The sequence below is a fragment of the Pseudophryne corroboree genome, chromosome 6 (genome assembly GCF_028390025.1).
Source record: "Pseudophryne corroboree isolate aPseCor3 chromosome 6, aPseCor3.hap2, whole genome shotgun sequence".
Lineage (NCBI taxonomy): Eukaryota > Metazoa > Chordata > Amphibia > Anura > Myobatrachidae > Pseudophryne > Pseudophryne corroboree.
This window is the reverse complement of record NC_086449.1, coordinates 755,225,325-755,369,503: the sequence shown is the minus strand read 5'-3', so window position 1 is coordinate 755,369,503 and position 144,179 is coordinate 755,225,325. Positions and strand designations below refer to the sequence as shown.

The 144,179-nt window shown below is 47.3% G+C and overlaps 1 long non-coding RNA gene across 1 annotated transcript; it reads right to left on the bottom strand.

The window, feature by feature from the left end:
• Positions 1-31,071: 31,071 nt before the first annotated feature.
• Positions 31,072-134,877, bottom strand: LOC134935671 (uncharacterized). The gene is made up of 3 exons (XR_010180330.1): positions 134,797-134,877; positions 117,463-117,591; positions 31,072-32,339 (listed from the first exon to the last, which is right to left on the bottom strand). It is a non-coding gene; the product is annotated as an uncharacterized LOC134935671 (long non-coding RNA).
• Between the last annotated feature and the right edge of the window lie 9,302 nt (positions 134,878-144,179).

Genomic DNA, 144,179 nt, shown 5'->3' with positions numbered 1-144,179 from the left:
TATCTGCAACAGCTTTGTCTTGTGCATCTGAGATTCTGCACACTCGCAAGAATTGTGAGTAGATAAGCTGAAGGCTGCATAAGCCTGAGGCCATATAAGAGATCCACTTTTTGTGATTGGTTGTTAAATGACTAAGCAGTTGCTAGGCAGATCAGTTTTCCCTGTTGGTTTTTTCCTATTGGATTGGAAGGTTGTGCATCAAGCTTAATAGGAGGGTCTTAGGATAGTATATAGGTGGGGGCCATTTTCCTAGACTTCCTCTTGCCATGCATTTTATGGCCCAGGAAGGTTAAGTATATTGATACTTATATTGTTATTTCTCTTAGTCCCTATCCCCCTTTTTGCTTCCCCCCCTTTTGCTGTGTTTTGATATGAGGTGCTGGGTACTGCTGTAGTGTCTCCCCTCCCCTCCAGTATGGCTCGTCCACGGCGTTCCGCTCCCCCTCCCTGCCGCCTCGTGTATGCTGGTGGCACCCCCTGCTCCCGTTCCCCTAGTGCTGGGCCCCGGAGGTTAATTGCGGCGGCTGCGGACAGGCGGCGGGGCGGGCGGTGATGGCTCGCTGCCCAGACAGCCAGAGGCAGTCGGCCAGCGGCCGCTCGGCACGTGACGCCGGGACGCGCGGCCCGGCCGGGCCGCGGTCACCGGCGCCCACAGCAGCCCAGCCCCCTTCAGCGGCTCCCTCTCACGGCGCGCTGATCAGCGCCGGGCCTCCCCCACCTTCCCCGCGGACTGTGCTCGGCGGCGGCTCGGGCGCACACGTGGCGCCGGGCGGCCGTGGCGGAGCGGGGGGGGTGAAGGGGTTCCAACATACAGGCGGGGATATGAGTCCGGGACAGCGGGGAGAGGTGCCCGCTGTCCCCGGAACGGCGCAGGGCACACATACACCCCTTCCTGGCGAGGGGCCTAGCGCACCCCAGTAATTAAGTGACAATGGGGGTTGGTACTCCGGGCATGTCTGGGGTGGGGGACGGGGCAGTGTCTGCCGCTGCGCCCGCCCCTGCCTCGGTTACATGGCTGGGTTTCCCGGTGGTGACCCCGGCACCAGGGGCCTGCTTTAGAGGCCCCTGGCCGGCAGTCGCTCCGCCCCCCGTGGCGGCGTCCCCGTGCGCCGGTTTTCAAACCCCCCCCCTCCGCTCTGCCCGGGTCATTTCAGTTAGGGTCGGCACCTCCGTCCATCGCAGCGTCCTACCTGGCACCCGGCCCGGCTCTTTCGTGCGCAGTGCAGCAAGGTTTCTCGGGGAGCCAGTCCTTCCCCTGGGGTTTCCCGCGGCCTCCGGCCAGCATCCCTCCAGGGGTTTCACAGTACGTCCGGTCCACAATTTTCGCCGCATGTAGCCGGCGCGGGCTCGGTGTGCAGACCACATGGTTGGTCAGCGGCCCCGAGTCACGGCGCCCCTTCCTGCCTTTCCGCTCTCGCAACCAGGGCAGTCACTGATCGGGGGGAATCAGATAGCACAGGGTTGGCCTCCCCTCCCGGCACCCCTCAGTTCATTCCGGTGTCATCCGGATGGGCGGGGGCGAGCGTCTACCCGCCGCATACTGCGTGGCGGCCGTCTTACCCCGGGGGTTTCGGTGCCAGAGGCGGGGCTGCCTTCCCGCAATCAATCGGGTACGCCTCGGTTGGTGGTCCCCCCCCCCCTGCAGCTTCCCGCCGGCCATCCGCCGCGGAGCGGCGGGCCGGGGCCTCCTCCTCCGCAGGTTCAACCCGTTGGGAATGATGTTTTGGTCTCCTCTGTGCCGGTTGTCCCCTCTGTTTCTCCCTCACAGGTTCCGACTAGTTCAGGGGCTACGTACGGCGGGAGGCGAGGGTCGAGGACGACCGCAACATCGACGGTGGCGGGTGCAGCGGACGACGCGGTTCCGGGTCCTTCTAACACAGGTGAGCTAACCCTTACTTTGCACATGTCAACCTGTAGTTCCTCATCTTCTAGCAGCGTTTTGTCCGGTTCTCCGCGGCGCCCGGGTAAATTAGCTAGGCTCATCGCGCGGCGAATGGCAAAGGAGGCGCATAAGGTGGGCGCGCCTGCGCCGGTGTTCCCTCCCGACCCCCCCCCCTCGTTATGGGGAGACGGTACATTGCACCAACACTGCAGTTATACGGGGGGTTCGCAAGCGCATGCGAGAAAAAATCCGGAAGGGGAAGTACATAGCATATTCACCCTTACGGAGGAAATGCGACAAGGTTTGACGCAGCCAATAAGCCGGGTGGTATTGGGGAAAATGAGTTTCGCAATTTTCACCAGTGGTTGCATGGCTTTTTGGTTTTCACGGTTTGCTACACGGAATCGCGGCCCTCGGAGTATGCCAACTTAGTTAAATAGTTGTTTTTTTACACGATATGTACTTAAAATCCAAGGTTTCCGCTTGGCGGGATTACGACGAGAAGTTCCGTCGCAATCAGGATGGCAACCCCATCCGGCCCGCGGGTTTTAAGTACGTCGAGGTGTGGTTGGACAGCAGATCAAGCCCACCCCGGACGGCACGGCCAAGAAGCCCGGGGCGGCCGGTGCTGCGGGTTCCCGCTTGATAGGGAAAGGCAAGTGCTTTGCCTACAACGACGGCAAGTGCGTCAAAGGAGCGAGTTGTCGTTTTCGCCACTCATGTAAGTTGTGCGGGGCAAGTCACCCGGCCAAGGATTGCACCTCGGCGGCAGGCGGTAAGCCCGCCGCTTCCGCTGAGGTCGGGGGAGTTGGTAAGTAAGGCCTTCTCCCCGATTCTAGTTCCCGAGTTGCAGCGCTGGAGTAGCTTGTACCCCGACGAGGCGGCGGCGTTTTCTCGTGCGGGGCTTTCGGCACGGTTTTCGTTGCCCATTTCGGATTCGGTGCATGTGGTGGAGCGCCAGAATTTGAGATCGGCTCGGGAAGTCCAGCAGGATGTCCGGCGGAAAGTGGACGGGGAGATTGGCCTGGGCGCATGGCCGGGCCCTACTCCTTTCCCCCACTGCCCTCCTTGTGCATTTCCCCAGTAGGGGTGGTGCCCAAGAAGGCCGCGGGCAAGTTTCGCTTGATACAGCACTTGTCACACCCTCCGGGTGCGTCGGTCAACGACGCTATTCCGGAGGCAAAGTGCAGGGTACGTTATCAGTCTTTGGATGACGCACTGCGCTTGGTGCGGGATTGTGGTCCGGGGGGTCTGTTGGCAAGATAGGACGTGGAGTCGGCCTTTCGCCTACTTCCGCTGCACCCAGATTCCCTGCGGTTTCTTGGTTTCAAGCTAGGGGGCGACTTGGACCTGGATCGGTGTCTCCCCATGGGTTGTTCTGTCTCCTGCGCCTACTTTGAGTGTTTTAGCGCATTTTTGCACTTGTGCGTCCAGACCGCCTCCGGCCAACCGGGGGTGGTTCACTACCTGGACGACGTTCTCTTTGTGGGGCCCGGGGGCAGTTCGGTCTGTGGGGACATTCTGACGGTGGCCAGGTCATTATTCAGCGCTTTAGGGGTGCCTGTCGCGCAAGACAAATGCGAGGGCCCTTGCACTTGTCTTAGCTATTTAGGTATAGAAAGTGACACGGTAGGGGGTTGCTGTCGCCTGCCCGAGGATAAAGTGCATAAGCTTTTGGGTTTAATTACTGACTGTCTAGGCAAACGCAGAGTTCGGCTTAAGCAGGTGCAGTCCTTGCTGGGTTCTCTCAATTTTGCGTGCCGGATTATCCCCCTGGGTAGGATTTTCTGTCGCAAACCTGAGCGGGCCACTGCGGGGACGGTCCGGCAGAATCACACAGTGTACCTTTCCCGCGAGATCAGAGATGATGTGCGGATGTGGGTCTCTTTCCTGGTGTCCTTCAACAAGGAAGTTTTGTGGCCCGCGCCTTGTTGTCCCAGTAAGCAGATGCAGTTGTTCACGGATGCCGCAGGCAGTCAAGGTTTGGCGCGTTGTTTGCTGGCGCATGGTGCGCTGCGGCGTGGCCGGCCTCGTGGGTAACGCGGGGGTTTACCAAGAACCTCCTTTTGCTGGAATTGTTTCCAATCATAGTGGCGATTGAATTATGGGCCGGCCAGTTTGCAAATAGGGACATTTTTGTTTCGTTGCGACAACTTGGGGGTGGTGCATGCTATTAATAATCAGCGTTCCTCCTCGCCGCAGGCTCTGAGGCTACTAAGGCATCTAGTTAGCTTGCTTGCAGCGCAATATTAATTTCGGGGCTCGCCACGTGCCTGGAGTTGACAATGGAATTGCGGATGCATTGTCTCGGTTCCAGTTTGACAAATTCAGGACGTTGGCGCCGGGAGCGGCTGCGGAGGGGTCACAGTGCCCACCTTCTGCCTGGCAGACGGGCGAGTCGGGTTAGCGGCTTAGCCAGGTGTGCTCTGGCTCCCGCCACTCTCCGTGGGTATGATGCAGCCTGGCGGGATTGGTCGGTCTTTCAGGGTAGGTACGGGGTAGCGGGTGAGTCCTCGGCCGACGCCCTGATGACCTTGGTTTGGGAACATTACCGAAACGGTAGGTCAAAAGCGTCCATGGCATCTGCCCTTGCGGGCATTTCCTTTCACTCGCGGCTCCACGGGATGACGGCCCCACGGGGTCGTTTGTCCTTTCCAGAGCGCTGAAAGGTTGGGCCAGGTTGCACCCGGCACCTGCGGATTTACGTAGGTCCGTAACGTTGCAGCTTCTAACGGATTTACTGCGGGTACTGCCTCAAATTGCGTCCTCGGAATTCGAGGTCGCGTTGTTTGGTTGTGTGTATGCCCTGGCCTTTTGCGGGGCTTGTCGGGTGAGCGAGTTGGTGGCATGCAGCAAGACGTCTCGGGAGTCGGGTTGGCTTTACGAAAATGTGCGCTTGCAGGCGGGCCTGTTACTCTGTGGGATTGTGCGGTCCAAGACAGATCAAGCAGGTCGGGGTCGCTGGTTGTCCTTGGAGGCTCAGGAAGAACCGGGTGTTTGCCCGCTGCGGTTGACGCAGGAGTACGTACGGTTGAGGCCTCCAGGGGGCGACCAGCTGCTGGTGCACGCGCAGGTTGACCCTCTGACGAAATTTAAATTTGCTGCTGTGTTTAAAAAATGTTTGGTGCAGGGGGCGGACTTCGGTACCCATTCCTTGCGGATTGGAGCGGCTACTCATGCAGCGGCTACAGGTTCATCCCCTGCAACTTTTCGGGAGCTGGGCCGTTGGAAGTCCGCCTCCTATAGGTCATATGTACGTCTGGATAAGTTATAAGGCGCCTGTTGCGCTAACCCAAAAACGTGTTTACTCATCGGTTTTTGAACGCTTACCGTTCAGGAATCGAGGGTGTGAAGTGAATTTTTTAAATTTTTCCTCTGAGGGGGCCTAATTTCAATTGGATGTTCTCTCAAGGTCCACGGGAGGTTTTTTGATTTTTCTCCTTCACTTGGGTTTCTTTTTGTTCCGTTGTGTTTGTTGTATGTATTATGTTCATAATCGGATGTTAGGATATTTTCTTTTGCAGATATCATCAATTTTGGGCATTCCTATATTTTTTGGGCGACAAAGCGTCCCATGGCACTTAGGGCAGATGAGGTTTTTGGGATCCAGGCAAGTGAGATGGTTAGGTGTTCTAGGCATATTATGGGGTGATTTGTTGCGGGTCCTTTTTGCCCGGGAGTGCCGCTGGGGTCGCCCCAGTTGTATTGTCATTCATTGGGGTGGGAATGATATAGGTCGAGTTAAGGGCATAGATTTGGTTTGTCCGTTAAGGCGGATTTGGTGGCGGTCCGTTGTCACTGGCCAGGAATCTGCATTGTTTGGTCGGAAATGGTACCTCGTTTCCATTGGCGTGGTGCGGTGCGTTTCTCGGCGCTGGAGAAAGCACGCAAGAAGGTTAATTCGGCAGGGTCTCTTTTTGTTAGGGCCATAGGTCGAGTGGCGATCAGGCATCCTCTACTGGTGCTAAGGAACAAGCGGTTTTACAAGGAGGATGGGGTTCATCTTTCTCCGGAAGGTGTGCAATTTTTCCTGGAGGATATTTTTTGTCTGTTTTGGTAGAGCTATTTAGTTGTTCTTAGTTGGTTACGGTTGCGGATGGCGGTGGCGGTTTGGTAAACCTTGGTGGCGGGAAGTCGCTACCAACCAGCTGTCACACAGGCATAAGTGGTCATTATGGGGCTCCCTCTTTAGAAGGACGGCAGGTGTGTCCTTTTCTTGCGGTTGGACATTTAGACGTTCCCCTGCGGGAACCGAACGTTTGCCAGAGAAAGAGGGGTAAGGCCAGCACAATGCGGGTTATGCGGGAAGGAGGCGGGGTATGTGTACTCCCCTCCTTGGTTTGGTGGTTTTCATCTAGGTGACTGGTGCTGGTGTGTGGCAGCGACTTTCTGTTTGCCATCCTCCAAACTAAATTTAAGTCTATATTCAAAATCAATTCTAATTCGATCACAATTATAGTTTAAAGAGTTGGTCAGCGGTTAATAAACATCGTCTGACCTTTAACTCCAGCTACTGTGTCCGTGTCTTTATTTCAGTGTGTGGTGTTGTTTAATTTAGTGATAAGCTAGCTTAAAGAAAAGGTTTATGTAATCACAATAAAGTTATGAGCGCCTTAGATAAGCTGAAGGCTGCATAAGCCTGAGGCCATATAAGAGATCCACTTTTTGTGATTGGTTGTTAAATGACTAAGCAGTTGCTAGGCAGATCAGTTTTCCCTGTTGGTTTTTTCCTTTTGGATTGGAAGGTTGTGCATCAAGCTTAATAGGAGGGTCTTAGGATAGTATATAGGTGGGGGCCATTTTCCTAGACTTCCTCTTGCCATGCATTTTATGCCCGCCCGCCCTCCCGGATTTCAGCTACGGTTTGTTGATTTTGTAGTTGGCTATTTGAAAGCCAGATTGGCGGGAAGTCGCTACCAACCAGCTGTCACACAGGCATAAGTGGTCATTGTGGGGCTCCCTCTTTAGAAGGACGGCAGGTGTGTCCTTTTCTTGCGGTTGGACATTTAGACGTTCCCCTGCGGGAACCGAACGTTTGCCAGAGAAAGAGGGGTAAGGCCAGCACAATGCGGGTTATGTGGGAAGGAGGCGGGGTATGTGTACTCCCCTCCTTGGTTTGGTGGTTTTCATCTAGGTGACTGGTGCTGGTGTGTGGCAGCGACTTTCTGTTTGCCATCCTCCAAACTAAATTTAAGTCTATATTCAAAATCAATTCTAATTCGATCACAATTATAGTTTAAAGAGTTGGTCAGCGGTTAATAAACATCGTCTGACCTTTAACTCCAGCTACTGTGTCCGTGTCTTTATTTCAGTGTGTGGTGTGGTTTAATTTAGTGATAAGCTAGCTTAAAGAAAAGGTTTATGTAATCACAATAAAGTTATGAGCGCCTTATGGCAGGCCTTTGATGCATGCTGGTGGATGTTGGCTATGTGCATGCAGATAGGTATTTCTATCTGTGGGCTTCTTGTATAGGCCAGTATGTATAACGCCTTGCTCAAGTGATATGTTCACATCCAAATAGTGAACCTCTGTTTCACTTATGTCCCAAGTAAATTTAATTGTAGGGTCCAAGGTGTTGATGTGCAACAACTGTGATTGTAACTGCGACTTGTTGCCTGTCCAAATTAGCAGAAGGTCATCTATGTAACGGATTATCCAAAGTAGATTATCCGTAATTTCTCTATTAGAGAAAATTAAATCCTGTTCTACTTTGAACATATAGATGTTCGCAAACAACGGAGCCACGCAAGAACCCATTGCGCAGCCCCGCCGCTGGCGGTACCATCTATTGTCGAAAAGAAAGTAGTTACGTTTTAGAGTGAGATCTAGTAAAGTCAGAAAGAAAGACAAATCTGGTCCTGTGTATAGCTCATTATCAGTTAGGAAAGATCTGAAAGCTTGAATGCCCAAATCATGCGGAATGTTAGTGTATAGTGAAACTACATCTAACGTGCAAAGTATGCTATGCTCTGGAACTGGTGAGACCGAGATCAATTTATTGATCAAGGTAGTGGTGTCTTTCAAGAACATTTTATGTGACTGTATGAGGGGCTGAAGGTAATGATCCAAATACTGAGAGATCTTATAATAAATGGAATCCCTTGCCGATATAATGGGACGGCCCGGAGGGTGTTCTGGATTTTTATGTAGTTTGGGGATAGTGTACAAAACCGGGGCAATTGGAAAATCTTGTGTCAAATTACGGCTGAGCTGGTCAGTGATAATACCTGTAGAAACAGCTTGTTTCAGGATAGCGTCCAGTTCAGTCTTATATAGTTGTGTCGGGTCTCCCTGCAATGCTTCATATACATTCGAGTCCTGTAATTGTGAATAAATTTCACTTTTGTAGTCAGATAAATTTTGTACCATTAAATCGTTTGTATCATTAAATTGTTCCATCTGGACGATTTAATGATCAACAATGGAAAATTGATTCGTATAAGTTTGCACGTTCTTTACGTATTAAAGAGTACTTTGAAAAAGCACCGCCAGATGTGCATCCCAAATGCAATGATATTCCAGCCTGTATAAAGATGAAATCAAGATTTGATCCCACCTCGACCAACCAGTCAATCAAATGTTTCTCAAAAACTTTAGATCGATCTGTGGAAACATACATCAAAAAGAACTCTGTTGTCTTTAATAATTTAACTAAGGATGAACGACAAGCTCTACAAAATCTGAAAAAGGACTCTAATTTAATTATCCGCCCCGCGGACAAGGGAGGCGGTATTGTGGTACAAAATTTATCTGACTACAAAAGTGAAATTTATTCACAATTACAGGACTCGAATGTATATGAAGCATTGCAGGGAGACCCGACACAACTATATAAGACTGAACTGGACGCTATCCTGAAACAAGCTGTTTCTACAGGTATTATCACTGACCAGCTCAGCCGTAATTTGACACAAGATTTTCCAATTGCCCCGGTTTTGTACACTATCCCCAAACTACATAAAAATCCAGAACACCCTCCGGGCCGTCCCATTATATCGGCAAGGGATTCCATTTATTATAAGATCTCTCAGTATTTGGATCATTACCTTCAGCCCCTCATACAGTCACATAAAATGTTCTTGAAAGACACCACTACCTTGATCAATAAATTGATCTCGGTCTCACCAGTTCCAGAGCATAGCATACTTTGCACGTTAGATGTAGTTTCACTATACACTAACATTCCGCATGATTTGGGCATTCAAGCTGTCAGATCTTTCCTAACTGATAATGAGCTATACACAGGACCAGATTTGTCTTTCTTTCTGACTTTACTAGATCTCACTCTAAAACGTAACTACTTTCTTTTCGACAATAGATGGTACCGCCAGCGGCGGGGCTGCGCAATGGGTTCTTGCGTGGCTCCGTCGTTTGCGAACATCTATATGTTCAAAGTAGAACAGGATTTAATTTTCTCTAATAGAGAAATTACGGATAATCTACTTTGGATAATCCGTTACATAGATGACCTTCTGCTAATTTGGACAGGCAACAAGTCGCAGTTAGAATCACAGTTGTTGCACATCAACACCTTGGACCCTACAATTAAATTTACTTGGGACATAAGTGAAACAGAGGTTCACTATTTGGATGTGAACATACCACTTGAGCAAGGCGTTATACATACTGGCCTATACAAGAAGCCCACAGATAGAAATACCTATCTGCATGCACATAGCCAACATCCACCAGCATGCATCAAAGGCCTGCCATACTCACAATTCTTGCGAGTGTGCAGAATCTCAGATGCACAAGACAAAGCTGTTGCAGATATAGATGCCATGATTATACAATTCATGCAACGGGGGTACAAACATGCAGATTTACAGCAGGCTAAAAGGAAAGCATTGGCTCTCCCCAGGGCACAACTGTTAGCGCCAGCCATATCCAGAACTGCATTACAGAATAAACAGGTGTTTGTGCAGCAATACCATCCGCTCAGTACTTCGATTTCTAGGAAAGCAAAACAATTGTGGCCAACAATAGCTCTAGATCCTGATCTGCAGTTTGCTAAAAAAACAAGCATCTTACCTAGTTTCACTAGAAACAAAAATTTAAAGGATATTTTGGTTAAAAATGACATCTCCACCACCAGCAGCACACATCAGTTACACTTTTTGAGTCGCAAGCCGGGTTGCTATAGATGCACAGGCTGTATAACCTGCAGCTATATGGAGACCGGCAAAGATTTCAATCACCCACACACGGGGATTCGCATCCCTATAAAACACATCCTTACCTGCAGCACCAGATTTGTCATTTACTATATCCGATGCCCATGCGGATTGCTCTATATAGGTAAAACCACCTGTATGTTCAAAGAAAGAATGGCCACACATCGAATGGCCATAAGACAAGCCCTGGAAGGGGCAAACCAAGATCAACCAGTGGCAAGACATTTCAAAATGTCTAAACATAATTTATCTTCACTCAAATACAAGATTATTGACCATGTGCCAATTAATATCAGAGGGGGAGACAGCTCTTACGTCTAGAAACCCACTGGATACACAGATTAAACACTGTATCACCAGCTGGGTTAAACGAGTACATTTCATGGAATTGCTATATGTAATTTGGTCTGAGTTGCTTTACCAATCAGTTGTCATTGTCACCTAACATCTGTTGCCACTCTCATGAAGGGCTTAATATCAATATTTGGTATGCTCCAGACTCACTATCAGTCCTTTGCCATTTATATTTTTGTGTGGGAACAACTTTTATTGTATAGTTTCGATTATGCCATGCAAACAGTTATCGAGTAACCTTCTTTTACTTTAGCATTGACACAGTTTCATTATGTTGCAGTTATTCCACATGTATGTTTTGTATTCATTTACATTGGCGCAACCCACCCTTTTGAGCGCCTCATAATTGTTATACAAATGCATGTGGAGCATTGAGTTCAGCCATGGTTATGTCTAACTTATACGGAAACTTGCACTGTGGTTAGACAGATTAGATACCGTTCTTGTTGAGATATGTTCTCGGCTTGTTCTCAAAGAAGTGTGTTTCATGCTACAAGTTGTTCAGTACCATCATCACACCCTGCTAAGGATTCTCCTGTTTTTTGATTTTTGATTCTATGTCTATGTATATATGTTTTGTGTTTTTTCCACATGGGTTTGTGTTTCTGTTTTTGTAAGGTCTCCTGGCAACGGCTTACGGGAATCCGGTGCGGTCCCGGCACCCGTCGCACTTGATGTGACGTCATCGACCCCAGCCGTAGCCTCGGGACCACGAGTCCACATTGTGAGGGTTTTCACTCTATAAAGGTATGTGTTTATTTTTGTGTTGTATCCTGACGAAAGTTTTTATAATAAAACTGAAACGTTGATGACCGATAGGCTGCAATTGCCTTCATAATTTCTTTGCTTACTAAGTCCTGAGAGTGCCGCCAATCTTTCTCCATATATATATCTATATTTATATATATATATATATATATATATATATACTATACAGAGAGAGGGTGAGAGGTATAGATATACATATAGATAAAGATAAACATATATATATATATATATATCTACTATATAAAAATTAAAATCTGTCATTCTGTCCTTCTGTCTGTTTTTCTATACAAATCCACAGTTTACAAGCGAAGATTGTGAAATTTCACATGCAAGCGTATTAAAACATGCCAGATGCAACTACAACTATTTGAAATCCCTAGCACCCCTAGGGAGGCAGACAGCAGCACAGAGTATATCAGGAGACAGCATAACTCCGGAATTGGTACACATATACCTTCCAATCTGCCAACAAACACTGTGGGAGGAAGACACCCCTAGCACCCTTAGGGGTGAGGCAGCAGCACTGAGTATTTCAGCAGACAGCATAACTCTGGAATGCCTGCAGCAATTTACAACAAACTTGGTACACATATGACTTACACTCTGGAAACAAACATTATGGGGGTCAGACACCCCGAGCACCCCTAGGGGTAGGACAGCAGCACAGAGTATGTTAGCAGCCAGCAAAACTGTGGAAGGCCTGGAGCAATTTATACCAAACTTGGTACACATCTGACTTCAAATCTTGGAACACACTCTGTGGGGGTAAAACACTCCTATCACCCCTAGGGGTGGGACAGCAGCACAGAGTATTTCAAGAGACAGCAAAACTATGGAAGGCCTGGAGCAATTTACACCAAACTTGGTACACATCTCACTTACAATATGGGAACAAACTCTGTGGGGGTCAGTAGCGGATCTTGCCACGGGTAAGCAGGACTTTTGGCCGGGGCGCCGTCTTCCGGAGGGCGCTGGCGCCATCCGGAGGGCGCCGCACCATGGCAAGATCCGCCACTGCTGTGCCCTCCGCTGCCCGCTGTGTCCCCCGGCTGTGCCTCCTGTGAAGGGAACTAGACGCGTAGCGTCTAGTTTCCCTTCGTGGAGAGGACCTTTGCTGAGCGGTGCGCGATGACGTCATCGCGCACCGCACAGCAAAGGTCCTCTCCACGAAGGCAACTTCGTGGAGAGGACCTTTTGCTGTGCGGTGCGCGATGACGTCATCGCGGACCGCTCAGCATTTAAGTGGCGCTACTACTGTACAGGGGGCGTAATTGACCACGCCCCCTGTATTAAGCCACGACCCGTTTCCTGCCCGGGGCGCAGAGCGGGCTTGAACCGGCCCTGGTGGGGGTTATACACCCCTACCACCCCTAGGGCTGGGACAGCAGAACAGAGACTTTCATCAGACAGCATAACTCCAGAATGCCTAGACCAATTTACAGCAAACTTGCTACACATATGATTTACAAGCTGGGAACAAACACTGTGCAGGTAAAACACCCCTAGGGTTGAGGCAGCAGCACAGAGTTTTTCAGCAGACAGCATAACTCTGGAATGCCTGGAGCAATTTACACCAAACTTGCTACACATATGACTTACAAGCTGGGAAGAAACACTGTGCGGGTAAGACACCCAGAGCCGGCCATAGGCATAGGCAAACCAGGCAATTGCCTAGGGCATTTGATATGCCTAGGGGCATCATCAGCTTCTGCTGATTAAAACAATATGCGGAATGCCTATATTCTGTATGTAGCATTTCATATGCAGATACAGCCATAGTCTCACACAGTATATAGGCATGCTGCATATCAGTTTAATCAGCAGAAGCTGCTTGTGCATCCTAGCCACATAGCAATGCAAATAAGATGCATTTTCATTAAAAAAAAAAGGTGCCCGACGTTAGCATTGATGCAAGATTTGTGAGGACACATCTGTATCCAAGCAGAGGCAGAGGTCACAGTGTTAGTGGAAGTGTGAGTGCTGTGTGCATGTGAGTGGGTTGGTTGTGCAGTAGTGTTCAGAATATGTGTAAGGAGCATTATGTGTGTCATGTAAAAATGCTTTAATAATGTGCAACATATGTGTAAAGGGCCACTATGTGTGTCATTATGTGTATATGGGCATTAATAATGTGCGGCATATGTGTAACAGGGTACTACTGTATGTGTGTCATTATGTGTATAGGGGCACTAATAATGTGCAGCAAATGTGTAGGGGGCACTATGTGTGTCATTATGTGTATAAGGGCATTAATAATGTGCGGCATATTTGTAAGGGACATTATGTGTAAAAGGGCATTAATAAAGGTTGTCATAATGTGTAAGGCGCATTATGTTTATAAGGACATTAATGTGTCTCATGTGTAAGAGGCATTACTGTGTGGAATTGTATATAAATGCATTACTAATGTGTGGCATTATGTGTATAAGGTGCTCTACTATGTGGCGTTGCATATAGAAAGGGCACTACTGTGTCATCTAATGTGAATAAAGAGCAATAAGGTGTGGTGTAATGTGAATAAGGAGCAATTCAGTGTGATGTAATGTGAATAAGGGGCTCTACTGTGAGGAGTAACGTTTATAAGGTAAAGTGATACTACTGTGGGATGTAATATGAATTATGGACACTATCGCAAGATAAAATGTGAATAAAGTTGCAGCACTGTGTGGCATAATTGGAATTGGGGTTACTATTGTGTGGCCATGCCCCTTCCCAGCAAGAAGATGCCCCTTTTTGGGCTGTGCGTCAAATTTGCGAACTGTGCCTATTTAAAATATAGGGGGTACAAGGACTGCTATGGGTGAGGGGTGATGGTGCTGGGAAAGAGGTGCAAGGTCAGAGGCAGAACCAGCAGTGGTGCTAGGGGGCACCAGCCAAAATCTTGCCTAGGGCATCATATTGGTTAGGGCCGGCTCTGAAGACACCCCTAGGGTTGAGGCAGCAGCACAGAGTTTTTCAGCAGACAGCATGACTCTGGAATGCCTCGAGCAATTTACACCAAACTTGCTACACATATTACTTACACTCTGGTAACAAACCTGGCCCTCATTCCGAGTTGTTCGCTCGCAAGCTGCTTTTAGCAGCTTTGCACACGCTAAGCCGCCGCCTACTGGGAGTGAATCTTAGCATAGTAGATTTGCGAACGAAAGATTAGCAGATTTGCGAATAGACAGTTCTTAGCAGTTTCTGAGTAGCTCGAGACTTACTCTGCCACTGCGATCAGTTCAGTCAGTTTCGTTCCTGGTTTGACGTCACAAACACACCCAGCGTTCGCCCAGACACTCCCCCGTTTCTTCAGACACTCCCGCGTTTTTCCCAGAAACGGCAGCGTTTTTTCGCACACACCCATAAAACGGCCAGTTTCCGCCCAGAAACACCCACTTCCTGTCAATCACACAACGATCACCAGAACGAAGAAAAAACCTCGTAATGCCGTGAGTAAAATACCAAACTTCTTAGCAAATTTACTTGGCGCAGTCGCAGTGCGAACATTGCGCATGCGCAGTTTGCGGAAAATCGCTGCGATGCGATGAAAAAGAACGAGCGAACAACTCGGAATGAGGGCCACTGTGGGGGTAACTCACCACTAGTACCCCTAGGGGTGGGCCAGCAGCACAGAGTATATCAGGACATGCATGATGTCAGCGATGACAGGGCCAGGGGCGGAAGTCCCGGAGTCAAAGGAGTCTGTTGCCGCCGGGCTTCCGTCCTCAAGGGGGCACCTGGCTCCTTCATTGTCCCTTATCTATGTACAGACACCTGGGAGGGCATTTCCGTTGGAGTGGTGCGATACCTGCAGCCAGACACCGCAGCAGTCTAAATTACCGTGCTGTGCTGACAGTGCGCTGAAAGCCTGACGGGCAGAGGCGGAACTACCGCCAGTGCAACCAGTGCGTTGCACTGGGGCCCGCCTCTGTCCAGGGGCCCAAAGCATGTAATGAGTCAAACTGACTCATTACATGCCGCTGTGCGCTGCGGGCAACCGCTGCCCGCAGCGCACAGCCGCCCGGAGAGAGGAGAGGAGCAGCGGTAGTGTACGGGGAAGAAGGAGGAGGAGGGAGCCGAAGGAGGGAGCCGCAGCAGCGCTTTACTACTGGTGGAGGCGCTGCTGCTGCTGCCCCTCTGCTTCACTATAGGCTGTCTTCCGAGAACAGCCTATAGTGAAGCAGAGGGGCAGCAGCAGCAGCGCCTCCACCAATGACACAGCGCTGCTGCGGCTCCCTCCTCCACCTCCCTCCTCCTTCTCTCCAGCCCAGGAATCGTCTGACGCTGCACCGAGGAGCCTGAGCCAGCGGAGACGCCGGAGAGGGTAAGTATAATTCTTTCTTTCTGTCTCTTTCTTTCTGTCTCTTTCTTTCTTTGTTGGGACTGCCTGCCGCTAGGTGTAAAAATGGGGGACTGCCTGCCGCAATGTGTAAAAATGGGGGACTGCCTGCCGCTATGTGTAAAAAGGGGGAATCTGCCTGCCGCAATGTGTAAAAATGGGGACTCTGCCTGCCGCAATGTGTAAAATAAGAATTTACTTACCGATAATTCTATTTCTCATAGTCCGTAGTGGATGCTGGGGACTCCGTAAGGACCATGGCTCCGCAGGAGACTGGGCACATCTAAAGAAAGCTTTAGGACTATCTGGTTGTGTGCACTGGCTCCTCCCCCTATGACCCTCCTCCAAGCCTCAGTTAGGATACTGTGCCCGGACGAGCATACACAATAAGGAAGGATTTTGAATCCCGGGTAAGACTCATACCAGCCACACCAATCACACCGTATAACCTGTGATCTGAACCCAGTTAACAGCATGATAACAGAGGAGCCTCTGAAAGATGGCTCACAACAATAATAACCCGATTTTTGTAACAATAACTATGTACAAGTATTGCAGACAATCCGCACTTGGGATGGGCGCCCAGCATCCACTACGGACTATGAGAAATAGAATTATCGGTAAGTAAATTCTTATTTTCTCTAACGTCCTAAGTGGATGCTGGGGACTCCGTAAGGACCATGGGGATTATACCAAAGCTCCCAAACGGGCGGGAGAGTGCGGATGACTCTGCAGCACCAAATGAGAGAACTCCAGGTCCTCCTCAGCCAGGATATCAATTTTGTAGAATTTTACAAACGTATTTGCTCCTGACCAAGTAGCTGCTCGGCAAAGTTGTAAAGCCGAGACCCCTCGGGCAGCCGCCCAAGATGAGCCCACCTTCCTTGTGGAGTGGGCATTTACAGATTTTTGGCTGTGGCAGGCCTGCCACAGAATGTGCAAGCTGAATTGTACTACAAATCCAACGAGCAATAGTCTGCTTAGAAGCAGGAGCACCCAGCTTGTTGGGTGCATACAGGATAAACAGCGAGTCAGATTTCCTGACTCCAGCCCTCCTGGAAACATATATTTTCAGGGCCCTGACAACGTCTAGCAACTTGGAGTCCTCCAAGTCCCTAGTAGCCGCAGGCACCACAAATAGGTTGGTTCAGGTGAAACGCTGAAACCACCTTAGGGAGAAACTGAGGACGAGTCCTCAATTCCGCCCTGTCCGAATGGAACATCAGATAAGGGCTTTTTTAGGATAAAGCCGCCAATTCTGACACGCGCCTGGCCCAGGCCAGGGCCAACAGCATGACCACTTTCCATGTGAGATATTTTAACTCCACAGATTTACGTGGTTCAAACCAATGTGACTTTTGGAACCCAAAACTACATTGAGATCCCAAAGTGCCACTGGAGGCACAAAAGGAGGCTGTATATGCAGTACCCCTTTTACAAACGTCTGAACTTCAGGGACTGAAGCTAGTTCTTTTTGGAAGAAAATTGACAGGGCCGAAATTTGAACCTTAATGGACCCCAATTTCAGGCCCATAGACACTCCTGTTTGCAGGAAATGTAGGAATCGACCCAGTTGAATTTCCACCGTCGGGCCTTACTGGCCTCGCACCACGCAACATATTTTCGCCAATTGCGGTGATAATGTTTTTGCGGTTACATCCTTCCTGGCTTTGATCAGGATAGGGATGACTTCATCCGGAATGCTTTTTTTCCTTCAGGATCCGGCGTTCAACCGCCATGCCGTCAAACGCAGCCGCGGTAAGTCTTGGAACAGACAGGGTCCTTGCTGGAGCAGGTCCCTTCTTAGAGGTAGAGGCCACGGATCCTCCGTGAGCATCTCTTGAAGTTCCGGTTACCAAGTCCTTCTTGGCCAATCCGGAGCCACGAATATAGTGCTTACTCCTCTCCATCTTATCAATCTCAGTACCTTGGGTATGAGAGGCAGAGGAGGGAACACATACCCTGACTGGTACACCCACGGTGTTACCAGAGCGTCTACAGCTATTGCCTGAGGGTCCCTGGACCTGGCGCAATACCTGTCGAGTTTTTCCCAACGGTTTATAATCATGTGTAAGACTTCTGGGTGAAGTCCCCACTCTCCCGGGTGGAGGTCGTGCTGAGGAAGTCTGCTTCCCAGTTGTCCACTCACGGAATGAATACTGCTGACAGTGCTATCACATGATTTTCCGCCCAGCGAAGAATCCTTGCAGCTTCTGCCATTGCCCTCCTGCTTCTTGTGCCACCCTGTCTGTTTACGTGGGTGACTGCCGTGATGTTGTCCGACTGGATCAACACCGGCTGACCTTGAAGCAGAGGTCTTGCTAAGCTTAGAGCATTGTAAATGTCCCTTAGCTTCAGGATATTTATGTGAAGTGATGTCTCCAGGCTTGACCATAAGTCCTGGATATTCCTTCCCTGTGTGACTGCTCCCCAGCCTCGCAGGCTGGCATCCATGGTTACCAGGACCCAGTCCTGAATGCCGAATCTGCGGCCCTCTAGAAGATGAGCACTCTGCAACCACCACAGGAGGGACCCCTTGTCCTTGGTGACAGGGTTATCCGCTGATGCATCTGAAGATGCGACCCGGACCATTTGTCCAGCAGGTCCCACTGGAAAGTTCTTGCGTGGAATCTGCCGAATGGGATTGCTTCGTAGGAAGCCACCATTTTACCCAGAACCCTTGTGCATTGATGCACTGAGACTTGGCTCGGTTTTAGGAGGTTCCTGACTAGCTCGGATAACTCCCTGGCTTTCTCCTCCGGGAGAAACACCTTTTTCTGGACTGTGTCCAGGATCATCCCTAGGAACAGAAGACAAGTCGTCGGAACCAGCTGCGATTTTGGAATATTGAGAATCCAACCGTGCTGCAGCAACACTACCTGAGATAGTGCTACACCGACCTCCAACTGTTCCCTGGGGGTCTGGGACTCAGGGTCGACAGCACAAAGGTCGACACACTTTAGGTCGACGCCAATTGGTCGACACACATTAGGTCGACAGGGTCAAAAGGTCGACAGGGTCAAAAGGTCGACAAGAACAAGGTCGACATGGAAAAAGGTCGACATGAGTTTTTTATGTTTTTTTGGTGTCGTTTTCTTCGTAGAGTGACCGGGAACCCGAATTAGTGCACCGCGTCCCCTCGCATGGCTCGCTTCGCTCGCCATGCTTCGGGCATGGTGCCTTCGCTCCGCTACCGCTTCGCTCGGCACACTTTACCGTTCCAATCGTAGTCCACGTGGATCGTTAAGTATGAAAAGGTTCAAAAAAAGAAAAAAATCGTGAAAAACTCATGTCGACCTTTTTCCATGTCGACCTTGTTCCTGTCGACCTTTTGACCCTGTCGACCTGTGTGTCGACCAATTGGCGTCGACCTAAAATGTGTCGACCTTTGTGCTGTCGACCTGGAGTCCGGATACCGTTCCCTGGATCTTACCCTTATCAGGGAATTGTCCAAGTAAGGGATAACTAAAATTCCCTTCCTTTGAAGGAATATCATCATTTCGGCCATTACCTTGGTAAAGACCCGGGGTGCCGTGGACCATCCATACGGCAGCGTCTGAACTGATAGTGACAGTTCTGTACCATAAACCTGAGGTACCCTTGGTGAGAAGGGTAAATTTTGACATGAAGGTAAGCATCCTTGATGTCCCGAGACATCATGTAGTCCCCTTCTTCCAGGTTCGCAATCACTGCTCTGAGTGACTCAATCTTGAATTTGAACCTCTGTATGTAAGTGTTCAAAGATTTTAGATTTAGAATCAGTCTCACCGAGCCGTCCGGCTTCGGTACCACAACAGTGTGGAATAATACCCCGTTCCCTGTTGCAGGAGGGGTATCTTGATTATCACCTGCTGGGAATACAGCTTGTGAATGGCTTCCAAAACTGTCTCCCTGTCAGAAGGAGACATCGGTAAAGCCGACTTTAGGAAACGGCGAGGGGGAGACGTCTCGAATTCTAATTTGTACCCCTGAGATATCACCTGAAGGATCCAGGGGTCTACTTGCGAGTGAGCCCACTGCGCGCTGAAATTCATTGAGACGGGCCCCCCACCGTGCCTGATTCTGCTTGTAAAGCCCCAGCGTATACTGAGGGCTTGGCAGAGGCGGGAGAGGGTTTCTGTTCCTGGGAACTGGCTGATTTCTGCAGCCTTTTTCCTCTCCCTCTGTCACGGGGCAGAAATGAGGAACCTTTTGCCCGCTTATCCACGAAAAGACTGCGCCTGATAATACGGCGTCTTCTCATGTTGAGAGGCGACCTGGGGTAAGAACGTGGATTTCCCAGCTGTTGCCGTGGCCACCAGGTCTGAAAGACCGACCCCAAATAACTCCTCCCCTTAATAAGGCAATACTTCCAAATGCCGTTTGGAATACGCATCACCTGACCACTGACGTGTCCATAACCCTCTACTGGTAGAAATAGACAACGCACTTAGACTTGATGCCAGTCGGCAAATATTCCGCTGTGCATCACGCATATATAGAAATGCATCTTTCAAATGCTCTATAGGCAAAAATATACTGTCCCTATCTAGGGTATCAATATTTTCAGTCAGGGAATCCGACCACGCCAAACCAGCACTGCACATCCAGGCTGAGGCGATTGCTGGTCGCAGTATAACACCAGTATGTGTGTAAATACATTTTAGGATACCCTCCTGCTTTCTATCAGCAGGATCCTTAAGGGCGGCCATCTCAGGAGAGGATAGAGCCCTTACAAGCGTGTGAGCGCTTTATCCACCCTAGGGGGTGTTTCCCAACGCACCCTAACCTCTGGCGGGAAAGGATATAATGCCAATAACATTTTAGAAATTATCAGTTGTTATCGGGGGAAACCCACGCATCATCACACACCTCATTTAATTTCTCAGATTCAGGAAAACTACAGGTAGTTTTTCCTCACCGAACATAATACCCCTTTTTGGTGGTACTCGTATTATCAGAAATGTGTAAAACATTTTTCATTGCCTCAATCATGTAACGTGTGGCCCTACTGGAAGTCACATTTGTCTCTTCACCGTCGACACTGGAGTCAGTATCCGTGTCGGCGTCTAGTCTATATCTGCCATCTGAGGTAACGGGCGCATTAGAGCCCCTGACGGCCTATGAGACGTCTGGACAGGCACAAGCTGAGTAGCCGGCTGTCTCATGTCAACCACTGTCTTTTATACAGAGCTGACACTGTCACGTAATTTCTTCCAACAGTTCATCCACTCAGGTGTCGACCCCCTAGGGGGTGACATCACTATTACAGGCAATCTGCTCCGTCTCCACATCATTTTTCTCCTCATACATGTCGACACAAAAGTACCGACATACAGCACACACACAGGGAATGCTCTGATAGAGGACAGGACCCCACTAGCTCTTTGGGGAGACAGAGGGAGAGTTTGCCAGCACACACCAGAGCGCTATATATATACAGGGATAACCTTATATAAGTGTTTTTCCCCTTATAGCTGCTGTATAGTTAATACTGCGCCTAATTTGTGCCCCCCTCTCTTTTTTAACCCTTTCTGTAGTGTAGTGACTGCAGGGGAGAGCCAGGGAGCTTCCCTCCAACGGAGCTGTGAGGGAAAATGGCGCCAGTGTGCTGAGGAGATAGGCTCCGCCCCCTTATCGGCGGCCTTATCTCCCGTTTTTTTATGTATTTTGGCAGGGGTTAAATGCATCCATATAGCCCAGGAGCTATATGTGATGCATTTTTTGCCATCCAAGGTGTTTATTATTGCGTCTCAGGGCGCCCCCCCCAGCGCCCTGCACCCTCAGTGACCGGAGTGTGAAGTGTGCTGAGAGCAATGGCGCACAGCTGCAGTGCTGTGCGCTACCTTGTTGAAGACAGGACGTCTTCTGCCGCCGATTTTCCGGACCTCTTCTGCCTTCTGGCTCTGTAAGGGGGCCGGCGGCGCGGCTCTGGGACCCATCCAAGCTGGGCCTGTGATCGTCCCTCTGGAGCTAATGTCCAGTAGCCTAAGAAGCCCAATCCACTCTGCACGCAGGTGAGTTCGCTTCTTCTCCCCTTAGTCCCTCGATGCAGTGAGCCTGTTGCCAGCAGGTCTCACTGAAAATAAAAAACCTAAACTAAAACTTTCACTAAGAAGCTCAGGAGAGCCCCTAGTGTGCACCCTTCTCGTTCGGGCACAGAGATCTAACTGAGGCTTGGAGGAGGGTCATAGGGGGAGGAGCCAGTGCACACCAGATAGTCCTAAAGCTTTCTTTAGATGTGCCCAGTCTCCTGCGGAGCCATGGTCCTTACGGAGTCCCCAGCATCCACTTAGGACGTTAGAGAAAAATGGGGGACTGCCTGCCGCAATGTGTAAAAACGGGGGACTGCCTGCCGCAATGTGTAAAAAGGGGGAATCTGCCTGCCGCAATGTGTAAAAAGGGGGGACTGCCTGCCGCTATGTGTAAAAATGGGGAATCTGCCTGCCGCTATGTGTAAAAAGGGGGAATCTGCCTGCCGCAATGTGTAAAAACGGGGGACTGCCTGCCGCAATGTGTAAAAAGGGGGAATCTGCCTGCAGCAATGTGTAAAAAGGGGGGACTGCCTGCCGCTATGTGTAAAACTGGGGAATCTGCCTGCCGCTATGTGTAAAAAGGGGGAATCTGCCTGCCGTAATGTGTAAAAAGGGGGACGCTGTCTGCCGTAATGTGTAACAAGGGCACGCTGTCTGTCGTAATGTGTAAAAAGGGGACGCTGTCTGCCGTTATGTGTAAAAAGTGCACGCTGTCTGCCGTAATGTGTAAAAAGGGGACGCTGTCTGCCGTTATGTGCAAAAAGTGTACGCTGTCTGCCGCTATGTTTAACAAGGGCACGCTGTCTGCCGTTATGTGTAAAAAGTGTACGCTGTCTGCCGCTATGTGTAACAAGGGCACGCTGTCTGTCGATATGTGTAAAAAGGGGACGCTGTCTGCCGTTATGTGTAAAAAGGGCACGCTGTCTGCCGTTATGTGTAAAAAGGGGGACGCTGTCTGCCGTTATGTGTAAAAAGTGTACGCTGTCTGCCGCTATGTTTAACAAGGGCACGCTGTCTGCCGTTATGTGTAAAAAGTGTACGCTGTCTGCCGCTATGTGTAACAAGGGCACGCTGTCTGCCGTTATGTGTAAAAAGGGGACGCTGTCTGCCGTTATGTGTAAAAAGGGCACGCTGTCTGCCGTTATGTGTAAAAAGGGGGACGCTGTCTGCCGTTATGTGTAAAAAGTGTACGCTGTCTGCCGCTATGTTTAACAAGGGCACGCTGTCTGCCGTTATGTGTAAAAAGTGTACGCTGTCTGCCGCTATGTGTAACAAGGGCACGCTGTCTGCCGTTATGTGTAAAAAGGGGGACGCTGTCTGCCGTTATGTGTAAAAAGTGCACGCTGTCTGACGCTATGTTTAACAAGGGCACGCCGTCTGCCGTTATGTGTAAAAAGTGTACGCTGTCTGCCGTTATGTGTAAAAAGTGTACGCTGTCTGCCGTTATGTGTAAAAAGTGTACGCTGTCTGCCGCTATGTGTAACAAGGGCACGCTGTCTGCCGTAATGTGTAAAAAGGGGGACGCTGTCTGCCGTAATGTGTAAAAAGGGGGACGCTGTCTGCCGTAATGTGTAAAAAGGGGACGCTGTCTGCCGTAATGTGTAAAAAGAGGAATCTGTCCGCTGTAAGGTGTAAAAGGGTCTCTACCTGGTGTAGTGGTGCTACTGTGCGGCGTAATTTGAAGAATGGAGACTACTGTGCACCGTTTTATGAATTGGTATTATTTTGTGGCCACACCCCTTCCCCACGAAGCCACGCCACTATGTATTTTTGCACGCGCCTACGGCGCGCACTGCCCCTGTTTTGCATGCAGGGGTGGGGCTCCGATGCCGTTTCTTGCACACAGTGCTAAAATGTCTAGTTACGGCACTGTTGCTAGGTATCCATTTCTCTGGCCCTGAGCAGGTCCCCCTCACCAGATCCTCTCCAGGGGTGAGGGGGTGGACTTGGATGGTATGTGGGGGGGGGGGCAAAAGCATTTTGTCGCACCTGGGTCCACCGCTCGCTAGTTCCGCCACTGCTGACGGGTCCTTCCTGTTAGAGGATCCGCCGAGTGGAGCGCTGAGCATCATCGCGGCCCTCCTCCAGAGTGACCTGGACACCGTGCTTTGGGGGTCGCAGATATCATGTAACATCCAACTGTGACCCTGAGGAGTTGGATGTGCCGAGGAGCATTCAGCGGTTCAGAGAAGAGCTGCGTGGCTGTCAGTCTGTGTGTGGACGGGAGTCGGGAGAGGTGAGAACAGCAGCTCCATCATAATGATCTGGTGGCGCACAAACTCTCTAGTAATTACAAGCCCTAATGGGGGGGGGGGGGGTGAGGGGAGCAGGCGAATATCTGCTTGGGCCTTGAGCAGGTGTCTGTATGTGCTGCACAGGGGGATGAGCAGGTGTCTGTATGTGCTGTGGAGTGGCGGGTGAGCGGGTATCTGTATGTGCAGCGGGGTGAGCAGGTGACTGTATGTGTCCTGCGAGGGGAGGGAGGTCAGTCGGTGACTATGTGCTGCAGGGGGAGGGAGGGTGACTATGTGCTGTGGGGAAAAATCGAGCGACTGTATGTATTGTTGTGTGGACACACCCCTTCACATATAGCCCACACCTCTTTTTGGTGCTGTGCCTATTTAGCATGTGGTGGGGTAGGGGGCCACCAACATCTATCTTGCCTACGGGCTACTGGGATGAAGTTACGCCACTGGACAGGGCTGCATGGGACAGGGGCAGTGACATGATGTGAGGAGGGGAATGGAGGTAGCACGAATCCACACACAGAGTTATATAGTGGAAGTAGCACGGTCCCCCAGCAGCACATTGGGTTTTCATTTTATTGATGTGTATAACATTTTACATGCTTTTTTATACTATGTTATTTATACTGTGTGTTTAATATTTAAATTCATTTTTGTAAACAAACATTCTTAAAATCTCTGGTAACGCCGGGTACTCCAGCTAGTATATATATAATATTGGATGCTTGAATGTATAGTTGGTGCAGAAACAGGTAATGCAACCTGCGATGTGAAATAATGAGAAGGACTGAGGGAGCAGTACAGTGCTATGTGCTGAGGTACCTGCGATGTGAAATAATGAGGACTGAGGGAGCAGTACAGTGCTATGTGCTGAGGTACCTGCGATGTGAAATAATGAGAAGGACTGAGGGAGCAGTACAGTGCTATGTGCTGAGTTACCTGCGATGTGAAATAATGAGAAGGACTGAGGGAGCAGTACAGTGCTATGTGCTGAGGTACCTGCGATGTGAAATAATGAGAAGGACTGAGGGAGCAGTACAGTGCTATGTGCTGAGGTACCTGCGATGTGAAATAATGAGAAGGACTGAGGGAGCAGTACAGTGCTATGTGCTGAGGTACCTGCGATGTGAAATAATGAGAAGGACTGAGGGAGCAGGACAGTGCTATGTGCTGAGGTACCTGCGATGTGAAATAATGAGAAGGACTGAGGGAGCAGGACAGTGCTATGTGCTGAGGTACCTGCGATGTGAAATAATGAGAAGGACTGAGGGAGCAGTACAGTGCTATGTGCTGAGGTACCTGCGATGTGAAATAATGAGAAGGACTGAGGGAGCAGGACAGTGCTATGTGCTGAGGTACCTGCGATGTGAAATAATGAGAAGGACTGAGGGAGCAGGACAGTGCTATGTGCTGAGGTACCTGCGATGTGAAATAATGAGAAGGACTGAGGGAGCAGGACAGTGCTATGTGCTGAGGTACCTGCGATGTGAAATAATGAGAAGGACTGAGGGAGCAGTACAGTGCTATGTGCTGAGGTACCTGCGATGTGAAATAATGAGACTGACTGAGGGATCAGTACAGTGCTATGTGCTGAGGTACCTGCGATGTGAAATAATGAGAAGGACTGAGGGAGCAGTACAGTGCTATGTGCTGAGGTACCTGCGATGTGAAATAATGAGAAGCACTGAGGGAGCAGTACAGTGCTATGTGCTGAGGTACCTGCGATGTGAAATAATGAGAAGGACTGAGGGAGCAGTACAGTGCTATGTGCTGAGGTACCTGCGATGTGAAATAATGAGAAGGACTGAGGGAGCAGTACAGTGCTATGTGCTGAGGTACCTGCGATGTGAAATAATGAGAAGGACTGAGGGAGCAGTACAGTGCTATGTGCTGAGGTACCTGCGATGTGAAATAATGAGAAGGACTGAGGGAGCAGTACAGTGCTATGTGCTGAGGTACCTGTGATGTGAAATAATGAGAAGGACTGAGGGAGCAGTACAGTGCTATGTGCTGAGGTACCTGCGATGTGAAATAATGAGAAGGACTGAGGGAGCAGGACAGTGCTATGTGCTGAGGTACCTGCGATGTGAAATAATGAGAAGGACTGAGGGAGCAGTACAGTGCTATGTGCTGAGGTACCTGTGATGTGAAATAATGAGAAGGACTGAGGGAGCAGTACAGTGCTATGTGCTGAGGTACCTGTGATGTGAAATAATGAGAAGGACTGAGGGAGCAGTACAGTGCTATGTGCTGAGGAGCTGCTCTAGCACATGGTCACAACATATTTCTTTATTTGTGTGCATTTAGACTCTTGCTCTTGTTGCTGTTGACAGTTTCTTCACTGTTCTTGTCACTTGCAGTCTGTAGGCTGAGTGTAGCTCCCTCCCCAGCTCCTGCTCTGTGTCAGCTTGTATTATCCATACTGGCCTTGCTCTCAGGGCATGCATCCTGCCATAGGGGTATAACTATGAATGAACGCTGGCATTGCTCCCTTTTTGTCCTGGTGGGGGGATGATGCATCAGTCCCACATTGCTCACAAGTCGCCGGTGGCTTTGCAACGTTGCACAGGAAAAGGCTGCAGTCATCTTGGCTTTAGCATGCTGAAATTTCCCTAAGTCTTCAGAACATGTAATAGTGTGAGTCAAAAGAGTAAGCTGGGCATAGCATCTGCAGATTATGATTTCCAGGGACAGGCCAGAGTCTTATATCTTAGTATTAGGACGTTTTAGTACCAGAGAATTTGCTTTTATAAATAACTGGATAACTTTTTAATGATAACATAGTAGATAATTGTTGTTGTACCTTTAGAGTGAGTTCATTTCTATATTTTTATAACAACAAATCCTTAATAGATGTGTCACTAGAGGGCTAGCATGTGGGGGCCCTATGGCACCACCCTAAATGTGTCCCTGCTCACAGTGCACCACTATCCTCATTTTTTATAATTCCAAATGTATACCTGTTATTAAAGGAGTAATATTACAGTACTTGCACTGATTAGACGGGTTGGGTATGAAATGCCGGCAGTCAGGATGCTGGCGGTCAGGCAGCCGGCAGCATTATCCCGACAGTCCTAATTCCAACAAGGGGCGGTAAGTAGTCTAACCCTCCCCTGCCCTACCCTAACCCTCCCTTTTAGGTGCCTAAAGCTAACCCTCTCCCACCTGCAGCCTAACCCTACCATGCCCAGGTGGCGCTGAAACCTAACCCCCCCCCTCCCCACACCCTTAACCTAACTACCCCCTCGACCACACACACTCCCTAACTCTAAGTCCCCCGGACTAAACCTAACCCCCTATCCTTGGCGTAGTACCTACCCGCCCTGCTGTCTGGACAATTGGGATCCCGATGGTCAGGATTCCGGCGTCTGTATCCTGGCCTCTTTTGGGATTTCACCAGTATGACAGGAAAGGCTCTGCTTCTCCTGCCTCACTTCACCACACGTCACTGGTGAGGGGGTCTCCCAACCTTCCTACTCACCGCGGAACACTGCGGCCAATGCTTGGATCACACCCTGAGACATGTAAAAGTAACATCCTTTTGTGTGGGATGGAGAAAGGGTCTCTTCTGCAAATACATTAACCCTTAATGTTACATATTTGAAAACAGTCCTTTTTTTTTTGTCATGTTTGCTACAGGGATGTGCGGTGAAGTAAATGGCTCAGGAGGCACTGGCTAGTACCAGAGTTAGATATACACACAATATATGAGCCTAAGGGTTCATGTGGGCATTATACACAAGTACAGCAGTATATACATGTGGGCATTATACACAAGTGCAGAAGTATATACTGCATGAAATTTAGTGAGTTTTGATCAGAGATGTGTGGAATAGATAGGCACGGCCTCACCTGCCATCAACTTTTTACTCCAGAGTTTTGACTATAAAAATGATTACAGTAATACAAAGGAGATATTTCTAAGATATTCTTTGTATTTTTCATATACTTTATATAGTTAAAACTCTGCGTAATACTGGAGTATGACAAGAAAGGCTCTGCCTCACCTGACTGCACGTCACTGCTGGACATATATGAACTAGAGATAAGCGGGTACGGTTCTCAGAGAACCGAACCCTACCGGACTTCACCATTCGAGTCCGAATCCGAGTCAGGCTCTGGTTTTCCCGCCTGACTCGGAAACCAGAACGAGGCAAAACGTCATCATCCCGCTGTCGGATTCTCGCTGGGTTTGGATTCCATATAAGGAGCCGTGCGTCCCCGCCATTTTCACTCCGGCATTGGAGAGTGTAGAGAGAGTACGTGTCTCCGTTCTCTCAGTGTCCGTGTCTTGTGCTGTATTTGTCCAGTCACAGTGGTTGTGTCCTCATGTTGTCATATGTCCATTGCTGCTGTATTGTGCTACATCAGTTCAGTGCTGGTGTATTGGCAGTCACAGTGGTATACGCTGCTGCTATATGTCCACTGCTACAGTATTATAATAATAATAACAACAAGTCCCTTACAGTGTTGCTGTGTTGTCCTGCATCAGACCAGTGGTAGTGTCCTTTGCAGTGCCGTTTCTAGCGGCGGGCGAGCCGTGCAACCACACGAGGCGCCCGCCGCGGCACTTTGTGTGTCCTTATCTCCTCTCCTCCCTCTTCCCAAGCACTCCTGCTGGGGGGCGGAGTTTCACGGAATGACGCGTTTGCGTCGTGACGTCACGACGCAATTGCGTCATTCTGCGAAAGCCCGCCCCCCGAGCAGGAGTGCTCGGGAAGAGGGAGGAGAGGAGATCAGCCTGGAAGGAGGAGGCGGCCGGCGCGAGGAACGTGAGGCGGCCGGACCCGAAGAGCGGGAAGATCCTCTATGTAAGTAGTATCTCTCTCTCTCTCTCCCTTCCCCCCCCACTTGACACCTGCCTGCCGCACTGTTTAAAATGGGGGCACCTGCCTGCCACGCTGTGTAAAATGGGGACACCTGCCTGCCGCACTGTGTAAAATGGGGACACCTGCCTGCCGCACTGTGTAAAATGGGGACACCTGCCTGCCGCACTGTGTAAAATGGGGACACCTGCCTGCCGCGCTGTGTAAAATGGGGACACCTGCCTGCCGCGCTGTGTAAAATGGGGACACCTGCCTGCCGCGCTGTGTAAAATAGGGACACCTGCCTGCCGCGCTGTGTAAAATGGGGACACCTGCCTGCCGCGCTGTGTAAAATGGGGACACGTGCCTGCCATATTGTGTAAAATGGGGACTCTTGCCTGCCGCACTGTGTAAAATGGGACACCTGCCTGCCGTACTGTGTAAAATGGGGACACCTGCCTGCCGCACTGTGTAAAATGGGGACACCTGCCTGCCGCGCTGTGTAAAATAGGGACACCTGCCTGCCGCGCTGTGTAAAATGGGGACACCTGCCTGCCGCACTGTGTAAAATGGGGACACCTGCCTGCCGCGCTGTGTAAAATGGGGACACCTGCCTGCCGCGCTGTGTAAAATGGGGACACGTGCCTGCCATACTGTGTAAAATGAGGACACTTGCCTGCTGTAATGTGTAAAATGGGGACTTTTTTTATTGTTATTTTTTTTCCCCTGTGGTGGCCGTGATGATATCAGATGATATATGATGAGGCCACACCCACTTTAATGAGACCACGCCCATTGTAATCAGGCCACGCCCCTTGTCTAGAAAGCCAATAGTGGAGAGCCATAGTGCAGACGTACATCAATTTTATTGGTACAAGCTTCCCCTATTAAGCTAGTACCTTCACCAGGTGTTGACGGCTGCCCAGGACCTGGTGAAGGTAATAGCTTAATAGGGGAAGGTCCATAATCACCCCTATATGTGTGATATTGTGCCTTCCATCTGAAGGTCACTTTGGGTACGCATGCTTATTTTTTAAACTGTGAACTTGTACCAATAAAATTGATGTACGTCTGCACTATGGCTCTCCACTATTTGTCTTCCATGTGAATGAAATTGAGGACATTGACAGAGAGCAGATAAGAAGTGGGACGACCAGTCACATGTTTACCAGTATTGGCCATTTTGCACTGTTTGGAAGATCCAGGAAGAGACCAGATAAGAGATTTATATGGAATTAGTGACTTTTTATTTGACTGTTTTCTTAAGCGATTCCAGTGGGATTGTTTTCTTTTCTGATTGAGATAAATCAGTATTTGGGGACACCTGTTTAGAGTGTCCGATACCCCCATTGACCAGTGCGCAGGATGGGATGGTGAGGCTGGGGTGAGTACACTAATATGCAGTCAATTGTCAAAATTTTTGAAAATAGCCGATTTTCACCGTAATGATTGAGCTTAACCCGAACATCAACAATAATAGTAGGGTGGTCTTAGTTCTGAAATTTGAATGGCCCATTGTAGCCGAAAACCTTTAACTTTTATTTACGCAGTTGCTCGTAAATGTATCTTACAATTATAATTATCTCCTCTCCCACCCTCTATTTTCTTCTTTAGGGAAAAGCTCTTTTTCGTATTCAAAATGGACTGGATTGAGGCCTCTCTAAACAAAGAGATGCGGGTTGAAAAAATCTTCACCATTTGGAAAAGCTATTGACTCTTTACAAGATATAATTAAGTCCCAAATTCAAATCTGCTGTCAGACTACAGTGGTATGTGACCCAAATGTTTTGATTCCCCAGCACAGTAATAGTGGTGTATAAGCTACTCTTTGAGTGGTACACCATGACCATTGTGACATTAGACCCCCTTTTCCTTGGATCACTGCTTCTTCCTCATTATCATGCTCTCCTCCTTTTCTCTTCATATTCTCTATTTCCCTTCTCTCTCTTCTTTCTTTCTTTCTTTCTTTTTTTCTTTCCCTCCCTTCCATTTCTTTCTATCCTTTTTTTCGTTCTTTTGTATGTTTAAGTTCTCAGGATGATGGCTACACCTTCTTTTCTTTTAATTATTTTTACTATTGGACAATCAGGTGGACTTTTTTGTCTTTCCTTGGAATTGTGCTTTTGAATGTCCTGATTTGTTTATCACATACCCTGCTACAGAATTTACACTTGATTGTGACTAGAACTTCTTCTAATATCTTCTGTTTCCTTTATTTTTTATGCAGATATCTGGTAATTATTGTATATTTACCATTGCTTGTATGACCATCGTTCATTCATTCAATAAAAATAAGTTTGAGAAAAAAACCCTCTAATAGTAAATGATTATTAAAATTTGTATCCCCAAATGTCTGGAAAAAACCTCCTTATGTTATGTGTTTGAGACAGAAGGGAAAAAAAAGTATTGTTTAAAAACAAAAAATAATTACTGACTCAATATTATTGATAGTCCTGTTAGCGTAGTCACAGAATATTCACTCTACTCCTGTCTACAATTTACTTGTAAAAAAAAGTCTGTGTGCAAATCACCACAGGACTCTGGAGAACTGCAGAAGTATGCCTTTACTACATATAAGTCATATTGAACAATGGCTGCTGCAGCACTTCCTGTATAACAAACACTACCTGTATGACAAGTAGATAGCAGTGATGCAATCCACATACAACATAAATCAACATTACTAGTCATATCATCCATCTAATTTATTTTACCAAAAAGAAAAAAGAAGGTTCCCTTTATCGCCATCCACGGCTTAGTAAAATAGTCCCCTAAGGGGGAGATGTGCAGTAAAAAGAGTGGAGAAGTGAGCCAGTGGAGAAGTAGCCCATGACAACCAATCAGCATTGAAGTAACATTTATAATTTGCATACTATCAAATTATACAGAGCAGTTGATTGGTTGCCATAGGCAACTTCTTCACTGGCTCACTTCTCCACTCTTTTCACTGATTAGTACATCTCCCTCTTAATCTACGATCACTTTAGTTTCATCCCAGGCTTAGTAATGAGAACCCCCCAATCCCTAGCCTCTTTATTTTTTGAAGACTTTATAGTCAGTGTATTTGTTGCCTTTCTACTGAATAATAAACTTATTTTTAGTATTTGAAGCTTTACATCACTTAGTACATCATTGCTGGAAACAATTGCAGGCACATTGCCACCTCAGTGCTTGTAGCTGATTACATGAAAACAAACAAACTTTCAGTCATTGTGGCTTTTGACATTTGTGTTACCGACATTTCAGTGGAATAATTGCAGTAATCTCTACTGCAGATTTGTGAGCGAACCAATTATGAGCCTTTGCAGAGGAGGCAGCCATTTTGTACAGTTGAACCAATAGTCTTCAGAATGCAGCCTACAGGCCCAGGACTGATCTAAGCGATGAAATTATTCTCTGCAAAGCGCTGGTTGATGTGATAGCACTATGTAAGTGAGCACCAGTAATCTGTACTTTATAGCAATGGGTGAGTAAGGATTAAATATGACTGAGAGTTGGTAATTAGCTTCTCCTGCTAGCACCCAGGCACCGATAAGCACAGTATCATCCCAAAAAAGATCACTTTTATCCACAGTCTTTGCTGCTAGAACTGAGCCTGCCACTCAGGCCCGTGGGGATTTCCCATTGCAGATTTGCTACTTAAAGACCAGTACAGTGTTAGCTGGAGGGCACGGGGCTGCACTGCTTGTTTTGCCAGTAGAACTTTCATTATGCTCTGTGTACTCACTTCTCAAAATCTCATCAATGCTTAATGTTCCCTGTAGGGTTTCTCTGTGAGAAAAATAAATAGAAGGTGCATTTTGTCATTCTTGCCTGTGTTCTAGGGAAGTATGTAAGGATTACATTGCATTTCTTAATAATACATTTATTAATAAAAGCCGCACAGTCATTCTTTGCATGTAATCGATAAATGTTACAAGTCTCTAATTGCCATGCCCATCGGAAATAAATATGACTGGATCAGTGGTTCTCAAACTGGGTGCCTAGGCACCCTGGTTTGCCACGAGGCTCTTGCAGGGGTGCCTCGGGTTGGTGGTCCAGGACCAAATCAAGGGGTCTATTAACTAAGCCTTGGAAAGAGGTAAAGTGGACCGAAATAAAGTACCAGCCAATCAGCTCCTAACTTCCATGTCACAGGCTGTGTTTGAAAAATGTCAGTTAGGAGCTGATTGGCTGGTACTTTATCTCTATCCATTTTACCTCTATCCAAGGCTTAGTAAATAGACCCCCAAATTATTTATGGTCAAAGTGATAGGCAAAACCAGTGCTAGTGACTGCCAGTCATAAAACATGCAGATAATCAGAAGCACAACTGTACATCACCACATATCTGAACCTAAGGACGACAGGTAGGCACAATTTACTTAATATAATATTGTGTTTCTAAATTTATCAATAAAAATCCTTTAACCTAGGGGTGCCGTGAAAAAAATGCTGATACCCTAAGGTGCCGTGATTCAAGAAAGTTTGGGAACCAATGGGCTAGATAAATTAGACATAATATATACTGTAGATGGGTTTGAGAGTGACCAAATATTTATTTATTTTTAAACATTTGTATACAGGACTTTACAGAGAATATTTAGTCAGTCCCTGCCCCAGTGGAGTTTACTATTCCCTACCACATGCAAACTCATACAAACTAAGGCTTAATCTTTTGCCAGAATCCAATTAATCTGCCATCTTGTTTTGGGAATGTGGGAGGAAATTTAAGCACCCGGACAAAACCCATGCATTCAGGTGGAGAACATAAAACCTACTCACAGATAAATGCACTCATGTGTTTTTGTACCATGCCACGGCAAGAGTTTTGAGTCACATTGTCATATGGGTGTGAAAAGGTTAAACAAATCCAAACTACTTACCTACAAAGCACAGTATATTATCACCACTAAGATTTATTTTATGAGCTAAAACTCTTAGAAAGTGTCTGGTTACTTGCTGGATTATCCAAAACTAAAATCACAAATACTGTACATGTAAGTAGATTTACTGTATACCAAACATTTCCATGTATAAATGTAGCATTTTTAAAAGCCATGGTGAGTCTTTAAGCACATAAAGACAGAACTTTATTAAAGTGGATATTATATGGAACAAAACAAGAAAGAATAACTATACTCACTCATATAATCATTCACTTAATCTGCCTCCTAGTGGAAGTCTAGAAGATTTGGGCCATTTATAACTAGCGAAGTGATCCTAATGAAATTTACCGCATATTTTACTTCTCTTATTTTCAAACAGTTCTATACATGGACCCAAATATATTCCATAACTCTTTCTGGGGCATAACAGTGATATGTTATTAATTATATTGATTGGTAGCAGAGACGACTCATCCCTACCAGTTCTTTATGGGTCATTTAAATGAATACTTTCAGAGGTTACACATCCTCATTATCTAATGTTTGGTATCATGTAGTCCTTTGATCAGTTATGCATCCCATATGAAATATTTGCAGGACTTGAATTCCCCTTGCATACTTCTTTCTAGCCTAAGGAATTTTAGCCAATGTTTCAATGATCTTTTGAACTTAAAAAACATGCTGACTATCCCACTAACATAGCATGGAAATCAAAGCAATGGGACAGAAAGCAGACCTCTGAAGTATGTATTTTAATTTATACAAATTCATTAACCCCTTGTTTTCATAAACACAATGATTCGCTGGAATTACTGATCACTATACTGTAAACTGAGATCACCTACAGTATCTAATAGACACTGATCACTATGTCCAGGTCACACCAATCACATACCAGATACAAACAGATCACTATACATAACTCCTATATCTATACACTGACCACACTGATATCTCACATCTGATATAATGTCACTACACACAGGTCCATAGGCAAATGAAGGTGCGGTTTCCAGTTGCCCAGAAACCCTCCTGCTGTTTGCCAGCGGCTAAAATTTTGACAACAATAGCAATAGTATATAATATTAGTACTAGAGCTAGCACCACAACATGCAGTTTAAGGGACAGAGCAGAGCTGCTGCACATGCCCAGTGGTGGTAGCAGTTTCTTCACAGTTTGCTGTGTGTGGATCTGAGCATTCAATCAATGCTCTAGACCAGAGAGTAGCTGCCAGGAAGAGGAGACAGGAGCCTTATCATGAGGTGGGAAAATGTGTGCATAGAAAGTGAAGTTCTGTCACCTACTGGTTCTATAATTTGTGTATATATTTATTTTGGGATGTTTCACCTTTTCTTGACCACTTATTTGATTTACATTTGTTACATTTGTTTGTTACAGCCTATAATATAGACCATCTATAATGTTAAATAATAATACTGTATTCTATATAGTAGTATCCAGTGTATAAAAACACCAATGTGTACATTAATGTCCAGGGTCGGTACTAGGTTCTTTTACCGCTCCCCCAGACTCTTGCACTTGCTCCAATGTTCCACAGAGGAGTGGGAGATTGTGGATTGTATTTGGAAACCCCCATCAAGAAATTCTGTGTTTGCCCCTGAGGTCACATTCAATAATGCAAACCTGGTACACATCAACATGTCCCCCACTGCCTACCAGCTTTTCTCTTACATGCACACTGCCCACTTACTTTTCCCTCACAGGCCCTACTGCCCGCCAGCTTTTATCTCACATTATAACCTGTCCAGTAGCTTTTCCCTTGGATACTGTCCTGCCCACCAGCTTTTCTGTCGCATGCCCCTGCCCACCAGTTTTTAATCATATGCCCCACTACCCAACAATTGGCTTAACTCTTGAGGCAACAAGGTGCCAGAAGTTGGGGAGGCACAAAGAGAAGGAAAGCAATTTCAAAGCAACTGGCAATCAGGACAGTCCTTCACCATTTATCTTATCTGAATAACCTTCTCTACTTCTTGTTCTGTAAAAGACTTTGGGGGGTATTCAATTAGTTCTGTTTTTTTCGCCTAGGTGAAAAAACTGCATTTCTTCGCTATTTTTTAGGACGAATGGGGATGCGCCTTATGCAATAGCAGGGCCGTTTTTTTGTCTAGGCAAAACATTCAGCAGGAGTGAAAAAACGCGCTGATCGACGAATCCACATGTTTTCGCACCTGTTGATTTTGAGGCATTTTTTGCCAATGCCTTTTCACTTAAAAAATGAAGTGAAAAGGCATTGATGAAAATGCCTTAAAAACAGGCGAAAAATGTCCCGCAATTAAATACGCAGGGGGGTAAATTCGATAGCTTCGAAAATACAGGCGCTAATTGAATACCCTCCTTTGGCTGTTATGTAATGTATATGTATGCTTGTGTTCTGATCATCCACTATCTGTGTACCCATTACAATTCGTTGGTATCATGCTCAGTACCTGACACAGCGCCAGGAGGTCTGTCCCCCATGGTCATAGAAGCTGAGAAAGTTGCTGTCACCAAGAAAGCTGAATAGATTATATAGGAGAAACAGAGTTGAACTCCTGGGTCCAGCAGCTGGACTGGTCTTCTAGTAAATCACAGGTTCTTAAACTCGGCCTTCAGGACCCCACACATTTCATGTTTTTCCATTTTTTAAATGTTACAGTTAGTGATACACAGTGCAAGGACACAGGTTTACCTCTTCAGAAATACCCCTGTCCTAACCATTAGAAGTCAGATCCAGTGGAGCCAACATAGGAGATCAGGCTCATTACGGCCGCCGCTACCACAGTCATCTTTGCCCAGCTGATTTCTCAGGTGCTGAGGCTCCGGTTGCCTGATCCCGCTGGCGGCCAATTGCGGCGAGGCTGAGTCGGAGCTCTGTGTGCGTGTCCAGCCTTCACCCTGCCGAACACAGCGCAGCTGGCTCCTGCACAAAGCCAGCATAGCATACCTGTTGCTCCACCATTATTGCCTTCAAGCATCAAGTGTACTACAGGGAGGCTCTTCTGAGCTGCCCGTGAGAGGACAGTCCAGCCGTTCCCGCTAAGAGCGCAGTTATATCGTGCCGCACAGGTTACATCCAGCCGCCTGGGACTCACAGCCACCTTACAGCCGGTGTACGGCTACATTCCATCTTAGCCCGGCGGCGGGTGCGGGCACTGCTCCCCCTCCCCGGCGTGGGAGTGAGCGGCTGGTAACATCCATACCACTCCGGGCTCTCCCTGTCAGCATCATTTCATCTTCTGGCTTTTCAATACCTAGTTCTTCCGAAACTACTGTGTCCATTTGAGGAGAATAACTTATTCTAAAGACTCCATCCACACTAGGATTATCGGAATTGATACGGGTTCATATGGAATAAGGACAATTTGGGACTTTTATGGACCAAGTGAGTCATATACTGGCACATAGACTTATTAGTCTATATTAACAGTTCTTAACTATTGTTGGTACCATATTTACAACAACATTTTTGGGATTAGATGCTGTAGAATAATAGGAAATGTCTAATAAGAATTATATTACCAAAATTCACCTGGGAATAGGTAATTTATTTATCTTTTATATTTTATGCAATATTGACTTAATTTGAATGGCACTCCCGGGAGTATTGTTGTATTAATTTTATAAATAAATGTTTGTCCATTTTGATTGTTGAGCGCAACCTGGTTCCTTATTTCTTTTAGTGTTTTCAAGGGACTGGCATTCCCTTTCCAAGTCGCTGCTGACAATCATATACACCAGCAAGTTTATTTGTAGCGATACACAGTGTACCTGCGGGGTGACCTGGAAAACGTGACCTGTGTGGGGTCCTGAGGATGGACTTTGAGAACCACTGCAGTAGACTTTCAAAACAACTGTATCCTTGGTGTGATGATTCCCCTTGTTTGTTTTTTTTTTTATATGTGTGACATAATTAATCTAAAATGCCGACATCTTTAACGCCTATCTATACTATATGCCAGCAATGTTTTAGGAAAAAGTTGGAAGAAGCTACTTATAAACCAGAAAGCTAAGAACGCTAAGCTAAGAACGTTCAAAGGTGGGAAAACCCTTTCCAATGACTCAGAATTTGCTTCTGGGGAGATGGATTCAGTTTGCACAGCAGCTGCATCTTTGGACACAGCTGCTGTGCAAAGTTATGCTAACACCGCAGGATTGGACCACCATCTTGACCATTGGTCACAGCATGGGCCATCTCCACTGACGTGGCCAGTTAATCTGCATTATATGACACAGACACTGGCCTCACAACTCCCACAAAATAGAGGTGCCGCCCCCTTCCCGCATCCAAATTGCCGCAGCATGTGAGTTATGTTGTAGTTTAGGGGAAAGCGATCTTGCAAAATGAGATCTGTGCGTGTGCAGATCTCACGCAATTGGAGATGCAATCAGACCACCTGGATTGCGTACATCTCTGAACCAGCCACCATGTCCTATGGGAAATCTTGCTTCCCATCTTTATTAATGATTGGCTCTGCAATCTTCCTTGTCATTCCTTCTCTTCATTTGTCCCGATTAGAGGACTTTGGAGGCTATTATTTCATTTTGGACAGTTTAATGCTCAATCTTCATTTTCCTCATTATTGAGCACAATCAATTATTAATTGAATTCCATTCATTAACAAGATGCAATTTTAGATTATTGGTGTTATTTTCTTTACCTGTCTTTAATATGATTTCCATATACCATTACAGTCTTATAATCCAAAAGCCAGGTTGTTTCTAGTTATAATTGTTGTTGGCTGTTGTAATTCTGTAAACGTAAATAATTATTGTATATCTAAAGTATGAGAACATAGAGCTGGAGGGCCACAGGCGCCGGATGGTGAGTGACGGCTAGCTGGTGCAGTGTGTATAAGGGGCTAGGTGGTGCAATTTGTTTAATGGGCTATCTGGTGCAATGTGTATAAGGGGCTACCTGGCGCAATGTGTATAAGGAGCTACCTAGTGCAATGTGTATAATGGGCTACCCTTCGCAATGTGTATAAGGGGATACTTGGTGCAATGTGTATAATGGGAAACCTGGTGCAATGTGTATAAGGGGCTACCTGTGTATAATAGGCTCTACCTCGTGCAGTGTGTATAATGGGCTACCTGGTGAATTGTGTATAAGGGTCTACTTGTGTATAATAGGCTCTACCTCGTGCAGTGTGTATAATGGGCTACCTGGTGCAATGTGTATAATGGGCTACTTGGCGCAATGTGTATAAGGAGCTACCTGGCGCAATGTGTAGAAGGGGCTACATGGTGCAATGTGTATAATGGGAAACCTGGTGCAATGTGTATAAGGGGCTACCTGTGTATAATAGGCTCTACCTTGTGCAGTATGTATAATGGGCTACCTGGTGCAATGTGTATAAGGGGCTACCTGGTGCAATGTGCTCCTGAGGCAACTAGGTTGTGGGGACCGCCACCAGCAAATTTGATCCTGCGCCTTAGCTTACCTGCTACAGAAAGCAGACACTAGGGGGTATATTTACTAAAGGTTCTAAAAATGAAAAGTGGTGATGTTGCCCATAGCAACTAATCAGATTCTGTCTATCATTTTATAGGATGCAATAGAGAAAAGATAGACAGAATTTGATTTGTTGCTGTGGGTAACATCACCACTTTTCATTTTTAGAACCTTTAGTAAATTTACCCCTAGGACCCAGAGCGGCTTTGACTCAGGCAAGGAATAATGTGTGTGCGGGTCCTGCGTGACACAACCCCAAGTCACAACCCTGCTGTTGCTGGTCACAACGGTACACAATAGGCCCTTCATAAATTTCAGCTCCAGGCCCATGTGGTCCTTAATCTGGCACTGCTCAAGAGCAGAGGATTTGGTTGTCATATTGAGCAGAAGTGGGAAGTTGGTGCCCCCTCCCTCCCTCCATTCTCCACCCAGTCACTGCCAAAGTATGAGTTGTTTTGGTTGGTTGCCGGTTTGTGTCACAGATGAGCTGTTGGTGCCAGGAGCCACATTTCAGGAGCTGCTCACAGTTCTCTGTAAGTACTGTACAGTATATAGCTGGGATGACTTCTGCTGAATTTAGTGACCAAAGAACGTTGGCAGCAGCTTTGTGCGGTGGTACTTGCGAGCATGGACGGAGCATAGCATGGGCATGTTCTTGCCAATACAGTGTAGCCAGATTACAAAACGACATATGTGAACGTTGGAAGGTGTTTATCATGCTGGTGCTTGACCACTAGTGCAAAACAAACAAAGCGGAGTTATTCTCAAAGGTGCAAAATGCGGTGCAAAACTGGGAATATTTCCCTTTATTACTGTACATCTTTTTAATTCCATTCCATTCACATAATTCCATCTACAGTATCATAACAAGACCCCGTTTTGCATTTGGGTTCAAAAGGATACACAATTACGCGCCTGTTCTATTGAAAGGAACATCCCTAATATTAGGGGACAAACAATGCTTGTGCAAAGGGTGATGTATATTTTGTCTATATACATCACACCAACATTCTGAATGTCGCCATGATTAGAATGTAAAAAAAATGTCCCTAGTGGTGACTTACCTGGTACGGTGGGCCGCCGGCTCCAGTGGTCTATTACAGCTCCAGCGGTGACATCATGATGACCTCTGGTGTATCCTAACCCCTAACCCTAACCATCCCCCTGGTAACTAACCCAACTTCCTCTCCAATAGCCTAACCCCAACCCTCCCAGTCCAATCTGTGCAGAATGTCAATATTTTATATATTGACATTTAAGATCTTGACATTCTGCACATGCCAACATATTCAATGTCATCGGTTCATCGATGACACCGTCATGACTTAACATTGTAAATGCCCACATAACTACATCCCTATTGCAAGGCCATAAACAAAAATAAAAAAAAATAATAAAAAGCACAATATCCAAACAATAAATATTTAATCTAGGGTCCCACTGACTCTGACTGTAAATGAATGTGGTATCCGGATGATAGATTGACTTTGTATAGGTCGACCGTCAATACGTCGACACCATATAGTCGAAAATCAATAGGTCGGCGCCATATAGTCGACAGTAATAGGTTCAAAAGGGCGACATGGCAATGGTCGACACACAAATGGTCAACTGATGGTGATGACATATTAAAAAAAATGGCAACACTTGTGTTGACTATATGTGTGTCGACCATTGCAATATCAACCTTTTGAGCTTGTCGACCTTTTGTACCTGGTGACATTAACCACAGTCGACCTTTTATCTGTTGGTCCTTTGGTGTCGACCTATTGACCTAAAGACTGTAGATCTTTTATACCACACACAATTAATGTATAGAAGAAGCGATCGGATTTAGAAGTTACAGAGGGGACCCCGAAGGTCTTTTCTGCCTACGATTTTTTGAACCCATATATAATACATTTACATAAAGTATCTGCATTTTGAAAGTCTGTATTATATCAGGATTTTCTGATGAGAACACTTTCATATATAATTCAGAATCTAATATTATTATCCTAAGGAAAAGTATCAAGTAAGTTTAAAGTGATCTTTGCAGAAGTGTTGAAGTCACCTGAATTCACTCTCAGCTGTCAGCCGCCTGATCCATGCAGATTTATTATGTAGAAAATGCTTTCATATATTAATAAGGACCACGTTATACACTTATTGTTCTATGAATTAATTACATGACAAGCAACCTTACCTTTTCTGCACCTATTAAACTTCAATGAGAGCTCTTTTGACAATCAATGGATATTTAATCAGGAACGCTCATAACAGAAAAGGGTTGATTAAATATAAACGAAGTACTTAAATAAATTGCCTTGTTAAAAAGTAGCCGCAAAGTAATTTAAAGAAAAAAACGTAGAAATGTACAATTTAACAAGTAACAACTGGAACAAGTGAATAAGATATTATTTTATACCGGATGAAAACTTTAGATGTCAATCCTAAATATATATGAGATACTATGTGCTTCATCGAGCCCTACGGGTGCTTCACATCGTCGCAAGGGGCTACGCCCCCTTAACCCTTGCATGCCTTTCTGGGGTTCAATATTTGTATTATATGGAGTATTACCTGCATTCCTTTGTTAGTGGTTAAATATTGCACAATGAAAAGGCGTGCGATGGTGAAGGAGGTGCAGCCCCTTGCTACAGCGTGAACAGCACCTGCAGGGCATGATGTACAGAATGTAGCGGATGCAGGGTGGGACTGCGGATGGGGGAGGGTGTCTGTAGATGCTGCGGGTGGAGGGGGGGGCGGATGCGTGGGGGGCGGATGGGGAAGGGTCGGAAGGTGCTGCGGGTGGGGGAGGGGAAGAGGAGTGGGGGCTGCAGATGGGGGAGGGGTCCGGAGGCACTGCAGGTGGGGGAGGGGTAGGGGTGCCACGGGTGGGGGAGGGGCAGCAGCGGGGATGTTGCGGATGGGTGAAGGATTCCAGAGGTGCTGTGGGATGGGAAGGGGCGGGAGTGCAAGGGGTGGGGTAGGGGGTCTGGAGGCGCCGCGGGTGGGGTAGGGGCCGGTGCAGGTGGTGCGGCGGATGGGAAAGGGGGTCCAGAGGTGGTGGAGGGGCGGATGCAGGGGTGCCGTGGGTGGGGGAGGGGTGGGTGAGGAAGGGGACCGCGGATGGAGGAGGGTGTCTGCAGATGCTGCGGGTGGAGGGGGGGCAGGTGTGGGGGGAGACATATATGGGGGGTGGATGGTGGAGGGGGTCTGGAGGTGCTGTGGGTGGTGGAGGGGCGGGGGAGTGGGAGCCGCGGGTAGTGTAGGGGGTCTGGAGGCACAGCGTGTGGGGGAGGGGTGGGGTGCCGCATGTGGAGGAGGAGAAGGTGCGGAGGTGTGGTGCATTGGGGAGGGGTCTGGAGGCACTGCGGGTACTGTACCTGCCAAAAAGGTAGTTGGAGGGTATGCAGTAACAGGGCCAGGACAGGGGTGACAGGGTCAGAACATGGGTGACGGGGTCAGAACAGGGGTGAAAAGGCAAGGGACAGGGGTGACAGGGTCAGAACAGGGGTGATGGGGCCAGGACGGGGGTGACGGGGCAAGGACAGGGATGACAGGGCCAGTACAGGGGCAACGGGGCCAGGACAGAAATGACAGGGACAGAATAGGGGTGACAGGGCCAGAGTAGGGGTGGCAGGACCAGGACAGGGGTGACGAGGCCAGGAAAGGGTTGACAGGGCAAGCACAGGGGTGACAGGGCCAGGATAGAGGTGAAAGGGCCTGGATAAGGGTGAAAGGGCCAGGATAAGGGTGACAGGGCAAGGCCAGGGGTGACAGGGCAAGGCCAAGGGTGACAGGGACATGACAGAACACAGGACATGGGAGAGATTGGTATTAGGGACAAAACAGTGGTGACAGTGACAGACAGATGTGTCTTACCGGAGTCACTGCTGCTGGCTGCTGCTGTTCCACTCCAACCTGTTGGGATCTGCTGCTGGTGGAGACTTAGCATGGCTGACTCTCTCAGGCTGGAGTCTTGCTTCCTCTGCCAGTCCGCATCCCTCCCCCCACTCCTCAGTCACACACCGCGGCGACCTCGCGCGGCTGCCAGGCACTGTGGTAAGGGGAGACTGGGAGTGATTGGTTAGCCCTCAGGAGACGCTGCGGCTGGAGGGAGGAGGGGGTCATAGCATGCACGCGGCGCGGACCTCGCGGCTGCCGTGCACTGTGGTAAGGGGAGACTGGGAGTGACTGGTTAGCCCCCAGGAGATGCTGCGGCTGGAGGGAGGAGGGGGTCGGAGCCTGCAAGCAGCGCAGACTTCTGCAGCGCTGCCCGCCGGCTAAAGTGTGTGAAGGAGCTATGCGCACCTCACTGCAGGCAGCAGCGCTGCAGCTAGCGGTGGGGTTGCCAGGGCTGGAGATAACAGAGGCAGTATGGAACCTGCACAGCGGCAGGTGCCCCACAAAACTGCAGCTAAGAAGCATGAAGTGTGCCAGAAAGTGATGCTCCTCCGCGCCAGAGAGCCCCTGCTGAGTATGCTGATGTGGAGGGTCAAGCACACAGTGAGCCGGTGCTCATCTGTCTGTACGGCATACCCCCTCACACACCCCCATACCTCCCAACTGTCCCGATTTTCGCAGGACAGTCCCATTTTTTGGGGTCTGTCCCGCTGTCCCACCCGCGGGCCGCAGTGTCCCGCGGTGGGAGGCAGTTGGGAAGCTCCTTTACTCGCTGTTCTGCTTAGCAGCGTCTATTTAGTGGAGACAGGAGGAGAGGGGGCATCAGGGGGTACGGATTAAGGGGGGGTCCCCGGTAGCAGAGCCGGATGAAGGGGGGGCCAGGGGGTATGTACCCCGGGCCCCACAGTTTTAGGGGGCCCCCCGGCTGGAGTAGCTCTGTCCCAGCTCTGAAGCTCCCCCGTCCTGCCAGCAACAGCAGCAACATTGTGCTACAGTCAGCACACGCTGCTGCGTGTTGGCAGGTCTGTGGTGTTGCAGGAAGGCAGTAGCCTCCCTGCTTTCTTCTGCCTGTGCGGGTGTGTAGGGGGGAGTCACCACCCCCTCTGGATTCACCCGTAGCCGAGGGGCCAAAATCCCATAAAAAATAAAAAAAATAGAATACTGGAATTCACATAAGGGGCGTGGCCACGTGGTCACGATTAGGCCACACCCCCGAACCCTCAGCAGGCACAGTAGTGAGATAGGGCCCCCCTGTCTCAAGTGCCCTGGGCCCCCCGTACTCATAATCCGCCCCTGGGGGCATGCCAGCAGCTCAGAGCGCTGGGCATGCCCCCTCACTGACGAAAATGGGGCGTGGCTTGTGAGTGTGGTCCTCCAGTGAAGCCACGCCCCTTTAATTGGCCACACCCCCTTTTCGACGCACGCGTGTCCCTCCTTCTGCCTGAAGAAAGTTGGGAGGTATGCACCCCTTCCTGTGCCATGCCCATACCATCTGCTTCTGCTCCTAGTCGCCTATAGAATTGCCCAGATCTGTGACTCATTTGACTAACTCCGCCCAGTGTTGTGACTCCACCCAGCATTAGCAAATGAAGCACAAAGTCACAGATCTGGGATAATATATAAAAGATATTAAAAATGTTCAGCGATATATCCACTACAATTAAAAGGCATACACCGACCGCACATAATTTACCCTTTTCACATCTTATCACTAATATTTCATTCCAATCAGCTTGTGTTGCCAAATAACGCAGTTGGAATATACATGGATGAGTCACATAATTATGACCACCAGCTAATAGCCAGAGTAACCGCCGTGTGCAGCACGGACAGCAGCTAGACAGGGTGTACTGTCGTTCAAGACACACGTCTGGTAGCCCCCAGGTTCATTTTGACGGTGAGCTGCTTCACTGTAGCATGACGGTCAGCCCTCACGCACCTTTGTAGCCGAAGTTCACCTCTCACATCATTGGCATGTGGTGCTCCACTGTTTCCAAGTCAGTTATTCGCCATGGTGCCATTTGTCCAGTCACGACACACCTTTAGCACAGTAGCACGCGGACAGTTCACAAACGCTGTTTCAGAAATACTTCCACCCTTGGCCCGAAAGCTGATAATCATCCCTTTTTGCATCTCGGATAAATCTCCCCGTTTAACCATGACAGCAACAAGTGATATGTGTGCAGACGGCCTATAGCACGCCTTATATACCCACCAAGCCAGCGCACGTGACGTGACGTACTTCATGGGCTATGAACTGCTGATGTCAAATGTAGGTATGACTTGACCGTGTAGGATGGACAGACCAACTAAAATGAGGTATAATGAATGGTTAGGTTCCGACAAGAAGACAAAGCCTAAGACCAAGGCCAGACTAGAAGAACTCTACAAGTGCAACACATTTGCGATCCGGACTGAAAGTCGACAGTAACTAGGTCGACAATGTCTAGGTCGATCACTATTGGTTGACAGTAACTAGGTCGACAGGGTCTTTAGGTCGACAGGTCAAAAGGTCGACATGAGTTTTTCACAATTTTTTCTTTTTTTGAACCTTTTCATACTTAACGATCCACGTGGACTACGATTGGAACGGTAATCTGTGCCGAGCAAAGCGGTAGCGGAGCGAAGGCACCATGCCCGAAGCATGGCGAGCGAACGCGGTGCACTAATTGGGGTTCCCGGTCACTCTACGAAGAAAACGACACCGAAATAACATTAAAAACTCATGTCGACCTTTTGACCTGTCGACCTAGAACATGTCGACCTAAAGACCCTGTCGACCTAGACACCCTGTCGACGTAGTTACTGTCGACCAATAGTGGTCGACCTAGACATTGTCGACCTAGTTACTGTCGACTTTCAATACCACACCCACACATTTGTGGGAATGTCTGCATTGATGGGTAGCGCAATGTCAGGATCTCAGGATTGCTCATGGGTAGCACATTGTCAGGAACTGAAGATTGTGCTTGGGTAGCACAGTGTCAGAAGCATATACAGTAGTATGGACAAGATCTCATGAAATTTTAATTGCACATGGGTAGCAGACTTCTAGGAACAAAGGGCACACTGGAAGTGTGCTTAGGAGAGAGTCAGGAACGCACCATTATGCAGGAATAGCAAAGTGTTGGAATATCAGATACAAATGGGAAGCAGAGTGTCAAAAATGTAGGACTAAACTTGATGGGCAGAGTTTGAGGAGTACACAGATTGCATATTGGTAGTAGAATGTAAGGAGCTCAGCACACTGTAGCATAAAGCAAGCAGAGTGGCAGGAACTCTTAATTGCACATGGATAGTAAAGTGCCAGAAACTAACATTTCAACACAGGTAGCAGAGTGTAAGAGTGTTTAGATTGCACCCGATTTGCAAAATGTTAGGAGTAAATAAATGACTGAATGACAGGACCTGATGATTACACACTGGAAGTAGGGTGTCAGGAACTCAGGATTGCACACAGTTGTCAGAATGCCAAGAACTCATGATGGAATATGGGTAGCATGTTAGGAATTCAGTGTAGCATGAACAGGATCAGGACCAAAGCATAGGAACCTTAACTGCATGATAGCAGGAGACCACCAATGTTCTAGTCATGATTGCATGGATTGTTTTGTGGCCATTAGAGCAAGATTGCTTAATTGTTGTATTGCTGGAATAACATAAATGTAAGATTCTACAGCACCACTATTTGGAGGATTTGTTCTATACTGCAACTACAAAGTTCACAGTCAGGAGGGACTCTCAAGCCATGACAAAAACCACCAAATTTCCTGGTGATTTCAAGGCACTATAATGTACAGGGTATACTGTAGTCCCAGGAGTTTGAATGGTTAACAATGGTTACTGGGACATATGCAAGTATCTGTTGGAAGAGGGGCAATCCATGCTACCTGCCTTCATGACATGCCGGACAGTGCTAGTCTCATGTCACTATCATGACCTATGACAGTGATGGGGAACCTTGGCACTCCAGCTGTTGTTGAACTATACATCCCAGCATGCCCTGTTACAGTTTTTCTATTTGGCCATGCTAAGAATCTAGCAGGGCATGCTGGGATGTGTCATTCAACAACATCTGGAGTGCCAAAGTTCCCCATCACTGACCTATGACCTAGTTCCCAAGTGCACTACTGCGCATGTGTGGCATCCCCAAGGGTCTTCCCTGTATGTCCTCCACAATGATAGGAAGTGATTGAATGACTGTGCCTCATACCGAAGGCTGTGCTATACAGTGGTGGCACTACAACCCCACTGAACCACCACCGATTAGCATAAGAGTGCTACTGTTACTATTGTGTCTATCCTCAGGGATGTGCCACTACATCTATTCACAACACCTGCATTAACCATGAAGCTCCTGGCTGGATCTGTCTCATACCACTGTACAGTATGTGCATACTTGAATTAACCCTGTGTTAACTTGCATCCTATTACCTGCCGATTAATAAACCAAGAAGCCAGGTTAACTTACCTGTCAGGTAGACTGACTTTCATCGCACACCGCTGACACCTATCAACACTATAGGTTTTGCCAATAGTATCATGGCTGAATTGAGTGTAATATGTACAGGGCTTAAAGTGGTCCTGGAGAGGTGGAGGAACTAATTTACCCCGCCACCTAACCACCCCCCCACCCCACCCCCACATTAAGTAGAGTAGCCAGTGCTAGTATTTTTCGGCACCCCCAGCAAACTATAAATTTGTGCCATACTTCCCATACTTTATAAAGGGACATTGATCTCACAAAGAAGCAGTATGGTCACACAATAGTAACCCCAATTCAAATTATACCATACAGTAGCACAATCATATTCACATCGCATGTAGTGCTCCTGATTCATATTACACCACCTAGTAATGCCCCTTATTTTGGTTATGTCACTCAGTAGTGCTCTTTATTCATGCTGCACTACCCAATGGTACCCTTTCGACACATTATGCCACACAGTAGTGCCCCTTATACATAATGCCCACTGTAGTGCCCCTTATACACAATTCCCACAGCAGTAGTGCCCCTTATACATAATGCCCACTGTAGTGCCCCTTATACACAATTCCCACAGCAGTAGTGCCCCTTATGCATAATGCCCACAGTAGTAGTGCCCCTTACACATTATGCCCACAGTAGTAGTGCCCCTCACACATAATGCCCACAGTAGTAGTACCCCTTACACATAATGCCCACAGTAGTAGTGCCCCTCACACATAATGCCCACAGTAGTAGTGCCCCTCACACATAATGCCCACAGTAGTAGTGCCCCTTACACATTATGCCCACAGTAGTAGTACCCCTTACACATAATGACCACAGTAGTGCCGCTTATACATGTAATGTCCACAGTAGTGCCCCTTATACACATCACTGCCTCTGTCACTCCAGCAGCTCACCACCTGTGTCCCTCCAGCAGCTTCTCCACCTTTCTTTTCTCTCAAGCCCTCTCTCATCTTATCGTCAATATGAACAGAGCCTCCTCCTCTTCATGTCCCTTCTTAACTTCAGCAGTGGTGACAGCATGACATCACATACGCCGTGCCGGAAAAGGAAGCCACTGGGACCGGAGGAGGGGATGAACGTTGTCCAACAGACACAGCGTGTGTGAGTACCAGGAGGGGTGGACTGTAGATGTAGGAGGACCATGGAGCAAGAAGAACCTGAGGAAGGGGGAGGTGGCTGCAGCTCATCAGTAACACTAGCGCTGCCTGCATCATCTATTGACGTAGGTGATGGGGCAGGTTTTTCTGTTGTAATTACTGTGCAGGGCAATGGAGGAGGTGGAACTCAGTTCCCCCTACCATTACAGGCGGTGGAACTCAGTTCCACCTCATTCCCCCCACTTTAACCCCTGAGTATGTATAACTGCTAGCAGCATCAGATATATTGTTAAAGTACTGTACAGCAGTATACAGTACATTGTAGAACATTCTTCCTAAATGCAATAATAGCTTAAGAAATTAGGCCTTTTAAGTTTGTTAAATTTGTATCATTTTGGGAATTGATGACTTTTTCATAACTTAGCCTCTCTTATTTTTCAAAGTTTTACCCACTTTGTATTCTGATACAAAGAAGCCTGTTTTAAGAACCCAATTAGCTTTCACTTGCTGTGCTTTGCTCCCTGCTGCTCCCACAGATATTATACATGACTTATTGGAAGAGCGCGGGGTGAATGGGAGTTGGGATCTATTGAAATGAAGTGAATTTACTTAACTATGATACTAAAAGGCACTAATTCTATGTCAACTCCACAAAAATTAACCGTTCGAGTTCTAGAATCCCAGCAGCATATTAAATGCCTCCTGGCAAGGTAATATTGAGATAACTCATGGAGGGCTGGATGTACTAAGGGAAAAATGCGGTAAAACCCCCATTTTCGGGGGTTTTACCCCATTTTCAAATGTACTAAGACCCGGCCACCAGATTTTCGCCGCCATGGGGATTGCCAACTTTTGATGGCGATACCCTATAGAGGCCTATGGGCTTCTTACCGCCACCACCGCCGCCCCGCGCCGCTCATGATGACCTTCCACCCCTCGGCATACCTGTGTGCAGTAAGCTGGTGCGGCACCCCTCCTCCTTCTTCCCCGCAGCACAGCCTGGTCTCCTTCTGGCTGCAGGGGGGAGGAGGAGGAGCCCAGGGACTCACAGCGCATGTCACCTCCCGGTGCTGGGAGGTGACGGAGGGCGCCACAAACCCTCTCCTCGGTGCTATCACTGATTGCAGGGCACCCCTGGCATTGCATTGCGATACTAATCGCATATGTTAGTACATATGCGATTAGCATAGTTGCGATGACCGGCGATGACCTGCAATCAGTGATAGTACATCCCGCCCAGGGGCAGATGTACTAAGCTTTAGAGAGTGATAAAGTAGAGAGAGACAAAGTACCAACCAACCAGCTCCTGTCATTTTTCAAACACATCCTGTAACATTGCAGGTAGGAACTGATTGGCTGGTATGGGATGCGTATAATTTGCCAGCTGCCGGGATCTCGGCGGTCAGGATACTGACGCCAGAATCCCAACAGCCGACAATGCCGCCAGCAGGACTCCCAGCAGAACAGGACTATTCCCACTCGTCGGTGTCCACGACACCCATAGAGTGGGAATAGATCTTGTGGCGAGTGCAGCAAACCACTGAGCCCGCAGTGTGGCGAGCGCAGCAAGCCCGCAAGGGGACTGTTTGCATTCGCCCCGCTGCCGGCATTCTGGCAGGTGGGTTTGCCGCTGTCAGGATATGGACAGCCGACATCCCACCCGCTGATAAATCATACTGAATCCGGTGGTACTTTATCTCTCTCCACTTTATTATTCTCCAAGGCTAAGTACATCTTCCCCATATGACAGGTGCGGCTATGTGAAATATGTTTTTGTATTTCATGAGTCTTTACAAATAACATTTTGCTTTCAACTTCCAGTATTTCGGGGGAATGTTTTTGCATTTTAATTCGGGCTTTACTGATCATTTTTTTGACCAATTACTTCTTTAAGACTGTAGTAAAAAAATAAAGGCATCATTTTCTTTCTCTGTGACATATAGCTTTGGAAAAAAAAACCACAAGTATTTCCATTTTAATTTGTTTTCTATTTTTTATTGTTTCTTTACTGGTGAAGTACTTTGGTATAATTTATGGCAGCACTCCCCAGCCAATCCTATGCGGGCTCCAGGTCTGGCCGAGTTACAGGATTGCTTTAATTAACATGCAGTTAATCATCTAACTTTACAATACTGAGCAGCATTGGTGTCTTTGAACATTTCTGTGAGTAAACTCTATTACCTCTCGTACGGCACAGAATTGCAATGTGCACAGCTGTTTTGGAAGAGTCGCTGAAACTTGTAGCATTCCTGTCATTCCTGCCAAATATTCTCATGAAATTTCTGAAACAATGATTATAGCCTTTCCTGTTCATTAAAATTACAATGGGTCTGATCCATAGGTGCCCGCATTGCCCATTTTTGGAAGCAGTGGAGCGATGTTTCGCCACAGCATTTCCACTCAGACTGAGACAGCATAGGGCGGCTGAGAGGTCCGGTAGTGCAACTGATGTGTGCCCGATGTTTCCCCTTATGGGTGTGAGTAGCGGATGTCAGATGCCCCCAGTGGGCGTCTCTATGCACAAGACAGCGGCTGAGCCATTAGCATCTATTCACAAGGCCCCCTATGAGTGACATCGCATATGAAACTGCATGCACCATGTAATCAGCCCAATTATACCACTATGTGACTGATTCAGTTTGCGACTATGTGCCACCTAAAGGCCCATGATGTCCACTGGAAACATATCCATCTATTATGACAGGCTCAACAGTGCTAATTGTCTTGTGCACCTCTATAGGGTGGAAGTTTAAATTAGCAATGTTGCCGCTCATGATGTGTCACTCCGGAATCGTCCCCAAAGCGCAGAAATGGCTGAAGGTCCGCCACTGCAGGGTGGTGCAGTGCAATGTCTACCGGGCTCAATAGTGAGGGAAGAACCCCATAGTAGTACCCACTCAGAGCCGGATTAAGGGGGGAGCCCAGGGGACACTTTACCCTGGGCCCCCCAAATCTAAGGCCCCCCCGTGCCTGCGTCAAGCACTGGCAGTTTTGCATGTTTTTTTTTTATTTTTATGAAGTTCAGCAAACTTCCCCTTCCCCCGCAGACGAACTGTGTTTCAGAGACGGAGACAGCCTGGTCTCCGTCTCTGCACCCGGCAGGGCCACCCACAGGCACTAACGAGCAGCTGTGAATGCTCCTCACACAGAGCTCTGATCAGCAGAGCTCTCTGTACTGGAGACATAACTCACCGTGGAAGGAGCTGCTGAGCATGTGCTCAACTCACATGGACTCCGGCAGAATCTCCTCCTCTTCTCTTAAATTGGTTAGTGATGTGTGTGTGTGAGTGTGTGTTTATGTAGGTATGCTGTTTGTTTGTAGGTGTGCAGTGTGTGTGTGTGTGTGTGTGTACCAGTTTTTGACTCTACTTTACAATGAAAGTAATGGAAACTGTTCGTGACCACGCCCCCTTTACTCGTGACCACGCCCACTTTTCTAATTCGTACCGGGTTTTGGTGGTCATTCCGAGTTGTTCGCTCGTAAGCTGCTTTTAGCAGCTTTGCACACGCTAAGCCGCCGCCTACTGGGAGTGAATCTTAGCTTATCAAAATTGCGAACGAAAGATTAGCAAAATTGCGATTACACACTTCTTAGCAGTTTCTGAGTAGCTTCAAACTTACTCGGCATCTGCGATCAGTTCAGTGCTTGTCGTTCCTGGTTTGACGTCATAAACACACCCAGCGTTCGCCCAGACACTCCTCCGTTTCTCCAGCCACTCCCGCGTTTTTCCCAGAAACGGTAGCGTTTTTTCACACACTCCCATAAAACAGCCAGTTTCCGCCCAGAAACACCCACTTCCTGTCAATCACACTACGATCACCAGAACGAAGAAAAAAACTCGTAATGCCGTGAGTAAAATACCTAACTGCATAGCAAATTTACTTGGCGCAGTCGCAGTGCGAACATTGCGTATGCGCAGTTAGCGGAAAATCGCTGCGATGCGAAGAAAAATACAGAGCGAACAACTCGGAATGACCCCCCTTGTGTGTAAAATGTTGGAGGGTATATGTATGTATGTGTGTGTGTGTATGTATGTATGTATGTATGTATGTGTATGTATGTGTGTGTGTGTGTGTGTGTGTGTGTGTGTGTGTGTGTGTGTGTGTGTGTGTGTGTGTGTGTGTGTATGCTGTGTGGATGTAGGTATGCTGTACAGGGGCAAACGCATGTTTTGTAAAGGGGGGGGGGTTCCAAAGAGGGGGTGGAGGCAAGCATAAGGGAGCAGATATATATATATATATATATTTTATATATATATATATATATATATATATATATATACACAATGACAAAAAAGAGGCGGCACTCAGAGTCTTGGAAACAGTGTCAAACTTGTATTAGGTGCGATCTACGAAGGGGAGTTGGTCCCCGAAACGTAGATCGCACCTAATACAAGTTTGACACTGTTTCCAAGACTCTGAGTGCCGCCTCTTTTTTGTCATTGTGTGTATCCTGGGGTGACCCCCCAGGGGAGGGCACCTGAGCAAGCCGGTCCTGCGGGATTTCTGGAGTGCCGGAGCATTTTTGTTGTTATATATATATATATATATATATATATATAACAAGAAGCAGGGTAGCAGGCACTCTCAGTATGAGCAACCACCGGGGTGCCTTCCTAATAGGGAATAGATATGCTGTAGTCCCCTGGTTCAGGCTTGGCAAGTCTCCTCCTCATTACAGGGACCAGGCGGCACTCACCGGATTTATTTCAAAGCAGCTTTATAGAAATTTAAAGGTTCAATATAACATAAGCAAAAATATAGTGCAAAACATTCCGACGTTTCAACGCCACACAGGCGTTTTTATCAAGGTGCACAGTGCTAGAAACTACATTACCTGGCGGATGATCTGTGCACTACCGCTGCAGCTACCCCCCTAGCCCCAGCCAGCAGCCAGCTGTCCTCGTCGGAAGGGGGGCGATCGCATTGAATCCTAGCATATAATAAATGCCTACACTCTTATTCACCTGAATACCTACCCATGGCCTGAGACAGTTACCTGATTGTATTTATTCTTTATTGTACAACTTTGAAGAAGCTGTTAATAATAATAATAATAATAATAATAATAACAAATTATTATTATTATTATTATTATTATTATAAAGGGGCAAACATAATTAAATACAAGAGCTCCTGTTATTATAATCCTGCCAACACAGTGCAGTAGGGATGTATGTAATTTTTGCATCTATAGATAACCAGACACATCCAATATATGTAGAGCCTACACATCTGCTGACTGCTGTAGGCAACGGGCTGCTGCTGACTGTGAAACTACAAGTGTCAGAATGCGGAGACTTGCAGTTCCACTCTGTTTGCCAGGTACCGGCACCAAGGGGTGAGACTTACCGATGTGGTGCCCTCCTCCCGGGACATATGCATCCTCTACATCGTCCTGATCAGCAGCTTCTGCTTCCTCCCTCCCACCCGCTGCCGCGAAGCTCTCAAGCAGCTCAAGAACCCGCGCCACTTGTGGGACCACCCTGGACACCGACTCCGGGCCGCACTACTTGGTCAGGTCCTGTAGCTCGGAGCCCGGGCTCTTCGCTATGCTGAACACATCGTCCAGGGACAGGAAGTCTGGGATCAGCAGCCACACCATGTCCTGCTGCTCCTCCATCACCGAGACAGTGTGTCTCATCACACTGAAAAGCAGCAGTGTACTAGGGTAGGCGAGCACCCCGATCGTTCCTCTCTTAAATCTGTGCCTGTCACCTACGGCGATGTATCGGCAGCAGGGGGGGTTTCTACAGTGTGATAGTTTTTCTACAGTGTATACATATGCTCATTTTCTATTCAATAATATGTGCTATATTTTGTTACTGCCTCCAACAGCTTTCTGCTTATACTTTTATCTATCTTAGTTAGATAGATAGATAGATAGATAGATAGATAGATAGATAGATAGATAGATGTAAGGAACCTCCCCTTCCTATACACACTATATTTAGTCCTCCGGGGCCCCCCTTGTCTAAAGTACCCCGGGCCCCCAGGAGCCTTAATCCGGCCCTGTACCCACTTAGCACATAGTGGATCCCAAATGGTGCTTTACTATGAAAGCATGATAGCAAAATGCGTTTTTTCCCTCTAACACATTTTGTTTGCATCCAACTCTGCATCAGGGCCACTTGGTGACATTATGTCACTAAATCCTGGTACCTTAAATGACCACCTACTGTAGGCTCACCCGGTGGTAGAGCTTAGTGCATTAGCATGTTTATAATGGGTGGTGGGTGTGCGGGCCCACCCAGCACACCCTGCACCAATAATTATACTTACTGTACCTTACCTTAGAGCAGTAGAAATTTACTGGTAAAAGGACTTGGGCGACCATTTTTCCTGTGATTTGTACATACACAATAGAGAAGCTACTGGGAAAATGGCACAGACGCCATGCTCCCGGAGATCTGCACATGCGCAGTAGACTCTGTACTGCCAGAGAGGAGGGAGTCCGTACGGAACCTGCACGTTGGGCCTCTACTTTCTTAGATCGCCCCTGCTAAAACCAGGATTGCTAATCCTTTGGGTCTGTATAGAATATCCCTGAAACCCTATACAAACCTAATACTGGAACCTGCACATGGGCCCTCTCCTCTGTTATTCCGCCACTAGCCTAGTGGCTCTGCTTACCTCATGGGTATAGAACTGGTGCAACAAGATATGCACATTTCAAATAGGTATTCTTAGTAAATCAGTACCAGCATAGACTGAAACTGAAATGTCATCGTCTGAAATTGCTGTTGCAAAAAAACCTATGCAGGGAATATGTGTGGGCCATAATCTAAGAATAAACGTACATACACAGTTATTGCATCAAACAATGAAGGGCTTGTTACTAACACATTGATATTACGGTAATTGCAGAGCATATTTGAGAAGCAGCATGGTGTTTTAAGACACATCAGGCAAATGCTTAGGGAATTATACCCCTGGAGATTTCTCCTTACAATTTAATGGATTCTGAATATTTTTGGTCCTCATAAAAACTTTTATAGACCATAAGATCTGCAGGGAGTATATTATAGACTGTTGCAAACGGTCGGGGAAACCGTAAGCAGAATGGCATAATTGCTCTCAATAATAAAAGATATAAATTGATACTTTAAAATGGATGTAAAATAAACGTTGATTAACAAAAAATATTCTATATTTCTGATTTTAAATCTGGGAAAAGTATATGTGTGCTCACACATCACAATCCTATGGGTTAAGTAAGTTTCTTATTTTACTCAAAACATTTTCTTAGTAAGGCTCATGCAGGTTCATGCTTTAAATTGTACCTAGAAAGTAGTGAAATACTATATTATGTTTATGTGCTCAGTGGCCTAGCAGCAAATGGCTGAAAATTATAATATGTTCATTCTTGCTGGGGCATTAACACAAAAACAGCATACATGTGGGTATTATACAAAGGTGCAGCAGTATATAAATATGGGCATTATACACAGGCGCAGCAGTATATACATGTCAACATTATACACAGGTGCAGCAGTACATACAGTACATGTAGACATTATACACAGGTGCAGCAGTATATACATGTGGCCATTATACACAGGTGCAGCAGTATATAAATATGGGCATTATACACAGGTGCAGCAGTATATACATGTGGACATTATACACAGGTGCAGCAGTATATACATGTGGACATTATACACAGGTGCAGCAGTATATACATGTGGACATTATACACAGGTACAGCAGTATATACATGTGGACATTATACACAGGTGCCGCAGTAAATACATGTGGGTATTATGCACAGGTGCAGCAGTGTATACAAGTGGGTATTATAAAAAGGTGCATCAGTATATACATGTGGACATTATACACAGGTGCAGCAGTATATACATATGGACTTTATACACAGGTGCAGCAGTATATACATGTGGGTATTATACACAGGTACACCGGTAAAACCCAGTGATGGCAGCCATCTTGTAGATTCTTCTTTAGTACCACGGGGACAGATGTATTAAGCCTGGAGAAGGGATAAAGCAGTGATAAGTGGAGGGTGATAACGCACCAGCCAATCAGCTCCTAACTACCAATTTACATATTGGAGCTGACTGGCTGGTGCGTTATCACCTTGCACTTATCACTGCTTTATCACTTTTCCAGGCTTAATACATCTGCCCCAGTGAGTGAGAGTACTGTGTGAGACTGTAGTAGTGTAATAATAAGATTTTACTTACCGATAAATCTATTTCTCATAGTCCGTAGTGGATGCTGGGACTCCGTAAGGACCATGGGGAATAGCGGCTCCGCAGGAGACAGGGCACAAGAATAAAAGCTTTAGGATCAGGTGGTGTGCACTGGCTCCTCCCCCTATGACCCTCCTCCAAGCCTCAGGATACTGTGCCCGGACGAGCGTACATAATAAGGAAGGATATTGAATCCCGGGTAAGACTCATACCAGCCACACCAATCACACCGTACAACTCGTGATCTGAACCCAGTTAACAGTATGATAACAACGAAGGAGCCTCTGAAAAGATGGCTCACAACAACAATAACCCGATTTTGTTAACAATAACTATGTACAAGTATTGCAGACAATCCGCACTTGGGATGGGCGCCCAGCATCCACTACGGACTATGAGAAATAGATTTATCGGTAAGTAAAATCTTATTTTCTCTGACGTCCTAGTGGATGCTGGGACTCCGTAAGGACCATGGGGATTATACCAAAGCTCCCAAACGGGCGGGAGAGTGCGGATGACTCTGCAGCACCGAATGAGAGAACTCCAGGTCCTCCTCAGCCAGGGTATCAAATTTGTAGAATTTAGCAAACGTGTTTGCCCCTGACCAAGTAGCTGCTCGGCAAAGTTGTAAAGCCGAGACCCCTCGGGCAGCCGCCCAAGATGAGCCCACTTTCCTTGTGGAATGGGCTTTTACAGATTTAGGCTGTGGCAGGCCTGCCACAGAATGTGCAAGTTGAATTGTACTACAAATCCAACGAGCAATAGTCTGCTTAGAAGCAGGAGCACCCAGCTTGTTGGGTGCATACAGGATAAACAGCGAGTCAGACTTTCTGACTCCAGCCGTCCTGGAAACATATATTTTCAGGGCCCTGACAACGTCAAGTAACTTGGAGTCCTCCAAGTCCCTAGTAGCCGCAGGCACCACAATAGGTTGGTTCATGTGAAAAGCAGAAACCACCTTAGGGAGAAATTGAGGACGAGTCCTCAATTCTGCCCTGTCAGAATGAAAAATTAAGTAAGGGCTTTTATATGATAAAGCCGCCAATTCTGACACACGCCTGGCTGAAGCCAGGGCTAACAGCATCGTCACCTTCCATGTGAGATATTTTAAGTCCACAGTGGTGAGTGGTTCAAACCAATGTGACTTAAGGAACCTCAAAACAACATTGAGATCCCAAGGTGCCACTGGAGGCACAAAAGGAGGTTGTATATGCAGTACCCCTTTTACAAATGTCTGAACTTCAGGTACTGAAGCCAGTTCTTTCTGGAAGAAAATCGACAGGGCCGAAATTTGAACCTTAATGGACCCTAATTTTAGGCCCATAGACAGTCCTGTTTGCAGGAAATGGAGGAAACGACCCAGTTGAAATTCCTCTGTAGGGGCCTTCTTGGCCTCACACCACGCAACATATTTTCGCCAAATGCGGTGATAATGGTTTGCGGTTACATCCTTCCTGGCTTTGACCAGGGTAGGGATGACTTCATCTGGAATGCCTTTTTCCTTCAGGATCCGGCGTTCAACCGCCATGCCGTCAAACGCAGCCGCGGTAAGTCTTGGAACAGACAAGGCCCCTGCTGGAGCAGGTCCTTTCTTAGAGGTAGAGGCCACGGGTCTTCCGTGAGCATCTCCTGAAGTTCCGGGTACCAAGTCCTTCTTGGCCAAACCGGAACCACGAGTATCGTTCTTACACCTCTCCTTCTTATGATTCTCAGTACTTTTGGTATGAGAGGCAGAGGAGGGAACACATACACTGACTGGTACACCCACGGTGTCACCAGAGCGTCCACCGCTATTGCCTGAGGGTCCCTTGACCTGGCGCAATATCTGTCTAATTTTTTGTTTAGACGTGACGCCATCATGTCCACCTTTGGTTTTTCCCAACGGTATACAATCAGGTGGAAGACTTCTGGGTGAAGTCCCCACTCTCCCGGGTGAACGTCGTGTCTGCTGAGGAAGTCTGCTTCCCAGTTGTCCACTCCCGGAATGAACACTGCTGACAGAGCTATCACATGATTTTCCGCCCAGCGAAGAATCCTTGCAGCCTCTGCCATTGCCCTCCTGCTTCTCGTGCCGCCCTGTCTGTTTACGTGGGCGACTGACGTGATGTTGTCCGATTGGATCAATACCGCCTGACCCTGAAGCAGGGGTTTCGCTTGTGTGACTTCTCCCCAGCCTCTCAGGCTTGCATCCGTGGTCACCAGGATCCAATCCTGGATGCCGAATCTGCGGCCCTCTAGAAGATGAGCACTCTGCAACCACCACAGGAGAGACACCCTTGTCTTTGGTGACAGGGTTATCCGCTGCTGCATCTGAAGATGCGAACCGGACCATTTGTCCAGTAGATCCCACAGAAACGTTCTTGCATGGAATCTTCCGAATGGAATTGCTTCGTAAGAAGCCACCATTTTTCCCAGGACCCTCGTGCACTGATGCACTGACACCTGGGCTGGTTTTAGGAGGTTCCTGACTAGCTCGGATAACTCCTTGGCCTTCTCCTCCGGGAGAAAAACCTTCTTCTGGACTGTGTCCAGAATCATTCCTAGGAACAGAAGACGTGTCGTTGGAATCAGCTGCGATTTTGGAATATATAGGATCCACCCGTGCTGACGTAACACTATCTGAGATAGTGCTACTCCGACTTCTAACTGTTCCCTGGACCTTGCCCTTATCAGGAGATCGTCCAAGTAAGGGATAATTAATACGCCTTTTCTTCGAAGAAGAATCATCATTTCGGCCATTACCTTGGTAAAGACCCGAGGTGCCGTGGACAACCCAAACGGCAGCGTCTGAAACTGATAATGACAGTCTTGTACTACAAACCTGAGATACCCTTGGTGAGAAGGGTAGATTGGGACGTGGAGATAAGCATCTTTGATGTCCAGAGACACCATATAGTCCCCTTCTTCCAGGTTCGCTATCACCGCTCTGAGTGATTCCATCTTGAATTTGAACCTTTTTATGTAAGTGTTCAAGGATTTCAGATTTAAAATTGGTCTCACCGAGCCGTCCGGTTTCGGTACCACAAACAGCGTGGAATAATACCCCTTTCCTTGTTGTAGGAGGGGTACCTTGATTATCACCTGCTGGGAATACAGCTTGTGAATAGCTTCCAGAACTGCCTCCCTGTCGGAGGGAGACTTTGGCAGAGCAGACTTCAGGAACCGGCGAGGGGGAAACGCCTCGAATTCCAGTTTGTACCCCTGCGATACTACCTGTAGAATCCAGGGATCCACTTGCGAGTGAGCCCACTGCGCGTTGAAATTCTTGAGACGGGCCCCCACCAAGCCTGAGTCTGCTTGTAAAGCCCCAGCGTCATGCTGAAGACTTGGCAGAAGCAGGGGAAGGCTTCTGATCTTGGGAAGCGGCTGCATGGTGCAGTCTTTTTCCCCTTCCTCTGCCCCGGGGCAGAAAGGAATGGCCTTTTGCTCGCTTGTATTTATGGGAACGAAAGGACTGAGTTTGAAAAGACGGTGTCTTTTTCTGTTGATGTGAAGTGACCTGGGGTAAGAAGGTGGACTTTCCAGCCGTTGCCGTGGCCACCAGGTCCGAAAGACCAGCCCCAAATAACTCCTCCCCTTTATACGGCAATACTTCCATATGTCGTTTGGAATCCGCATCCCCTGACCACCGACGCGTCCATAACGTCCTTCAAATGCTCTATAGTTAACAATATATTGTCCCTATCCAGGGTATCAATATTTTCAGTCAGGGAATCCGACCACGCGACTCCAGCACTGCACATCCAGGCTGAAGCGATTGCTAGTCGCAGTATAACACCAGTATGTGTGTATATACTTTTTAGGATATTTTCCAGCCTTCTATCAGCTGGTTCTTTTAGGGTGGCCGTATCAGGAGACGGTAACGCCACTTGTTTAGATAAACGTGTGAGCGCCTTATCTACCCTAGGGGGTGTTTCCCAACGTGTCCTAACCTCTGATGGGAAAGGATATAGTGCCAATAATTTATTAGAAATTAGCAGTTTTTTGTCGGGAGAAACCCACGCTTTATCACATACCTCATTCAACTCATCTGACTCAGGAAAAACTATTGGTAGTTTTTTCACCCCCCACATAATACCCTTCTTAGTGGTATTTGTAGTGTCAGAAATGTGCAATGCTTCCTTCATTGCCGTGATCATGTAACGTGTGGCCCTACTGGACATTACGTTCGACTCATCACCGTCGACACTAGACTCCGTATCTGTGTCTGGGTCTGTGTCGACCCACTGAGGTAACGGGCGTTTTAGGGCCCCTGACGGTGTTTGAGACGCCTGGACAGGCACTAATTGATTTCCTGGCTGTCTCATGTCGTCAACAGTTTTTTGCAAAGTGTTTACATTATCACTTAATTGTTTGAACACGATCATCCAGTCAGGTGTCGACTCCCTAGGGGGTGACATCACTAACGCAGGCAATTGCTCCGTCTCCACATCATTTTCCTCCTCATACATGTCGACACACACGTACCGACACACAGCACACACACCGGGAATGCTCTGATAGAGGACAGGACCCCACGAGCCCTTTGGAGAGACAGAGGGAGAGTCTGCCAGCACACACCCAGCGCTATATATATATACAGGGATAACCTTATATAAGTGTTATTCCCTTATAGCTGCTGTTTATATTGTCATTTGCTGCCAATAGTGCCCCCCCTTCTCTTTTTTACCCTGATTCTGAAGCAGGACTGCAGGGGAGAGTCAGGGAGCCGTCCTTCCAGCGGAACTGTGAGGGAAAATGGCGCTTGTGTGCTGAGGAGATAGGCCCCGCCCCTTCACGACGTCCTTATCTCCCGCTTTTTTGTGTAAAAATGGCAGGGGTTAAAATACATCCATATAGCCCAGGAGCTATATGTGATGTATTCTTTTGCCACCTAAGGTATTTGTCATCTATATTGCGTCTCAGGGCGCTCCCCCCCAAGCGCCCTGCACCCTCAGTGACCGGAGTGTGAAGTGTGCTGAGAGCAATGGCGCACAGCTGCGGTGCTGTGCGCTACCTTAGTCTGAAGACAGGATTGTCTTCTGCCGCCGATTTCACCGGACCTCTTCGTCTCTTCTGGCTCTGTAAGGGGGACGGCGGCGCGGCTCCGGTGACCCATCCAGGCTGAACCTGTGATCGTCCCTCTGGAGCTAATGTCCAGTAGCCTAAGAAACCCGATCCACTCTGCACGCAGGTGAGTCCGTTTCTTCTCCCCTTAGTCCCACGATGCAGTGAGCCTGTTGCCAGCAGGACTCACTGAAAATAAAAAAACCTAAATTAAACTTTTATTCTAAGCAGCTCAGGAGAGCCACCTAGCCTGCACCCTTCTCGTTCGGGCACAAAAATCTAACTGAGGCTTGGAGGAGGGTCATAGGGGGAGGAGCCAGTGCACACCTGATCCTAAAGCTTTTATTCTTGTGCCCTGTCTCCTGCGGAGCCGCTATTCCCCATGGTCCTTACGGAGTCCCAGCATCCACTAGGACGTCAGAGAAATAATGGAGTCACAAGTCTCCCACTCAGCTACAGAGAAACCCCAGTGATTACCTGCATGAAGCTGTTCCAACAACCCTGCACTCCTACCTGCAGGCAGCATACACTCACTGGCTGGGGAGTTGTACAGGAGCAAATGCAAGATTTTAGAAGGCGGTTCCCAAATGCCATCCACAGTCTCCAACTCAGCGTAACATTGTAGCAAGTGTGGGAGTCTGGGGGAGTGGTAGAAGTACCTAGTACAGACCGCAGACATATATGTACACATTGGTCTTTTTATACACTGGATAGTGTATTGAATACAGTATTAATAAGTAGAGATGTACACCAGACATTTTTCGGGTTTTGTGTTTTGGTTTTGGATTCGGTTCCGCGGGCGTGTTTTGGATTCGGACGCGTTTTGGCAAAACCTCCTTGAAAATTTTTTGTCGGATTCGGGTGTTTTTTTTCTTTCAAAAAACCCTCAAAAACAGCTTAAATAATAGAATTTGGGGGTCATTTTGATCCCATAGTATTATTAACCTCAATAACCATAATTTTCACTAATTTCCAGTCTATTCTGAACACCTCACACCTCACAATATTATTTTTAGTCCTAAAATTTGCACCAAGGTCGCTGGATGACTAAGCTAAGCGACCCAAGTGGTCGGCACAAACACCTGGCCCATCTAGGAGTGGCACTGCAGTGTCAGACAGGATGGCACTTAAAAAAATGAGCCCCAAACATCACATGATGCAGAGATAAATAATAAAAAAAGAGGTGCAACATGGAATTGTCCTTGGGCCCTCCCACCCACCCTTATGTTGTATAAACAGGACATGCACACTTTAACAAACCCATCATTTCAGTGACAGGGTCTGCCGCACGACTGTGGCTGAAATGACTGGTTGGTTTGGGCCCCCACCAAAAAAGAAGCAATCAATCTCTCCTTGCACAAACTGGCTCTACAGAGGCAAGATGTCCACCTCCTCCTCATCGTCCGATTCCTCACCCCTTTCACTGTGTACATCCCCCTCCTCACAGATTATTAATTCGTCCCCACTGGAATCCACCATCTCAGGTCCCTGTGTACTTTCTGGAGGCAATTGCTGGTGAATGTCTCCACGGAGGAACTGATTATAATTCATTTTGATGAACATCATCTTCTCCACATTTTCTGGAAGTAACCTCGTACGCCGATTGCTGACAAGGTGAGCGGCTGCACTAAACACTCTTTCGGAGTACACACTGGAGGGGGGGGCAACTTAGGTAAAATAAAGCCAATTTGTGCAAGGGCCTCCAAATTGCCTCTTTTTCCTGCCAGTATACGTACGGACTGTCTGACGTGCCTACTTGGATGCGGTCACTCATATAATCCTCCACCATTCTTTCAATGGTCACAGAATCATATGCAGTGACAGTAGACGACATGTCAGTAATCGTTGGCAGGTCCTTCAGTCCGGACCAGATGTCAGCACTCGCTCCAGACTGCCCTGCATCACCGCCAGCGGGTGGGCTCGGAATTCTTAGCCTTTTCCTCGCAGCCCCAGTTGCGGGAGAATGTGAAGGAGGAGCTGTTGACGGGTCACGTTCCGCTTGACTTGACAAGTGTCTCACCAGCAGGTCTTTGCACCTCTGCACACTTGTGTCTGCCAGAAAGAGAGATACAACGTAGGCTTTAAACCTAGGATCGAGCACGGTGGCCAAAATGTAGTGCTCTGATTTCAACAGATTGACCACCCGTGAATCCTGGTTAAGCGAATTAAGGGCTCCATCCACAAGTCCCACATGCCTAGCGGAATCGCTCCGTTTTAGCTCCTTCTTCAATCTCTCCAGCTTCTTCTGCAAAAGCCTGATGAGGGGAATGACCTGACTCAGGTTGGCAGTGTCTGAACTGACTTCACGGGTGGCAAGTTCAAAGGGTTGCAGAACCTTGCACAACGTTGAAATCATTCTCCACTGCGCTTGAGTCAGGTGCATTCCCCCTCCTTTGCCTATATCGTAGGCAGATGTATAGGCTTGAATGGCCTTTTGCTGCTCCTCCATCCTCTGAAGCATATAGAGGGTTGAATTCCACCTCGTTACCACTTCTTGTTTCAGATGATGGCAGGGCAGGTTCAGGAGTGTTTGCTAGTGCTCCAGTCTTCGGCACGCAGTGGCTGAATGCCGAAAGTGGCCCGCAATTCTTCGGGCCACCGTCAGCATCTCTAGCACGCCCCTGACGTTTTTTTAAAAATTCTGCACCACCAAATTCAATGTATGTGCAAAACATGGGACGTGCTGGAATTTGCCCACATGTGATGCACGCACAATATTGGTGGCGTTGTCCGATGCCACAAATCCCCAGGAGAGTCCAATTGGGGTAAGCCATTCTGCGATGATGTTCCTCAGTTTCCGTAAGAGGTTGTCAGCTGTGTGCCTCTTATGGAAAGCGGTGATACAAAGCGTAGCCTGCCTAGGAACGAGTTGGCGTTTGCGAGATGCTGCTACTGGTGCCGCCGCTGCTGTTCTTGCTGCGGGAGGCAATACATCTACCCAGTGGGCTGTCACAGTCATATAGTCCTGAGTCTGCCCTGCTCCACTTGTCCACATGTCCGTGGTTAAGTGGACATTGGGTACAACTGCATTTTTTAGGACACTGGTGACTCTTTCTGACGTCTGTGTACGTTCTCGGTATCGCCTGCCTAGAGAAATGGAACCTAGATGGTATTTGGTACCGGGGACACAGTACCTCAAGCAAATCTCTAATTCCCTGTGAATTAACGGTGGATACCGGACACACGTTTAACACCACCGCAGTTGCCAAGACCTGAGTTATCCGCTTTGCAGCAGAATGACTGCTGTGATATTTCATCTTCCTCGCAAAGGACTGTTGGACAGTCCATTGCTTACTGGAAGTAGTACAAGTGGCCTTCCGACTTCCTCTCTGGGATGACAATCGACTCCCAGCAGCAAGAACAGCAGCGCCAGCAGCAGTAGGCGTTACACTCAAGGATGCATCGGAGGAATCCCAGGCAGGAGAGGACTCATCAGACTTGCCAGTGACATGGCCTGCAGGACTATTGGCGTTCTTGTCTAAGGAGGAAATTGACACTGAGGGAGTTGGTGGTGTGGTTTGCAGGAGCTTGGGTACAAGAGGAAGGGATTTAGTTGTCAGTGGACTGCTTCCGCTGTCACCCAAAGTTTTTGAACTTGTCAATGACTTCTGATGAATGTGCTCCAGGTGACGTATAAGGGAGGATGTTCCTAGGTGGTTAACATCCTTACCCCTACTTATTACAGCTTGACAAAGGCAACACACGGCTTGACACCTGTTGTCCGCATTTCTGTTGAAATAATTCCACACCGAAGAGGTGATTTTTTTTGTAATTTAACCAGGCATGTCAATTGCCATATTCGTCCCACGGACAACAGGTGTCTCCCCATGTGCCTGACTTAAACAAACCACCTCACCATCAGAATCCTCCTTGTCAATTTCCTCCTCAGCGCCAGCATCACCCATATCCTCATCCTGGTGTACTTCAACAGTGACATCTTCAATTTGACTATCAGGAACTGGACTGCGGGTGCTCCTTCCAGCACTTGCAGGGGGCGTGCAAATGGTGGAAGGCGCCACCTCTTCCCGTCCAGTGTTGGGAAGGTCAGGCATCACAACCGACACAATTGGACTCTCCTTGGGGATTTGTGATTTAGAAGAACGTACAGTTCTTTGCTGTGCTTTTGCCAGCCTAAGTCTTTTAATTTTTCCAGCGGGAGGATGAGTGCTTCCATCCTCATGTGAAGCTGAACCACTATCCATGAACATAGGCCAGGGCCTCAGCCGTTCCTTGCCACTCGGTGTCGTAAATGGCATATTGGCAAGTTTACGCTTCTCATCAGACGCTTTCAATTTTGATTTTTGAACTGAACTTTTGTTTTTTGGATTTTACATGCTCTCTACTATGACATTGGGCATCGGCCTTGGCAGACGAAGTTGATGGCATTTCATTGTCTCGCAATGACTAGTGGCAGCAGCTTCAGCATGAGGTGGAAGTGGATCTTGATCTTTCCCTATTTTACCCTCCACATTTTTGTTCTCCATTTTTTAATGTGTGGAATTATATGCCAGTAATATATCAATAGCAGTGGCCTACTGTACTGTACTATATATGCATACTGTTGGTCACCAAAATGCTGCACTGTAATACTAGAAGCTATAGAAAAGTATATATATATTATTGTATATATCAGTACAGAGCGGTGTAACTGTGACACGTGTCCTGACAAGCAGTATAGAAGCTATAGAAAAGTATATATATTATTGTATATATCAGTACAGACAGAGCGGTGTAACTGTGACACGTGTCCCGACAAGCAGTATAGAAGCTATAGAAAAGTATATATATTATTGTATATATCAGTACAGAGCGGTGTAACTGTGACCCATGTGTCCTGACAAGCAGTATAGAAGCTATAGAAAAGTATATATATTACTGTATATCAGTAGTAGTACAGAGCGGTGTAACTGTGACACGTGTGTCCTGACAAGCACTATAGAAGCTATAGAAAATGATTTAAAATTATTGTATATATCAGTACAGAGCGGTGCAACTGTGACCATGTGTCCTGACAAGCAGTATAAAAGCTATAGAAAAGTATATATATTATTGTATATATCAGTACAGAGCGGTGTAACTGTGACACATGTGTCCTGAGAAGCAGTATAGAAGCTATAGAAAAGTATATATATATCATTGCATATATCAGTACAGAGCAGTGTAACTGTGACCCATGTGTCCTGACAAGCAGTATAGAAGCTATAGAAAACTATATATATTATTGTATATATATCAGTACAGAGCGGTGTAACTGTGACACATGTGTCCTGACAAGCAGTATAGAAGCTATAGAAAAGTATATATATTATTGTATATATATCAGTACAGAGCAGTGTAACTGTGACACGTGTCCTGACAAGCAGTATAGAAGCTATAGAAAAGTATATATATTATTGTATATATCAGTACAGAGCAGTGTAACTGTGACACGTGTCCTGACAAGCAGTATAGAAGCTATAGAAAAGTATATATATTATTGTATATATCAGTACAGAGCAGTGTAACTGTGACACATGTGTCCTGACAAGCAGTATGGAAGCTATAGAAAAGTATATATAATATTACTGTATATCAGTACAGAGCGGTGTAACTGTGACCATGTGTCCTGACAAGCAGTATAGAAGCTATAGAAAAGTATATATATTATTGTATATATCAGTACAGAGCAGTGTAACTGTGACCATGTGTCCTGACAAGCAGTATAGAATCTGTAGAAAATTATTTAAAATTATTGTATATATCAGTACAGAGCAGTGTAACTGTGACCATGTGTCCTGACAAGCAGTATAGAGGCTATAGAAAAGTATATATATTATTGTATAGATCAGTACAGAGCGGTGTATCTGTGACCATGTGTCCTGACAAGCAGTATAGAAGCTATAGAAAAGTATATATATTACTGTATATCAGTACAGTGCGGTGTATCTGTGACCATGTGTCCTGACAAGCAGTATAGAAGCTATAGAAAAGTATATATATTACTGTATATATCAGTACAGAGCGGTGTAACTTTGACAATGTGTCCTGACATGCAGTATAGAGGCTATAGAAAAGTATATTATTGTATATATCAGTACAGAGCGGTGTAACTGTGACCATGTGTCCTGACAAGCAGTATAGAAGCTATAGAAAAGTATATATTATATACTGGTGGTCCCCAGTCCCCACAATGCAGCACACTGATCAGATATTTGCAGCACACTGAGCACAGACATGGAGCAGTATAGAAGCTACAGAAAAGTATATATTATATACTGGTGGTCCCCTGTCCCCACAATGCAGCACACTGATCAGATATTTGCAGCACACTGAGCACAGATATGGAGCGTTTTCAGGCAGAGAACGTAAATATTTTCAGCACACTGAGCACAGATTATTTGCAGCACACTGAGCACAGATAATTTCAGCACACTGAGCACAGATTACGGAGCTTTTCAGGGAGAGAAGGCAGCCACGTCCTCTCTGTTCAATCTCCAAAGCACGAGTGAAAATGGCGGCGACGTGCGGCTCCTTATATAGAATACGAATCTCGCGAGAATCCGACAGCGGGATGATGACGTTCGGGCGCGTTCTGGTTAACCGAGCAAGGCGGGAAGATCCGAGGCTGCCTCGGAACTGTGTAAAATAGGTGAAGTTCGGGGGGGTTCGGATCCCGAGGAACCGAACCCGTTCATCTCTATTAATAAGTATCACTATAGATTGTATATATATTATAGACGGCATAAAACATATTTAACAAATATAAATAACATACGTGGTCAGGAAAAGGTTAAGCATCCCATAATAAATAAAAACACACAAAACACAAAAGTAATATAACCAGTAGGAGACAGAACTGCACTTTCTGAGGACACATTCTCCCACCTCATAGTAAGGCCACTTGGTTCAGCCACTGGCAGCTACTCTCTGGTCCAGTGCACTGATTGAGGGATCAGATTCATACATACAGCAAACTTGGTAAAAGAAGCCGCTACCACTGGGCATGTGCAGCAGCTCCACTATGTGCCTTAAACTGCATGTTGCAGCAGAAACTCTAGTAACTGTGCTATATACTATTGCTATTGTGGTCATATTTTGAGCATCTGGCCAAGCAGAGGGGGGTATCCGGACAGCCAGAACCCCCCCTGTGTTTGCATGTGCAGTATAGAACTAGAGATGAGCGGGTTCGGTTCCTCGGAATCCGAACCCGCCCGAACTTCATGTTTTTTTACACGGGTCCGAGCGACTCGGATCTTCCCGCCTTGCTCGGTTAACCCCAGCGCGCCCGAACGTCATCATCCCGCTGTCGGATTCTCGCGAGGCTCGGATTCTATCGCGAGACTCGGATTCTATATAAGGAGCCGCGCGTCGCCGCCATTTTCACACGTGCATTGAGATTGATAGGGAGAGGACGTGGCTGGCGTCCTCTCCGTTTATAGAGAAGAGAGTGAGACTAGAGTAGAGAGAGACACAGTATTTACTTTAGTAATTTTGGGGAGCATTAGGAGGAGTACTACTACTTGCTGAAGTGATAGTGTGACTGTATATCTGACTTGTGGGGGAGACAGTGGGGAGCAGTTAGAGTCTGAGAGCAGGAGTACATATTTTAACGTACAGTGCACACTTTTGCTGCCAGAGTGCCACACTGCCATTGTGACCACACTGACCACCAGTATATACTGTGATTGTCTGCTTAGGAGTACTACTTGCAAGTTGCTGATAGTGTGACCAGTGACCTGACCACCAGTTTAATTAATCACCACCAGTTTAATATATATATATATATATATATATATATATATATATATATATAATTGTATATATATAATTGTATACCACCTACACGTGTTTTTTTTTTTTCTTTCTTCTTGATACATACTACTATAGTAGCTTACTGTAGCAGTCTGCGGTGCTGCTGAGCTGACAGTGTCCAGCAGGTCCGTCATCAGTCATTACATAATAAATATATATACCTGTCCGGCTGCAGTACTAGTGATATTATATATATATATATATATTAATTTCATCTCATTATCATCCAGTCTATATTAGCAGCAGACACAGTACGGTAGTCCACGGCTGTAGCTACCTCTGTGTCGGCAGTCGCTGGTCCATCCATAATTGTATACCACCTACCCGTGGTTTTTTTTTTTTCTTTCTTCTTGATACATACTACTATAGTAGCTTACTGTAGCAGTCTGCGGTGCTGCTGAGCTGACAGTGTCCAGCAGGTCCGTCATCAGTCATTACATAATAAATATATATACCTGTCCGGCTGCAGTACTAGTGATATTATATATATATATATATATATATATATATATATTAATTTCATCTCATTATCATCCAGTCTATATTAGCAGCAGACACAGTACGGTAGTCCACGGCTGTAGCTACCTCTGTGTCGGCAGTCGCTGGTCCATCCATAATTGTATACCACCTTCCCGTGGTTTTTTTTTTTTCTTTCTTCTTGATACATACTACTATAGTAGCTTACTGTAGCAGTCTGCGGTGCTGCTGAGCTGACAGTGTCCAGCAGGTCCGTCATCAGTCATTACATAATAAATATATATACCTGTCCGGCAGCAGTACTAGTGATATTATATATATATATATATATATTAATTTCATCTCATTATCATCCAGTCTATATTAGCAGCAGACACAGTACGGTAGTCCACGGCTGTAGCTACCTCTGTGTCGGCAGTCGCTGGTCCATCCATAATTGTATACCACCTACCCGTGGTTTTTTTTTTTTTCTTCTTCTTGATACATACTACTATAGTAGCTTACTGTAGCAGTCTGCGGTGCTGCTGAGCTGACAGTGTCCAGCAGGTCCGTCATCAGTCATTACATAATAAATATATATACCTGTCCGGCTGCAGTACTAGTGATATTATATATATATATATATATATATTAATTTCATCTCATTATCATCCAGTCTATATTAGCAGCAGACACAGTACGGTAGTCCACGGCTGTAGCTACATCTGTGTCGGCAGTCGCTGGTCCATCCATAATTGTATACCACCTTCCCGTGTTTTTTTTTTTTTCTTTCTTCTTGATACATACTACTATAGTAGCTTACTGTAGCAGTCTGCGGTGCTGCTGAGCTGACAGTGTCCAGCAGGTCCGTCATCAGTCATTACATAATAAATATATATACCTGTCCGGCAGCAGTACTAGTGATATTATATATATATATATATATTAATTTCATCTCATTATCATCCAGTCTATATTAGCAGCAGACACAGTACGGTAGTCCACGGCTGTAGCTACCTCTGTGTCGGCAGTCGCTGGTCCATCCATAATTGTATACCACCTACCTGTGGTTTTTTCTTTTTTCTTTCTTCTTGATACATACTACTATAGTAGCTTACTGTAGCAGTCTGCGGTGCTGCTGAGCTGACAGTGTCCAGCAGGTCCGTCATCAGTCATTACATAATAAATATATATACCTGTCCGGCTGCAGTACTAGTGATATTATATATATATATATATATATATATATATATATATTAATTTCATCTCATTATCATCCAGTCTATATTAGCAGCAGACACAGTACGGTAGTCCACGGCTGTAGCTACCTCTGTGTCGGCAGTCGCTGGTCCATCCATAAGTATACTAGTATCCATCCATCTCCATTGTTTACCTGAGGTGCCTTTTAGTTGTGCCTATTAAAATATGGAGAACAAAAATGTTGAGGTTCCAAAATTAGGGAAAGATCAAGATCCACTTCCACCTCGTGCTGAAGCTGCTGCCACTAGTCATGGCCGAGACGATGAAATGCCAGCAACGTCGTCTGCCAAGGCCGATGCCCAATGTCATAGTACAGAGCATGTAAAATCCAAAACACCAAATATCAGTAAAAAAAGGACTCCAAAATCTAAAATAAAATTGTCGGAGGAGAAGCGTAAACTTGCCAATATGCCATTTACCACACAGAGTGGCAAGGAACGGCTGAGGCCCTGGCCTATGTTCATGGCTAGTGGTTCAGCTTCACATGAGGATGGAAGCACTCAGCCTCTCGCTAGAAAAATGAAAATACTCAAGCTGGCAAAAGCACCGCAAAGAACTGTGCGTTCTTCGAAATCCCAAATCCACAAGGAGAGTCCAATTGTGTCGTTTGCGATGCCTGACCTTCCCAACACTGGACGTGAAGAGCATGCGCCTTCCACCATTTGCACGCCCCCTGCAAGTGCTGGAAGGAGCACCCGCAGTCCAGTTCCTGATAGTCAGATTGAAGATGTCAGTGTTGAAGTACACCAGGATGAGGAGGATATGGGTGTTGCTGGCGCTGGGGAGGAAATTGACCAGGAGGATTCTGATGGTGAGGTGGTTTGTTTAAGTCAGGCACCCGGGGAGACACCTGTTGTCCGTGGGAGGAATAGGGCCGTTGACATGCCTGGTGAAAATACCAAAAAAATCAGCTCTTCGGTGTGGAAGTATTTCAACAGAAATGCGGACAACATTTGTCAAGCCGTGTGTTGCCTTTGTCAAGCTGTAATAAGTAGGGGTAAGGACGTTAACCACCTCGGAACATCCTCCCTTATACGTCACCTGCAGCGCATTCATAATAAGTCAGTGACAAGTTCAAAAACTTTGGGCGACAGCGGAAGCAGTCCACTGACCAGTAAATCCCTTCCTCTTGTAACCAAGCTCACGCAAACCACCCCACCAACTCCCTCAGTGTCAATTTCCTCCTTCCCCAGGAATGCCAATAGTCCTGCAGGCCATGTCATTGGCAATTCTGACGAGTCCTCTCCTGCCTGGGATTCCTCCGATGCATCCTTGCGTGTAACGCCTACTGCTGCTGGCGCTGCTGTTGTTGCTGCTGGGAGTCGATGGTCATCCCAGAGGGGAAGTCGTAAGCCCACTTTTACTACTTCCACCAAGCAATTGACTGTCCAACAGTCCTTTGCGAGGAAGATGAAATATCACAGCAGTCATCCTGTTGCAAAGCGGATAACTGAGGCCTTGACAACTATGTTGGTGTTAGACGTGCGTCCGGTATCCGCCGTTAGTTCACAGGGAACTAGACAATTTCTTGAGGTAGTGTGCCCCCGTTACCAAATACCATCTAGGTTCCACTTCTCTAGGCAGGCGATACCGAGAATGTACACGGACGTCAGAAAAAGACTCACCAGTGTCCTAAAAAATGCAGTTGTACCCAATGTCCACTTAACCACGGACATGTGGACAAGTGGAGCAGGGCAGGGTCAGGACTATATGACTGTGACAGCCCACTGGGTAGATGTATGGACTCCCGCCGCAAGAACAGCAGCGGCGGCACCAGTAGCAGCATCTCGCAAACGCCAACTCTTTCCTAGGCAGGCTACGCTTTGTATCACCGGTTTCCAGAATACGCACACAGCTGAAAACCTCTTACGGCAACTGAGGAAGATCATCGCGGAATGGCTTACCCCAATTGGACTCTCCTGTGGATTTGTGGCATCGGACAACGCCAGCAATATTGTGTGTGCATTAAATATGGGCAAATTCCAGCACGTCCCATGTTTTGCACATACCTTGAATTTGGTGGTGCAGAATTTTTTTAAAAACGACAGGGGCGTGCAAGAGATGCTGTCGGTGGCCAGAAGAATTGCGGGACACTTTCGGAGGACAGGCACCACGTACAGAAGACTGGAGCACCACCAAAAACGCCTGAACCTGCCCTGCCATCATCTGAAGCAAGAAGTGGTAACGAGGTGGAATTCAACCCTATATATGCTTCAGAGGTTGGAGGAGCAGCAAAAGGCCATTCAAGCCTATACAATTGAGCACGATATAGGAGGTGGAATGTACCTGTCTCAAGCGCAGTGGAGAATGATTTCAACGTTGTGCAAGGTTCTGCAACCTTTTGAACTTGCCACACGTGAAGTCAGTTCAGACACTGCCAGCCTAAGTCAGGTCATTCCCCTCATCAGGCTTTTGCAGAAGAAGCTGGAGGCATTGAAGGAGGAGCTAAAAGGGAGCGATTCCGCTAGGCATGTGGGACTTGTGGATGGAGCCCTTAATTCGCTTAACAAGGATTCACGGGTGGTCAATCTGTTGAAATCAGAGCACTACATTTTGGCCACCGTGCTCGATCCTAGATTTAAAACCTACCTTGGATCTCTCTTTCCGGCAGACACAAGTCTGCTGGGGTTCAAAGACCTGCTGGTGACAAAATTGTCAAGTCAAGCGGAACGCGACCTGTCAACATCTCCTCCTTCACATTCTCCCGCAACTGGGGGTGCGAGGAAAAGGCTCAGAATTCCGAGCCCACCCGCTGGCGGTGATGCAGGGCAGTCTGGAGCGACTGCTGATGCTGACATCTGGTCCGGACTGAAGGACCTGACAACGATTACGGACATGTCGTCTACTGTCACTGCATATGATTCTCTCCCCATTGAAAGAATGGTGGAGGATTATATGAGTGACCGCATCCAAGTAGGCACGTCAGACAGTCCGTACTTATACTGGCAGGAAAAAGAGGCAATTTGGAGGCCCTTGCACAAACTGGCTTTATTCTACCTAAGTTGCCCTCCCACAAGTGTGTACTCCGAAAGAGTGTTTAGTGCCGCCGCTCACCTTGTCAGCAATCGGCGTACGAGGTTACTTCCAGAAAATGTGGAGAAGATGATGTTCATTAAAATGAATTATAATCAATTCCTCCGTGGAGACATTGACCAGCAGCAATTGCCTCCACAAAGTACACAGGGAGCTGAGATGGTGGATTCCAGTGGGGACGAATTGATAATCTGTGAGGAGCGGGATGTACACGGTGATATATCGGAGGATGATGATGAGGTGGACATCTTGCCTCTGTAGAGCCAGTTTGTGCAAGGAGAGATTAATTGCTTCTTTTTCGGTGGGGGTCCAAACCAACCCGTCATTTCAGTCACAGTCGTGTGGCAGACCCTGTCACTGAAATGATGGGTTGGTTAAAGTGTGCATGTCCTGTTTATACAACATAAGGGTGGGTGGGAGGGCCGAAGGACAATTCCATCTTGCACCTCTTTTTTCTTTCATTTTTATTTGCGTCATGTGCTGTTTGGGGAGTGTTTTTTGGAAGGGCCATCCTGCGTGACACTGCAGTGCCACTCCTAGATGGGCCAGGTGTTTGTGTCTGCCACTAGGGTCGCTTATCTTACTCACACAGCTACCTCATTGCGCCTCTTTTTTTCTTTGCGTCATGTGCTGTTTGGGGAGTGTTTTTTGGAAGGGCCATCCTGCGTGACACTGCAGTGCCACTCCTAGATGGGCCAGGTGTTTGTGTCGGCCACTAGGGTCGCTTATCTTACTCACACAGCTAACTCATTGCGCCTCTTTTTTTCTTTGCGTCATGTGCTGTTTGGGGAGTGTTTTTTGGAAGGGCCATCCTGCGTGACACTGCAGTGCCACTCCTAGATGGGCCAGGTGTTTGTGTCGGCCACTAGGGTCGCTTATCTTACTCACACAGCTACCTCATTGCGCCTCTTTTTTTCTTTGCGTCATGTGCTGTTTGGGGAGTGTTTTTTGGAAGGGCCATCCTGCGTGACACTGCAGTGCCACTCCTAGATGGGCCAGGTGTTTGTGTCGGCCACTAGGGTCGCTTATCTTACTCACACAGCTACCTTATTGCGCCTCTTTTTTTCTTTGCGTCATGTGCTGTTTGGGGAGTGTTTTTTGGAAGGGCCATCCTGCGTGACACTGCAGTGCCACTCCTAGATGGGCCAGGTGTTTGTGTCGGCCACTAGGGTCGCTTAGCTTAGTCATCCAGCGACCTCGGTGCAAATTTTAGGACTAAAAATAATATTGTGAGGTGTGAGGTATTCAGAATAGACTGAAAATGAGTGGAAATTATGGTTTTTGAGGTTAATAATACTTTGGGATCAAAATGACCCCCAAATTCTATAATTTAAGCTGTTTTTTAGTGTTTTTTGAAAAAAACACCCGAATCCAAAACACACCCGAATCCGACAAAAAAAATTCGGTGAGGTTTTGCCAAAACGCGGTCGAACCCAAAACACGGCCGCGGAACCGAACCCAAAACCAAAGCACAAAACCCGAAAAATTTCAAGTGCACATCTCTATATAGAACGCCACTAAACTGAAGCTTTAATCCATGAGAACCAGTGTATACAACAGTGAGTACAGCTGAAGCTATTATACTTCAGTAAACCAACACAGCTGGACTGTTTATCATTTGAGTCATCTGCTTTTGTGTGACTATATAACTCTGCAATAACAACACCTGCACACACTTCGTTCCCAACAGAGTGTACGCCAGTGACGTACGCTAGTTTGTGAGACTGCAGCTTAATACTGTAGATCTAATGATCTGTGGGGCTAATTCAGAGTTGATCGCAGCAGCAAATTTGTTAGCAGTTGGGCAAAACCATGGGCCTAATTCTGAGTTGATCGCAGCAGCAAGTTTGTTAGCAACTGGGCAAAACCATGTGCACTGCAGGGGAGGCAGATATAACATTTGCAGAGAGAGTTAGATTTGGGTGGGTTATATTGTTTCTGTGCAGGGTAAATACTGGGTGCTTTATTTTTACACTACAATTTAGATTTCAGTTTGAACACACCCCACACCAAATCTAACTCTCTCTGCACATGTTATATCCACCCCCCCTGCAGTGCACATGGGGGGTAATTCTGAGTTGATCGCAGCAGGAAATTTTTTTAGCAGTTGGGCAAAACCATGGTCCTCATTCCGAGTTGTTCGTTCGGTAATTTTCTTGGCATCGCAGCGATTTTCCGCTAATTGCGCATGCGCAATGTTCGCACTGCGACTGCGCCAAGTAAATTTGCTAAGAAGTTTGGTATTTTACTCATGGCATTACGAGGTTTTTTCTTCGTTCTGGTGATCGTTGTGTGATTGACAGGAAGTGGGTGTTTCTGGGCGGAAACTGGCCGTTTTATGGGAGTGTGTGAAAAAACGCTGCCGTTTCTGGGAAAAACGCGGGAGTGGCTGAAGAAACGGGGGAGTGTCTGGGCGAACGCTGGGTGTGTTTGTGACGTCAAACCAGGAACGACAAGCACTGAACTGATCGCAGTGGCAGAGTAAGTGTCGAGCTACTCAGAAACTGCTTAGAAATTTCTATTCGCAATTTTGAGAATCTTTCGTTCGCAATTTTGCTAAGCTAAGATTCACTCCCAGTAGGCGGCGGCTTAGCGTGTGCAATGCTGCTAAAAGCAGCTTGCGAGCGAACAACTCGGAATGAGGGCCCATGTGCACTGCAGGGGAGGCAGATATAACATGTGCAGAGAGAGATAGATTTGGGTGTGGTGAGTTAAATCTGCAATCTAAATTGCAATGTAAAAATAAAGCAGCCAGTATTTACCCTGCACAGAAACAACATAACCCACCCAAATCTAACTCTCTCTGCACATGTTATATCTGCCTCCCCTGCAGTGCACGTGGTTTTGCCCAACTGCTAAAAAATTTCCTGCTGCGATCAACTTGGAATTACCCCCATGGTTTTGCTCAACTGCTAACAAATTTGCTGCTGTGATCGACTCTGAATTAGGCCCTGTATCTGGAACAGGGTAAACATTGGGATGGCAAATTGCAAAGTGTTGTGGAAATGGCAAATATAAAAATAGCACTTTTGTAACAAATATTCAACAGTGTGTTTGATAAATCTGAGGATTTGTAACTTGCATGAACAGACGCCTAAAACTGGCAATTGTACCAAATCACTGTTTGATAGATTCATCAGTAGTGTTACAAGTTTAACAAGCTCACTGGTACAGTACACTGTATATTTATATGGTGTGGTGGCATCTGGAAGTTGACTTATAAATAATACAGATAGTTATTCATTTGCACTCAACTTTGCCAAGATGAACTTTAAAAAAAACCTCTTAAAGACTTAAATAGTTGTTTTCAAGCAGAGGATTGAGTGTTCCCTGTTCATTAGTCTGGCCACACATTGCAATGCACATCCAACTGGCCAGATCATCACATATATCATCCCTGATGTGGACAGTCATTACACTAATAATAATTCCAACCTATTTCATAAAGCCAAGCTTTCTAAAATCTGGTCCCAGCTCTCTTTATAAAGGCACATTCCGTGTGTACAGGAAATGCAGGCGTGAGCAGAAGGCGAAAGGACAAATTTATCAAAAAGGTGACAGCAGATGTGACCCTGATAAGACTACAATGCTTTATGCAGCTTGACTGAAGACAGGTGGCAGCCTTGGAGGTAGTGTGTTATCCTCCCTACCCCACTCTATGTCTGCTGATCCTGTATAGTAACCTCGTCAGACAGCTGTGACCACCAATCTGCACCTCAGTTCCTGAAATGCCCCGGGAGACAAGTAATAACTTCATTTCAACAGATGACCATTGACCCACATACTAACCAAAGTTGTCTGCTATGCAGCACTTGTAGTTTAAAGTTAGGGTGATGTATGTCTTTTGTGCAGGATTTGAAATTCTACGTACAGTATATGCTTAATTAGTCTCTTTATGTGTATAACACCCAAATAATGAAGAAGTCGATGTCTTCAGTCGGTAGGACAAGAGATCAGTGCCCCACATGGATAAGAAGCTAGTTGTGTGCACTTTGTTTTACAGAGTTGCATTTGATGCCCCAATCTTTCTGTGTTACCACGCACACATATAGCCGGAGAAGTTTTAAAACTGTACTGCTAAATATTTGGCCAATTGTGGTTGGTTTTAATTGTTCCCAGTTCTTCCACAAGCACACAACACAGCAGAATAAGTTCTTCTATCCAGATATTTTCATGGATTACCAAGTCTGTGAAATGTACTGTAAATTCACCAATAAAAGGTCTTGTTCATGTTGGGAATGTTGCCTGTGCAGATGTAATCTGTGGTGAGCTAAGCTTGCCACCGGGCCTGAAGCTTGGCAAGCGTAGTGAGCCCACAAGGGAATACTGACGGCATACTGTCGGTATACTGACAGCCGGCATCCCATCACCCGGGGATCACGTATGTATTCCTCTCCATCGTGTCACCTCTACAGGGAGGCGATCATGAGACCGCCTGTCGGGATCCCGGCGGTCACAATGCCGACGCTGGAATCCTGACAGGCAGTGAAATCCCGCCACCGGAATACCAGCACCACAGCCTTTTCTCCCTCTATGGGTGTCCACGTCCATAGATACTGTGATGAATGCAGCGAGCCACCGTGCCCGCAGCGTGGCAAGCGCAGCAAGCCTGCAAGAGGCTTTCTAGCGCTCACCCTGCTGCCGGCATACTGGTGGCTGGGATCCTGCTGTTGGGATCATGACAGTCGGGATCCCGGCTGCCAGCAAAAGGTATGTCTTCCCTTCTACAGTCTCACTGTACTAAGGGGGTCATTCCGACCCGATCGCACGCTGCGCTTCCCCGCAGCCGTGCGATCGGTTCGGAACTGCGCATGCGTGGCGGCCACATTGCAAAGGCGCGTTGTTGCCCGGCGATGGCCGTCACCAGGCAGCGATACCGCTAGCAAGGAAAGTGGTCGCAGCGGCGAACGCAAGAAGATTGACAGGAGGAAGGCGGAACCGGGCGGCAACTCACCGTTTTTGGGGAGTGATGAGTCTAACACAGGCGTGTCCAGGAGGGCGGATGTCTGACGTCAGTTCCGGGACCTGCATCGCTGGATCGATCGCACAGGGTAAGTAACTCTTGGCCTGGTCTTTTTTTACAGGAAACTTTTTTTGCATAGCAGGGCTGCTATGCAGAAATTCACTCCCCCATAGGCGGCGTCTTATTGATCGCATGGGCAGCAAAAAGTTGCTATGTGCGATCAACTCGGAATGACCCCCAAAGTAAGGATCTACAAGATGGCTGCAGTCACACGGTGCAGCAGTACATCAGATTGGAGGACAGACCTCCCTTGGTCCCAGTGCCCAGCATGTATGAACAATAAGGAGAATAACAATTCACAGTTTTGGAGTTTGAGAGTATAGTTTTGGAAATGTTATGTTGTTCATTTGAATTCAGTCAGTTTAGCACTTGTATTTACTTTTTAGCACATCCTGGACTCTTTAGGTACAATTTCATTCTCACTGATCTACGGTCATGGTATTCAATTGTGCAAATTCCCAGGAATTACAGTAGCCCAACATCGCTAATTTTCTTGTGTGCTTCTTTGGGGTGCTAAGGAAAATTGGTGATCTTAATGCCAACGACATGTTGTCATCCAACCATGGTTGTGGAGGCACTTCATTAGACATAGTTGAAAACTGATTTTCCCGTTCGGTTTATTTTTTATTTTTTTATTTTGGCTGTCAAACCAATGCAGTTTGAACCTGCAATTTTGCACATTAATTCTAAGGCTGGAAGAGAGGAGGTTTTCACTGTCACTCCAAGTCTCCAGCCTGTTCCGCCACACCATCTGTTTTAAAGAGGTTTTGTTTTACTGCATTTTATGTACATTGGGAGGTTTTTGATCCTCAACCTCTTTCAACCTAAGCTTAAAGATTGCGCCAAACAAAATGATATTAGGTTAGGTAGGTTGCAATTAATTAAAGTCATAGTTTAGTTCTGTGTATTGGTTTTCAACTTAGCTCCACATGTGACAGAAACACAAATGTACCATTCCCTTGCTGTCACAAAGATAATAACTAGACCACCCTGCATTGTGGATATATAAATATTTAATTTGCCGTGTCACTCCAAAGTTCTGCAAAGTTCCTCTCAGCTCTCCCTCATTACAGTAAATGAATGCTAGACGTGTCAGGTTGAGTATCCTTTTCTTTTACCAAACTGTAGCAAAGTGCTTCGGGGGAACTGTAACGGTCTTACTGTCATTTGCATGAGTGAGCAATAAAAGAAGAGGTTTTACAGAGTAATAAGATAAGTTAGGAGGTAACTAAGGATGTGGAACGTTTTTTCAATTTGGTTTGAAAATGTTTCATTACAACTTACAATAAATTTGCAAGAAGTGTTTTGTAAAAAGATAAATAAAGAAATGGGATAATTTGTTCTGATGAAGGGAAATGCAGATTGATATTACTTTATTTTATTGTATTTATTTAGATGAATTTCAGAATGTAATTACCAGAAGACTGCTAAGTATAAGTGGTGGCCGTTCACATCAATGGGTGCAGGCAACAACTAAAATGTAATTATTATGTTTGCTTGTATTTTTCTTTGCTAGAGATAATTGAAACAATTTATTAAGCTTTAGTATTCATCAGGCTTTGGCTGGGTCATGGTCCATAAATAGCTTTTGTGCATTTCTGAAAAATATGGATGGAGTTCGGCTTAAGAAAAAGAATATGTATGAAGAGGGAGCATCACATGTCTGCAGATCTCAAAAACCTTTTCATTTTGGTGCGCACTACTGATAGCGACGCATTTCACTTCACATCATGGTCAGGGTTACTGGCAACCACTAGGTTAATCGGATCTGCACCCCAATCAGTGGTGGATTTTACCAATGGGCTGCAGGATTGCAGCCCCCTAGGTAAAATCCGCCACCCTGATCAGTGTCAGCGAAGAAAGAGTCAGTGCATGACTGCCCTGGCTTCATTGTGACTGGCAGTGACTTCCTACTGGATGTCCTATCTGTCAGTCCCTCCGGGACCGCCATACTGGGTTGCGATTACCAGAGAGCTGGCTTCCTCTTGGAAGACACCCCCCCTGCTTTTTGTGCAGCCCTATCTGGCTTCTATGGGCTGCAGCTGATTCAGTCCATAGAAGCCGGGGTTTGCACTTGCGCAGTCGCAAATGTGGTGTCTGTGCATGTGCCGTTCTTGGCACCTGTCGGATCAATTGTGCAGGTGTCGGACCCAGGCAGGCTGTTGACTCTCCTCTCCAGACATGGGGGTAGAGACAGCCCCTCTACATTTAGTTAGGGTATGCGGTTAGCATACCGATCATCGGGATCCCGACAGTCACAATACAGATGCCAGGATCCTGATGGTCACAATACAGATGCTGGGATCCCGACGGTGGCACTATACCGCCACCGGTATACCAGCGAGGTAGGTGATTCCCCCTATATCTGAGCCCGCAAGGGGCTTAGTTGTGCATGCCCCTGTGCCAGCATTGCACCGCTTGGGATGCCGATGTTGGTATACTGACATTCGGCGTCCCATGCGGCGGTCAAGCATACCGAACCCTTTGGTAAGTAGGAGCCGCTGCTGACCCCAACCATATTCTACATTACTACATGCTGCCTATACACTAATAATTCCTTATTTTTTGGTTCTATCAAACTTTCAGGTCGAGTCATAGCCGGATTATTTACCTCATTGGCCACTGTCCAGAGCTATCGCATTCCAGCGGTTCTGGATGCGAGAGGTTCAAGGACAATAATATTAAAGGTTAAACCAAGAGTCTTGCATTTAATATTATTGTCCTATTATATACTACCTGAATTTTTGTTTTTCTGCTATAGACGTGTAACATCTCTATAAATGGTCCAATTGGTGTAGCTGCCACCAATGCCACCTGCATATGGCGTTTCCACGCATTGAGTGATTAAACTATTTGTTCAAACCTCTGTGATAGTGATCCACCGTACTATATGCAGGAAATCTAAATTATAATGGAGAAATGGTTACTAAGGCCAATGTACCAATGCACAAAGCTTTAAAAATATTGGGGGTCATTCCGACCCGATCGCTCGCTGCAGTTTCTCGCAGCGCAGCGATCGGGTCGGAACTGCGCATGTGCCGGTGCTGTAGTGCGCCGGCGCATGGCAGCCGTCATTGCCTAGCGATCTCCTCTTTGCAGAGGCGGTCAGTGGGTGGGAGGGGGCTGGACGGCGGCGTGGCCAGACCATTGGGGGGGGGGGGGGAGGCGGTCCGGTGCAGGCCGGAGAGTGACGAAAAACACTAAAGCTGCGCTAGTCGGGAGCTACACTTGAAGTGCAAAGGCATCGCCGCTGTGCGATGCCTTTGCACTTCTACGGGGGTGGGGAGGGGGGCGGCACTGACATGCGGGGCGGACTAGCCCTGTGCTGGGCGTCCCCCCGCATGTCAGTGTTTATGATCGTAGCTGTGCTAAATTTAGCACAGCTACGATCAACTCGGAATGACCCCCACAAACACAACAGCCACAGTTATGTATACTGATACATTTGGTCTGTAAGACTGATTATGTAGCAATCATATTCTTCTAAGTGACTAGATTATCCATAGGGGAATAGAGGCTCTTTTCACATGAGTTGAGATCAGGGCTGGATAAAGCAGTTTTCTGACTGTAATACTAGGTGTATAACAAAGGATAATGGTATCATAACCCTAATAATCTTTTCTCAAACACTTTAAATAGAAGGGAACAAACAGTACAAGGAAATTAAAACGATAGTGATAGAAATATATATTTATAGGAAATAAAACCTATTAATTCACAAGGAACTAGTAACACTACTGAGACACAATGGTCTATATTTAAGGGGAGATGTGTCAAACCTTTGAGAGAGATAAAGTGAAAACAATGCCTATAACAACCATCTTCTATCTGCCATTTATCTAGCCCAGTCTATAAAATGACAGTTAGAGGGGGAGAGTTATCAAAGCTTGGATAAAGTGTGGCGGGATAAAGCACCAGCCAATCATTTGATAAATCTCCCCCAGAAGTTGCATTGGACAACTTGCCCACTTTATCTCTCAGAAAAAAGAGAAAATGCATATGCACCCTCTATAATACTAAGCACTGCTAATCAGAATAATTTTAATAACGTTATTAATCTAACATACAGCAAAACAGAGGTGCTTAGCATAATTTTGGCCAAAAATATGGCACGCCAACCGCAACCAGGTGACCTCGTCATGTGGGTCTGTAAAACGTATTATAATTATTCTGATTAGCAGTGCTTAGTAATATAGTGTGCATTTGCATTTTCTCTTTTTTTCTCTGTGTTATATGGTAGCACCTCTTACTATATTTGGAATTAGGGTGTGCAGTCCAAGGCACCACCCCATATATTCGATATTGTGTACATGTGCACACTTGAAGGCGAAGACTACTTCCACCTGCCCAAGGATGTTTTTAATTAGCATGAATCTCTGGAAAATTTGGAAAGGCACTATGATTGGTAAGTCTTGTATAAATTTATATAATTTGTCAGTTTTAGGGATGAGTTCCGGGGTACGGGGTCCCTGGGTTGGTGTGGCCTGGATGCTTTGGGGCATTATATTGTAACACTTAATCTAGCACTTTTTTAGCACCTAATTATGTTTATACCAATGTAACACTTGTTTTTTTTTTTTGCAAAACTGGTTTTTATTAAGTTTTTCGAGTGCAAATGTAACAACACAATCGACAATCAAAAATACAAGAGCGTTGAGGTAAGTACAACTTAACAGCCTATTGTCTCAGGGTATTGGATCTCTGCGAATAGTGGTGTTATGTAGTTGTAGGCTATCGTAGGTGAGAACCAGACAGTTTGAGGCAAAAAGTTAACAAATAACATCGAGTCTTAGAGAGAGAATTTGGGGTAAGGGGTTTAGAAGGGTAGGGAGGAGAAGAGCGAGGTGAGAGGGGGGGGGGGGGGGGGTAGGTAGAGTCAGAGCACTAACAATTGATGTATACCTACTTGAGTAGGGTGTCTCCCAGGCGTGAACCCGGGATGTCGGGTAAGAGGGGGGATGCTACAACATTCGACATTAATGTTCATAGAGTGAAGGCCGACATATAGAGTTAGAGGTAAATATATTGAGAGTGAGAGTGTAAAGAGAAAGAAAAAGAAGGTATGTGGGTAGGTATGGCATGGAAGCTAGAAAGGCGATATGCCAGGGGTGTAACCAAGGAGGGAAAGAAGGGAGGATGAAAAGTTGTTATTTAGAACAGAGGTATAGTACAATCCTATAAACGGCATCATCTAGTGATTCCTTTAGACATCTTCCAGAGGGGATTCTCAAAAACTGAAGTTATCTGTGCTTGGGTGTCCTGATCAAGTGTGGACAGATATGGACTCCATTTTTTGTGAAACCCCGCAAGGCCGGAATAACCTGTGATAACAGTGGTCTTGCGGTCAAAATAAATATATGTCAACATAACTTTTAAAACTTCAGATAGAGAGGGGATGGATTTAACAACCCAGCGCTTCAGGATCATCTTTTTTGCGATTGTAAATAGCATGGTAAACATAGGATACAATGACTTAACCCCAGGAATGGAGTTCCACGTGGAAAAATTCATACAAAGACATGCCCTCGGGTCAGGCCGTAGGGAGATGTGGAATTTGGTATTAATGAATCCCATTACTTTGTTCCAAAAGCGCTGGATCCTAGTACAACTCCAGAGACAGTGGTAGAATGTGGCTTTAGCCCCTTTGCATTTAGGGCATTTGTTGGGGTTGGAGGGGTTGTCGGCATCCTGATTATAAGGTGGCAAGTATGCCCTATGTATGGTTTTAAGATGTACTTCCTGAAGGTATGCGGAGTTCAAAATGGATAGGGTGCGCTGGTGGTGGCTTAGCAAATGTTCGTAGGAGGTGATGTCTGAAACCTCTGATTGCCATGCGGCAACTAGTTTTGGGAGATATGTTGTGGAGGGAATGTTCACTAAATGAGTATATAACTGTTTAATTTTATAGGGTTTAGTCTCCCATTGCTTCATGACTTTTGCTAGTGGGGATAGGTGAGTTGTAGAAGAGGTGCTTAGATTGAGTGATGTGAGGTAGTGTCTCATTTGAAGAAACATGAAGAAGTGGGAGGAGGGTAGAGAATATCTGTCTCTCAGCGTTTCAAATTGTGTAATGTGTCCACCTGGGTCGAAAACCTGTGAAGCGGAGCACAGCCCCCTCTCCCGCCATTGGAGAAATAGAGTGTTGTGAAGAGAAGGAGGGAAGGATGGATTCCCCCAGAGAGGTATATATGTAGAGGTAGTATGGTCTAGTTTCAATTTCTTATGAATTTTCACCCAGCTAAAATAGGTGTCCCTGAATAGAGGGTGTTCCAAGATGGAGGATGGGATCAGGGCCTTTTTTGTGTGTAGAAGAGCGCCAGGGGAGAATGGGCTAAAGGCGTCAGTGTCTAGTGTAAGGTCTGTATAAGTGCTCTTACCCAGTAGCCAGTCTGAGGCATATCGCATGAAAATTGAAAGGGAATACGATATAAAGTCTGGGACTCCAAACCCTCCTTCCGACCTGTCCATCACCAGCTTCGCAAAAGCTATTTTAGGCTTTTTTCCTTGCCAGATAAAACGGGTCATGGCTCTGCGCAGCTTGGTGTTGTCCAGGTCTCTGAGGCCAATTGGGAGAGACTGCATGATATAAAAGATTTTTGGGAAGATTACTGATTTAAGGACTGCGATCCGTCCCAACATAGATAGGGGGAGAGTAGCCCAGCCCTCAAGTTTGGTGAGGACAGCAGAGATAACCGTGGAAAAATTTAGCTCATAGATACGTGTGTTGTCTCGTGGAATGTTTATTCCCAGGTATTTAAAGTGTGACTGAGTGATCGTGAAGGTAGTGGTTTGCGTAAGTGTGGTGAGCAAGGAGGGGGTAATATTTAGAGGAAGTAGTTCTGATTTTTCAGCATTAATCTTGTAGCCTGCTGTTGCACCAAAGTCCGAGATTAGGCGTAAAATTTCGGGGATAGACGAAAGTGGGTTGGATATAAATAAGAGCATGTCGTCTGCAAATAGGGCGACCTTAAGTTCAGTTTTGCCAACAAATATACCGGTGTAAGAGGTAGAGAGTCTGAGGGCAATGGCTAAGGGCTCTAGGGCAATGGCGAATAGGAGAGGGGATAGGGGGCAGCCTTGTCTTGTGCCTTTCCCAATAGAGAAGGGGTTTGAGAGGAAGCCGTTGCAGGATATTTGGGTGGCTGGGGATGAATAGAGGGTACTGATAGCTTTGATAAAGGGATCCGGGTAGCCAAATCGGTGTAGGGTAGCATAAAGATGTGGCCATTCGACTAGGTCGAAGGCTTTTTCTGCGTCTAGAGAGAGGATGGCAGAGTCCAAATTAGGTGAGTCTGGTTGACGGGAGTGCAATGCTGCTATCACCTTTCTCACATTGACCACTGAATGTCTGCCGACTATGAAGCCGGTCTGATCCGGGTGTATGGTGTGGGGGAGTGTGAGTTTTAGACGGTCAGCTAAAATTTTTGCAAACAGCTTGTAATCCAGGTTCAGCAGGGATATTGGGCGATAAGAGCCAGGAAGCGACAAATCCCTTCCAGGTTTGGGGAGTAATTTAAGGATGGCTGAGTTGAAATGTGGAGGGGGTGTCTTCCCTAGCAACAAGGAATTGAAAACCTCGACTAAGATGTAATCAAATTTGTGTTGGAGGAGTTTATAAAATTCCCCAGTATAGCCATCCGGGCCTGGGGCCTTATGAGGTTTCAATTGCCCTATTGCCAGGCGGACTTCAGTTAGAGTGATTGGGGATAGAAGTTGAGAAGCTATTTCTGTCGATAGGACAGGGTAAGGGAGAGCCTCCCAAAAGGAGGGGGAGGACTGGTGTGTCCCTGAAGGGGTTGGAGGGTGAGTGGGCTCCGGAGGGTGAGAGAGGGTGTTGGACTGGGGTTTTATTAATTGTGGAGGCACGTTTGGTCCTTTTGACGTATAAAGCTGTGAGTAGAAAGTATGCATAATCTGGGCTATCTGTTTATTCGTAGAGGTTAGAGTACCTTGTGTGGTGCGAAGGGGGTGCACGATCGCTGGGGAATAAGTGCCCTTTAGTAAATTGGAGAGTAACCGTCCCGTTTTATTGCCAAACTTGTGAAATTTATGATGAACTGAGAACAGATACCTGTCGCCCATTTCCGATAGGAATTCATCAAAGTGGGTTTTGGATGTCAGGTATGCCTGTTTTGTGGTTGGTGAGGGGGATGATTTATATATCTGAAAAGATTGGGATAAGGCGTCTTGTAGTGATATGTATTGAGCCGAGTATTTCTTGTTGGAAGCTGCGGTAAAAGAAAAAATTGCACCTCTGAGTACTGCTTTTGCCGACATCCAGAACAGAAATGGATCGGAATTAATGTGTTCAGAGTTGTTGGTGCAATAGTCGTCCCAGGCAGCCTCCAAGAAGGACTTGAAAGTGAGAGACTTGCAGAATCTGGAGGGGAATCTCCATAGTTTGGTGGTGTCTCTGTCATCAGGGAAATGGGCAGTAAAGGTAACCAGGGCGTGATCAGAGAGGGAAATGGGGGCAATGGTGCATTGAGTGACTTGAGGAAAGAGAGTATGGGAGATAAAGAAGTAGTCAATGCGGGAGAGAGAGCCGTGCGCCGCTGAGAGGCAGGTGTATTCCCTTTCTGTTGGATTTAGGGCTCGCCAGAGGTCAATTGTCACAACTGAGGGCCTGAGCTGACGGGAGGCAGCCTCAGTTGTAGGGGCTGAGATGTAACGGAACCTGGGAGGTTGTATCAGACCCCTAGACATGTAAGTAACATGTAGAATAACTGCCCGAAGGCGTGACCACGACAACCAGGATAAAAGTCAATGATGTTTATTATGACAAACTCCGTAACACAGCAGCAGTAAAGGAAACATAAAAGTCAACAGAGGATAAATACAATTCCTGGGTACTACAGGGTGGCAAGGGCCACAGGCACTGGTAGTGTGAGACAGTTCTAATAATCTTCTAGTTGGAAAGTCCTTACCAGGCCTGACTGTAGCAATGGAGAGAACCCAGGATCGTACCAGCTGGTGTTCCAGGAAAGGCTGGGCTGCTGAAGATAAAACGGCTGCTGTGGATACTGGCTGGAACCAGACTGTTGTTGGTACGGAGTGGATACTGTCTGGAACCAGTTAAATAATAAACGAACTTGAGAGCGATGAAATAATAATACCGGTGGAGAGTGGTAAACTGCAGAAAGGACACCGGCCCTTTAAGGGAAGCTGTACACTGCTGGAAGCTGGGCTGGAAGCAGGTGATTGACTTGAGAGCGATGAAATAATAATACCGGTGGAGAGTGGTAAACTGCAGAAAGGACACCGGCCCTTTAAGAGAAGTTGTACACTGCTGGAAGCTCGGCTGGAAGCAGGTGATTGCTGTAGCTGGAAACAGGTGAGTCCAGAATGGATCGGAGAGTCAGGCTACACCGCAGATGGAATGCTGGTGCGGGTCTCTATAGCAGAAGTCTGGAGACAGGAGCTGGAACCTGGAAGACAACCACAGGAGAGAGACAAACTGGAACTAGGTTAGACAACCAAAGCACTGACGCCTTCCTTGTTCAGGCACAGCTTACTTATACCTGCAGCAAGGAAGGGGTTGGCTAGGCAATTATGCAAATCAACAATACAGACAGCAGATTGGTGGAAATGATCAGATGACAAAAACCAAGATGGCTGCGCCCATGCAGACACTTGGAGGGAAGTTTGGTTTGTAATCCATGTGAGAATTGAAACAGTAATGGCGACGCCGGCCACAGGAGACAGGAGACGCCAGACTGACAAGCGCACATTTAACCACGCGGGCACAGCGGAGGCCGCGGCTGATGAAATCACCACTCTGACATTCTGCATGTGGAAACTCAGAAACAGCGGGATCCGGTCCTGGAATGCTGAGCCAGCCTTAGGAGGCATCTGAAGGGTAAGTAATGGCGTCCAGATACCCGGATCGTGACAGCACCCCCCCCTTTAGGAGTGGCCCCAGGACACTTCTTAGGCTTTAAAGGAAACTTTGCGTGGAAATTTCGGACCAAGGCAGGAGCATGGACGTCTGAGGCATTGGTCCAAGAGCGTTCTTCAGGACCATAGCCCTTCCAGTCAATGAGGTATTGTAACTGACCGTAACGGAAACGTGAGTCCAAAATCTTGGCCACCTCGTACTCGACTCCCCGTTGAGTCTGAACTTTGGGAGCTGGAGGAAGTGCGGAATGAAACCGATTCAGGATCAGCGGTTTCAACAAAGAAACATGAAATGTCCTGGGTATTTTCAAGAAGGATGGTAACTGTAACCTGTAGGCAACAGGATTGATGACTTGTTCAATCTTGAAGGGTCCGATGTAGCGAGGTGCAAATTTCATGCTGGGAACTCTCAACCTCAAATTCTTCGTGGACAACCACACACGATCACCCACCTTGAGAGCAGGAACCGCTCTACGCTTCCTATCGGCAAACTTTTTATACCTGAATGAGGCTTTAAGCAGGGCTGCGCGGACGTTCTTCCAGTTATTTGAAAACTGACGCAAGGTGACATCCACTGCTGGAACAGAAGTTGCGGGAAGCGGTTGGAATTCTGGGACTTTAGGGTGGAATCCATAATTAATGAAGAATGGTGTAGAAGAAGATGAGGAATGGTATTGATTGTTGTGGCTGAACTCGGCCCAAGGAAGGAGTTGAACCCAGTCATCTTGAGAGGAAGACACATATATACGGAGGAAGGCCTCCAAGTCCTGATTCACCCTCTCGGTTTGACCATTGGTCTGAGGATGGTAAGCCGTGGAAAACTTTAACTTGACTTGGAGGGCTTGACACAAACTTCGCCAAAATTTGGCTACAAATTGTACTCCACGATCCGAGATGATCTCTTCAGGAAGACCGTGAAGTCGGAAGATCTCTTGTATAAACACTTGAGCCAACTTGGAAGCTGACGGAAGACCGGTGAGAGGGATGAAATGTGCCATCTTGGTGAACCGGTCAACTACCACCCAGATGGTATTAAACTTGTTGCAGATAGGTAGATCGGAAACAAAGTCCATCGACAAATGGGTCCATGGTCGACGGGGAACAGATAATGGAACCAGTTGCCCCGCAGGCGACTGGCGGGAGACTTTGTGTTGGGCACACTTTGGGCAGGAGGCAATAAATTCCATAACGTCCTTCTTCAGAGTTGGCCACCAGTAGGACCTAGAAATAAATTCAAGGGTTTTCTGAATGCCTGTATGTCCAGCAAAACGGGAAGCATGGGCCCAATGCATGAGCTTCTTCCTTAGAACTGGCTTAACAAAACTTTTCCCTGGTGGAGGCGTAGAGTCCATCCCTACCGTGGAGAATGCCAACGGATTAATAATAGGATGCTTGTCTGCAGACTCGGACTCATTTTCTTGCTCCCATGAGCGGGAAAGGGCATCGGCCTTACGATTCTGAGAACCCGGACAGAACTGGAGTTTAAAGTCAAATCTGGAAAAGAAAAGTGCCCATCTGGCCTGACGAGGGTTGAGACATTGTGCGCCTTTGAGATATAAAAGATTTTTGTGGTCGGTAAGTATGGTGATTGAGTGGGAAGCTCCCTCCAACAGGTATCTCCACTCCTCCAGAGCGAGCTTGATGGCTAGCAACTCCTGATCGCCAATGGCATAGTTGCGCTCAGCTGGGGAGAACTTCCGGGAGAAGAAACTGCAAGGATGTAGATGTCCATCTTTGGCCCTCTGGGATAACACTGCTCCTACTCCAACGGAGGAGGCATCTACCTCTAAGATAAAAGGAGAGTCGGTGTCAGGCTGTTTCAGAACTGGTGCAGAGATGAACCGTTGCTTCAGAAGGTGAAAGGCCTGTGTAGCTTCCTCGGACCACTTGGACGGATTAGCACCTTTCTTGGTTAATGCAGTGATAGGCGCCACAATGGTGGAAAAGTCTCGTATAAATTTTCTATAATAATTGGCGAACCCTAAGAACCTCTGGACCCCTTTGAGGCTTAAGGGTATAGGCCAATTCTGGATTGCTTGGAGTTTCTCAGGATCCATCTCTAGTCCGGAACCGGACACAATGTAACCTAGAAACGGAATGGTTTTAACTTCAAACACACACTTCTCCAATTTACAATAGAGGTGATTGACACGGAGACGGGAAAGAACCTCTTTTACCCAGAAACGATGATCTTCGAGATTATTAGCAAAGATGAGGATGTCGTCTAGATAAACCACGACATGGCGGTACAAGATGTCCCTGAAGATCTCATTCACGAAGTGCTGGAAGACTGCTGGAGCGTTGCTCAATCCGAAGGGCATGACGAGGTACTCATAATGTCCGTCACGGGTGTTAAAGGCGGTCTTCCACTCGTCACCCTCACGGATTCGGATGAGATTGTAGGCACCCCTCAAGTCCAGCTTTGTGAAAATGGTTGCACCACTAACTCTATCAAAGAGCTCAGTAATCAGGGGTAAAGGGTATCGGTTCTTGACGGTAATGTCGTTCAGACCCCTGTAGTCGATGCACGGACGCAGACCACCGTCTTTCTTCTTAACGAAGAAGAAGCCTGCGCCGGCTGGAGAAGAAGATGGTCGGATGAAACCCTTCGCCAGGTTCTCTTTGATGTACTCTTCCATGGAGTGTGTCTCGGGCAGAGACAACGGATAAGTTCGGCCTCGCGGTGGAACCTTCCCTGGAATGAGGTCGATTGGGCAGTCCCATTCTCTATGAGGAGGAAGGATATCAGCAGAGGCTTTACTGAACACATCCGTGAAGTCTTGATATGGAGGAGGCGGAACATCAGTTGACCTGGGGAAGGAAGAACAAACAGGAAGAACTTTGGCTAAACAAGTCTCAGCACAGGAGGGACCCCATGCCAGTATTTGTGTAGTCGTCCAGTCAATTGATGGGTTGTGGAGACGGAGCCATGGAAGGCCTAAAACCACTGGATGTGTGGCTCTTGGAATCACTAAAAAAGAAATATACTCAGAATGAAGAACTCCCACTCTCAGACGAACTGGAAGAGTCCTTAAGGAAATGACTGCGTCAAAAATCTTGCTGCCATCCACGGCAGTCAAAGAGATGGACGAGGACAGTCTCTCGGTGGGTAGGGACCACCGTTTAACATAAGCTTCGGTTATGAAATTCCCAGCTGCTCCGGAATCAAGGAGGGCAATGACGTTCCTGTAACGTTGAGCAATTTGGAGCGACACTGGGAGGTTACAGTCATGAGGAGATGGAGAGGAGATCATCACTCCTAGCCGGCCCTCTCCTTGGCGAGCTAGGATCTGGAGTCCCGGACGTTTGGGACAGGCATTGATAGTGTGCGACGGAGCTGCACAGTAGAGACAGAGAGACTCAGAGAGACGTTTTCGGCGCTCAGCAGGAGATAGACGGGAACGACTAATTTGCATAGGCTCATCCTTGGATGGAGATGGTTGACGAGAAGGAGGAGCAGAAGATTTAGGAGTAGATGATCTTCCTCGCTCGGTTGCTCTCTCTCTAAAACGTAGATCAACCTTCGTGCAAAGAGAAATTAGCTCATCCAACTTAGAGGGCAAGTCTCTGGTAGCTAACTCATCCTTGATGCGTTCTGATAAGCCATGCCAGAATGCAGCATACAGGGCCTCGTCGTTCCATGCCAGTTCGGATGCCAGGATTTTAAACTGTATAAGATACTGTCCCACAGTACGTGTTCCCTGGCGTAAACGAAGAATCTCAGATGAAGCAGATGTTATCCGGCCTGGCTCGTCGAAGATGCGCCTGAATGTAGCTACAAAGTCAGTATAGGAGGATAGCAGGGGATCAGACTTCTCCCATAAAGGTGATGCCCAGTCAAGGGCTGAGCCACTGAGAAGGGAGATGATATAGGCAATTTTGGTACGGTCACTGAAGAAATTGCCAGGTAGAAGCTCAAAGTGGATTTCACATTGATTGAGAAATCCCCTGCAGAACCTTGGAGATCCATCAAATTTTGCTGGCGTTGGAAGATGAAGATGTGGACTGGAAATGGGTAAGGTGGGTGGGGTTACAGCTGGTGTCACTGTAGTGGACCCACCGGACGTGCCAGGTCCACGGAGGGTCGTTTGAATCCCATCCAGCCGTGTGGAGAGATCCTGGAGACAGCGGATGATGTGGCCCTGTGCAGCCTCCTGATGTTCAAGTCGGGCTGCCAGTTCTTGCATCGGCCTGGCCGCTTGATCCTGGTCTCCGGCTGGATTCATTAGGTCAGTGCTTACTGTCACAACTGAGGGCCTGAGCTGACGGGAGGCAGCCTCAGTTGTAGGGGCTGAGATGTAACGGAACCTGGGAGGTTGTATCAGACCCCTAGACATGTAAGTAACATGTAGAATAACTGCCCGAAGGCGTGACCACGACAACCAGGATAAAAGTCAATGATGTTTATTATGACAAACTCCGTAACACAGCAGCAGTAAAGGAAACATAAAAGTCAACAGAGGATAAATACAATTCCTGGGTACTACAGGGTGGCAAGGGCCACAGGCACTGGTAGTGTGAGACAGTTCTAATAATCTTCTAGTTGGAAAGTCCTTACCAGGCCTGACTGTAGCAATGGAGAGAACCCAGGATCGTACCAGCTGGTGTTCCAGGAAAGGCTGGGCTGCTGAAGATAAAACGGCTGCTGTGGATACTGGCTGGAACCAGACTGTTGTTGGTACGGAGTGGATACTGTCTGGAACCAGTTAAATAATAAACGAACTTGAGAGCGATGAAATAATAATACCGGTGGAGAGTGGTAAACTGCAGAAAGGACACCGGCCCTTTAAGGGAAGCTGTACACTGCTGGAAGCTGGGCTGGAAGCAGGTGATTGACTTGAGAGCGATGAAATAATAATACCGGTGGAGAGTGGTAAACTGCAGAAAGGACACCGGCCCTTTAAGAGAAGTTGTACACTGCTGGAAGCTCGGCTGGAAGCAGGTGATTGCTGTAGCTGGAAACAGGTGAGTCCAGAATGGATCGGAGAGTCAGGCTACACCGCAGATGGAATGCTGGTGCGGGTCTCTATAGCAGAAGTCTGGAGACAGGAGCTGGAACCTGGAAGACAACCACAGGAGAGAGACAAACTGGAACTAGGTTAGACAACCAAAGCACTGACGCCTTCCTTGTTCAGGCACAGCTTACTTATACCTGCAGCAAGGAAGGGGTTGGCTAGGCAATTATGCAAATCAACAATACAGACAGCAGATTGGTGGAAATGATCAGATGACAAAAACCAAGATGGCTGCGCCCATGCAGACACTTGGAGGGAAGTTTGGTTTGTAATCCATGTGAGAATTGAAACAGTAATGGCGACGCCGGCCACAGGAGACAGGAGACGCCAGACTGACAAGCGCACATTTAACCACGCGGGCACAGCGGAGGCCGCGGCTGATGAAATCACCACTCTGACATTCTGCATGTGGAAACTCAGAAACAGCGGGATCCGGTCCTGGAATGCTGAGCCAGCCTTAGGAGGCATCTGAAGGGTAAGTAATGGCGTCCAGATACCCGGATCGTGACATCAATAACCTGTAGAGTGGATGAGAAAAAGGGGATGCCTATTTTGGGGAGTGTAGTGTGCTGGATCTTACGTGTTGAGGATTTGTCTAGGAGTGGAGAAGAGATCAAATTAAAATCTCCTCCAATGATGAGATTATCTCCCATGAAAGGAGTCAGGAGGGCAATTAGTTGTCGGAGGTAGGACTTGGAGCAAGGGGGGGGTGCATATATGTTAGCTAGAATAAATTTTTTGCCCAACAAATCTACAGATACTACTACAAATCTACCTGAGTCGTCTGCAGTGATGTTGTGTATTTCAAATGGTAGAGATCGGCGCACCAGGATGGCTACACCACGGGCTCTGGAGCTGTAGGAGGAGAATGCCAATACGGACCAGCCTAATATTCCCAGCTTTAATGTTTCAGATGGGGTCAGGTGAGTTTCCTGGAGGAATGCCACGTCAACGCCACTTTTTTGTAAATATATCAGGAGTTTTCTCCTTTTCGCTGGGGAGTTTATACCTCCAACATTCCATGTAGCGTAGCGGAGATCAGGCATCCCTCCTGGAAACAGGGAGAAACAGGAAAAATGGTTTAAAACATAGAGGGTCAAGGGTAGCAGCCTTCAGCATGAGCGTATTATGCATTATTGCAGCATCCAACCATTTCACAGAACTTAGAGTAGTGCTGAAATGAAAAGGGGGGTAAAGGGTGTCAGCAGAAATAGGGGGAGAGATACAGGGAAAAAGGGGAAGAGCATACATGAGAGAGGGCAACCAGATGTTAGAGTCTGGTGCCGCACTTCCGCAATAGTTGAATAATAACAGTGTGCAAAACAAGAAATACATCCGGCAGGGAGGGGTAGATCCGTCCCTGCTCCCCAGTGTGCAACTAAATATATAAGGGTGACCAGGAGGTCCCCGCAGTACACCATATGGTATATAAATGAACATATAAACATATCATAATTCTTAGAACTTAATCTGCATATGCAGCAAACGGCAATGTAGATGCTTTTCATTTAAAAAGTCAAAGCATAGTATAACTAGGTTAGGGCCATAAAACGTCATTCTGTGGAATCAGTGATGTCGGCTTCTTTCGCCTGGGACAGCTCCTGGAGATATGCCAATGCATCCGGGGGGTTGGAGAAGTCCTTGAATGAGGAACCCTCGTAGATGCGGAGCCTCGCCGGGTATAACAGGCCGAATTTGCGTCCTTCTGCCACCAGTCTAGAGCATACAGGGGAAAAACCTTTTCTGGCGCGCGACAGCTCTGCCGAATAATCCTGGAATATGTGCAGTTTATGTCCCTCCCACGACAGGGTTTTGGCCTTGCGAGAGGCCGACCAGATCTCCATCTTATGTAAATAGTTGAGGCAGCGGAACAGAGTAACGCGGGGTCTCGGTCTGTTAGGGGTCGGTGTCGGGCCCACCCTGTGTACCCTCTCTATAACCATGTCCTGGCAAACTGACTCTATGCCTAGGAGCGAGGGGAGGGTGTTGCGGACAAAATGGGCCAGTGCCGGTCCCTTGACAGATTCGGGCAGACCGACCAGCCTAATGTTATTACGACGCGATCTGTTCTCAATGTCGTCAATCTTGTTCCATAGCTGGTAATTGTCATTAGTGAGGCGTTTTACTGTATGCTGCAAGCCCTCGACGTCATGGGAGACTACAGTGATTTGCTGTTCTGTTTTAGAGACTCTGTGTGTTAGGTGTTGAAGTTGGCTGGTGATGTCAGCTACAGCCTTGGAGAGGAGTGGTGTCATGGTGGCTGTTATGGCTGCCACTACATCTGTGTAGGTCACAGGGGTTTCATTACCGGCACTTACTTGGCCCCCAGAAGCAGGTCCCTCAGCTGCAGACTTTTTGTGGAGGGGGGGAGCGCTATCACCAGCGGTGTCCGCCGTCATCGTCCCTGCAGCACGTCGCTTCTCCTGGCGTGGAGGCTGCGGCTGCTGCTGTGAGTCTGGCTGGGGGTGCGCCGTCATCGGGGCCAGAAACTTATCCATTTGCTGCAGGATAGGTAGCTGGGGCACTGCGGGACACTCCGGAGTCAAAACGAGGCTTTAAAAGCCGTGAAAATGATATTTGTTGGGGAGCAGTGAGCGGAGCTCAAAACGGAGCTCAGTACTCCATGAGGCCGGAACCGGAAGTCCAATGTAACACTTGTTAAGTGTGTTACATAAGTGAAAAGTAACAATTATAAAGTTAAAAAGTGTTAAATTGGTAGAAACATAATTAGGCGCTAAAAATCTCTCACCTACAGATGGAGCCACGCTAGTCGTGGCTCTGTCTGTGACTAGGGCCTATCGCATAGAGCATTCCCGTCCGTCCAGGCACGCACACCTGTGACGGAGACGCGCCCCATTCACTTGAATGGAGAGCATCTCCGTCCGTGCGCCCGGACAGAGACGCTCTGAATGGGAGCATCTCTGCACTCTCGGAGTGACTAGGCGGATGGATAGACTAGTCACGCCGGGAGTGCGCGTTTGCGATGGAGCCGCGCGGCTCCATCTGTATGTAACACTCGGAACACATAGTTGCTGTTTCTTACTTATGTAACACTTTTTAACACTCAAACCTCTCACTGATGTGATACCTTGAGGCGGTTGGCCATTGCTGACCTGTGGGGGTCTCGTGCCCTGGACTTGAACCCTAGTGTCAGGAACCCACCAGATGAGGTCACCTGGTCGCGGTTGGTGGGCCATATTTTTGCCACCTCCTTTAGAGAGCAGTTTCCAGACTGGGCACTTGAATTATACTATATATATATATATATATATATATATATATATATATATATATATATCTATATATATATCTATATATCTATATATCTATATATATATATAACCAAGGAAAGAAGGCGGCACTCAGAGTCTCAAAAACTTGGTGAAAAACGACCCGTGTTTTTGAGACTCTGAGTGCCGCCTTCTTTCCTTGGTTGTATAAGGAGTCTTACTCCTTGAGGAAGGCACCTGAGCAGATACCCAGGTGGAGAGAGAGTGCCGGACTGCAGCGAGGAGGATATATATATATATATATATATATATATGTGTTACCATTTACTGCAGAGGACTATATTGTATTTTCTACAGTGCATTGCTGTTATTCGTCTGGTACATTATCATACATGTACTAGAAGTATTTACTCTCTAATGGTTAGTCAAACCTATGTAGTGGCTGGCCACACTCCTAAACATCGGTCCTTACAACTGCATTCTCCCGTAGGCCCTTCATGCCCCAGTACGACCCTTATAAGCACAATAATAGTTTAGCTCACAAAAGTCTGTCTCCTCATTGTCTAGGCAACAGATACAATTTAAACTTCACATTTTATAAAAGTCATTTGGATTGAGCTGCGAAAATGAGTTCAGAAGTGACATGTAAAATGATTGTGCATCTAAATAAAAATAAAGTGTTGCAATTAAAATTACAGAAAAATGATGTGGCTCCTACACAGCGAAGGGAATACAGTATTTGTGCATTCTTTAATTCAGCATGGGTTGTAGGTGTGCAAAAAATCACACACCTACAACCCATTCCACTGACATGCGGGGGGGCGCCCAGCACAGGGCAAGTCCACCCCCCATGCCGGGCCCTGCCCCTTCCCCCTCCACAAACATACAAACGCATCGCAAGACAACGAAGCTCTCACATGTTTAGGGTTGTCTCCTGCCTAAGCAGCCTAGCTGCGAAGGCAGTCGGTGGGCGGCCATCTTTTGACATCACGCAGCCGCCAAGGTCCGCCCCATAAATGGTCCAGACACACCTCTGTTGTCCAGACCGTGCCCAAAAAACTGTGACGTTGATGCCCCGTCGAGGCCCCCACCAGCTCTTAAACTGCGATCGCGCACAATCGCAGTTACAGACCTTGCGCATGCACGCACTTCTGTGGTGTGGAGGATTCTGTTACATTGTATGTTGTTCATGTTCTTAAAAAGCGCTCTCAGTCATTATAGAGCACATCCCGAAAGTGGGGACACAGGAGATGTGGCAGCTGCTTATTGGATGGTATGCAAAGTAGTAATAAACGATATTACCAAGCTTACTCCATCAGTTGATGTTCTAGGCAAAATAATCCCATAGGAGCCGATGTTGAGTTGTACATATAGCGGTTTGTACGCTGTATCTTCCATTTTGTTGTACTGTGTTTGCTTTGAAATTGAAATAAATGCAAGTACGTACAATGCACAGTCGTGCACATTCCAATCGCTTCTACACTCAGTGGCGCAGAGAGAGAGGGGAGAGAGGGTACAAATTACCTGGGCCCAGGTCTGATGGAGGGGCGCAGTGGTGGCCCAGGTCCACACCTTCTGTGATTAGGCCACGCCCCCTGAAAAGTACCTGGGCCCAGTCAGGCTCTCTACTGCCCTGGGTGGGAGGCATGCCATGCTCCTGTGAGTGTGTGTTTCTCATGTGCTAGACACCATCCCAAAGAGCCGTGGCTATCTCCCCAGCATGCTGCGGTCACACCCCATCCAGGCAGTGGCGGATCTAGACTTAACTTTTAGGGGGGGGCGGTTTAAGAATGACGACTCCTCCCCCTAATCATAGCCCCTCCCACTTAGTAATGCCCTTCCCGTTCGCTTCTAAAATTTCCTATTGTTGCCATTACTAATAAAATGTTGCCAGTTAGTGGAGAGAACCCTGCGCACTGGTGATACAGACTGGCGAATCGACATTCCTTCCATCAGAGGTGGTAGAGGATAAGACAGTAGGGCAATTTAAACATGCATGGGATAGACATAAGGATCTCCTTACAAAGAAATAAGGATCAAATAAGGTTAGAGATAAAAATAATGTAAAAAAAAAAAAGGGGCAGACTAGATGGGCCAAGTGGTTCTTATCTGCCGACAAATTCTATGTTTCTATAGCACACAGAATGAGCCGAAATTCACATTATAGCACACTGAATGAGCCGAAATTCACATTATAGCACACTGTATGAGCCGAAATTCACATTATAGCACACCGAATGAGCCGACATTCACATTGTAGCACACTGAATGAGCCGAAATTCACATTATAGCACACTGAATGAGCCGAAATTCACATTATAGCACACTGAATGAGCCGAAATTCACATTACAGTACACTGAATGAGCCAAAATAATGCAGGCACTGGGGGCAAGGGGAATCCTACCCCCATATTAACTTACACTGGGGCAGCGAGGAAAAAAAACACAGGGGGGAGAAATGGCACACAGACACTTTAGCTAGGAGGGGAGGGGGGAGACATGGAACACAGACGCTTTAGTTAGGAGTGGAGACATGGCACACACACTTTAGCTAGCAAGCTAGGAGGAGAAGGGGGGGTGGAAGATATGACACACACACACACTTTAGCTTGGAGGGGAGGAGACATGGCATACACTGACACCTACTCATATTTTGTCCACAGCAGCATGAGGAGCCGGGATGGAGGCCGGGTCCCGCCGCGGTGTTGGGAACGGGGTGGAGAGCGGTGCAGCGCGGCGGGGGAAGGGGAGAGAGACAGCGTCCTGACGCGCGTACAGGGTGGAGGGGGCGTGGTCAGAACGGACGGCAGAGGCAGCAGTGTATACAATCACTGTAGCCTGTCCCCGCCGGCCTCTGTTCTGACCACGCCCCCTCCTCCCTGTACGCGCGTCAGGACGCTCTCTCTTTCCCCTTCCCCCGCTCTCCACCCCATTCCCAACACCGCGGCAGGACCCGGCCTCTATCCCGGTGCCGGTATGTGTACGGGGGGCGTTCGCCCTAATCGCCCCCGCTAAATCCGCCACTGCATCCAGGGGGGGCGCGGGGGCCCAGGAAGTTGTTGTACTGGGGCCCAGGATTTCTCTTGGCAGCCCTGTCTACACTTACAACTATAGAGGAGTAACTGGACTGCAATGGAGCATTTTTACACGGACAAAGCTCAGTAAATGCATGTCCACAGAGGTGTAAACAGGGAGACTTCCTACCACTTTCGTAAAACTACATTTCAACAAATGAAATGTTTCTATTTTTCACCTAAAAGATGCCAATTAAAAAAAATTACACATGCTCAATCCTCAGTGCCCACGTTGCTCCAAAGCTGCATGCCCAGAAATAATGAATATATTTGACATATTGCAGAGTGGTAATCATATTGAAATGAGTCCACCCCTACCGATATACTGGCTTACTACTAGCTATCATCAGTGCTCATTTGCACCAACCACATACTTTCCTATCCTCCTGGAAGCTGCGGGAGACTCCCGATTTTTGGTGTAGTCCCCTGCAGCACTGGAAGAGTAGGTGACTCTCCTGCATCCTGTCTGCTTCCTAGTGAAGTGATCAGGATGGTGTAATAATCACCGGCAGTTGCGGGGCCGCGGGAAGGGGCAGGACTAAATGACTGAGACTAATAATTTAGCTCCACCCCTCACCATGGACCTGCTAATCATGGGAGTTTTGCAAGTGTTGGGGGTGGGGCCTTTTACTCCACCCCTCACCGCAGACCCACGAAACGCAGGTGATTCCCAGTGTTCGGGGCAGGGCCTAATGATGCGATTCGTGCAGTGAGTCCTCTCTGGGAGAAGCTCGGAGAGGAGACTGAAAAAGTAGGTAAGTATGACCTACCACCTCTCCTCACACCTACAGTTTACTGGTGCAAAACCATGGCAGTTCTTAGTGTATATTAGGTGCACTTCAGCACTGGCCTACAGTGACATAACTGAGACATTTCACTACCAGATGTTTCTAAAGCACAGATAGCTGAATTCTCCTATATACAAGGGCGTAGCTACCAATGGTGCAGGCAGTGCAGCTGCTATGGGGCCCAGAGCTGAGAGGGGCCAACCTTCCTTGTCAAAGTTACATGTGTTATATACATTTTTCGCCATTGGGTGATACGTAGGGGTCCTTTCAAACTTTTTCCTTGGGGCCTGCAATATATCTAGGTATGCCCATGGACCTGCTCATTTTAAATATATATATATATATATATATATATACCAAACAGAAAACCCAGCACTCTCCTAAGCAGCTTCATTCACCTTAATGCTTTAATATACATCTAAATAAATAATGGGGTTTTGGTTTATGAATTGTACAATGCATGTAAGCTTGCGGCCCAGTCCACGGGACCCCATTTCACCGCAAGTCCTACTCTATCACAAAATTTCATATAGATTTTATAGAAACCAGGCAACTGCTGTCTCATAGAGGAAAATGTGCTTATCTGGTTTAAAGCTTACATGCCACACTTATGGCTTTTAAAAGGTAAGACAGTCACCAACACAAATAACACAACTACACAAGTGTGCTTACTAGTGATGAGCGGGTTCGGATCCTCGGAATACGACCCGCCCGAACTTCACCTTTTTTTTACACGGGTCCGAGCGACTCGGATCCTCCCGCCTTGCTCGGTTAACCCGAGCGCGCCCGAACGTCATCATCCCGCTGTCGGATTCTCGCGAGACTCGGATTCTATATAAGGAGCCGCGCGTCGCCGCCATTTTCACACGTGCATTGAGATTGATAGGGAGAGGACGTGGCTGGCGTCCTCTCCGTTATAGTAGAACACAGAGTGACTTAGTTAGTTATAATTGTGGGGAGGATTGGGGACGGGGAGCAGCTGTTAGGGAGTACAGTGCAGGGTTTTGATTATACCACCAGTGAGTTTAATCCTTTGTTTCTCTGCCTGAAAAAAACGCTCCGACCACCATATCTGTGCTCACTCAGTGTGCTGCACTGCTGCATGATATATCTGTGCTGAGTGCACTGCTCTGCTCACACTGCCTAATTGTGGGGACTGGGGAGCAGTTATAGCAGGAGTACAGTGCACAGTTTTGCTGACAGTGACCACCAGTCCAGTATACGTTTGTCTGCCTGAAAAACACTCCTGTGTTTTTTTTTTTTTTCTTCATACTAGTTTAGCAGTCTGCTGACAGTGTCCACCAGGTCCGTTATACAGTATATTATATATATAAGCAGCAGTACGGTAGGCCACGGCTGTACCTACCTCTGTGTCGTCAGTGCACTCGTCGTCCATAAGTAATATAATACTATACTATCCATCCATCTACATTGTATACCTGTGTTGTTGTTTTTTTCTTCATACTAGTTTAGCAGTCTGCTGACAGTGTCCACCAGGTCCGTTATACAGTATATTATATATATAAGCAGCAGTACGGTAGGCCACGGCTGTACCTACCTCTGTGTCGTCACTCGTCGTCCATAAGTAATATAATACTATACTATCCATCCATCTACATTGTATACCTGTCGTGTTTTTTTTTTTTCTTCATACTAGTTTAGCAGTCTGCTGCCAGTGTCCACCAGGTCCGTTATACAGTATATTATATATATAAGCAGCAGTACGGTAGGCCACGGCTGTACCTACCTCTGTGTCGTCAGTGCACTCGTCGTCCATAAGTAATATAATACTATACTATCCATCCATCTACATTGTATACCTGTGTTGTTGTTTTTTTCTTCATACTAGTTTAGCAGTCTGCTGACAGTGTCCACCAGGTCCGTTATACAGTATATTATATATATAAGGAGCAGTACGGTAGGCCACGGCTGTACCTACCTCTGTGTCGTCACTCGTCGTCCATAAGTAATATAATACTATACTATCCACCCATCTACATTGTATACCTGTGGTGGCTTTTAGTTGTGCGCAAAATATGGAGAACAAAAATGTGGAGGTTAAAAAAATAGGGAAAGATCAAGATCCACTTCCACCTCGTGCTGAAGCTGCTGCCACTAGTCATGGCCGAGACGATGAAATGCCATCAACGTCGTCTGCCAAGGCCGATGCCCAATGTCATAGTACAGAGCATGTAAAATCCAAAACACAAAAGATCAGTAAAAAAATGACCCAAAAATCAAAATTAAAAGCGTCTGAGGAGAAGCGTAAACTTGCCAATATGCCATTTACGACACGGAGTGGCAAGGAACGGCTGAGGCCCTGGCCTATGTTCATGGCTAGTGGTTCAGCTTCACATGAGGATGGAAGCACTCATCCTCTCGCTAGAAAAAAGAAAAGACTTGCGGCAAAAGCACAGCAAAGAACTGTGCGTTCTTCGAAATCCCAAATCCCAAAGGAGAGTCCAATTGTGTCGGTTGCGATGCCTGACCTTCCCAACACTGGACGGGAAGAGCTTGCGCCTCTTTTTTTCTTTGCGTCATGTGCTGTTTGGGGAGTATTTTTTGGATGGGCCATCCTGCCTGACACTGCAGTGCCACTCCTAGATGGGCCAGGTGTTTGTGTCGGCCACTAGGGTCGCTTAGCTTACTCACACAGCTACCTCATTGCGCCTCTTTTTTTCTTTGCGTCATGTGCTGTTTGGGGAGTATTTTTTGGAAGGGCCATCCTGCCTGACACTGCAGTGCCACTCCTAGATGGGCCAGATGTTTGTGTCGGCCACTTGTGTTGCTTAGCTTAGCCATCCAGCGACCTCGGTGCAAATTTTAGTACTAAAAATAATATTGTCAGGTGTGAGGTGTTCAGAATAGACTGGAAATGAGTGTAAATTATGGTTATTGAGGTTAATAATACTATGGGATCAAAATGACCCCCAAATTCAATGATTTAAGCTGTTTTTCAGGGTTTTTTCAAAAAAACACCCGAATCCAAAACACACCCGAATCCGACAAAAAAAAATTCGGTGAGGTTTTGCCAAAACGCGTTCGAACCCAAAACACGGCCGCGGAACCGAACCTAAAACCAAAACACAAAACCCGAAAAATTTCCGGTGCACATCACTAGCTGCTTACCTGGTTTACAGCTCACCTGCCAACAGACTACTGGCTTTCAAAGTGAGACAGTCACCAACACACCTACATAGCAGCTGATCCAGGTTAAAGGTAAATGAGCTTAGGGGTGCATGAGAGAGAGATATGGTCACAAATGGGCCAATTATAAAATGTTGATAATAGGCACCCCAATGCTTAAAGGCAACCGCGGTTCTCTCCTCTTATACCATATGTTAACAGGGTTCCCTGGAGGTATCTTGTTTTAACAGTCCTAAACATTGCACCTTGCTAAAAACGCCCTGCGTGGCATTGAGATGTTGGTTGATATTATGCCTGCCCATGGAATTTATGAATTGAATACATGTCACTCTATTAGATAAATCTGACCACTGTTCCTGTGTTTTGTCATCTTCAGGGGATATGCAAGGTACTCTCCAGGGAAACCTGTTGAGATATATATATATATATATATATATATATATAGCAGTAACAGAAAACAACTCCCTGCACTGTCCATACTAGAGATGAGCAGTTCGGTTTGATTGAAAACCAAACACACTCGAACTTTGGGGATCTGACAGAACCAAGTCCCGGCTTGGATATTTGGAGATCCGAGTGGACGGAGTTCTGAGTAAGGTCCTTCCTTGAGTTCTGAAATTTGGATCTAACAACCGAATGTGGGGTTTTGGATTGCATATAAGGGCCTAATTCAGATCTGATCGCAGCAGCAAATTTGTTAGCTAATGGGCAAAACCATGTGCACTGCAGGGGGGGGGGGGGTCAGATATAACATTTGCAGAGAGAATTAGATTTGGGTGGGTTATATTGTTTCTGTGCAGGGTAAATACTGGCTGCTTTATTTTTACACTGCAATTTAGATTTCAGTTTGAACACACCCAACCCAAATTTAACTTGCACAGCGGGCGAACAGATCCAAAGTGCGCATGCATATGCACCGCAATGAGCAGGCGCGACGGACGGCTGCAATTGGGATCGCCGGTCAGCGGCAGGATTGTGCGAAGGATCAATTCGCACGGGCAATCGCAAGGAGATTAACAGGAAGTGGCTGTTTGTGGGTGGCAACGGAGCATTTACAGACAGTATCCGGAAAACGCAGGCAGGATCAAGCGTTTTCAGGGAGAGTGTCTGACGTCAAATCCGGTCCCGAACAGCCTGATGCGATCGCAGCGGCTGAGTGAGTTCTGGGCTGCGCAGAGACTGCACAAAATCAGTTTGTGCAGCTCTGCTACACATGCGATCGCACACTTGCACAGCGAAAATACCCTCATGTCCTGCGGCGACTATCTGGGAAATACTGCAGGCTGGTGCTCTGAAGCTTCTCGCTGGGGGCAAGCCAAGAAATCTGGAAGCTGCTGTGCTGCCCCCAGCCTCCGGCGCATCCAGGCACCAGACATGGCTTTGCTGTCTGAATAGACAGCGTGCGCTGTGACCCCCAGCCTCCCGACCGCCTGCCGGACACTGCGGTACGGGAGGTTTGCCATGCTGTAAATGGGTGCCGGGTTGGCTGACCCGGGTTACCCATTTACACTGCCTCCTACTCGGGTCTTACCCATGTCCAACCCTGCGTACAAGCCGGGTTGGGTTCCCAGGAAAGTGGACCAGGGGTTTAGGAGAAGGACCCTTTTACACCGCCTGCAGTCCCAGGATTTTGCTTTTGCGCGCTCCCATGCAAAATCCCGGGATATTTCAGGTGGTGTAAAAGTGGTATAAGCAATATCATAGTCATTCTTATACATAGAGCTATAATGAAACTGCTGCTGCTTTGTTTGGCACATCTTCCTGTGATGCACATAAACCAAATTAGTATGTACAGTACACCTGTTAATCAGATAAATCTTAATGTATTTATTAAAGTTTATGCACCCCCTTTAAAATGACATGGAAAGTGCCATTACTAAGCTACATGGAAAATGCATTGAAAATATAAACAGCTCTGGCTCTATCCACCTCGCTGTAAAGATTGCATTAGTGTTCCATACATAAATTACATGGTTTAATAAAACATATTTTCTCAGGTTCTTATCTTGATCGGGCCAAGTCGGGATTGAAAACAAACAAACAGTTTAAACAGATGATTATGTCCCCCCCCCCTTCCCTCCCCTCCTGCTTTTACTTTCATCCAAGTCCCCCGCTGCCTTACACCCCCTCACACAGCTGACCCGGTTCGTGGTGGGAATAACCTGACTTAATCCCATGCCTGTTTGAGTTCTTCTGACCTATTTGCATAATGTGCGTGCGGTTAAATGAGAAGTGAGTACCTAATTAAATCATGCACCACAGATAAAGGATTAAAAATATTCTTCCTGCTTAAAAAAAAAAGTGCTAATTATTTCCTTGATGTGGTTCCCTTCCCTGTAATTCCATGTCATTTAATCTGCTAAATGCCTTGCCTTCAGAGGTTTTGTGTGTGCTTGCTGAAGTCACAGCAGACATAGTGGATCGAGAAATCTAGGAGAGTTCAAAGGGTTTGTGTGGTTGAGATGTGACTTTTGAAGTATCACTATACTATATATAATACGTATGTCATATGGTAGTCAATCCGGGATGTAGTTATGTGACCGGCGGTCAGGAGACGGGCGGTCACATAACCTCCCCCTTCATACCGCTCCCTAACAATCCCAACGGTCGGCATGCCGACCAACAGGGACTATTCCCACTGGTGAGTGTCCACGACACCCATAGAGTAGGAATAGAACCCGTGGCGACCATAGGTCGCCACCAAGCCCGCAAGGGGCTTGCTGGACTCGCCACCCCCCGCCGGGATTACGCTGCCGGGATCCCGGTTTAGGTATGCTGACCGGCGGTCTCCTAACTGCCGGTCTCGCAAACCACACCCTTCAATCCGACCAGGAAAGGCACCTTTTCATCAATGTTCCTTCTAACCTAAACAGTTTAGAATTATAGTGCAAACATCATAAGGTGTAAGTTGTCCTTGCAACGCAACAGCATTTCCACACCATTGCCAGCAGTGCAGCTTATGCCACACCCACGGCCTGCACCCTATGCGGCTTCTAACAGAATGTTGTGAGTACCGCAATTGCACTATATATATATATTATATATATCAGTGGCGTAACTACTGCCCCCAAGCCACCGCGAGGACTGCGGGGGCGCCACTGACTTAGCACAGATTGACATGCGGATAAGCGTCCGCATGTCAATCTGCGGTCTCCTTCCCTCCGCTGCTGTGTTGGAGGGACACGGAGGGCAGAGCGTGCCTCTCCCGTATCCCTCCTGGCTCTCCGGCCGGTCTAATAAAGAAAGTGCCATTCGTGAGCTCTGATTGGCTCACGAACCGGCACTTCCTTTATTAGACCGGCCGGAGAGCCAGGAGGGACACGGGAGAGGCGCGCGCTCTGCCCTCCGTGTCCCTCCAACACAAAGGAGGAGGGGGAGGGGGAGGGGAAGCAGGCACTGAGGAGGGCATATGTGGCACTGTGGGGGAAAATCTGGCACTGGAGGTATATACCTGGCACTGTGGGGGAATATCTGGCACTGGGGGCATATACCTGGCACTGTGGGGGAATATCTGGCACTTGGGGGAGCAGGCACTGAGGGGGCATATGTGGCACTGTGGGGGAATATCTGGCACTGGGGGCATATACCTGGCACTGTGGGGGAATATCTGGCACAGGGGGCATATACCTGGCACTGTGGGGGAATATCTGGCACTGGGGGGAGCAGGCACTGAGGGGGCATATGTGGCACTGTGGGGGAATATCTGGTACTGGGGCATATACCTGGCACTGTGGGGGAATATCTGGCACTGGGGGGAGCAGGCACTGAGGGGGCATATGTGGCACTGTGGGGGAATATCTGGCACTGGGGGCATATAACTGGCACTGTGGGGGAATATCTGGCACTGAGGGGAGCAGGCACTGAGGGGGCATATGTGGCACTGTGGGGGAATATCTGGCACTGGGGGCATATGTGGCACTTGGGGGGTATATTTGGCACTGGGGGCATGTACCTGGCACTGTGGGGGAATATCTGGCACTGGGGGCATATACCTGGCACTGTGGGGGAATATCTGGCACTGGGGGCATATGTGGCACTGGGGGGGGGGTATATTTGGCACTGGGGGCATGTACCTGGCACTGTGGGGGAATATCTGGCACTGGGGGCATATGTGGCACTGGGAGCACGGCCCTAGCAACAAGCACTACCCCATAGCAACGAGCATGACACCCAGTGCATGAAACCCCTGGCAACGAGCATGACACCCTGAGCATGAAAATCCCTGGCACCGTGCATGGAACCAAGAGCATGAAACCCCTGGCAACGAGCAGGTAATTTAAAAGTAATTAGAAGACTTACTGTAGAACTTAATGTGTAATGGGCATTACGGTGTGTGGCATAATGTATCACGGACATTGCGGTGTGTGTCATAATGTGTCAGGCATTACGGTGTGTTGTATACTATATCACGGGCATTGTGGTATGTGGTATAATGTCTCAGGGGCATTGCAGTGTGGCATAATGTATAACGGGCATTGCGGTGTGTGGCATAGGGTATAACGGCATTGCGGTATGTGTCATAGGCATTACGGTGTATGGTATACTATATCACGGGCATTGTGATATGTGGTATAATGTCTCAGGGTCATTGCAGTGTGTGGCATAATGTATCACGGACATTGCGGTGTGTGTCATAATGTGTCAGGCATTACGGTGTGTTGTATACTATATCACGGGCATTGTGGTATGTGGTATAATGTCTCAGGATCATTGCGGTGTGTGTCATACTGTGTCACAGACATTGTATGTGCTATAATGTATCAGGGGCATTGCAGTGTGTAGCATAATGTATAACGGGCATTGCGATTCCTGTCATAATGTGTCACATGCATTACGGTGTGTGGCATAATGTGTCGGGGGCATTACAGTGTGTGCATATTGTGTCATGTGCATTATTGTGTGTGGCATAATGTCTGAGGGCCTTTGCAGTATGTGGCATAATGTATACTGGGCATTACTATAAGGAGGAAAAATGACAAATAATGTAAGGGGCATGAATCAGGATTATTTTTCTTTCCTGTGGTGGCTAACGTCTGGGAGTGCAGGTTGCAAAACTGGGGTATAAGGTAGTCTTTTCCTGCAATGCCACGCCCCTTTATGCGAAGCCACTCCCATTTAAACAAAACCACGCCCCTTTTTTGCCGGGGGGCGCCTTCGGCGCACGCATGTTTGTCCCTTTACTAGTGCCAATTATGAGGGGGGGGGGCGCCAAAGGATTTTTTGGCTTGGGGGAGAAAAATTTCTAGCTACGCCACTGATATATATATATATATATATATTATTATTATTATTATCTTTATTATCCTTTATTTATATGGCGCCACAAGGGTTCCGCAGCGCCCAATTACAGAATACATAAACAAATAATCAAACAGGAAAACAGCAACTTACAGTTGATGACAGTATAGTACAAGTACAGGGTAAATAAACATAGTAACATCAGCAGATGACACTGGACTAAGTATCAGGTGGCAGAAGACTGCTAGATGTGGTGCATTTGAAGATTATTAAAGTAAGAAAGGATAAGCACATGAGGGAAGAGGGCCCTGCTCGTGAGAGCTTACATTCTAAAGGGGAGGGGTAGGCAGACAGGGGTGACACAGATGGGGTACATAGAGAGCGTAGAACAGAGGATTAGGATGAGATTTGGCTGGGTTTGGTGAAGAAGTGGGTCTTGAGAGATCGTTTGAAGTTTTGTAGAGAGGTGGAGAGTCTGAGGGGGAGAGGTAGGGAATTCCAAAGAAGTGGTGCAGCACGTGAAAAATCTTGGAGGTAGGAGTGGGAGGAAGTAATCCGTAGGCAGGAGAGTCGGCGTGCATTAGCAGAGCGAAGAAGACGGGTGGGAGTGTAAAGGGAGATAAGGTCAGAGATGTAGATGGGAGAGGAGTGGGTGAGGGCTTTGTAAGCGAGTGTGAGAAGCTTGAAATGGATTCTGAAAGGGAAGGGGAGCCAGTGAAGGTCCAGTACACACATATATATATATATATATATATATATTAGAGATGAGCGGGTTCGGTTCCTCGGAAACCGAACCCGCCCGAACTTCATGTTTTTTTACACGGGTCCGAGCGACTCGGATCTTTCCGCCTTGCTCGGTTAACCCGAGCGCGCCCGAACGTCATCATCCCGCTGTCGGATTCTCGCGAGGCTCGGATTCTATCGCGAGACTCGGATTCTATATAAGGAGCCGCGCGTCGCCGCCATTTTCACACGTGCATTGAGATTCATAGGGAGAGGACGTGGCTGGCGTCCTCTCCGTTTATAGAGAAGAGAGTGAGACAGTAGAGAGAGACACAGTAGTAATTTTGGGGAGCATTAGGAGGAGTACTAGTTACTTGCTGAAGTGATAGATAGTGTGACTGTATATTATCTGACTTGTGGGGGAGACACTGACAGTGGGGAGCAGTTAGAGTCTGAGAGCAGGACTCAGGAGTACATATAACGTACAGTGCACACTTTTGCTGCCAGAGTGCCACACTGCCATTGTGACCACACTGACCACCAGTATAATATATATTGTGATTGTCTGCTTAGGAGTACTACTTGCAAGTTGCTGATAGTGTGACCAGTGACCTGACCACCAGTCACCACCAGTTTAATATATATATATATATATATATATATATATATATATATAAAATTGTATATAATATATATATAATATTGTATACCACCTACCCGTGGTTTTTTTTTTCTTTCTTCTTTATACATACTACTATAGTAGCTTACTGTAGCAGTCTGCGGTGCTGCTGAGCTGACTGTGTCCAGCAGGTCCGTCATCAGTCATTACATAATAAATATATATACCTGTCCGGCTGCAGTACTAGTGATATTATATATATATATATTGATTTCATCTCATTATCATCCAGTCTATATTAGCAGCAGACACAGTACGGTAGTCCACGGCTGTAGCTACCTCTGTGTCGGCAGTCGCTCGTCCATCCATAATTGTATACCACCTACCCGTGGTTTTTTTTTTTTCTTTCTTCTTTATACATACTACTATAGTAGCTTACTGTAGCAGTCTGCGGTGCTGCTGAGCTGACAGTGTCCAGCAGGTCCGTCATCAGTCATTACATAATAAATATATATACCTGTCCGGCTGCAGTACTAGTGATATTATATATATATATATATATATATATATATATATTGATTTCATCTCATTATCATCCAGTCTATATTAGCAGCAGACACAGTACGGTAGTCCACGGCAGGTCCGTCATCAGTCATTACATAATAAATATATATACCTGTCCTTCCACCATTTGCACGCCCCCTGCAAGTGCTGGAAGGAGCACCCGCAGTCCAGTTCCTGATAGTCAGATTGAAGATGTCAGTGTTGAAGTACACCAGGATGAGGAGGATATGGGTGTTGCTGGCGCTGGGGAGGAAATTGACAAGGAGGATTCTGATGGTGAGGTGGTTTGTTTAAGTCAGGCACCCGGGGAGACACCTGTTGTCCGTGGGAGGAATAGGGCCGTTGACATGCCTGGTGAAAATACCAAAAAAATCAGCTCTTCGGTGTGGAAGTATTTCACCAGAAATGCGGACAACATTTGTCAAGCCGTGTGTTGCCTTTGTCAAGCTGTAATAAGTAGGGGTAAGGACGTTAACCACCTCGGAACATCCTCCCTTATACGTCACCTGCAGCGCATTCATAATAAGTCAGTGACAAGTTCAAAAACTTTGGGCGACAGCGGAAGCAGTCCACTGACCAGTAAATCCCATCCTCTTGTAACCAAGCTCACGCAAACCACCCCACCAACTCCCTCAGTGTCAATTTCCTCCTTCCCCAGGAATGCCAATAGTCCTGCAGGCCATGTCACTGGCAATTCTGACGAGTCCTCTCCTGCCTGGGATTCCTCCGATGCATCCTTGCGTGTAACGCCTACTGCTGCTGGCGCTGCTGTTGTTGCTGCTGGGAGTCGATGGTCATCCCAGAGGGGAAGTCGTAAGCCCACTTTTACTACTTCCACCAAGCAATTGACTGTCCAACAGTCCTTTGCGAGGAAGATGAAATATCACAGCAGTCATCCTGTTGCAAAGCGGATAACTGAGGCCTTGACAACTATGTTGGTGTTAGACGTGCGTCCGGTATCCTCCGTTAGTTCACAGGGAACTAGACAATTTGTTGAGGTAGTGTGCCCCCGTTACCAAATACCATCTAGGTTCCACTTCTCTAGGCAGGCGATACCGAGAATGTACACGGACGTCAGAAAAAGACTCACCAGTGTCCTAAAAAATGCAGTTGTACCCAATGTCCACTTAACCACGGACATGTGGACAAGTGGAGCAGGGCAGGGTCAGGACTATATGACTGTGACAGCCCACTGGGTAGATGTATGGACGCCCGCCGCAAGAACAGCAGCGGCGGCACCAGTAGCAGCATCTCGCAAAACGCCAACTCTTTCCTAGGCAGGCTACGCTTTGTATCACCGGTTTCCAGAATACGCACACAGCTGAAGTGGTAACGAGGTGGAATTCAACCCTATATATGCTTCAGAGGTTGGAGGAGCAGCAAAAGGCCATTCAAGCCTATACAATTGAGCACGATATAGGAGGTGGAATGTACCTGTCTCAAGCGCAGTGGAGAATGATTTCAACGTTGTGCAAGGTTCTGCAACCTTTTGAACTTGCCACACGTGAAGTCAGTTCAGACACTGCCAGCCTGAGTCAGGTCATTCCCCTCATCAGGCTTTTGCAGAAGAAGCTGGAGGCATTGAAGGAGGAGCTAAAAGGGAGCGATTCCGCTAGGCATGTGGGACTTGTGGATGGAGCCCTTAATTCGCTTAACAAGGATTCACGGGTGGTCAATCTGTTGAAATCAGAGCACTACATTTTGGCCACCGTGCTCGATCCTAGATTTAAAACCTACCTTGGATCTCTCTTTCCGGCAGACACAAGTCTGCTGGGGTTCAAAGACCTGCTGGTGAGAAAATTGTCAAGTCAAGCGGAACGCGACCTGTCAACATCTCCTCCTTCACATTCTCCCGCAACTGGGGGTGCGAGGAAAAGGCTCAGAATTCCGAGCCCACCCGCTGGCGGTGATGCAGGGCAGTCTGGAGCGACTGCTGATGCTGACATCTGGTCCGGACTGAAGGACCTGACAACGATTACGGACATGTCGTCTACTGTCACTGCATATGATTCTCTCACCATTGAAAGAATGGTGGAGGATTATATGAGTGACCGCATCCAAGTAGGCACGTCAGACAGTCCGTACTGGCAGGAAAAAGAGGCAATTTGGAGGCCCTTGCACAAACTGGCTTTATTCTACCTAAGTTGCCCTCCCACAAGTGTGTACTCCGAAAGAGTGTTTAGTGCCGCCGCTCACCTTGTCAGCAATCGGCGTACGAGGTTACTTCCAGAAAATGTGGAGAAGATGATGTTCATTAAAATGAATTATAATCAATTCCTCCGTGGAGACATTGACCAGCAGCAATTGCCTCCACAAAGTACACAGGGAGCTGAGATGGTGGATTCCAGTGGGGACGAATTGATAATCTGTGAGGAGCGGGATGTACACGGTGATATATCGGAGGATGATGATGAGGTGGACATCTTGCCTCTGTAGAGCCAGTTTGTGCAAGGAGAGATTAATTGCTTCTTTTTCGGTGGGGGTCCAAACCAACCCGTCATTTCAGTCACAGTCATGTGGCAGACCCTGTCACTGAAATGATGGGTTGGTTAAAGTGTGCATGTCCTGTTTATACAACATAAGGGTGGGTGGGAGGGCCCAAGGACAATTCCATCTTGCACCTCTTTTTTCTTTAATTTTTCTTTGCGTCATGTGCTGTTTGGGGAGTGTTTTTTGGAAGGGCCATCCTGCGTGACACTGCAGTGCCACTCCTAGATGGGCCAGGTGTTTGTGTCGGCCACTAGGGTCGCTTATCTTACTCACACAGCTACCTCATTGCGCCTCTTTTTTTCTTTGCGTCATGTGCTGTTTGGGGAGTGTTTTTTGGAAGGGCCATCCTGCGTGACACTGCAGTGCCACTCCTAGATGGGCCCGGTGTTTGTGTCGGCCACTAGGGTCGCTTATCTTACTCACACAGCTACCTCATTGCGCCTCTTTTTTTCTTTGCGTCATGTGCTGTTTGGGGAGTGTTTTTTGGAAGGGCCATCCTGCGTGACACTGCAGTGCCACTCCTAGATGGGCCCGGTGTTTGTGTCGGCCACTAGGGTCGCTTATCTTACTCACACAGCTACCTCATTGCGCCTCTTTTTTTCTTTGCGTCATGTGCTGTTTGGGGAGTGTTTTTTGGAAGGGCCATCCTGCGTGACACTGCAGTGCCACTCCTAGATGGGCCAGGTGTTTGTGTCGGCCACTAGGGTCGCTTATCTTACTCACACAGCTACCTCATTGCGCCTCTTTTTTTCTTTGCGTCATTTGCTGTTTGGGGAGTGTTTTTTGGAAGGGCCATCCTGCGTGACACTGCAGTGCCACTCCTAGATGGGCCCGGTGTTTGTGTCGGCCACTAGGGTCGCTTATCTTACTCACACAGCTACCTCGGTGCAAATTTTAGGACTAAAAATAATATTGTGAGGTATGAGGTATTCAGAATAGACTGAAAATGAGTGGAAATTATGGTTTTTGAGGTTAATAATACTTTGGGATCAAAATGACCCCCAAATTCTATGATTTAAGCTGTTTTTTAGGGTTTTTTGAAAAAAACACCCGAATCCAAAACACACCGAATCCGACAAAAAAAAATTCGGTGAGGTTTTGCCAAAACGCGGTCGAACCCAAAACACGGCCGCGGAACCGAACCCAAAACCAAAACACAAAACCCGAAAAATTTCAAGTGCATATCTCTAATATATATATGTACTGCTCAAAAAAATAAAGGGAACACTTAAACAACACAATGTAACTCCAAGTCAATCACACTTCTGTGAAATCAAACTGTCCACTTAGGAAGCAACACTGATTGACAATCAATTTCACATGCTGTTGTGCAAATGGAATAGACAAGAAGTGGAAATTATAGGCAATTAGCAAGACACCCCCAATAAAGGAGTTGTTCTGCAGGTGGTGACCACAGACCACTTCTCAACTCCTATGCTTTCTGGCTGATGTTTTGGTCACTTTTGAAAGCTGGCGGTGCTTTCACACTAGTGGTAGCATGAGACAGAGTCTACAACCCACACAAGTGGCTCAGGTAGTGCAGCTCATCCAGGATGGCACATCAATGCAAGCTGTGGCAAGAAGGTTAGCTGTGTCTGTCAGCTTAGTGTCCAGAGTGTGGAGGCGCTACCAGGAGACAGGCCAGACGTGGAGGAGGCCGTAGGAGGGCAACAACCCAGCAGCAGGACCGCTACCTCCGCCTTTGTGCAAGGAGGAACAGGAGGAGCACTGCCAGAGCCCTGCAAAATGACCTCCAGCAAGCCACAAATGTGCATGTGTCTACTCAAACGATTAGAAACAGACTCCATAAGGGTGGTATGAGGGCCCGACGTCCACAGGTGGGGGTTGTGCTTACAGCCCAACACCGTGCAGGACTTTTGGCATTTGCCAGAGAACACCAAGATTGGCAAATGCGCCACTGGCGCCCTGTGCTCTTCACAGATGAAAGCAGGTTCTCACTGAGCACATGTGACAGACATGACAGAGTCTGGAGACGCCAAGGAGAACGTTCTGCTGCCTGCAACATCCTCCAGCATGACCGGTTTGGCAGTGGGTCAGTAATGGTGTGGGGTGGCATTTCTTTGGGGGGCCGCAAAGCCCTCCATGTGCTCGCCAGAGGTAGCCTGACTGCCATTAGGTACCGAGATGAGATCCTCAGACCCCTTGTGAGACCATATGCTGGTGCGGTTGGCCCTGGGTTCCTCCTAATGCAAGACAATGCTAGACCTCATGTGGCTGGAGTGTGTCAGCAGTTCCTGCAAGACGAAGGCATTGATGCTATGGACTGGCCCGCCCGTTCCCCAGACCTGAATCCAATTGAGCACATCTGGGACATCATGTCTCGCTCCATCCACCAACACCATGTTGCACCACAGACTGTCCAGGAGTTGGCGGATGCTTTAGTCCAGGTCTGGGAGGAGATCCCTCAGGAGACCATCCGCCACCTCATCAGGAGCATGCCCAGGCATTGTAGGGAGGTCATACAGGCACGTGAAGGCCACACACACTACTGAGCCTCATTTTGACTTGTTTTAAGGACATTACATCAAAGTTGGATCAGCCTGTAGTGTGTTTTTCCACTTTAATTTTGAGTGTGACTCCAAATACAGACCTCCATGGGTTAATAAATTTGATTTCCATTGATAATTTTTGTGTGATTTTGTTGTCAGCACATTCAACTATGTAAAGAACAAAGTATTTAATAAGAATATTTTATTCATTCAGATTTAGGATGTGTTATTTTAGTGTTCCCTTTATTTTTTTGAGCAGTGTATATATATATATATATATATATATATATATATATACATATATTACACACATATATATATATATATATATATATATATATATATCAATGTATACATCCGGCACTCAATTTGGAAAAAGCATATGCCTGGGTGCCTTCCTTAGATTAATTCAGGTAGCGTGCCTATCCCACCTGTGGCTCAGGTATATCTGGAAAGGACAGAGGCGGCACTCCAAGGACTTTTGAAAAATGATTTATGTGCAAAGCATAGCAACTCAAAAAAATGTGCAAACAATCAAAAAAACATGGTGGTCTTACGTCTTGGTAAGACGTAAGACCACCATGTTTTTTTGATTGTTTGCACATTTTTTTGAGTTGCTATGCTTTGCACATAAATCATTTTTCAAAAGTCCTTGGAGTGCCGCCTCTGTCCTTTCCAGATATACCTGAGCCACAGGTGGGATAGGCACGCTACCTATATATATATATATATACATACAGTCCTCTATGCAGTCCGGCATTCACCTCCCCCAACTGGATACTGGCTCCGGTGACCTCCTTAGAGGTGTATGCTCCCTCAATACATTCAGGAAAAAGGGCACTCGGATGCTTGAAAATACAGGTAAAGCAAACCAGCATGTGTTTAATCACTTCAACGTTTCGGGGGACGCACCCCCTTCTTCAGGAAAACCAACACACAAGTGCAAACAGTGTACATCAAACATTTAAATACCTTACCAGTCCATGGAGCGCCAACCTCTGTTGCGGCGACACCGCCCGGAGCCGCAGGCCCAGCACTTCCGGTCACGTCACGCCACCGAGCCCGGAAGTGACGTCATCACGCGGCCGGACGTCATCCCGCAGCGGCTGTGGGCGCAAAGGCACATACTGTAACCATGGAAACAGGATCAGCATAACAACAAATGTAACAAATCAAATCAAAACATACTACATGATTCTAAAAACCTATCCATATTTTGCACTTTTCTGCCTGGCACTTTATTATCACAGCACAAGCACCTTCAGCAGTAAGTGAGCAGCATGGCCACCACAGAGTTGGATCCAAGTGATGCTTTGTCCTATGTACTACAGTGTGAGAATTATGACACGTTAAGCTTCTCAGATATAGAAGCAGAAAACATATTGGTGAAGGAATCCATGTTTGATGATAGCATGACACCGACCAACGAGGATTTATTCAGTGAATTATTTAAACTGAGGAAACGGGAAATTGACTTTATATATCATGGCAGAACTTTGTCCGACTATTTTAGAAATAAGCAAATCCCACGGGGATTCCGTGTCCAGAACACCCCCACGATTGGTCAACACAATGCCTCCTTCTGCAAGCGCTGGATATCAGTCCTCAACAAATTTGCAATGGACCTCATGTTGCTCGTGATAGAGGAATGTACCCGAGAGGTCAATTTAACAAAAGAAAAATTACGGAAATTTGAGGAACAACATCTGCAGTCTCTTACAGAGTATAAAACAACTAACTGGCTGGATAAACTAAAATCTCAAGTAGATGCCTATAGAATTGAATTGGTTAAATATAAAAAAGAAAAATTGCGTAAAGTGCAATCTGATTATGTGGAGCACCCGGTATACACCTGGTTAACCAACAATTCGATTAATCAAGCGAATGGACGTCCTGTGGGATTCCGCCGATGCAGACCATTTAAACAACAACACAGCACATCAGCCAGTGAAACTGATGAAACCGTTAATTCTGATACAGCTTCAACATCACAGGGTGCCCCTTTAGGGGTTACCACCAAGGCTATCACATCCGGCAGGAGAAAAAACCCACAAGAAGGGGTGGGCAGTCGAGGAGGCAAACGAGGAGGGAGGCCACCAAGGGCGACGCAGACTTAAATTTCATCCTTTCCTCCACTCCTTTATCCCCAGCTGAAATATCAGTTCTCAATAAGGGCCTTTCATACATTCCGACAAACATGCCCAACAAATTTGGCTGGAAAATAGAAACATATAAATTCAACAGGACACTCAAATTGAGAGAAAACTTTGGCAAAAGTCCCGAGAATACCAGTGACAGTGGCCTGAAGCCTCAGATCACAAAATAGTTCTAAATTAGATCCGGTGTCACATAACGCATCCATAAGAACTTTTTCCAGGATGATGGACTCACTACAGGATGACCCCCCCCCCCCCCCCCCCCCACAGGTGCATAAAAACTTGACCAGAGAGGAAAACCTGGCCCTGAGGTCCCTAAGGGACAGACAGGGTATCATCATTAGGGGTACGGATAAAGGGGGTGCCATCGTGGTACAGGATGCTACAAAGTATATCGCAGAATGTGACCATCTTCTATCGGACAGTAGCACATACAGTCCCCTAAAAGGTGACCCCACCAGCATTTATAAAGCTGAATTGGACTCCATTTTGGCAGAAGCCAAAATGGAAGGTTTGATCACGTCTGAAGTTCATACCAAGTTAATTAACACACATCCAGAGGTCCCTGTATTTTATGCAATACCTAAAATTCATAAAGATGCAAGGAGCCCCCCTGGCCGTCCGATTATCTCGGCCAGGGGGTCTCTTTGCAAACCCATTTCTATTTTTCTGGATGCTTTTCTTCAGCTATGCATTCAGGCAACATTTACACATCTCAAAGATTCCAATACTCTACTAAATAAAAAAACTAAATATCTGCTTAAAAGCGCCCAAGTAATAGACTATAAAATACCAAAATTTCCCTGATATGGCGCGCAGCCGACAACACTAGGTGTGTGTTATATAGAGATTGCAAAAAAACAGGGAAACGGCTGCGCAGTGTATCAGGGAAAAAAATGAAAAAGCCGACGTTTTGTTTAAAAAGTAACACAATTTATTAACCATGAATACTGAATAAAAATATGCTTTTCATAAAACTAGTAATTTAAAAGTTAATGGTATGTATAACTGTATAATGAAACACACCTTGATGAATATAGGTATCGTAGGAAATTTAGGAGCAGTTTATATAAGGAGACTTGTTGAAGATCCGTAATTACTCACAAGGTTTTCACTTGTGGATTCATTTGTATAGATGATAAATGAAAAGCGGTCCCAAATAGTGCACAGTGTGCCCGTCACAAAGCTGTGTTGCTATAATGTATACCTCTCCTGTGGGCTGGTCCGAGACCGGGCGTCCCCGGTTCTTGATCCTGCGTTGCCCACTCGTGCTATGCAGCAAGGAGATGGTAAAAGCCGCCGGGCTGATGTAGTACGTGAGACGGATGTAGCTGATAGGAGCCGCGTGCTGGTATGTGCGGCTTGCGGGAACCAAAGTGCCGGTATGAAAGTCCGTTGGATCTTGGCAGAGAGCTGCTGGTGTGGATACCTGGATCAAGGTGGATGATGAGGCGGGGTCCTTACGCGTTTCGTCACGTATCACGTGACGAAACGCGTTAGAACCCCGCCTCATCATCCACCTTGATCCAGGTATCACGTGACGAAACGCGTTAGAACCCCGCCTCATCATCCACCTTGATCCAGGTATCCACACCAGCAGCTCTCTGCCAAGATCCAACGGACTTTCATACCGGCACTTTGGTTCCCGCAAGCCGCACATACCAGCACGCGGCTCCTATCAGCTACATCCGTCTCACGTACTACATCAGCCCGGCGGCTTTTACCATCTCCTTGCTGCATAGCACGAGTGGGCAACGCAGGATCAAGAACCGGGGACGCCCGGTCTCGGACCAGCCCAAAGGAGAGGTATACATTATAGCAACACAGCTTTGTGACGGGCACACTGTGCACTATTTGGGACCGCTTTTCATTTATCATCTATACAAATGAATCCACAAGTGAAAACCTTGTGAGTAATTACGGATCTTCAACAAGTCTCCTTATATAAACTGCTCCTAAATTTCCTACGATACCTATATTCATCAAGGTGTGTTTCATTATACAGTTATACATACCATTAACTTTTAAATTACTAGTTTTATGAAAAGCATATTTTTATTCAGTATTTATGGTTAATAAATTGTGTTAATTTTTAAACAAAACGTCGGCTCTTTTCATTTTTTTCCCTGATACACTGCGCAGCCGTTTCCCTGTTTTTTTGCACTCTACTAAATAAGTTGTTGTCTATAGAACAGGTTCCTTGGGATACGATTCTTGCTACCCTTGATGTTACACGTTTATACACTTGTATTCCGCACATGGCTGGTGTGGCAGCGGTTAAACGTTTGATTTTGCACAATGTTTTGTATGAAGGTCCTGATATAGACAATTTTCTTCGGTTATTGATGTTTACTCTTACGCACAATTATTTTCTTTTTAATGGCACGTTTTACAAACAAGAGACAGGGTGTGCGATGGGGTCCGTGTTGGCCCCATCTCTAGCTAATGCTTATATGTGGGAGGTGGAAAAGCAGCTATTTTTTGAGAGTCCTGACATTACAGGTCACATATGATTGTATTTCAGATATATTGATGATCTGCTGGTGTTTTGGGATGGTGCACTGAACCCCCTCATTTCACTTATTGAGGATCATAATTCATCTCCCAGTCCAGTCAAATTAACCATGACCACTAGTACATCAGAAATCTGTTTTCTCTAACGTCCTAAGTGGATGCTGGGGACTCCGTAAGGACCATGGGGAATAGCGGCTCCGCAGGAGACTGGGCACATCTAAAGAAAGCTTTAGGACTAACTGGTGTGCACTGGCTCCTCCCCCTATGACCCTCCTCCAAGCCCCAGTTAGATTTCTGTGCCCGACGAGAAGGGTGCACACTAGGGGCTCTCCTGAGCTTCTTAGTGAAAGTTTTAGTTTAGGTTTGTTATTTTCAGTGAGACCTGCTGGCAACAGGCTCACTGCATCGAGGGACTAAGGGGAGAAGAAGCGAACTCACCTGCGTGCAGAGTGGATTGGGCTTCTTGGCTACTGGACATTAGCTCCAGAGGGACGATCACAGGCCCAGCCATGGATGGGTCCCGGAGCCGCGCCGCCGGCCCCCTTACAGATGCTGAAGCAAGAAGAGGTCCATAAATCGGCGGCAGAAGACTTTCCTGTCTTCATAAGGTAGCGCACAGCACTGCAGCTGTGCGCCATTGCTCTCAGCACACTTCACACTCCGGTCACTGAGGGTGCAGGGCGCTGGGGGGGGGCGCCCTGAGACGCAATAAAACATGACAGAAATACCTTACATGGCAAAAAATACATCACATATAGCTCCTGGGCTATATGGATGCATTTAACCCCTGCCAGAATATACAAAAAAACGGGAGATAAGGCCGCCGTAAAGGGGGCGGAGCCTATCTCCTCAGCACACTGGCGCCATTTTCCCTCACAGCTCAGTTGGAGGGAAGCTCCCTGCTCTTCCCTGCAGTCACTACACTACAGAAAAAAGAGAGGGGGGCACTAATTAGGCGCAGTATTAAAACATACAGCAGCTATAAGGGGAAAAACACTTATATAAGGTTATCCCTGTATATATATAGCGCTCTGGTGTGTGCTGGCATACTCTCCCTCTGTCTCCCCAAAGGGCTAGTGGGGTCCTGTCCTCTATCAGAGCATTCCCTGTGTGTGTGCTGTGTGTCGGTACGTTTGTGTCGACATGTATGAGGAGAAAAATGATGTGGAGACGGAGCAGAGTGTCTGTAACAGTGATGTCACCCCCTAGGGGGTCGACACCTGAGTGGATGTACTGTTGAAAATTACGTGACAGTGTCAGCTCTATATAAAAAAACAGTGGTTGACATAAGACAGCCGGCTACTCAGCTTGTGCCTGTCCAGACGTCTCATAGGCCGTCAGGGGCTCTAAAGCGGCCGTTACCTCAGATGGCAGATACAGACGCCGACACGGATACTGACTACTGTGTCGACGGTGAAGAGACAACCGTGATTTCCAGTAGGGCCACACGTTACATGATTGAGACAATGGAAAATGTTTTTATACATTTCCGATAATACGAGTACCACCAAAAAGGGGTATTATGTTCGGTGAGGGAAAAACTACCTGTAGTTTTCCTGAATCTGAGAAATAAAATGAGGTGTGTGATGATGCGTGGGTTTCCCCCCGATAACAAATTTCTTAAAAAGTATTGGCTGCATACCCTTTCCCGCCAGAGGTTAGGGTGCGTTGGGAAACACCCCCTAGGGGGGATAAGGCGCTCACACGCTTGTAAGAACAAGGGCTCTACCCTCTCATGAGATGGCCGCCCTTAAGGATCCTGCTGATAGAAAGCAGGAGGGTATCCAAAAAGGTATTTACACACATACTGGTGTTATACTGCGACCAGCTATCGCCTCAGCCTGGAGGTGCAGTGCTGGGTTGGCATGGTCGGATTCCCTGACTGGAACCAAACGGCATTTGGAAGTATTGCCTTTGAAAGTGGACATTTGGGGTCGGTCTTTTAGACCTGGTGGCCACGGCAACAGCTGGGAAATCCACATTTGTACCCCAGGTCGCCTCTCAAAATAAGACGCCGTATTATCAGGCGCAGTCCTTTTTTGGCAAGCGGACAAAAGGTTCTTCTTTTCTGCTCGTGACAGAGGGAGAGGAAAAAGGCTGTAGAGATCAGCCAGTTCCCAGGAACAGAAACCCTTTCCCGCCTCTGCCAAGCCCTCAGTATGACGCTAGGGCTTTACAAGCTCAGGCACGGTGGGGGCCCGTTCTCAATGAATTTCAGTGCGCAGTGGGCTCACTCGCAAGTAGACCCCTGGATCTTTCAGGTAATATCTCAGGGGTACATATTGGAATTCGAGACGTCTCCCCCTCGCCGTTTCCAAAAGTCGGCTTTACCGACGTCTCCCTCTGACAGGGAGGCAGTTTTGGAACCCATTCACAAGCTGTATTCCCAGCAGGTGATAATCGAGGTACCCCTCCTGCAACAGGGAACGGGGTATTATTCCACACTATTGTGGTACCGAAGCCAGACTGCTCGGTGAGACCGATTCTAAATCTAAAATCTAAAATCTTTGAACACTTACATACAGAGGTTCAAATTCAAGATTGAGTCACTCAGAGCAGTGATTGCGAACCTGGAAGAAGGGGACTACATGATGTCTCGGGACATCAAGGATGCTTACCTTCATGTCAAAATTTACCCTTCCCACCAAGGGTACCTCAGGTTATGGTACAGAACTGTCACTATCAGTTCAGACGCTGCCGTAGGGATGGTCCACGGCACCCCGGGTCTTTACCAAGGTAATGGACGAAATGATATCCCTTCGAAGGAAGGGAATTTTAGTTATCCCTTACTTGGACGATTCCCTGATACGGGTAAGATCCAGGGAACAGTTGGAGGTCGGTGTAGCAATATCTCAGGTAGTGTTGCGGCAGCACGATTGGATTCTCAATATTCCAAAATCGCAGCTGGTTCCGACGACTTGTCTTCTGTTTCCTAGGGATGATCCTGGACACAGTCCAGAAAAAAGGTGTTTCTCCCGGAAGAGAAAGCCAGGGAGTTATCCGAGCTAATCAGGAACCTCCTAAAACCGAACCAAGTCTCAGTGCATCAATGCACAAGGGTTCTGGGTAAAAATGGTGGCTTCCTACGAAGCAATCCCATTCGTTAGATTCCACGCAAGAACTTTCCAGTGGAACCTACTGGACAAATGGTCCGGGTCGCATTTTCAGATGCATCAGCGGATAACCCTGTCGCCAAGGACAAGGGTATCCATCCTGTAGTGGTTGCAGAGTGCTCATCTTCTAGAGGGCCGCAGATTCGGCATTCAGGACTGGGTCCTGGTGACCACGGATGCCAGCCTGCGAGGCTGGGGAGCAGTCACACAGGGAAGGAATATCCAGGGCTTAGGGTCAAGCCTGGATACATCACTTCACATAAATATCCTGAAGCTAAGGGCCATTTACAATGCGCTAAGCTTAGCGAGACCTCTGCTTCAAGGTCAGCCGGTGTTGATCCAGTAGGACAACATCATGACAGTCACCCACGTAAACAGACAGGGTGGCACAAGAAGCAGGAGGGCAATGGCAAAAGCTGCAAGGATTCTTCGCTGGGCGGAAAATCATGTGATAGCACTGTCAACAGTATTCATTCCGGGAGTGGACAACTGGGAAGCAGACTTCCTCAGCACGACCTCCACCCGGGAGAGTGGGGACTTCACCCAGAAGTCGTCCACATGATTAAAAAACTCAACAGGTATTGCGCCAGGTCAAGAGACCCTCAGGCAATAGTTGTAGATGCTCTGGTAACACAGTGGGTGTACCAGTCAGTGTATGTGTTCCCTCCTCTGCCTCTCATACCCAAGGTACTGAGATTGATAAGATGGAGAGGAGAAAGCACTATATTCGTGGCTCCGGATTGGCCAAGAAGGACTTGGTAACCGGAACTTCAAGAGAGGCTCACGGAGGATCCGTGGCCTCTACCTCTAAGAAGGGACCTGCTCCAGCAAGGACCCTGTCTGTTCCAAGACTTACCGCGGCTGCGTTTGACGGCATGGCGGTTGAACACCGGATCCTGAAGGAAAAAAGGCATTCCGGATGAAGTCATCCCTATCCTGATCAAAGCCAGGAAGGATGTAACCGCAAAAACATTATCACCGCAATTGGCGAAAATATGTTGCGTAGTGCGAGGCCAGTAAGGCCCGACGGAGGAAATTCAACTGGGTCGATTCCTACATTTCCTGCAAACAGGAGAGTCTATGGGCATGAAATTGGGGTCCATTAAGGTTCAGATTTCGGCCCTGTCAATTTTCTTCCAAAAAAGAACTAGCTTCAGTCCCTGAAGTTTAGACGTTTGTAAAAGGGGTACTGCATATACAGCCTCCTTTTGTGCCTCCAGTGGCAATTTGGGATCTCAATGTAGTTTGGGTTCCAAAAGTCACATTGGTTTGAACCACTTAAATCTGTGGAGTTAAAATATCTCACATGGAAAGTGGTCATGCTGTTGGCCCTGGCCTGGGCCAGGCGCGTGTCAGAATTGGCGGCTTTATCCTGTAAAAATAAGAATTTACTTACCGATAATTCTATTTCTCGGAGTCCGTAGTGGATGCTGGGGTTCCTGAAAGGACCATGGGGAATAGCGGCTCCGCAGGAGACAGGGCACAAAAAAGTAAAGCTTTTACCAGATCAGGTGGTGTGCACTGGCTCCTCCCCCTATGACCCTCCTCCAGACTCCAGTTAGGTACTGTGCCCGGACGAGCGTACACAATAAGGGAGGCAATTTGAATCCCGGGTAAGACTCATACCAGCCACACCAATCACACCGTACAACTTGTGATCTAAACCCAGTTAACAGTATGATAACAGAAAGAGCCTCTTAAAGATGGCTCCTTAACAATATAACCCGAATTTGTTAACAATAACTATGTACAGTATTGCAGATAATCCGCACTTGGGATGGGCGCCCAGCATCCACTACGGACTCCGAGAAATAGAATTATCGGTAAGTAAATTCTTATTTTCTCTATCGTCCTAAGTGGATGCTGGGGTTCCTGAAAGGACCATGGGGATTATACCAAAGCTCCCAAACGGGCGGGAGAGTGCGGATGACTCTGCAGCACCGAATGAGAGAATTCCAAGTCCTCTTTTGCCAGGGTATCAAATTTGTAGAATTTTACAAACGTGTTTTCCCCCGACCACGTAGCTGCTCGGCAGAATTGTAATGCCGAGACCCCTCGGGCAGCCGCCCAAGATGAGCCCACCTTCCTTGTGGAATGGGCCTTAACAGATTTAGGCTGTGGCAGGCCTGCCACAGAATGAGCAAGTTGAATTGTGTTACAAATCCAACGAGCAATCGTCTGCTTAGAAGCAGGGGCACCCAACTTGTTGGGTGCATATAGTAACAACAGCGAGTCAGATTTTCTGACTTCAGCCGTCCTTGAAATGTATATTTTTAAGGCTCTGACAACGTCCAACAACTTGGAGTCCTCCAAGTCGCCAGTGGCCGCAGGCACCACAATAGGTTGGTTCAGGTGAAACGCTGATACCACCTTAGGGAGAAAATGCGGACGAGTCCTCAGTTCTGCCCTATCCGAATGGAAGATTAGATAAGGGCTTTTATAAGATAAAGCCGCCAATTCAGATACTCTCCTGGCGGAAGCCAGGGCCAGTAACATAGTCACTTTCCATGTGAGATATTTAAAATCCACCTTTTTCAATGGTTCAAACCAATGGGATTTGAGGAAATCTAAAACTACATTTAGATCCCACGGTGCCACCGGAGGCACCACAGGAGGCTGTATATGCAGTACTCCTTTAACAAAAGTCTGTACCTCAGGAACTGAGGCCAATTCTTTTTGGAAGAATATTGACAGGGCCGAAATTTGAACCTTAATAGATCTCAATTTGAGACCCATAGACAATCCTGATTGTAGGAAATGTAGGAAACGACCCAGTTGAAATTCCTCCGTCGGAACACTCCGATCCTCGCACCACGCGACATATTTTCGCCAAATGCGGTGATAATGTTTCGCGGTGACTTCCTTCCTTGCCTTAATCAAGGTAGGAATGACTTCTTCTGGAATGCCTTTCCCTTTTAGGATCTGGCGTTCAACCGCCATGCCGTCAAACGCAGCCGCGGTAAGTCTTGAAAGAGACAGGGACCCTGTTGTAGCAGGTCCCTTCTCAGAAGTAGAGGGCACGGGTCGTCCGTGACCAACTCTTGAAGTTCCGGGTACCAAGTCCTTCTTGGCCAATCCGGAGCCACTAGTATTGTTCTTACTCCTCCTCACCGTATAATCTTCAATACCTTTGGTATGAGAGGCAGAGGAGGAAACACATATACTGATTTGTACACCCAAGGTGTTACCAGTGCGTCCACAGCTATTGCCTGTGGATCTCTTGACCTGGCGCAATACTTGTCCAGTTTCTTGTTGAGGCGAGACGCCATCATGTCTACCATTGGTCTTTCCCAACAGTTTATTAGCATGTGGAAGACTTCTGGATGAAGACCCCCCTCTCCCGGGTGAATATCGTGTCTGCTGAGGAAGTCTGCTTCCCAGTTGTCCACGCCCGGGAAGAACACTGCTGACAGTGCTATTACGTGATTCTCCGCCCAGCGAAGAATCTTGGCAGCTTCTGCCATTGCACTCCTGCTTCTTGTGCCGCCCTGTCTGTTTACATGGGCGACCGCCGTGATGTTGTCCGACTGAATCAACACCGGTTTTCCTTGCAGGAGTGGTTCCGCCTGGCTTAGAGCATTTTAGATTGCTCTTAGTACCAGAATGTTTATGTGAAGAGACTTTTCCAGGTTCGTCCATACCCCCTGGAAGTTTCTTCCTTGTGTGACTGCTCCCCAACCTCTCAGGCTGGCGTCCGTGGTCACCAGGATCAAATCCTGTATGCCGAATCTGCGGCCCTCCAATAGATGAGCCTTTTGCAACCACCACAGAAGATATACCCTTGTCCTTGGCGACAGGGTTATTCGCAGGTACATCTGAGGATGCGACCCTGACCATTTGTCCAACAGATCCCTTTGGAAAATTCTTGCATGGAATCTGCCGAATGGAATTGCTTCGTAAAAAGCCACCATTTTTTCCCAGGACTCTTGTGCATTGATGTACAGACACCTTTCCTGGTTTTAGGAGGTTCCTGACAGGTCGGATAACTCCTTGGCTTTTTCCTCGGGAAGAAAAACCTTTTTCTGAACCGTGTCCAGAATCATCCCTAGGAACAGCAGACGTATCGTCGGAAAACAGCTGCGATTCTTGGAATATTTAGAATCCAGTCGTGCCGTCGAAGAACTACTTTAGATAGTGCTCTTCCGACCTCCAACTGTTCTCTGGAACTTGCCCTTTTTAGGTCGTGCAAGTAAGGGATAATTTAGATGCCTTTTTTCTTTGAAGAAACATCTTTTCGGCCATTACCTTGGTAAAAAGGCCCGGGGTGCCGTGGATAATTCAAACGGCATCGTCTGAAACTGATATTGACAGTTCTGTACCACGAACCAGAGGTACCCTTGATGAGAAGGACAAAATTTGGACATGGAGGTAATCCTTGATGTCCAGGGACACCATATAGTCCCCTTTTTTCCGGTTCGCTATCACTGCTCTGAGTGACTTTATCTCGATTTGAACCTTTTATGTAAGTGTTCAAAACATTTTAGATTTAGACTATGTGTCACCAAGCCGTCTGGCTTCAGTACCACAATATAGTGTGGAAAAATAATACCCTTTTCCTTGTCGTAGGAGGGGTACTTTGATTATCACCTGCTGGATATACAGCTTGTGAATTGTTTCCAATGCTGCCTCCCTGTCGGAGGGAGCCGTTGGTAAAGCAGACTTCAGGAACCTGCGAGGAGAAGATGTCTCGACTCTCCAATCTTTACCCCTGGGATAATACTCGTACGATCTAGGGGTCAACTTGCGAGTGATCCCACTGCGCCCTGAGACTCTTGAGACTACCCCCCCACCTTGAGTCCGCTTGCACGGCCCCAGCGTCATGCTGAGGACTTGGCAGACGCGGTGGAGGGCTTCTTTTCCTGGGAAAGGGCTGCCTGCTGCAGTCTACTTCCCTTACCTCTATGTCTGGGCAGATATGACTGGCCTTTTGCCTGCATGCCCTCATGGGAAAGGAAAGATTGAGGCTGAAAAGACGGTGTCTTTTTTAGCTGAGATGTAACTTGGGGTAAAAAAGGTTGGATTTCCCAGCTGTTGCTGTGGTCCCCAGGTCCGATGGACCGACCCCCAAATAACTCCTTCCCTTTATACAGCAATACTTCCATCTGCCGTATGGGATCTGTATCACCTGACCACTGTCGTGTCCCTGACATCTTCTGGGAGATATGGACAACGCACTTATCTTGATGCCAGAGAGCAAATATCCCTCTGTGCATCTCACATACATATATATAGAATGCATCCTATTAAATGCTCTACATGAATAAAATATTTTCAGTCAGGGAATCCGACCAAGCCAACCCAGCACTGCATCTCCAGGCTGATGGCGATCGCTGGTCGCAGTATAACCACCGTATGTGTGTATATACTTTTTAGGATATTTTTTCAGCTTCCTATCAGCTGGCTCCTTGAGGGCGGCCGTATCTGGAGACGGTAACGCCACTTGATAAGCGTGTGAGCGCCTTATCACCCTAAGGGGTGTTTCCCAACGTACCCTAATTTCTGGCGGGAAAGGGTATAACGCCAATATTTGCTATCGGGGTAACCCTACGCATCATCACACACTTCATTTTATTTTATCTGATTCAGGAAAAACTACAGGTAGTTTTTTCACTCCCACATAATACCCTTTCTTGTGGTACTTGTAGTATCAGAAACACGTAACACCTCCTTCATTGCCCTTAACGTGTGGCCCTAATGAGAAATACGTTTGTTTATTCACCGTCGACACTGTATTCAGTGTCCGTGTCTGTGTCTGTGTCGACCGACTGAGGTAAATGGGCGTTTTTAAAACCCCTGACGGTGTTTCTGAGACGCCTGGACCGGTCCTAATAGATTGTCGGCCGTCTCATGTCGTCAACCGACCTTGCAGCGTGTTGACATTCTCACGTAATTCTCTAAATAAGCCATCCATTCCGGTGTCGACTCCCTAGAGAGTGACATCACCATTACAGGCAATTTCTCCGCCTCCTCACCAACATCGTCCTCATACATGTCGACACACACGTACCGACACACAGCACACACACCGGGAATGCTCTGACAGAGGACAGGACCCACTAGCCCTTTGGGGAGACAGAGGGAGAGTCTGCCAGCACACACCAAAAACGCTATAATTATATAGGGACAACCTTATATAAGTGTTTCTCCCTTATAGCATCTTTTATATATATACAATATCGCCAAAATCAGTGCCCCCCCTCTCTGTTTTAACCCTGTTTCTGTAGTGCAGTGCAGGGGAGAGCCTGGGAGCCTTCTCTCCAGCTTTTCTGTGAGAGAAAATGGCGCTGTGTGCTGAGGAGATAGGCCCCGCCCCTTTTTCGGCGGGCTCGTCTCCCGCTATTTTTGAAGTTAGGCAGGGGTTAAATATCTCCATATAGCCTCTGTGGGCTATATGTGAGGTATTTTTTGCCTCTAATAAGGTTTTTATTTGCCTCTCAGAGCGCCCCCCCCAGCGCTCTGCACCCTCAGTGACTGTTGTGTGAAGTGTGCTGAGAGGAAAATGGCGCACAGCTGCAGTGCTGTGCGCTACCTTTATGAAGACTCAGGAGTCTTCAGCCGCCGATTTTGGACCTCTTCTCTCTTCAGCGTCTGCAAGGGGGCCGGCGGCGCGGCTCCGGTGACCATCCAGGCTGTACCTGTGATCGTCCCTCTGGAGCTAGTGTCCAGTAGCCAAGCAGCAAATCCACTCTGCACGCAGGTGAGTTCACTACTTCTCCCCTAAGTCCCTCGTTGCAGTGATCCTGTTGCCAGCAGGACTCACTGTAAAGTAAAAAACCTAAGCTAAACTTTCTCTAAGCAGCTCTTTAGGAGAGCCACCTAGATTGCACCCTTCTCGTTCGGGCACAAAATCTAACTGGAGTCTGGAGGAGGGTCATAGGGGGAGGAGCCAGTGCACACCACCTGATCTGGTAAAAGCTTTACTTTTTTGTGCCCTGTCTCCTGCGGAGCCGCTATTCCCCATGGTCCTTTCAGGAACCCCAGCATCCACTTAGGACGATAGAGAAAGCCCTTATCTGATTTTCCATTCGGACAGGGGGAATTGAGTACTCGTCCTCAGTTTCTCCCTAAGGTGGTTCCAGCGTTTTCACCTGAACCAACCTATTGTGGTGCCTGCGGCTACTAGGGACTTGGAGGAATCCAAGTTGCTGGATGTTGTCAGGGCCCTGAAAATATGTTTCCAGGACGGCTGGAGTCAGGAAATCTGACTCGCTGTTTATCCTGTATGCACCCAACATGCTGGGTGCTCCTGCTTCTAAGCAGACTATTGCTCGTTGGATTTGTAGTACAATTCAGCTTGCACATTCTGTGGCAGGCCTGCCACAGCTAAAATCTGTAAAAGCCCGTTCCACAAGGAAAGTGGGCTCATCTTGGGCGGCTGCCCGAGGGGTCTCGGCTTTACAATTTTGCCGAGCAGCTACTTGGTCAGGGGCAAACATGTTTGCTAAATTCTACAAATTTGATACCCTGGCTGAGGAGGACCTGGAGTTCTCTCATTCGCACTCTCCCGCCCGTTTGGGAGCTTTGGTATAATCCCCATGGTCCTTACGGAGTCCCCAGCATCCACTTAGGACGTTAGAGAAAATAAGAATTTACTTACCGATAATTCTATTTCTCATAGTCCGTAGTGGATGCTGGGCGCCCATCCCAAGTGCGGATTGTCTGCAATACTTGTACATAGTTATTGTTACAAAAATCGGGTTATTGTTGTTGGGAGCCATCTTTTCAGAGGCTCCTCTGTTATCATACTGTTAACTGGGTTCAGATCACAAGTTGTACGGTGTGATTGGTGTGGCTGGTATGAGTCTTACCCGGGATTCAAAATCCTTCCTTATTGTGTACGCTCGTCCGGGCACAGTATCCTAACTGAGGCTTGGAGGAGGGTCATAGGGGGAGGAGCCAGTGCACACCAGTTAGTCCTAAAGCTTTCTTTAGATGTGCGCTATTCCCCATGGTCCTTACGGAGTCCCCAGCATCCACTACGGACTATGAGAAATAGAATTATCGGTAAGTAAATTCTTATTTTTTGGACATTAAGATCATGATCAAGGAGGGTAAGATTCAGACATCATTATATACCAAACCCACCGACCGTAACACATACCATGGGTCAACAAATTTAATACTGCTAGCAGAGGCGTCACTAGGGTTGGTGTCACCCGGTGTGGTAACTCATGGTGTCACCCCCCATGGACCTCCTCCCCTATCACACCATAAGGAATCCTGGCGGGGGGAGGTGATGGGTCGGCGACGCACCGTTTGAGGGGCGTGGTCAGGACAACGCAAAGGTTTCTGGACCATTTGTCGGGCGGGCCACAGTGGTTGCATGACGGCACACGCAGCAGCTGCGACCCAAAAGATGGCGGCCCGGCGACTGCCTTCACAGCTAGGCTGCAGAAGCAGAGGGCTACCCTTATTATGCGAGCGCATCTCTGTATAGCAATTCACTCGTGTATCAGCGGGGGGGCGGACCCAGCATTTAGTGGGAGATTCAAATGTTTGAAAAGTCGGTTGGGTGTCTGTTTTTTCCTGTCTATTAGATAGGAAAAAACAGACTCCCAACTGACTTTTCAAACAATTGAATAGCCCCCTTAGCATACTAAACCGCAGTTCATCTGGTGAAATGTGGTGACATGTGAGGATATGGGGTATCATGTGGTGAAATGGGGTATCATGTGGGGATATGGGGTATCATGTGGTGTCTTGGTGGTGACATGGGGTATCATGTGGTGTCTTGGTGGTGACATGGGGTATCATGTGGTGTCTCTAGGTGGTGACATGGGGTATCATGTGGTGTCTTGGTGGTGACATGGGGTATCATTTGGTGTCTTGGTGGTGACATGGGGTATCATGTGGTGTTTTAGAGCTGACATGGGGTATCATGTGGTGTCTTAGAGGTGGCATGGGATTAACTTGGTGGTGGCACTGATTAACCAATTTCCCCTAAACAGCAACCGCAAACTTATCCCTGTCCAAGAACCCATTACTGAAGCCCCCCGTTTCCGTGCATCCATTACCCCATCTCTCCCAAATACATTATCAATCCCTCCTCCCAACACCCATTAGCACATTAATCCACCCACACTATCAGCTCACATAAAGCTCCCCTCACACAGCACCACCCATACTACGCTCACACAGGACCCATACTACGCTCACACAGCACTCATACTATACTCAAACTGCACCCATACTACGCTCACACAGCAGCACCCATACTACGTCACACAGCACTCATACTACACTCAAACTGCACCCATACTACGCTCACACAGCAGCACCCATACTATGTCACACAGCACCCATACTATGCTCAAACTGCACCCATACTACGCTCACACAGCAGCACCCATACTACGCTCATACAGCAGCACCCATACTACATCACACAGCAGCACCCATACTACGTCACACAGCACTCATACTACGCTCACACAGCAGCACCCATACTACTACGCTCACACAGCGGCACCCATACTACACAGCACCCATACTACTCTCACACAGCACCCATACTATGCTCACACAGCACTCATACTACACTCAAACTGCACCCATACTACGCTCACACAGCACCCATACTACACAGCACCCATACTACGCTCACACAGCACCCATACTACACGGCACCCATACTATGCTCACACAGCACCCATACTACTCTCACACAGCACCCATACTACACAGCACTCATATTACGCTCACACAGCGGCCATACTACGCTCACAAAGCACCCATACTACACAGCACTCATATTACGCTCACACAGCGGCCATACTACGCTCACACAGCACCCATACTACACGGCACCCATACCACTCTCACACAGCACCCATATTACGCTCACACAAAACCCATACTGCACTCACACAGCACCCATACCACTCTCACACAGCAACCATACTACGCTCACACAGCACCCATACTACACGGCACCCAGACCACTCTCACACAGCACCCATACTATGCACACACAGCACCCATATTATTACGCTCTCACAGCACCCATACTGCACTCACACGGCACCCATACCACTCTCACACAGCACCCATACTACACTCACACAGCACCCATACTACACAGCACCCATACTACGCTCACACAGCACCCATACCACTCTCACACAGCACCCATACTACACTCACACAGCACCCATACTACACAGCACCCATACTACTCTCACACAGCACCCATACTATGCTCATACAGCACCCATACTACTTTCACACAGCACCCATACTATGCTCACACAGCACCCATACTATGCTCACACAGCACCCATACTACTCTCACACAGTACCCATACTACTCTCACACAGCAGCCATACTACACAGCACTCATACTACGCTCACACAGCGCTCATACTAAACTCACACAGCCCCAATTAGCTCCCCCATCCCCCCCACCTAGCACTCAACCCAACAATTTGTATATCCCAATGCCTATTAACACATTCACCCCCATACAGACACACACACATACATTTCATAAATCGATTCTGCTCATCGTGGAGCATTTACAGAAGTTACCTGGCATCATGCATCAATATCAGCAGCAGCAGCTCCTTCCTCCTGTAAGATAGTGTGGGAGGCGGAGCTTGTGTGTGTCACTGTCAGGCTCAGTCAGGACCCGAGTGGACTCTGGAGGAGAGGGGAGGGGCAGCCAGAGCACTGCCTGCACGGCTCTGTGGCTGCTGCCTGCTGATCTCACTGACAGGTGAGAATGTCGGGCTTTAGGAGGCGGGGCCTGGGAGGAGGGGGTGTGGCCATAGCCGTGGACCAGACTTTGTCTTTGTCATGTCAGGGGATGGGGGTGCGTGCGTGTGAGTGTGCGGCTCGCTTTGGTGTCACCCTATTGAAGGGTGACACCCGGTAGCAGGCCGCACCTCCCTCACCCACCTCATGACGCCACTGACTGCTAGCAAGAGAACGTGCAAGCAGATTAGACAGACGTGGCCCATGGTCACCTCTGACCCTAATTTATCATCTTTGTTACACAGTAAAATTATGCCATGTTTCACTAGAAGCGCTAATTTGAAGGATTTACTCGTTAAGAGGGATGTAACGGGTTTTCTCTGACGTCCTAGTGGATGCTGGGAACTCCGTAAGGACCATGGGGAATAGCGGCTCCGCAGGAGACTGGGCACAAAAGTAAAGCTTTAGGACTACCTGGTGTGCACTGGCTCCTCCCCCTATGACCCTCCTCCAAGCCTCAGTTAGATTTTTGTGCCCGGCCGAGAAGGGTGCACACTAGGGGCTCTCCTGAGCTTCTTAGTGAAAGTTTAGTTTTAGGTTATTATTTTCAGTGAGACCTGCTGGCAACAGGCTCACTGCATCGAGGGACTAAGGGGAGAAGAAGCGAACCTACCTAAGTGGTGGAAGCTTGGGCTTCTTAGGCTACTGGACACCATTAGCTCCAGAGGGACGAACACAGGCCCAGCCTCGGAGCTCGGTCCCAGAGCCGCGCCGCCGGCCCCCTTACAGAGCCAGAAGCAAGAAGAGGTCCGGAAAAATCGGCGGCAGAAGACATCAGTCTTCAACAAGGTAGCGCACAGCACTGCAGCTGTGCGCCATTGTTACTCAGGCACACTTCACACTTCGGTCACTGAGGGTGCAGGGCGCTAGGGGGGGGCGCCCTGAGCAGCAATGTAAACACCTTGGCTGGCATAAATACACCACATATAACCCCCAGGGCTATATGGATGTATTTTAACCCCTGCCAGAACTCACCAAAAAGCGGGAGAAAAGGCCGCCGAGAAGGGGGCGGAGCCTATCTCCTCAGCACACGGGCGCCATTTTCCATCACAGCTCCGCTGGAAGGACGTCTCCCTGACTCTCCCCTGCAGTCCTGCACTACAGAAAAGGGTAAAAAAGAGAGGGGGGCACTAATTTGGCGCAGTTTTAATACTAACAGCAGCTATAAAGGGAAAAGCACATTTTATAGTGGTATTCCTGTCTATATATAGCGCTCTGGTGTGTGCTGGCATACTCTCCCTCTGTCTCCCCAAAGGGCTAGTGGGGTCCTGTCCTCTATCAGAGCATTCCCTGTGTGTGTGCGGTGTGTCGGTACGATTGTGTCGACATGTTTGAGGAGGAAAATGAGATGGAGGCGGAGCAATTGCCTATTATAGAGTTGTCACCCCCTAGGGAGTCGACACCGGAGTGGATGAGCTTATGGAAGAAATTGCGTGACAGTGTCAGCTCTTTACGACAGACAGTTGACGACATGAGACAGCCGGCTACTCAGCTTGTGCCTGTCCAGGGGTCTCAAACGCCATCAGGGGCTTTAAAACACCCGTTACCTCAAATGGCAGACACAGACACGGATACTGACTCCAGTGTCGATGATGAGGAGACAAACGTGACTTCCACTAGGGCCACACGTTACATAATTGAAGCAATGAAAAATGTATTGCATATCTCTGATAATACAAGTACCACTAAAAAGGGTATTATGTTTGGTGAAAAAAAAAAAAACTGCCTGTAGTTTTTCCTGTATCCGAGGAATTAAATAAAGCGCTCACACGCTTGTCTAAACAGGTAGCACTACCCTCTCCTGATACGGCCGCCCTAAAGGAACCTGCCGATAGAAAGCTGGAGAATATCCTAAAATGTATATACACTCACACGGGTGTTATACTGCGACCAGCAATCGCCTCAGCCTGGATGTGCAGTGCGGGCCTGGCGTGGTCGGATTCCTTGACTGAAAATATTGATACCCTAGATAGGGACAGTATATTACTGACTATAGAGCATTTGAAGGATGCATTTCTATATATGCGTGATGCACAGAGGGATATTTGCCGACTGGCATCAAGAGTTAGCGCGCTGTCCATTTCTGCAAGAAGAGGTTTATGGACACGGCAGTGGTCAGGTGATGCGGATTCTGAAAGGCACATGGAAGTATTGCCTTATAAGGGGGAGGAGTTATTTGGGGTAGGTCTATCAGACCTGGTAGCCACGGCAACTGCTGGAAAATCCACATTTTTACCCCAGGTAGCTTCTCAACCTAAGAAGACGCCGTATTATCAGGCGCAGTCCTTTCGGCCCCATAAGGGCAAGCGGGCAAAAGGCGCCTCATTTCTGCCCCGTGGCAGAGGGAGAGGAAAAAGGCTGCAACAAACAGCCAGTTCCCAGGAACAAAAGCCCTCTCCCGCCTCCGCAAAGTCCTCAGCATGACGCTGGGGCTTTACAAGCGGACTCAGGCACGGTGGGGGCCCGTCTCAAGAAGTTCAGTGCGCAGTGGGCCCACTCGCAAGTGGACCCCTGGATCCTTCAGGTGGTATCTCAGGGGTACAAATTGGAATTCGAGACGTCTCCCCCTCGCCGTTTTCTAAAGTCTGCTTTACCGACGTCTCCCTCAGACAGGGAGGCAGTATTGGAAGCCATTCACAAGCTATATTCCCAGCAGGTGATAATCAAGGTACCCCTCCTACAACAGGGAAAGGGGTACTATTCCACACTATTTGTGGTACCGAAGCCGGACGGCTCGGTGAGACCAATTTTAAACCTAAAATCCTTGAACACTTACATACAAAGGTTCAAATTCAAGATGGAGTCACTCAGAGCAGTGATTGCAAACCTGGAAGAAGGGGACTATATGGTGTCTCTGGACATCAAAGATGCTTACCTACATGTCCCAATTTACCCTTCTCACCAAGGGTACCTCAGGTTTGTGGTACAGAACTGTCACTATCAGTTTCAGACGCTGCCGTTTGGATTGTCCACGGCACCCCGGGTCTTTACCAAGGTAATGGCCGAAATGATGATACTCCTTCGAAGGAAGGGAGTTTTAGTTATCCCTTACTTGGACGATCTCCTGATAAGGGCAAGATCCAGGGAACAGTTGGAAGTCGGAGTAGCACTATCTCAGATAGTGCTGCGCCAGCACGGTTGGATTCTCAATATTCCAAAATCGCAGCTGATCCCGACGACACGACTTCTATTCCTAGGGATGATCCGGGACACAGTCCAGAAAAAGGTGTTTCTCCCGGAGGAGAGAGCCAGGGAGTTATCCGAACTAGTCAGAAATCTCCTAAAACCAGGCCAAGTCTCAGTGCATCAATGCACAAGGGTCCTGGGAAAGATGGTGGCTTCTTACAAAGCAATCCCATTCGGCAGATTCCACGCAAGAACCTTCCAGTGGGATCTGCTAGACAAATGGTCCGGGTCGCATCTTCAGATGCATCAGCGGATAATCTTGTCACCAAGGACAAGGGTGTCTCTCCTGTGGTGGTTGCAGAGTGCTCATCTTCAAGAGGGCCGCAGATTCGGCATTCAGGACTGGGTCCTGGTGACCACGGATGCCAGCCTGAGAGGCTGGGGAGCAGTCACACAGGGAAGAAATTTCCAGGGCTTGTGGTCAAGCCTGGAGACATCACTTCACATAAATATCCTGGAGCTAAGGGCCATCTACAATGCTCTAAGCCTAGCAAGACCTCTGCTTCAAGGTCAGCCGGTGCTGATCCAGTCAGACAACATCACGGTAGTCGCCCACGTAAACAGACAGGGCGGCACAAGAAGCAGGAGGGCAATGGCAGAAGTTGCAAGGATTCTTCGCTGGGCGGAAAATCATGTGATAGCACTGTCAGCAGTGTTCATTCCGGGAGTGGACAACTGGGAAGCAGACTTCCTCAGCAGACACGACCTCCACCCGGGAGAGTGGGGACTTCACCCAGAAGTCTTCCACATGATTGTGAACCGTTGGGAAAAACCAAAGGTGGACATGATGGCGTCCCGCCTCAACAAAAAACTAGACAGGTATTGCGCCAGGTCAAGGGACCCTCAGGCAATAGCTGTGGACGCTCTGGTAACACCGTGGGTGTACCAGTCAGTGTATGTGTTCCCTCCTCTGCCTCTCATACCCAAGGTACTGAGAATCATAAGAAGGAGAGGAGTAAGGACTATACTCGTGGCTCCGGATTGGCCAAGAAGGACTTGGTACCCGGAACTTCAAGAGATGCTCACAGAGGACCCGTGGCCTCTACCTTCTAAGAAAGGACCTGCTCCAGCAGGGACCCTGTCTGTTCCAAGACTTACCGCGGCTGCGTTTGACGGCATGGCGGTTGAACGCCGGATCCTGAAGGAAAAAGGCATTCCGGATGAAGTCATCCCTACCCTGATCAAAGCCAGGAAGGATGTAACCGTACAGCATTATCACCGTATTTGGCGTAAATATGTTGCGTGGTGCGAGGCCAGGAAGGCCCCTACAGAGGAATTTCAACTGGGTCGTTTCCTGCATTTCCTGCAAACAGGACTGTCTATGGGCCTAAAATTAGGGTCCATTAAGGTTCAAATTTCGGCCCTGTCGATTTTCTTCCAGAAAGAACTGGCTTCAGTTCCTGAAGTTCAGACGTTTGTCAAGGGGGTACTGCATATACAGCCTCCTTTTGTGCCTCCAGTGGCACCTTGGGATCTCAATGTAGTTTTGGGGTTCCTAAAATCACATTGGTTTGAACCACTCACCACTGTGGACTTAAAATATCTCACATGGAAAGTGGTAATGCTGTTGGCCCTGGCTTCAGCCAGGCGTGTCTCAGAATTGGCGGCTTTATCCTATAAAAGCCCTTACCTAATTTTTCATACGGACAGGGCAGAATTGAGGACTCGTCCTCAATTTCTCCCTAAGGTGGTTTCAGTGTTTCACTTGAACCAGCCTATTGTGGTACCTGCGGTTACTAGGGACTTGGAGGACTCCAAGTTGCTGGACGTAGTCAGGGCCCTGAAAATATATGTTTCCAGGACGGCTGGAGTCAGAAAATCTGACTCGCTGTTTATCCTGTATGCACCCAACAAGCTGGGTGCTCCTGCTTCTAAGCAGACTATTGCTCGTTGGATTTGTAGTACAATTCAGCTTGCACATTCTGTGGCAGGCCTGCCACAGCCAAAATCTGTAAAAGCCCATTCCACAAGGAAGGTGGGCTCATCTTGGGCGGCTGCCCGAGGGGTCTCGGCTTTACAATTTTGCAGAGCAGCTACTTGGTCAGGGGCAAACACGTTTGCTAAATTCTACAAATTTGATACCCTGGCTGAGGAAGACCTGGAGTTCTCTCATTCGGTGCTGCAGAGTCATCCGCACTCTCCCGCCCGTTTGGGAGCTTTGGTATAATCCCCATGGTCCTTACGGAGTTCCCAGCATCCACTAGGACGTCAGAGAAAATAAGAATTTACTTACCGATAATTCTATTTCTCGTAGTCCGTAGTGGATGCTGGGCGCCCATCCCAAGTGCGGATTGTCTGCAATACTTGTACATAGTTATTGTTACAAAAATCGGGTTATTATTGTTGTGAGCCATCTTTTCAGAGGCTCCTCTGTTATCATGCTGTTAACTGGGTTCAGATCACAGGTTGTACAGTGTGATTGGTGTGGCTGGTATGAGTCTTACCCGGGATTCAAAATCCTTCCTTATTGTGTACGCTCGTCCGGGCACAGTATCCTGAGGCTTGGAGGAGGGTCATAGGGGGAGGAGCCAGTGCACACCAGGTAGTCCTAAAGCTTTACTTTAGTGCCCAGTCTCCTGCGGAGCCGCTATTCCCCATGGTCCTTACGGAGTTCCCAGCATCCACTACGGACTACGAGAAATAGAATTATCGGTAAGTAAATTCTTATTTTAAAAATACACCTGCAGCCACACATTTTCTTACCTGCAAACCGGGCTGCTTAAAATGCCTGGGGTGTACCACCTGCAGCTACATGCTGACTGGTGATTATATATCACACCCACATACCGGTAAAAAGGTAGCCATTAGATGGCCTCTCACATGTAGTTCTACCTTTGTAGTGTATGTACTGATATGTCCCTGTAGTTTGTATTACACTGGAAAAAGTGCCAATTTAAAGAGAGGATGGCCCAGCACAGGTCGGCCATCAGGGCAGCACTCCATTCTGGTAACAGTGAGCAACCAGTTGCGAGGCACTTCGCACAGAATAGACACAGTCTCACCTCTTTACGTTATAAAATAGTGGATCATGTCCCAGCTTCGCTTCGAGGTGGCAATAGGCCTAGGAAATTGCTTCAACTTGAATCATGGTGGATTCATAAATTCAACACCATTCATCCCAGAGGTCTCAATGAGAATCTGGATTTGAGTTGCTTTTTATAAAGGAAGTGATGTTAATTAGTATAATTCGGTGGCTATCTGTGTAAACAAAGTTTTTTATATACTCATTAATATACTATGGGTTAGTACCATGCCAAAGAGAACATCCCTACACTTACTTGCTGAACGTGTTTGTAGTAGGCTGTTTTTCTAAAGTCTTTTCTCAACTTTAAAAAAAAAAAATTCAATATGTTTTATCATTATCACTGTACAACTATTATGCACTTTAGTGACCCTGATGGCTTGTCTACCAGGTTTTACATCACACATGGACTAATGTCTATGTGTGTCTTATTGGTGGGTCAACGTTTGTCACATTTTTTGAACAATTTGGATTATCACTTATTATAATGTTCACAGAATATGGATAGGTTTTTAGAATCATGTATAGTATGTTTTGATTTGATTTGTTACATTTGTTATTATGCTGATCCTGTTTCCATGGTTACAGTATGTGCCTTTGCGCCCACAGCCGCTGCAAGATGACGTCCGGCCGTGTGATGACTTCACTTCTGGGCTCGGTGGCGTGACGTGACCGGAAGTGCAAGGTCCGCGGCTCCGGCCGGTGTCGCCGCGACGGAGGTTGGCGCTCCATGGACTGGTAAGGTATTGAAATGTTTGATGTACACTGTTTGCACTTGTGTGTTGGTTTTCCTGAAGAAGGGGGTGCGTCCCCTGAAACGTTGAAGTGATTAAACACATGCTGGTTTGCTTTACCTGAATTTTCAAGCCTCCGAGTGCCGCCTTTTTTCCTGAATATACCGAATTAAAGGTTATTTAATCCAATACCTAGCCTGCTGAGTGCCGCTGATTCCTGCTTCTATATAAATATATATATATATATATATATATATATATACATAGCTTTTTAATAAGCTCTTTAGGGATCTTTAAGAATTCCTAGAACTTTTCAATCTTCATTAGGCAAACCAGTCTGTTCATCTAAAAAAATCGTCTCCAGTAATTGTTGATGGTCATACAGAATTTAATGTGGAGAAAATTCTTGATTCCAAATAAGTACCGCAGTTCGATGACTTAGTTCATTGGCAAGGGTATGAACAAGTCCTGGATTCCAGCTTGAGACCTTCATGATGAGAATAACAGCCCTTTATAAGACATTGCCTTATAAGTCTAGGTTTAGGGGTTCCTTAACCACTCCTTAGAAGTCTGCATTTTACTTGTAGAGTTATTATGCAGACTGCAGTTGTTGTTCTGATCAGCTTCAGCAGCTGTTTTATCACATTTATCCTGGATGCTGTTAGGCCCATGCTTTATACACATTTCACTCACCTGGGGGCTTTCCCATGCTGCTTCCTGATTGGTTCCAGTTGCTATCAATGGCAACTTCAGCTTGAGATTAGTTAATGTAGGCAGGGGCGTAGCCACAACATTTTGAAGGGGCCCTCGTCCCAATGCTTCTAGAGATACTTCTCTGCAACAGTTGTTAATGTTATGCCCTGTAATAGTGCCCTAGTTCATTTTCTGAACCATAGTAGAGCCTTATTTAATGTTATGACCCATAGTAGTGCTCTAGTTTCTTTTATGAATCGCATTAGTGCTTAAGTTCACCCTATGTCACATTTCAGAGCTGCCAGTACACATTATGCCGCACAGTACCCCCAATTCACATTATGATATATAGTGCTCCCCGTTCTTATGGTGCCTCATTACATTCCCCCGGTTCATATTACATAACATTAAATGCCCTCCAGTTCATTTTATACCACACTACAATGAACAGGTCCAGGGGCATACATAGATATATGGCAGGCCCCAACCCAATGGGGAAAAATGTATATAACACATGTAACTGTGACAGGGAAAATGGGCCCTCTCAGCTCTGGGCCCCATAGCAGCTGCACTGCCTGCACCTATGGTAGCTACGCCCTTGAATGTAGGTGGAATTAACCCTTGAAGCTGAACTACCACTCTAATGGCTGACCATTTAAGTTCATCATTTTAAAATGGCTACATTGTGAATATAGGGGTAAATGTACTGTATGAAGCAGTGATAAGAGTGGAGAAGTGAGTCAGCTGCTCTGTATAATTTTATAGTATGCAAATTATAAAAGTTACTTCAATGCTGATTGGTTGCCATGGGCAACTTCTCCACTGGCTCACTTTTCTACTCTTATCACTGCTTCATACATTTACCCCATAGTTAGAAACCGGTTAACCGGCAAGAACTTTAGAGGGCAAACATACATTTGGGCCTTTGGGGGAGATGTACTAAGCAGTGATAAAAGTGGAGAAGTGAGCTAGTGGAGAAGTTGCCCAGGACAACCAATCAGCTGCTCTGTATACTTTTACAGTATGCAAATTATAAATGTTACGTCAATGCTGATTGGTTGCCATAGGCAACTTCTCCACTGGCTCATTTCTCCACTTTTATCACTGCTTAGTACATCTCCCCCAAAGACCCAAATGTATTAAGCCTTAACAAGAGATAAAGTTGAGAGATAAATTTCCAGCCAACCAGCTCCTAACTGTCATTTTTCAAACACAGCCTGTGACATGGCAGTTAGGAAGCTGATTGGCTGGTCATTTATCACTCTTTATCCGTCTGCAATGTATGTCTTGTTAAGGCTTAATACATTTGGGCCAAAGGGAGGACACAGGTGCACCTGGAAGAATCCTATGCGTGAGCGCTTCAGCCTCTTGACTTCTGGTTACAGAGACCCTGTTTTTTTAACTGTCCATGGGGAGTGTATTTAATTAACAAAAAGCTAAATAAAGATAGAGGCATCCTTTAAGTATGGTGCTTTCAATAATTACAATTGTATAATGTAAAATATATTGCCGTCTGGAGAAAA